General features: G+C 37.0%; 1 protein-coding gene across 1 annotated transcript; it reads right to left on the bottom strand.

Annotated features, from left to right (window-relative positions):
• Positions 1 to 42,088: 42,088 nt before the first annotated feature.
• Positions 42,089 to 141,319, bottom strand: LOC131062543 (N-terminal acetyltransferase B complex catalytic subunit NAA20). The gene is made up of 6 exons (XM_057996238.2): positions 141,127 to 141,319; positions 140,893 to 140,983; positions 64,585 to 64,717; positions 43,479 to 43,548; positions 42,810 to 42,870; positions 42,089 to 42,580 (listed from the first exon to the last, which is right to left on the bottom strand). The coding sequence occupies exons 1-6, from the start codon at positions 141,202 to 141,204 to the stop codon at positions 42,489 to 42,491; spliced, it is 525 nt and encodes a 174-aa protein (XP_057852221.1). The 5' UTR covers positions 141,205 to 141,319; the 3' UTR covers positions 42,089 to 42,488.
• Between the last annotated feature and the right edge of the window lie 2,860 nt (positions 141,320 to 144,179).

The raw sequence follows: 144,179 nt of genomic DNA, 5'->3' as shown, positions 1-144,179 counted from the left end.
GATTGGTAAGTTGCGGTATGCAGTATATAGTAGACTGGATATAGCATAAGCAGTTGGTTTGGTTGCTAGATTTGCTGGAAATCCAAAAGAGACTCATATGGTGGCGGTTAAGAGAATATTTAGATATCTTAAGGGGACTAATGAGTATGGTCTCTGGTATCCACATAAAGGAGACTTCAACTTAAGTGTCTTCACCGATGCAGATTGGGTAGGGAATATTGATGACAGAAAGAGCACTAGTGAAGGTGCATTCTTTCTTAGTGATAGGTTAGTGTCATGGACAAGCAAGAAACAAAATTGTATATCTCAATCCACATCAGAGGCAGAATATGTAGCTGCAACTATCAATTGCACACAAGTGGTCTAGATTAAACAAATTATGGAAGGAATACAGGAAAGAGTATCTGAACCGGTGGTGATTCACTATGATAACACTAGTTCTATCAACATATCCAAGAATCTGGTGATGCATTCCAAGATAAAGCATATAGCTATCAAATACCACTACCTTAGGGAACAGGTTCAAGACAAGGAAGTAAGATTGGAGTATATACCAACAAAAGAACAGGTGGCTAATATCTTCACCAAGCCACTACTGAAGGACACCTTTGAATATCTCAAAGGTAAGCTAGGGGTGATACCCCTACCTACATTAAAATAAGTGAAGAAGGGCTCTACATGAATCCGGTATGCTTTCTTTATGAAGTATTTCTAAGACTAGATTGATAAGTGTGGACTATTCCGATTGGGGGAACAGTCTTGTCAGTATATTAAAATACATCGTTGGCATTGTTGTAAAGGGGGATATTATTATAGTGTTTGAGTATTGTTGAGTAGTGGGTAGAATGTCTGCAGTAGTGTTGAGCAGCGTGTTGTTAAAGCAGAGGGTTGCTAGAAGTGGTTAGAGTGGTCTGATGGAAATAGAGTATTGCCAATGTTAGGGGGAGATACTCATTACTTAGAGAAGAAGTAATGACCGGTATAGAAATAAATAAAGAAATAAATAAAGTACATGCAGGAGAAATTGATAAGAAAGATTCTGAAGTGTTTCCATCAATGCCAAAGGGGGAGATTGTTGGCATTACTGATATTGACAAAACTGGTTAATCTAGTGAACCGATATATTAGCCGAGATTTTTCATTGATGGCTAACATTGATCGGTGGAGTGGTGTATCTCAGTAGCAAAGGTGATGGCTTGCAAACAACATGGAAGCAGCATTAGAGACATACGATCAAGGTTCAATCGGTTCAAGGGAAGACAAAATAAGCCAACCGATCTACCATTCAAGAAGATGGGCATTAAGGTCAGATCTTCAAGTTAGTTATTCTAATGATGATGTAGTCACAGAAGGTGACTTGTGCAAGAAGGCTTGAGGTCCTATGCAAACCGGAACCTCATTAGCAAACAAGAAAAAAGGCTTAATGGAAGCACCACAAACCGGTAGCAAAGGATGAATAGGTAGTGAAGAGCGCAGTGGTATACCGATAGACCGATGAAGTAGAAGGAAGATAGGTGGTCACCTCAAATCTCAGAGTGGTGATCAATTACAAAGTTATGATGGCAAAAGGTGAGTTGGTTAGTTTGTGATAACAGCAAACTAAAGGTTAGTGAAGTAAACCTCAGTCATCATGTAGTTAAGCCATGATTTCTTGCGGATTTTCTGGTTCTCATTTAAAAGACTGAACTCGATCCAGAAGTCTCTTATTTTGGGGGATGCGGTGATAGATTTGGATGAGTAATTGGTGGAATTATTGTAGGGCACATAGAGAAAGAGCGGGAAGATTTGAATTTAAAATCTACCGAGATCTATGATTGCATTGATTACAAAAATACCTGAAGGTGATGACAAAGAGAGTATAAAGTGCTTTTGAGTTCATGCAAAACATTTTGGTCGAAAAGCTTTTGAGTTCATGCAAAACATTTTGATCGAAAAATTTGCAAAGTGCAAATCTTGTGAGAGGCGATCCAAGGTGCAGAGTGAAAAGTGAAGAGTGAGGAAGTGCTAAGTGATTTAGTAGAGTAGAGTGTGTGTGTGAAGTAGACCGATAGAGTGCAGAGCCAAGGGTATGAGTAAAGAACCAATGTAGTGCAGAGCAGTCACAACTAGTGCAGATAGAGTATGAGATTCATTGTGATCTGATCAAGCTATTAGTATCTATTCTAGCAAATCAACTTCCTGTTGCTTTCTAACCATTGCGACTCAAAATCCCTTAATCGGGTGGACTTTAATAGGTCCCTTTGTAAAATCCCTTAACCGGGTGACATCTTAAATGATGATCCTAAGTCCTTTAACATGGCTACCTCTAACAGGGTAAAGGTTCTAACAAGCCTTAAAGAAAATCCCTTAACCGAGTGGCACCTAACAGTGTCTTTGTAATCTCCTAACAAGAATGGCTCCTCACTGGACGTACTCTAGAAGAGTGCAGATTTTGTGAGTTTCTACTGATAATGTGATTTTCTCCCATTTGGGTTTCCACGAGATAAATCTTGGTGTTCTTGTGTGAATGATCATGTGTGTGCATGTAGTTTATTAATGCTACCTATTCTAATAAGTATTAAGTTTGAATAGAAAAACTTGATTAAGGTTAAATCTGGTATAACCGGTAAAGTGTTGATTCACCCCTCCCCTCTCAACACTGGTTGGGACCAACACATCAGAGCTGCCATTTGGGGAAGGATGAAGATAGAAGAAAGCAAATAAGAAGATATTATGAAAATAAATAATAAAATCTTTAATTAACTTCTCGTAAATACCAAATTAGCAAGTTGAAAATATCAGAAAAAAATTTATAATTAAAAATTATCAAATATCTTCATTCAAAAAGATAAAAAGAAGATTTGAAAATAAATAAAATATCCTCTCAAAAAAAATAAAGATTTTTGAAGATGCATACCTCAATTTTTAATTTAAAAATTAAGATTAATGAGATATTGCCAAAAAGATTGATTTCTGAAAATCAAGGAAAGATATGTGTTTCCAAATTCGAAAATTGGGAGGATTTTAAGAGAAGATTTAATAATTAAAAATTATTAAATATCTCCATATAAGAGGATAAAATGAAAGAATAATTTTTTTTTTAAATGTAGGAAACATCCTCACATGAGAGGATAAATAGAGATAATTAATTATCTCCTCACAAAAAGCAAATAAAGTTGAATTAATAAATAAAATTTATTAATTATCTTTATTTTGGAGGAAGATAAATATGATAAATTAATAAAAATGATTTATTAATTTATTTCTCATATTTCTCTTTCTCCTTCAAATATGTTGTGGGTCTCACCTTCAAAGGAAGTGTATTGAAAGCAAGATGATAGCAAAATGATTTAGGCAACATAAGGATACTCAAAGTGTGGTTGAAAATCAATGACAAAAGGGCTCAATTTATAGAAAATTTGGGGATTGATTGGATGACTAAGATTGAAAATATTTTTAATTAGACGAATGAATCTGATTGAGTGCACATCAGAGTTGCCATTTGGGGAAAGATGAAGATAGAAGAAAGAAAATGGGAAGATATTATGAGAATACATAATAAAATCTTTAATTATCTTATCATAAATACCAAATTAGCAAGTTGAAAATACAAGAAATATTTTAATAATTAAAAATTATTAAATATCTTCATTCGAAAAGATAAATAGAAGAATTGAAAAATAAATAAAATATTTTCTCACCAAAAAATAAGATTTTAAAAGATGCATACCTCATGTTTGAATTTAAAAGTTAAGATAGATGAGATATTGCCAAAAAGATTGATTTTTGAAAATCAAGGAAAGATATGTGTTTCCAAATTCAAAAAAATAGGAGGATTTTAAGAGAAGATTTAATAATTAAAATTATTAAATATCTCCATATAAGAAGATAAAATGGAAGAATAATTTTTTTTTTAAAAGCAAGAAACATCCTCACATGAGAGGATAAATAGAGATAATTAATTAGCTCCTCACAAAAAGAAAATAAAGCTGAATTAATAAATAAAATCTATTAATTTTTATTTTGGAGGAAGATAAATATGATAAATTAATAAAAATGATTTATTAATTTATTGTTCATATTTGTTTCTCTTAGTCCTTCAAATATGTTGTGGGTCTCACCTACAAAGCAAGTCTATTGAAAAATTATTTAGGCAGCATAAGGATACTCAAAGTGTGGTTAAAAATCGATGAGAAAAGGGCTCAATTTATAAAAAAATTGGGGATTGATTAGATGGCTAAGATTGAAAAGATTTTTGGTTAGGTGAATGAACTTGATTGAGTGCACATCAGCCATTCGGGGAAGGATGAAGATATAAGAAAACAAATGGGAAGATATTATGAGAATAAATAATAAAATCTTTAATTATCTTCTCATAAATACCAAATTAGCAAGTTGAAAATATCAGAAAGATTTTAATAATGAAAAATTATCAAATATCTTCATTTGAAAAGATAAATAGAAGAATTGAAAATAAATAAAACATCCTCTCACAAAAAAATAAAATTTTTGAAGATGCATACCTCATTTTTTAATTTAAAAGTTAAGATTAATGAAATATTGCCAAAAAGATTTATTTTTAAAAATCAAGGAAAGATATGTGTTTCCAAATTCAAAAATTAGGAGGATTTTAAGAAAAGATTTAATAATTAAAATTATTAAATATCTCCATATAAGAAGATAAAATGGAAGAATAAAGAAAAAAAGAAAAAAAGCAGGAAACATCCTCACATGAGAGGATAAATAGAGATAATTAATTATCTCCTCACAAAAAGAAAATAAAGTTGAATTAATAAATAAAATTTATTAATTTTTATTTTAGAGGAAGATAAATATGATAAATTAATAAAAATGATTTATTAATTTATTTCTCATATTTGTTTCTCTTTCTCCTTCAAATATGTTGTGGGTCTCACCTACAAAGGAAGTGTATTGAAAGCAAGATGATAGCAAAATAATTTAGGCAGCATAAGGATACTCAAAGTGTGGTTGAAAATCGATGAGAAAGGGGCTCAATTTATAGAAAAATTGGGGATTAATTGGATGGCTAAGATTGAAAAGATTTTTGCTTAAATGAATGAACATTTTTTAGTGCACATCAGAGCTGTCATTTGGGGAAAGATGAAGATAGAAGAAAGCAAATGGGAAGATATTATGAGAATAAATAATAAAATCTTTAATTATCTTCTCATAAATACCAAATTAGCAAGTTGAAAATATCAGAAATATTTTAATAATTAAAAAAGGCTCCCAAGGAATTAGTTGCTAATTTGCAATCAATTCTGAGGTCTTTTTTGTGGAATGATAATGTAAATAACAGGGCTTGAATCCCTTTGCTAGCTTGGGATATGGTATGTTCTCAGAAAGACAGGAGTGGTGCAGGGATTAGGGACTTAAGTAAACAAAATTTGGCTTTAGGTGCTAAATTAGTTTGGAAGTTATATAAGCAACCCTCTTCTAAGTGGGCATCTATTTTATTTGCAAAATACCTAAGAAATCGTTCCAAGGAGGCAATCTTTACTGCTTCCTCGCTTCCTAAGGGTTCTGCAATTTGGAACTTCATGGCTGAATGTAGGTCTATTATTCTTCCTGGTTTATCTTGGCTTGTACATAATGGTCGAAAAGCTAGATTTTGTGAGGAAGTTTGGAATGGTTACTCTGCTCTGACTAGTCTGAGAGATTGGTCATCTCTTATGTCTCTTTTAAAATCTTCTTGGGGTTTATTTGTGGTTGATTATTTTTGTGTGGATTCCTCAGGGCTTGTCCTTATTTCTAGATGGAAATCAGTAGAGTCGCTTCCAGTTGATCAAGAGCTCAAATCTGTTTTTGTTGAAGAATTAAGTAAGCGTCAATTGCTTTATTTTGAGGCTAATGATGAGCTTATTTGGGTTCATTCAAAATCTGGGGAGTATTTGGTTGAGGATGGATATAAATATTTGTCTGGTAATTGTAGGGGGTAGGTTTTTCCCTATTGGTTGTTTTGGCATGTTGCCTGTCTTCTAAAGGTAGAAGTTTTTGCTTGGCTAGCTGTCCAAGATAGAGTTCTCATGGGTATGACGCTGGATAGGCTTGGTAGCATTGTTGTTTTTCCACGTGTCATGTGTGGAGGGTCGTTAGAATCAACTGATCATCTTTTTCTTCATTTCCCTTTTGCTTCTCAATGTTGGTACTAGTTGTTTAAGAAATTAAATTGGTCTGCGGCTTTATGTGGGGATCTTCGATCTCAATTTATGGGTTGGCCACTGACTGTTATGTTCATCTTCTTTTTATGCTTGTGTATGGATAATTGCCCCTTCTATTCTGATTTGGAAGATTTGACTGGAAAGAAATAATAGAATTTTTAGGAAACACTCTTCCTCTTTATCAGATGTACTCTTTTGTATTGAGAAATCCATCTCAGAATCTGCTTTGGCCTTTATTTATAAGGGTCTTAGCCCTAAATGCACTTTTACTTCGTGGGATAGTTGGGTCATCAGGCATTGGCCGACTTTGCATTTCCTTCCTATGCAAGGGGCCATTTCTAAGAAAAGGTCTCCCCAAATTAACAGAAAAGACGTGGTTTGGTTACCCCCCCCCCTCCTTCCAAATATAAATTAAACTTTGATGGGGCTTCTTGAGGCAATCCATGGAAGTCTGGCATTGGGGTGGTGGTTTTTGATAGGTAGTTTTTGATGATAAGTCTAGAGTCATCAAAGCCTAGTGTCAGTGTATTCCTGATGGGACAAATAATGTGGCAGAGTTGCACGCTCTATTTATTGGGCTTGATTTGCTTCTTTCATTACACGTCTCAGATGTGGTGATAGAAGGAGACTCATTAGTTGTCTTTTATGCGATCACAAATCACTCTTCTAACTCTTGGCATCTAAAATATTGGTTGGACAAGGTTCTATTGTAGCTTGAGTTCTTTAATTTTTTCTCTATTTCTCATTGTTATAGGGAAGCTAATAGTGTTGCATATTTCTTGGCAAATAAGGCCTTAAATGAAAATATTCAATCTTTGGTTGATATTGAAGAGAGTTGCCTGCCTCCTCATCCTTTGAAGCCTTAATTTTTTCCATTATTGCTGCAAACTCTTTGGCTTTGCCTCGACCTCGCATCTTGTTTGGGATTGCCAGTATGTATGTTGCTTAGTGTGATGGTGTATGGGGCCTTCTTGGTCATTTTATATCACCTCATTAATTCTGCATGTTTGCTTGTAAGCTTAACCACGGTGTTGGCTGATGCCTAGCTTTGGGGTTGTCGTACTGATCTTGATTTTATATGTATGCAGCTTAGTGTGAGGGTGTATGGGGCCTTCTTGGCCACTTTACATCACCATATTGATTCTTCATATTTGCTTGTAATTTTAATCATGGTGATGGCTAGTGTCTAGTTCTTGGGTTGTCTCTAGACGTCGTGCTGCTCTTGATTGCTTTATTCTTTGCACTGTACTGATTGATCGGTACTGGTTGTTTACACGGTTTCTCTTTTAATTAATATTTATTGATTATCCTCTGCACTTGCAGTGGCGGCTTGCACGTATGATTAATTATGTTGCTTTTATTGCTTGCTATTTGATGTGGTGATTTGTGTATGCATATTAACACGGTCCTGGGGATTTGGCTTGTGCGATTATCTTGGATTCATTATGGGAATTATGTGAAAGTTATGTTTGTGGTTTAATGAGGAGATTTGATTTTATTTTTTAAAAGGTGGCGGCCTGTGGAAGCTTGTTGGTACGGTGTTCTGTGAATTAGCTCGTGCTGATCTTTGATCTGATATCATTTTAATTCATTTGGAGGATGTGCTTCTTTATTAATGATGACTTATTTTTTTTTTATAAGCTTGCTTCTTCTATTGGGTGCATTATTTTCCTTTGTGATTTTTTGGTGATGGAGGTTGTTGGTTATAAAATTTTATTACCTGTTAAGCAGTGTGATTTTCAGGATCCTCGTGTTTTTGATGATGAGAAACTTGGTCAACTATTTAAAGTTCATCCTTTGGAATTCTCTTTTTCTTTTCACAAAGTGGTGGGTAGACGGTGGTTGGTGGAGAATGATAATATATTTCTTGTTGAAGTTGCTTCTCATTTCACTACTATGTGTATGGACATGCTCTTGGATGCTTCTTTGGTTCAGGCGTTATTGGATGCATACGTTCATCCCTCTCTTTATTTTGCTTCTGATATGGATAATGCTTTATCTCTTTATCATTTTGAGTTTGGTGTTTTTCCTTATGGTGGTTTTGTACCTCGTTCTGAATTATTATCTAATGGATGGCACTGTGGGCTAATTTCAGTTATAAGAGGTGTTTTGACTCCTAATCTTTATGACGACACGATGTTTGCTCTTGTAGCTTTTTTAGATCACGTGTCTCCAGATATCTTGGATCTATTTGTTAATGTGTTTTCAGGTATTCACTTTCTTCTTGACTCGTTGAAGGCGGTAATGTCTCTTCCAAGTGCAATTGTGCCTCTACAGGTGGTAGTTCCAAAGGATCAAAATGAGGGGACTTCCCAGCCTTTGTCTCCTCCTGAGGAAGGTTCCAGTAATTGGTTTTTGCACTCTTGATTTTTCAGGTTCACCTTCTGATAGTTTTTGTATTGACTTCACATATTCTAGGGGGTTGGGATTTATTCATGTAACTGGCTCTATTGGCCCTTATGGTTTTTTGGGGATGTTTTGGGGCTAGTTTGGGTTATTCTCTTCACATCTTCGATTGTAATCGGCTATACTGTTTTCCCATTAAGACTTTATAAGAAAGACTAGAGGTTTTCTTTTCCTGGTTCTTTCCTACCTGTTCTCTTTGAAATAGGTTGTATATAAAAATTGTAAATATTAATAAAATTAGTGTTTTTTCACTTTTATTGAAAAAAAATAAAAAATTATTAAATATCTTCATTTGAAAAGATAAATAGAAGAATTGAAAATAAATAAATATCCTCTCACAATAAAATAAGATTTTTTAAGATGCATACCTCATTTTTTGATTTAAAATTTAAGATTAATGAGATATTGCCAAAAAGATTGATTTTTAAAAATCAAGGAAAGATATGTGTTTCCAAATTCAAAAATTAGGAGGATTTTAAGAGAAGATTTAATAATTAAAAAATATTAAATATCTCCATATAAGAAGATAAAATGGAAGAATAATTTTTTTTTAAAAAGCAGGAAACATCCTCACATGAAAAAGATAAATAAAGATAATTAATTATCTCCTCACAAAAAGAAAATAAAGTTGAATTAATAAATAAAATTTATTAACTATCTTTATTTTGGAGGAAGATAAATGTGATAAATTAATAAAAATGATTTATTAATTTATTGCTCATATTTGTTTCTCTTTCTCCTTCAAATATATTGTGGGTCTCACCTACAAAGCAAGTGTATTGAAAGCAAGATGATAGCAAAATGATTTAGACAGGATAAGGATACTCAAAGTGTGGTTGAAAATCAATGAGAAAAGGGCTCAATTTATAGAAAAATTGGGGATTGATTGGATGGCTAAGATTGAAAACATTTTTGGTTAAATGAATGAACTTGATTGAGTGCACATCAGAGCTGTCATTTGGGGAAGGATGAAGATAGAAGAAAGAAAATGGGAAGATATTATGAGAATAAATAATAAAATCTTTAATTATCTTTTCATAAATACCAAATCAGCAAGTTGAAAATATCAAAAAGAATTTAATAATTAAAAATTATTAAATATCTTCATTCAAAAAGATAAATAGAAGAATTGAAAATAAATAAAATATCCTCTCACAAAAAAATAAGATTTTTGAAGATGCATACCTCATTTTTTAATTTAAAAATTAAGATTAATGAGATATTGCCAAAATGATTGATTTTTTAAAATCAAGAAAAGATACATGTTTCTAAATTTGAAAATTAGGAGGATTTTAAGAGAAGATTTAATAATTAAAATTATTAAATATCTCCATATAAGAGGAGAAACTCTTGCACCGCCACTATCCACCTCTATTGGACTCACACAATACTGTACAAATTTTATAATTAGTAAAAATGAATCCAAGCTTCATTACACTAGTAAAGGTTGATAAGGTAACTAACGTATACATTAAGGTTTTAGAAATGAAAAAAATATTATAATTTGGAAATATGAAATAAACTTATAAATTTGAAACGTATTTTGTAGAATATCAATGGAGATTTAAACTAACATGAACTATCAACGATACTCAATATCACGAAGATGGGAGGAGGTTCGCACATTCTAGGGCTTCACAACAGGGTCCCAAGGAACGGAAGATGGCGGCAAGATGACAGTGCAGGATGGCAGGGAGTAGCAAGGCTTCAAAGCAGGGTTGTAGGAAATGGTAGATGGTGGCAAGGTTTCAGTGTCCCTCATTAGGCTCGCCAAGGACAGACAAAGGATGCCCCTCATTTTGGCCAATACCAAAATTTTGACATCAATCCCTTCGCCAAAATCTTCAGGGACAAACCTTTTATCAAACCGGTTTCAGACTTACCTTCAAGGAACCGATGGTTGAATCGTTTTGCATGTCTACAAGACCAGTCAGATAGCCCCGACACTTTTTTCAATCGTCCTCTTGCTCAATCGGCCCGCTCATTTTGTTTTCAACCCCACAAAGTAAAAGGAAATTTGCAGAATCATTTGAACTCCAACACCTACGTCCAGGGAGCTTCTCTCAACCAAGGGGCTCGTAAGGACTCCAGAGGACACCTAGGACACTGCCCACCTCTTCAAAAATCATTTAGGCGGGAAAAAAAATTTATTTTAACCATGGCCCATCATTTCAAAATTCATTTGGGCGAGAATTTTTTTTTCAAAATCTTGTCAAAAAGTTTCCACTTCCAAATGCATTTCGATCAAGACACCAAAAGAAACAACCGATTTTTGATATCTGCAAAGCATCTCAATAGTCTTCTCTCAAGGATTGTCTCACCAAAGGGGAAAGTGGAGCAGATCAACATGATGATCATGGAGACCCCCTCAAGTCGAAACCACCGCACCTTGTGTGGAAAAGAAAACAAGAAAATTTGAAAGAGGCGGACTCCTCTTTTCCCATTCTAACTCAAGCCCCAGTCGAGAATGCTTCTGCTATCAAGATAACCTTTCCTGACCACGTTCTCTACCAGTCGGTCTCCTTTCTCCAAAAATTGGCTCTCATCGGTAAGTTTAGTTCTTCAATCCCTCTTCAAACTTCGCTTTCATGGGCAAATAGTCACTGGTTGGGTCTTCGTGACATTTTCTTCATTGACTGCCATTCGAGGTTTTTTATAGCTTTGTTTTCTTCACCTAAAGATAGAGATGCAGTTCATAAAAACAAAGGCTGGTTTTGTCAAGGGGCTGGTCTTTTTACCTTATCCTGGATTCCAAATTTTAAACCAGATGCTAATTTTTGTAGATTTTACCCCACTAGATCTCTTTTCCATGTTTGCCTTTGGAATACAGAGATCTGGATATTGTGGAGACCATGGCCAATCAACTAGGCATCTTTGCTTCTCATGATCTTATACCCTTTGAAACAATCCAAAGAGATGTTAGAGTTTGCCTTCTCCTTGCCTCAGATAAAACCCTGCCAAGGCACTTAACCATCACATCAAAATGGGGTTTGTAGCATCAAGACATTGTTTTGGATAATGCAAAGGTCATCTGCAAATATCAGCATCAACTAGGCCATTTCACTAATTCTTGTAGTGGTCATGAGCGCTCAGAGCTTTTAGTCTGTAAAAATCATTGCTCAGACCCTCTTCTGTGCACTGCCCATCAGCACGAGGTAGTTTTGTCTTATGATCTTGTACAACCATGTAATGATCCCTCTGAACCTCAGGATGCCTTAAATTTTGAGCCATCCTACGTTCAGTGGATTAATCAATTGACCCATTTCTTTATCATGTATAGCTGGATTCTTTATAACTAGAAATTTGCCTCCACGCCCACATTGGTTCTCCAATTATGTGACAAAACATTTGATGACAGAGAAGCTATAGTTCAAATACCTAATGCTCAACGAATCCTCGATTGATATTTAGAGTTTAATGCAAAATTTATCAGTTTCAGGTATAGCTGTCTCAAATAAGGAGGGTCATATCCAGGAAGTAGCAAATGATATTTTGTCCACTTTATCTGCCACTATGATTGAGGAAATTGCAGAGGAGGAAGGTGTTAGTATGACAAATGTAATTTTTCCCTTATGAAAAACAAGGTGTTGTTGTTCAACTATTGACCTCTCAAATAAAGGGGAACTCCCCTTGGAAATTAGGCAGGAAGAAATGGAAACCCCTCCACAAGATGGTGAGACAAAAAAAATTATTTTTGACTATGCACAATCCTTATTGGTTGAGCAGAGCCCCGGCTTGAAATCAAAAGTGTTTACAACCCCAAAAAAGAGAGATAGGTGTAAAGCGGAAAAATCGAACCCTAGTCGTTCTCCCCTCCCCAACTCCAAGGAGAGAGAAGGGAGAGTCACTAGGGTTGATGGTTTTCACTTAGGGGAAACTTTACATTCAAAAGAGGGGTTGAAACCCACAAGATCCAATCCCACGCAATGCAAGATTGGATTCTAAATGAGTTTGTGACATCAAGGATACCCTCTTTTGTAAAGAATGTAGATAGAAAGATGAACTAGGAATGCATGTAGAAGCAAGAAAGATTCACTTATAAACAGAGATAGGGATATGGGATGAAGCTGCGGACCTGGAGTTAGCAGTAAAATGTCGAGACGGTGCTGTTCTGCAAATTTGAGTGAAATTTGACGGGATGATGGCACCCAGCGTGCACACGGTCCTCCGAAAAATCTGCGAAATGAAGGGGGATCTGTTCGTCTCTGCACAAGGATTCCAGATCTTCAATTACAGCCGCGTACCTGCAACCTTGTTGTAAGAATGTTTGTATTCTTACATGCGAAGGTGTAATGTATGTAGTATGTTGTATGTTGTATGTGATCTCCTCTTCAATGGTTGAATCCTTGTCTTGAATGCAACACCTAGCCTTGAATGGAGACTTAGAATGCTCAATTGCTTGAAGGAATACTTGAATGCTTGAATGTTGCTTTCGCGTCTTGCTTGCATATGTTTTCCTCTTTTTCGACCTCCCCCAAATGGGAGGGGAAATGTAGTTTATATACTTGTCAATTAGGGCTGAGAGACTAATTTTCCCGACCTTAGGCCGACCAGGAAACATTATTTTCCAATTTGCAAACTTAAAGACCCGAAGCCCCATAAGAGACCAGGCCCAAAATAGGGCCAGGGACCAGGGCGCTGGGCGCCATGGTCCTGGGGGATCAAGGCACTGGGCGCCATGGTCCTGAAGGACCAGGGCGCTGGGCGCCATGGTCCCACCTCCAGGGACAGCAAGGTGCAAGGAGGATCAGGCCAGGGTGTAGAAAAATGCAGTTTTTGGTGTTATAAACAGGTTTCGGGGTCTCCATTCAGGTTCAATGTTGCGCCGCCATCGTGAAGACCCAAATGCAGTCAAAATTGCAAGTGTCACAATTTTAGGATGCTACAGTAGGAAACCGAACTCTGTGAAGATTCAAGAAGAAATAGAGGCAGGTGTGCAGAGTACTCTAGATGAAAAATTCAAGGTATCAAAAAGAATTACAAGGAGTGCAAAAGGCACTCCTGTTTCATAATGAAAATGATTTCTTGGAACGTCAGGGGCACTAATGCTCTTGACAAAAGAGGGAGAATCAAATCTCACCTTGATTCTTGAAATGCTGACATCTTTATTGTAATCCCCCACCAGGAACCCTAAAGGAAAACAACACAACTAGGCAACTAAAGGGTGAAATATTTTTTTTTTAAAGATTAAGTGCATTAATTATAACAATAGCACGTTTAATAACACAACGTAAGTCTGACACATGATTTCCTAAGGGTTACCAATGAAGATTAGTTCGTAGATTATATTAACACCATGGTTAATCCAATTGTCCATTTAATTAGTTAAATTAAATGCTTAAAATTAAACCTACACATACATTTAAATTCCATAATGAAAGAATCAAAGTATTCCAATGCATTCATTTATCCATATTTCATTTATACATAAGATCAAAGCAACTGAGTTACACCGATATAATATTACAATATCCATAAATACATGGCTTCCAAAAATACCACGGAATCCAAAAGTTACAATATCAAGGTTACATAAAAGTTTGATACAATGACCACAAGGTCTCAACTGAATAATGATCATGAACATGAGTTGGTACATGAACCACGAACCAAGAAACACCAGCGAAGCCTTTCATCGCCTAAAGATACAATCCAAAACATCCAATGGGAAGTGGCACTACCACCCAACCATGTGATCCCGAAATGGAACCACCCCACCGTGCTAGGAGATAGTAGAAGATCCTCAAGCAAGCAAAATAAGACAAGTACGAAAGAACTACATGACTCCGCAAACATCCATGTGACTCAACTCACAACCACTAGTGACTCCAAGGAGAAAGTGTCATTGCATGGCTTAAGGTGGTTACCTTGGTAGGCCTCCATAGGTCCTAACCCCCATCCTAGGTTATCCTAGTACCCTCTCCCAAACCTTTGACTCCATCTAAGCCTCATGTAGACCCTACTAATCCTTTCATGAAGACAAGGTGACAGGTTTTCCATTCTAGGCCTTCTCACCACATCCCGAGCCTATACAAGCACTCAACCATGTGCAAGGTACATTATCTTAATTAATATTAAATCTACCCACCCCCTAATCAATTATTAGGTTATCACTTCTTAACTGACTTCCGAGGGGTTATCCTGCCATCCACTTCTGGCTCGGAATCCGCTCTCTCATAGGACACTAATAGGAAAGGTCTCTCTATGAGAACTCTATGGCGAAACAGATAGCCATATCTAATCCTGATAAACCATGGGTGAAGGATGCACAAATAAATAACCCAGGATTGACCATATGGAATAAAACACACAATGGCTCATATCAACAAGGTTACTCAACAACACCTGACCAAGGAGATATTACAAAATATGACATAACGACAACTCAACCAAAATTGCAACGAAATTAAGCTTGACTGCAAACACCATTTACACAAGATCCTAATACAGGTAATCTTTTCTTTAAACAACCAAAAGCATAAAATACTTGCAATTAAAGATTTTCTAGCAAGTAAGAAAATACAAATATATTAATACAAAGAAATCAATGTTGTCATTTTCCCAATAAGGTTAAATAATTCACATATAAATTAATCTCCTAATGTATTTACAAGCATAAATATAGAATCTTAAAATATAAGATTTTATGGAAATAACCAATTTCTGAATTAATTATATATAATAAAATAATATAAGTATATGTACATATATATATCTATTCATCATATATATATATCATATACCTTGTAATCATAATATATATATATTACAACATGAAGTAAAACATAGTATTAAATAATTCTTATCTGACATAGTGCCCAGAATTTTAAAAAAACTTAAATATGAATATATACATATATATTACATATCAAAACTTAATTGAAAATCCGAATTAAATAACCTGGCACGAAATCGGAAAACCCCAAAATTTCTGGAAACACAAATTTTACCAAGGAAAAGCTTTTAACATATTACCCCCCGCTACGCACGGTAGCACGTACTACCGTACGTAGTACATGCTACCCTACGGTAGCATGTGCTATCGTCAGTAGTACTGCTACCGTAGGGTAGTCGTACTACCGTCGGTAGTTTCTACCGACTGCCATATATATATATATAGAATTTAGAATTTTCAATAGCATAAAAATACAATGGATTTCATTATTCAATAAAAATTATTTTCCCAGAATTTAATTAATACAATTTTTCCCCTAGAATAATTAAATAAAATAATTTCCCCATAACTTCTAATACCCAAATAAATTTAATTAAAATTAGATCTATTACTATAGTAACTAAATAATTACCCAGAGATTACACAATTATTGACAAAACAACTATAGCCAAATATCGAAACCAAACCCCAACAAAAGGGAATTATTTTCTCTGGTAAACCCATTTTCTACCGAAACTTGCAACTTTTAAGCACAGTAAAACATCTTGGCAAGATTTTGCCAGAATAATTATTTCCAAATTTCTCAAAATTCTAATTTACAAACACCCAGGTAATAACTTCCCAAAAAATGAAGTTATCATAGGAAATGTATCACAAAACAGTGGCTAAATGGACACAATTTGGATTTGCCCACATGCAAGGTGTTGGGGCCTCGGGAGGATTGCTTACATTATGGAATCCTAAAAAAGATCAAGTTCACTTATTAGATCAAGATCATAATTGGCAAATGTTGAAAGTAGTATGCTATGACATGACCTTTACGGTATTTAATGTTTATGGCCCCATCCCCACTCAGGAAAAGAAAGACCTATGGGACAAACTAACTATTTTACTCCAACAAGAAGAAGCATGGGATTTTATCATTGGAGGAGACTTTAATGCAATCTAGTCTCATAAAGAGAAACAAGGAGGAATCTGCCCACCCCCACGATCTATGCAGGATTTTCTAAGTTTCACCATAGAAAACAACTTATTGGATGTGATCCCCAATAATGGTCTCTTCACTTGGACTAACAGGAGATCAAGCTTCCTCCAAATTGCAGAGAGACTCGACAGGTTTTTCATTCCCTTGGAATGGCACCTTAATCAGATCAGTTATTATTCACACATTCTTCCTATTTCTGAATCAGACTACTTCCCAGTCCAAATTGTCCTTGAATGGCAAAAATAGAACCCTATGTCATGTTTTGGTTCCTCCTTCAAGTTTGAGCGCATGTGGTTTAGACATCCACATTTTCAGGCTTTATTAAGACAATGGTGGGTATCTACCCCTGCATGTAGTGGAACAAAGATGTTCCATTCTTTTAAGAAACTTCAGTTTATTAAGGTCTAGGCTAAGGAATGGAATAGAAAGATTTTTAAGAATGTTTTTGCTCAAAAAAAATCATTGCTCAACAACTGGAAGAAGTTAACCAAAACATAATTTCCAAGGGATTGGATCAGCTCCTGCATTCTACATAGAAGGGTCTTCAAAGTGGGTGGGAAGAAGCCTGTAAGAGAGAAGAAGAATACTGGAGACAGAAATCAAGAGAGCTCTGGCTGAAGCAGGGAGATAAGAACACAAAATTCTTTCATGCTTCCACAAAACAAAGAAAAGCATCTAATTGTTGGCATATGGACACTCCAATGAGACATTGTGTGTGATTGAAGGTTTTTTCATTGATGGCAACCTTGCAATCCTGTGGCACCGGCAAGACATTATACCAGCAAAGCATTACTCAAACAAGATAGTGCACTGGCATCAGCAAAATCAATCTACACCGGCACCGGCATAGAAGATGTACACCGGCACAGAAGATATATACCGGCACAGAGGCCGACAGGATTTTTGATATGTAATATTTTGTTTATTATTGTAAGCCGACTTGGCAAATTGTAAAATGACTCTTGTATATAAAAGAGATCATTGTAGGCATTTGTAGAATATATGGATAGGAAGGATAAAAAATTATAAGGCAGACCTAATGTGTGAATTTTAGGTCAAGGGTATATGTAAAGAATAGAGCAAGAACCGGTACTGAATCTGGCATTGAAGATGCTATTGTAAAGCAGTACAAAATATTGGATTTGTGTAAATCCTCATTGTAAGTCAGTGTGACTTCTTATTGAGCAGTGAGCTCTAGGCAGTAAGTGAATATTGTGGGTCACAAATCCCATCGAGGTTTTTCCCACACTGGGTTTTCTCATTAAACATCTTGTGCTATGGTGTTCTTTTCATGTGGATGTCTTTAATTCTGTTATTTGCATTAATTTTTGCATACCGGTATACTGTTACTTTATGTTCTGCATATTCAGTTTCAAGAAAATTACATTACCGGTCAAATACTGATTCACCCCCCCCCCCCCTCTCAGTATTTGTGGGAACCCTAACACTAATGTTATATTCTCAATCAAGCATGCAGACACAGGGGTACTGATTAAAAATTTAGCAAACATTCAAGATGAAGGAGTAAAGTTTTTCAAGAATCTATTAGCCCCCTCACCTTCTAATTTAGATCCTTTTTGGAAGGATAATGTTGAGCTTCTATTGCAATCTATCCCACCTCTGATCTATGACTAGGATAACAGAGTCCTACTGGCCCCCTTCACTCTGGAGGAAATCAACAAAGTGGTATTCTCCCTTTCCCCAGATAAAGCCCCAGGTCCGGATGGGTTCACCGTCCTCTTTTTTCAAAAGTGTTGGGATGTGATTGGTTTTGACCTCTTAGCGGTAATGGAAGAATCCAGGAAAAGGGGAGCAATGCTAAAAAAATTTAATGCAACAAATATTGTTCTCATCCCAAAAACCCCTTCTCCATCAACATTCGCAAAGTTCAGACCTATTTATCTTTGTAACACAATCTATAAGATTGTAACTAAGGCCATTTACCTTAGAATGCATTACCTTATACCTAAGATCATCTCGCAAGAACAAGGGGGTTTTTGTCCTAGGTAGGGAGACTATGGAAGGAGCCCTAGTAGCACATGAGGTTTTACACTCTATCCATGAAAACCAACAAGAAAATTTTATTGTCAAACTTGATATGATGAAAGCATACGACCGGGTTAAGTGGGATTTTCTTTTTAAAGTATTATCAAAATTTGGCTTCTCGGACAAATGGTGCAAATGGATCAAAACTTGTGTCTCAGGTGCGCATTTTTCTATTCTAATAAATGGACATCCCTCAGGGTTTTTTCAGGGTACACAGAGAATAAGACAAGGCGACCCTTTATCACCTTTTCTCTTCATTCTCATGGCAGATGCTTTGAGCAGATACATCAATTTTCAATCTTCAAAAGGGCTTTGGCTTGGTGTCATTCTCCCAGGTACTTTAATAACAGTAACTCACTCTCTTTTTGCTGATGATACATTGTTATTTGGTAAGTCTTCTCTAAAAGACGCCAGGCTCATCAAGCAAACACTGGATATCTATTCTTCTGCTTCAAGTCAAAAAATTAATGCTATCAAGTCTAAGATTTTCATTTTCAACACACCTTCAATCTTGTCACTAAGAATATGCAAGACTTTGGGCTTCTCAATGGATCAACTGCCATCTTCCTACCTTGGCATCCCCTTTTTTATGGGAACAAACAAACCTTCTTATTAGTCTACTGTCATTGGTAGAATCAAGGCACGAATTTCAGCTTGGAAAGTAAGGTGGCTTTCACTATTAGGTAGAATCCTTCTTATCAAGTTAGTGTTAACAACAATACCGAACTATTACATGTCTGTTCTCAAAGCTCTCTCATCTGTCATTCAATAATTGCAGAAACTCGTTAGAGATTTTTTATGGAATAGTAATATGACAAATGAAAGGAAAATCCCCTTAGCCTCTCTAGAAAATATGTCATGCCAAAAATCCCAAGGGGGAGTGGGACTTCACAATCTGAAGCATTGCAACAAGGCTTTTGGAGGGAAACTGATTTGGAAAATGTACACTAATCCTATTTCCAAATGGTGCCAGATTATGCAAGCTAAATATTTGGAGAACACTCAATCATCAAGAGTGTTGACAATTTTAGACCCTCCAAAGGGGTCTGCTATTTGGAATTTTATGATGGATTCAAGAAATCTAATATCTAAGTATGTTTCATGGGAAATCAATAATGGTCTCAATCCTAACTTCTGGACAGACTCATGGTGTGGGCATCCTCCTATTGCTCAATTGGATAACATGGAAGACATTATGAATATAGCTACAACTCATTGGGGTACAAAATTGAGTGACTATGTGTCTATTGTAGAAATATTTTGAGGGAAAGCAATCTGGAAAGATCCCACTCTTCTCCCAATATCCATCCAACAATCTTCCTCATTGGCAAATATATTATTGAATAGGACAGTTCTCATGTCTAACAAAGATGGTGTGTTATTTTGGGAAGCTTCAAAATCAAGGCAATATTCAATTAAAGAAGCTTACAATGCCTTACAGTAGGGTTGCAGCAATAAGGTAAGTAGTCGGGCATACTCTTTCTATTGGAATGACATTGTTCTACCAAAAGCAGGTTGTTTTGTGTGGTTAACGTTGAACAAAAGAATCCTAACAACATATAGACTAGTAAAACTAGGCATTACTCAATCTTTTAATTGTGTATTTTGTGACTTAGAGGAAGAATCAATTGATCATTTATTTTTACACTGCACCTTTGCCTCCCAATGTTGGTTCTTCATCATGAATAAACTCCAAGTTATGTTGCCCTTTCCAAAATCATTGTGGGATATGTTTAACTCTTGGCCTCTTTTATTTTTTACATCAACCCTTTGAGGCATTTGGAAATGTGCTCCTGCTCACATTATTTGGGCCATTTGGTGGGAGAGGAACAAAAGAATTTTCAAAAAAACATCCTCGTCTCTGGATCAAGTTTTGATCAAATTGGAAAATTCGATTGCAGAAATCATAAATTCTTCTCTCACTAATTCCAAGGACATCCACTCATTTACCCGGTGGGATAAGGTAATTGTAAAATCATGGAACAATATTATTTTGCCAATAGGGACTCCCCCGAACTGGTCCTCAGCTCATGTGAGAGATAGGTCATCCATAAAATGGGTACCCCCAGCACCTAATTTCTTTAAGATCAACTTTGACGGCTCTTCCTATGGAAACCCAGGGAAGTCGAGAATTGGAGTTTGCATTCGAGATCAATTTGGAAAAATGTGTGCTTTCCAAGCTTCACCCATCCCTTCAGGTACAAATAACTTGGCAGAGGCAAATGCCTTACTAGCCGGTCTAGTGTTAGCAAGGAAGTGTGGCTTCTCCAATATACACATAGAAGGGGATTCATTAGTTATTATCAATTCAATTACCTTGAAAAGATCTAAGACCTGACATCTATCATATGTTTTGAAGCACACCTTGGATCTTCTCGACACTTTCTCGGAATACATTGTCAGCCACACATTAAGAGAGGGCAACTCCATTGCTGACATGTTAGCAAATATGGGCTGCGATGGCATTTCAGTTGAGTTGGTTGCGATTCCCACTAAACTATCTTCTTTTCCCAAATTGCTTGAATTGGTACAAAAGGATAGTACAACACTCAAATCACAAATTACTTCCTAATAAATACTCACATGTAAGCATTTAACCAGTGCCTGTGAACAAGAAGGCTGACAGGACACTAGCGTTTATGCTTTTAAATGCATTTTGTAGATGGTATGAATGAAATTTTAGTGTGGAGTACTCTGGGAATTTCATAATGTCACTTCACACCGGGCAAAACATACTTAGGCCTCTCACACATCCTCTTGACTGCATTACGGTCATAAATTAATGCAAGAATCACAAACATGATCCTAAAGTCCGATCATTTATTGCACTTTGAGATGGTAATTTTTGTTTATAAATGGAAGCAACCTACTTTCACATACACAGTTCTCAGTGGAAATTTTTGAAATCTTTTAAATTTTTTAAGTATCTCAGTGCTCTGCAATATGGGGAGCAGCTCTTGCATAGGGTGCAGGCAAATGCATTCAGAGTATATGCCATGGAACAACCGAGTTTCAGTGCAAATTTTAGAACCTTCAGCGGATTTTCATGGACACATCAATGATAGGGACCTCGACCAACTTTTTCTTTTGCACAATCCACAATTGAGAAGAGTTGTCAAAGACTTCATCGGTGAGGAGATTTTATCCCCTCAAGCCAAAAGGATTCTTTATCTCTATCAACTTCTCAGTTGTTTTTTGTCAAATGCTCTAGATCTCTTGTAATCTATTCCTCTACTTGAACTAGTGTTCTTTAAGTTGGTAAGACAAGATGTGCTTGCACCAGCCTCGTTCCATGAAGCCCTAGTAAAATATAATCTATGGCAAGGGTCGGCTCTCCTTGGGGGCCTCTTTCCATGTCACTTTATTCAATCCAGCCATGCTTACATGGTACTTTATGACTGAATAAAACATGCCCTCGAATGGCAAAACTTTTGCCATGTAAAGAACGACCTACATCAATACGACAGATAATTGGACAACCACATTGTGCACAGAGTCAAAATTAAAGTTGGGGCTCTCATGGTGATCCTGGAAATAGAAAACATTGATCCTTGTTTTTCAATTTCGCAACTGGTGGAAAGGGGATGGGCTATAGATAGGGTGCCAGACCTCAACGCACCGGTGCAGGATGAAACCATGGGATGGACTACCTCCTTTATGCCCGCCTTCGATGCCCTTGCAATTCAGACCTAGGAGGATGCCGCCATGGATGAGTAAAGTTATTTTGGCTTTATTTTTTGCTACTTAGAATATGCTCCTTTTTTACGGGTGGAAAATCTAACGGCAATCGGTATGACCCAAAAAATTTGACTACCCCTTGTACTGGTGTTGGTTTATGCATTTATTTCCACTGGTAGCGGAGCCATCTTCTAAGCATGTCGGCTAGCACCGGTAATGGAGGCTTTTCTTTTATGAACCAATCATGAGGGCAACATACTGGTATCAAAGTCCTGATACAACACAACTGGAAACCTGTCGTGGCAGCTCTTCAGTGTTCCGACAACCAGATTTATGCTTCCCAGTCTTCATGATAACCAGTTGTGGGGGTCAATTTTTTAAGGTTTCTTCTGATCTCGTCCTGACATGCTACTCTAAATTTGGCCTCCAAGAGGCTCATTCTATGGGCAGGTCCTATCTATCTCACCGGATCTTCGGAGGGCTTCTTCTCATAGCCTCCTTTCCTCTTTTCCATTGTATTAGAACATGGATATAGGGTTTTCTTCCTAATTCTTTCCCTATTGAGCTCTTGAATCAGCTTTCTTTTATATATATATATATCAGCGGCTTGCCACTTTTGCCAAAAAAAATAGAGAGGATAAAATGGAAGAATGAAAAATAAAATTAAAAAGTAGGAAACATCCTCACATGAGAGGATAAATAGAGATAATTAATTATCTCCTCACAAAAAGAAAATAAAGTTGAATTAACAAATAAAATTTATTATTTTATTTTGGAGGAAGATAAATATGATAAATTAATAAAAATGATTTATTAATTTATTGCTCATATTTGTTTCTCTTTCTCCTTGAAATATGTTGTGGGTCTCACCTACAAAGCAAGTGTATTGAAAACAAGATGATAGCAAAAGGATACTCAAAGTGTGGTTGAAAGTCGATGAGAAAAGGGCTCAATTTATAGAAAAATTGGGGATTGATTAGATGGCTAAGATTGAAAAGATTTTTGGTTAGATGAATGAACCCAATTGAGTGCACATCAAAGCTATCATTCGGGGAAGGATGAAGATAGAAGAAACCAAATGGGAAGATATTATGAGAATAAATAATAAAATATTTAATTATCTTTTCATAAATACCAAATTAGCAAGTTGAAAATATCATAAAGATTTTAATAATTAAAAGTTATCAAATATCTTCATTTGAAAAGATAAATAGAATAATTGAAAATAAATAAAATATCCTCTCACAAAAAAATAAGATTTTTGAAGATGCATACCTCATTTTTTAATTTAAAAATTAAGATTAATGAGATATTACCAAAAAGATTGATTTTTGAAAATCAAGGAAAGATATCTGTTCCAAATTCAAAAATTAGGAGGATTTTAAGAGAATATTCAATAATTAAAAATTATTAAATATCTCCATATAAGAGGATAAAATGGAAGAATAATTTTTTTTTAAATGTAGGAAACATCCTCACACAAGAGGATAAATAGAGATAATTAATTATCTCCTCACAAAAAGAAAATAAAGTTGAATTAATAAATAAAATTTATTAATTATCTTTATTTTGGATGAAGATAAATATGATAAATTAATAAAAATGATTTATTAATTTGTTGCTCATATTTGTTTCTCTTTCTCCTTCAAATATGTTGTGGGTCTCACCTACAAAGGACGTGTATTGAAAGCAAGATGATATCAAAATGATTTGGGCAGCATAAGGATACTCAAAGTGTGGTTGAAAATCGATTAGAAAATGACTCAATTTATAGAAAAATTGGGGATTGATTGGATGACTAAGATTGAAAGATTTCTGATTAGATGAATGAACTTGATTGAGTGCACATCAAAGCTGCCATTCGGGGAAGGATGAAGATAGAAGAAAGAAAATGGGAAGATATTATGAGAATAAATAATAAAATCTTTAATTATCTTCTCATAAATAACAAATTCGCAAGTTGAAAATATTAGAAAGATTTTAATAATAAAAAATTATTAAATATCTTCATTCGTAAAGATAAATAGAAGAATTGAAAATAAATAAAATATCCTCTCACAAAAAAATAAGATTTTTTAAGATGCATACCTCATTTTTAATTTTAAAATTAAGATTAATGAGATATTGCCAAAAGATTGATTTTTAAAAATCAAGGAAAGATGTGTGTTTCCAAATTCGAAAATTAGGAGGATTTTAATAGAAGATTTAATAATTAAAAATTATTAAATATCTCCATATAAGAGGATAAAATGGAACAATAAATTTTTTTAAACAAAAGCAGGAAACATCCTCACATGAGAAAATAAATAGAGATAATTAATTATCTCCTCACAAAAAGCAAATAAAGTTGAATTAATAATAAAATTTATTAATTATTTTTATTTTGGAGGAAGATAAATATGATAAATCAATAAAAATGATTTATTAATTTATTTCTCATATTTGTTTCTCTTTCTCCTTCAAATATGTTGTGGTTCTAACCTACAAAGCAAGTGTATTGAAAGCAAGATGATAGTAAAATTATTTAAGTAGTATAAGAATACTCAAAGTGTGGTTGAAAATCGATGAGAAAATGACTCAATTTATAGAAAATTTGGGGATTGATTGGATGACTAAGATTGAAAAGATTTTTGGCTAGATGAATGAACCTGATTGAGTGCACATTAGAGTTGTCATTCAGGGAAGGATGAAGATAGAAGATATTATGAGAATAAATAATAAAATCTTTAATTATCTTCTCGTAATGACCAAATTAGCAAGTTGAAAGATTAGAAAGATTTTAATAATTAAAAAATATTAAATATCTTCATTCAAAAAGATAAATGGAAGAATTGAAAATAAATAAAATATCCTATCACAAAAAAATAAGATTTTTGAAGATGCATACCTCATTTTTTAATTTAAAAATTAAGATTAATAAGATATTGGCAAAAAGATTGATTTTGGAAAACCAAGGAAAGATGTGTGTCCAAATTTGAAAATTAGGAGGATTCTAAGAGAAGATTTAATAATTTTTAATTATTAAATAACTCCATATAAGATCATAAAATGGACGAATATAGAATTAAAAAAAAAATAGGAAACATCCTCACATGAGAGGATAAATAGAGATAATTAATTATCTCCTCACAAAAAGAAAATAAAGTTGAATTAATAAATAAAATTTATTAAATAACTTTATTTTGGAGGAAGATAAATATGATAAATTAATAAAAATGATTTATTAATTTATTGCTCATATTTATGAATTAGTTAATTAAATGAAATGAATTTATTTTTATTTTATTTATTTATTTAGGACTTAGAAGTATTGTTAGTAAAAGGGGGTTTTATTAAAGACTATGCACATGATATGTTAAAAATAGGAGATACGGGTGTTGACCATTTTTTAGTGTCTACATTTTGCCTCTCTTTGAGACAATGCGATCATGAGCATTGTTTCAAAGAAAAATTTGAGAAATCATGTCCCAATAGATGATAGGATGGGGGTAAGATGCCCCCTTGAGAGGTGGTTTATGTATGGAAGAAATGAATGATCTCTCGAAAGAGGAAAAAAATGTTAGATGAAAGAAAAAATATGATGAAAGAGAAAAATGTTAGTAAGAAGTGAAGAATGATTGGTGTGATGAAATCTTGCTTTCACAAATGCTAATAGTCGGTGAGATCCTTTTATTTGATATGGTAAAGTAGATGAAGCACACCATGGCAATGTAGGCCAGGGCTATAACGCAATCCCTTTGCGTAAGATAGACATGTTCACACACTAGTACATTTGGGCCTAATTTCCTACGGCTAATTGTCGGATTTGCGACGACCAAACGTCGGGCTTCCGACAAACTTTACCATCGAAAACTCATCGTCGGGATTTCTGACGATGTCATTTCCATCGGATTTCCGATGGATGTTATGATTGCTCCTCGACGACCGTCTGACATGGTAGTGACATCAGATATATAGCATCCTTGTTGGACGTTCCATTAGTTGTCATTGGAATTCCGACAGCGAGAGATGATGTGGGTCAAACGGCTTTGCCGTCGATGAATGAAAGCATTGAACGAGTTCTATTTTTAAAAATTGCATTAAACATTTTAATTTATTTGATTCAGTGCTATTTGCAAAAAATGATTATCAATGATGTTTCCTTTCTCCAAGAATTGTCTAGGATCTTTCTATCAAATAATATGTAACATCGAATGACTAAATTTTTTCTTTACAAATGCTTATTTAATTTAATTATTATCTGAGCATGAATTAAAATTTATATCTGTACGGAAGCAGAACATACAAGCTTTAGAGTCATGTGCAAGAAAATTTCCTAAAAGAAAGCAAGCAGGCATTATCTTGAATGACATAGAAACAAGCTCATCAGCTGCCTAGAAGAGAGAAATTGGAGAAAAGAAGAGGAAAGTGTTAAAGGGTGATAAATAGATAGAGAGTATGCAATACAAACAAACAATGTTTGGAGTGTCTGATGTGACGTCTCTAATTTATATCTGAAGGAACTAACTGGTTTTGGAGTTCCTACGAAACCTATTGGGCCACGCTTTGGAGGAAATCAATGTGTTCATGCAAGGAGCACCTTTTTTCTATTATGAGAATGATACTTTTGCATCGAGGGATATTTGGAAGTCAATATCCAAAAATTTCTATAGTGTGGAACCAAAGTTGGTAGACTCGAAGTAATTTTCAGCTTTCAGAAGACCAAGAGGTTATGTACACAATCTCCCAATAGAAGAGTGACTTCAAGAATTACCTCCCCCCCCCATGACTATTCAGGAAGCACTTCCTCAAACAAAGGACTATTGGCCTCCATGAGATCAAATAAAAAAATTAAAGCATAGACTCTAGACGATGTGGTGGTGTCCTTTGTGAAGAACTCTACACTATAATTGAAAATTCACAAGGGAAACTGCAAGATAGTGAAGAGAAATACAATCTTGAAAAGTGGGAAGAATGGATCTTGGTTTGGGTGGGGCCAAGTCAGGTGGCTCCTCTAGAGGTTGACAAGATAGAAATCATATTAGGATTTGAAAAAGATCACACTCGTGGAACTTCATGTGCGAGTGATTGATTGCGGTGTTTGGGTAATTCATTCCAAATAGATATAGTTGCATGCCATCAGGATAAAATTATTTAATCAAGACATTACCCATTTGGAATGCAACTGTATCTATTTGGAATGCATTACCCAAACACCACAATCGTTCACTCGCACACGAAGTTCCACGAGTGTGATCTTTTTCAAATCCTAATATGATTTTTATCTCGTCAACCTCTAGAGGAGCCACCTGACTTGGCCCCACCCAAACCAAGATCCATTCTTCCCACTTTTCAAGATTGTATTTTTCTTCACTATCTTGCAGTTTCCCTCGTGAATTTTCAATTATAGTGCAGAGTTCTTCACGAAGGACACCACCACATCGTCTAGAGTCTATGCTTCAATTTTTTTCTTTGATCCCATGGAGGCCAATATTCCTTTGTCTAAGGAAGTGCTTCCTGAATAGTCATGGGGAGGAGAGGTAATGCTTGAAATTGCCCTTCTATTGGGAGATTGTGTACATAACCTCTTGGTCTTCTGAAAGCTGAAAATTACTTTGAGTCTGCCAACTCTGGTTCCACACTATAGAAATTTTTGGATATTGACTTCCAAATATCCCTCGATGCAAAAGTATCATTCTCATAATAGAAAAAAGGTGCTCCTTGCATGAACACATTGATTTCCTCAAAGCGTGGCCCAATAGGTTTCGCCGGAACTCCAAAACCAGTTAGTCCCTCCGGACATAAATTAGAGACGTCACATCAGACACTCCAGACATTGTTTGTTTGTATTGCATACTATCTATCTATTTATCACCCTTAAACACTTTCCTCTACCATTCTCCAATTGCTCTCTTCTAGGCAGCTAATGAGCTTGTTTCCATGTCATTCAAGATAATGCCTGCTTGCTTTCTTTTAGGAAATTTGCTTGCACATGACTCTTCAACTTGTATGTTTTGCTTCCGTACAGATATAAATTTTAATTCACGCTCAGATAATAATTAAATAAAATAAGCATTTGTAATGAAAAGATTTAGTCATTCGATGTTACATATTATCTGATGGAAAGATCCTAGACAATTCTTGGAGAAAGGAAACATCATTGATAATCATTTTTTGCAAATAACACTGAATCAAATAAATTAAAAATGTTTCATGTAATTTTTAAAAGTAGAACTCATTCAATGCTTTCATGCACCGACGGCAAAGTCGTCTGACCCACACCATTATGCATAATAGAACAAGTCAATATAATAGGCTATTATAAAGAATATATACAAAAATATGAAAGAACATTAAATTACCATTACAAACCCATAAACCATTAAATAGTGAAAATAGATATAAATTTGTAAATGTCTCCCTATAAACACCACAACCATAACCAAAACAAAAAAAATTCTTACCTGCAAAAACTTAGCTGGTGAGTTGCAAGTCTACAACATCTCTCAGATGATCAAACCGTTTCTTAATTTTGTTCTTCTGGTTAGTCAATGGATTTAGTTGCATGTTCAAGTTTTCTATTTGAAGCCTTCTATTTCCCTATATTTGAGACATAATAAAATTCTTGTGAGTAGGAAATTGATTCAGGAGTTACGTGTGAAGAATTTGGCAAAGTAAATGATGACAATCAAACTCAAATTTTATCTGTCTTGATTAAATAATTTTATCCTGATGGCACTAAATTAAAGTTCTTTCTCTATTTTTTGGTGATCTCTAGAGTAGAGGTTGCTTTGCATCGACCTGGGATACATTTAACTTGTGTTGTATCTGCGGAAATATGTATCCTAGGACGATGCAATGCAACCTCTGCTCCACCAATACCAGATAGAAGAGAAAGTACTTTAATTTAAAGCCTTCATGATAATATGCTTTCAAGACATATATTAGGTATAAAAGGAAGCCTACCCTGTCATTTGAAGGGGTTTACCTACAATTCAAGTGATCTCTTAATTATAAAATCAATTCAATTCCAAGTGAACATGCAATCAAGCATTCAGCAAGAATTGAAGGAGAAATCAAGTTAATAAAGATATTTAATAAAGACATCATCTTTTAAAATAAGAAATGGGCAGGAGATTAAGAATACAAACCTTCCATATTGCACACTTCAAGGTATATTAAAATCAGTTTAAAGTGTATTCATTTAGGGACCTTTCATAAAATATTCTCAACTTACATATCATAAAAGGATCTTAAAATATTCATTGTTTATAATGATCAGAATTTGGTTGTTCCATACACCTTCCTTTACTATTTTAAAAATATCATCAACCAAAATATTGTGCAGCAGTAGTATGGAGTGCATTTCATCTATTTTATGTCTAAATATTTCATCATACCACTTTCTTTTCAAAGGTGACTGATCGATTGCGATGTTTGGGTAATGCATTCCAAATAGATCCAGTTGCATACCATTTATTTGTCTTGATTAAAGACTTTTATCTTGATGGCATTAAATTAAAGTTCTTTCTCTATTTTTTGGTGATCTCTGGAGCAGAGGTTTCTTTGCATCGACCTGGGATATATTTAACTTGTGTTGTATCTGCGGAAATATGTATCCTGGGATGATGCAATGCAACCTCTGCTCCACCAATACCAGATAGAAGAGAAAGTACTTTAATTTAAAGCCATCAGGATAAAATGCTTTCAAGACATATATAAGGTATAAAAGGAAGCCTACCCTATCATTTGAAGGTGTCTACCTACAATTCAGGTGATCTCTTAGTTATAAAATCAATTCAATTCCAAGTGAACAGGCAATCAAGCATTGAAGGAGAATTCAAGTTGGTGCAGGTGCATTTGGAAGACAAAAGGACTCAATGAATCCATTAAAGACTTTTGAAGGTCTTAGGAGTGAAGAGCCAATCAATTATGATGTCTTAAGGGGGCAGCCTTAAACAACACACACTAAGCTTTGACTGCTTAGGTGTGTTGTGGGTCCATTCCTTCCCTTAACATCCCTTCCCGTCTATTTCCGTTAAAAAAACAATCACCATTAGCATTTGAATTCAAATAGTGTTCTCGCGTTTGATTGCATAGAACAAAGCAAATGGCATAAGAAACTCTCATCTACCTCGCAGCTGTCATAGAATACCTCCCCGAGGAGATATTCTCATGTCCTTTCCTGCTTTATATGATAATGGAAGAATAAAAGAGGTACACAAAGGAAGAAGAGTGAAATAGGTGGTTTGGGATGGAGGTTACAAGTATATATGATAATTTGTATGGATAATTTGTTGTCTATAAAGAGGCAAATAAGCTATCACAACTTCAACATGAATGAATGCCTCATCTACAGAAGCAAAAGGTACCTCTAATGGTTTCAAAATTTGTGAAAATAGTTATGATATACCAAATAATCAAGTGGAATATCCTTTAGGTAACTAATATTATCTTCAAACTATTTATTTTGATTTTCATCATATCCTTTCCATGTGCATTTCCCTTGGTTTTAGTCCCATTTTTTCTTTATTTTATTCAAAACAAAATTTATAGATGCCTCTACTTGTCTCACCACTCGTTAATTGTTTGGGATTTTCATTCCATTCACCAAGGTTGGCATCTATTCTAAGACTTTGTGTCATGGCCAAGCTAAATGATTTGCCTCTAGTTTCTCTCCAATCTAGTCACCTAGTAGCATGTGAAATCTATCTCTTCCTAATTATTATTCTCTCCATCTTGTTAATGACCATTTCATTAATGAATCCTTCCTTATAATTTTGGATAAGTGAGACAATGTTAGCTCAAGGAATCTTTTCAATCCTCTTTCAAGATTCTTTCCCAAGTAATAATCTTGCATATCGGAAAATAAATTACGCTTCTATTTTTCCAAGCTACTCTTCCTTATAATGTTTAGATTTATTCTAAAGTGCTCATTGTGACTCATGTTTACTACTCTTCCTATTAGTCTCATTCCAATATCTCCTACAAAAATATGGAATGATTACATTTATATTTTATTTGTGTCTCCTAAATATCCACAAAATTTGGAACAATAATACAATTTTTTAATAATATTTAATTATAAAAGAAAGGATTAAAATGGAACTAAACACTCTAAATAAATTAATCAGGGTTAAAGGGATAAACTAGGATCAATTCATGAAGGCAAGATCCATTATCTCAAAATTAATAGATTCATGCAAGAAAAGAAATATTAAATCTAGAGATAAAATTCTTGAAAAATTTAGCTAGCTAAAAGCAAAAGAATGTTGTCAAGCTCTCATTTTCGCGCAGACTGGAAAAGGTTGTAGAGGAGAAATCACTATTGAACTTACCCTTGTCTCATATAACCCTATGTTGGCTAGGCCCCACAATAATTAGAAGATCCTAATTACTACTGTCCTAAACCTTGCATTGACCGTCACAATTTCACAGTGAATTGAGTTAATTAGTCCATTAGCGAGATTGGGAAAGAGTTTGGTATTGAGTTAGGTGTTGGTGGAAGGTTTAAGGAGGTACACTATCATCATAATTAATGTTAGAGAGTGTTGTGTGAAGAAGAATGGCCACAAAAGGAGTGACTATCCTAAGTGCTTGAGATTGTCACAAAAAGTGTGTGTTGCAGCAGTGAATCTTCCTTTGACCTTTGTGTATTTGGGAGGGTAAAGACCCATGGTGGTATATGTTGAGTGGTTGGGAGGGTAAAGACCCACATATCAAACTATCTACTTTGACATCCTATCATAGTGTCCACCTACTCTAAAACCTTGTGGGCACTCTCTATCTAATACTAACATATACATAACATGTGCCTCTCATATAACCCTATGTTGGCTAGGCCCCACCATAATTAGAAGATCCTAATTACTAAAAACACTAGATTCTCCCCTAAAAGGTTGTTGAGTCATAGAAGGCCTAGCTTGATAGCCTTATAGTCTCTCATACCTAAAATATCCTTGTGTCTATGATGGTCAAATGTGACTACCCTATGGCCCTTACTATGCTCTAGTAGACCTTTGTCCCTAATATTGATACTATTGGGTTTTTCTTTGTAAATCATATAGTAAGTCTAAATTATCCTTTGAAGGATGGGGAGGCCTATGGACACTTTAGTCCCTTAATCAAGGTTACAAACTTCTCTCATGCCTCTTGTGTCCTCCCATGTACCTCCTTTTCCATAAAAGACTTTGCCATAGCAACCCTAAAGTCATTTGGATTGGCCATGTGTAGGAAAACTAAAATTTTGGGCTTTCCACCCCTAATGAAATAATTGACAAGTAACTTGTCTTGAATGTAATCTACAAACTACAAGAACTCCAAAAACTAACTCTCATGTTGATCCACTATGAAACCTTATTATGTAAATTGTGAAACTCATCTATACTTCTCTGTCAAAAATATTTTGAAATAGAACACACTTTGAAGCACTCCAAAATAGTATCTGGAGAGGGTTTCCAATGTGAGTTGGTGCATTTTATCCTCCCAGTACCACAAGGTGGAAGCAAGTCCTCTCAAAAATTGCATTGAAAGTTATGCCTTTAGGTTGCTCACATATAGATGCAACCCAAAGCATATGTCCAAGCTAATTAGTAAACAAGACTTATCCTCAACCCCATTTGTGGATCTTAAAAATGTAGAGGATTGGAGATGAAGCAACTCTCGAATATGATCCTTTGGCTCAAGATATGTGCTTGCTATAGTCTATACCTCTTGTATTTATGCATGATGAGGCTAGGTAATGTGTATTGATCAATATTCTATCTCCTCTATATGTATTTCCCAAATTCAAGGCGAGATCCTAATAAGCTCCCAAGATGCAAGTATATGCTCCTCTACTACAAGTGGATCCTCATGGCTTGTAAGATTTGAGGTGCATACTCGGGCTACTCATCTTGGTGAAAACTCTCAAAGTGATATGACCCTTCCTTCCATTTCCTACACCTTATTTTCTAACCCACACCTCATAACCTTTACCTCACTTCCTATCATTATTACCTTCCATCTACCTTTCATATCCCCTATCTTAACCTCCTCCACTTTCCTACATCATATCCTACACCTTAACCTCATACACACTTACTTTTACTTCACCTACCTAACCCCATTCCATCCTTCACATCCTTTTATCTCCCCCCATTCACTTTCCTACCTTCCAAACCCCTAACATATCTTAACTTAGTCTTTTACCATTACATCCTTCATCACTTACCCCCCTGTCTTATCCTAACCCACACCTCATAACCTTATACCTCTTAGCTTCCATTTTATACCACCTTCCTAACGGTACACTTATGCTCCCCTCCAAAACACCGAGAAAAAATAGCACTCGATCACTACACATTGCTCTCACGGTTTTGCAGTAGGGATTTTTTGTCACTACCATATATACCAGCATCCATAATTAGGATATATTTTACATAATGACACTCGATCACGCAAATTTAGGTCATCCATCCCCTTAATTAGGATATATTTTAAATATGGAAAGTATTATTAATATGTTTCAGGCTAGCTATATTCTTCATTATTTAAAATGTAGTGTTTAAATAATACATGATTGTAGGATTGTTCAACGGTTTAGGTCTTGTAAAAAATTCTTCTTTTAAATCGATCATATCATATTACAAAAACCTCTCACCATCTCAGCTATTGCCAATTAATCTGATAAGTATATAATAAAATTTGAATCTAAATATTTGAATATGTATAACAATGAATTTGTTGATTATACCCTACCTTTTTCCTGTAGCGATTAAACCATTCCTACATCCTGCAGCGATTAAACCCACAGGGAACTATGTCCACCTCCCTCCTTCGTGTTCATCGGGGGACGGCCCCTACCTGCATGTTCCCTATTGTGATCCCCATTGTGATCCCCTAATATGCCCCGAGACAACGCGAACTAAGATACCTTGGGAGGGCCTTTAGGTAGGCACTCATTCGCTCGACCGGGAAGGGACGCTTACGCGAATAGTTATGGTTGAAGCCAGTGAAGATGGATAGAGATTCAATAGTGAGTGTCTACCTCCACTTCCACCGAATTATACTACATCGCCATTTCTAGCCTGAGCTACAGAATTGGCTGGTTTAACACCAATGATCTTCCCCGCCACGATTAAACCCACAGGTTCGCTACAGAGGCGGGACAAATGGGAGGCGGGATTTTATAAAGAGGAGGGATTTATGAAATGACTTGGTCTTTTCTTTTTTTTTTTAAGTAATGCACGTGGTCATCGGAATTTCGACGAACGCATGCACTTTTTCTTAAAAAACCCAAATGTCATTGCCAATTCCTTCTCCGTCGAAACCAAATGTTGCATTATCATCGGAATTCCGACGAAATCGGGCATTTTTTCCAAAAAAAATCAAGTTTGATCACAATATACCTTCTCCGTCGGAAACCTCCGTCGGAATTTTAGGCTAAATGTATTAGTGACAGACAAAGAATGGTTCAACCATCTTAAGACATACTTGCCCCAGAATGTTATGAAACACTCCGCAAACAAAAAATGAAAAACAAGAAAGACCATGAGCTATCCTGGCCACTCTAAATCACTCAAAATCACTCAGTGACATCATTGAGTAGCATACGAACATGATCAAAGATAAATTAGTGAAAAATAAGATTCACAAATTCAAACAAGTTAAACTGTCATTCTGATCTTGTTGTCAAAAGTGATAGTGTTGGTTTGATGGTAGGACGATCATGCTGCCAGGTTTTAGGGAATGCAGTACCATGACTAAGACAGGACACAGTCTGGTTTCAAGTATACCACACCCTGTATAAGACCCATGATAATGTTGACAAAGGACCGATGATATTGATTGATTGATAAGACAAGTTTGATCAGTGTGAATGCTTGGTTGATTGAACAGTTCATTTGTTAATGCATGATTTGTTAAGAACAATGTTTTGTTGTGTTATTTGTTCGATGTCCACTCAACTGTTTTTCTATGTACAAAAGAGCCAATTTATTGATGGAATGAAAATGATTGTTTTTGGATTTTGATGTTTTCCAATGTTTAAGCTTTTTGTGATTTTTGTGATTTTTTTGACTTTTTTGTGCTTTTTTCAAGACATTTTACGATGTGTTTTTAGATTATTTCAGGACATTTTTGTAATTTTTTTGTATTATTTCAAGACATTTTGCAATTTTTTTAGTTGTTTTTCAAGACTATATTTGATTTTAATTTGCCCCCAGTGTCTAGAAAGGCAATGAATATGACAGATGGATAAACAAGCTTGCTAAAATGTTGGTGGATAGAAGGAAGATAGAGGTCATTTATTATGGAGACAAATTGGATTCAATTGCCAAGGGCTATCACGCGATGGGCTAAGGCACTGGATATGACAATGTTAAGCAATGGAATGGCATGAGGGACATGTCAAGATGTTTTAAAAAACATGTTTTGCATTTTACATCCTTATGTTGAATCAAGATCAAGGGATGGGAAAGAATGTATGGACGATGATAGGATATGGATAGGATAAGCAAGATCGAAAATGGATAAAGGATAAGGTTGAAGGTTGCGATAGGCTAAGAGATAGTGACAGAAGGTTGCAATAAGCCAAAGAATATGGACAAAATGTTGTAATGACCCAATGGATAAAGACTAAAAGTTGTGATAGACTAAAAGTTGTGAACAAAATGCATGATATTCATGAAGGTCGTTAGCCTTGTCAAGATCAAAGGTAGAAAAGGGAATATGGATATGAGGGATGATAGGATATGAAGGATAATAGGACATGATAGGATAATGAAGGGTAATAGGATATGACATGATAATGGAGGAATGAAAGGAAAAAACGATATGATAGGATATAATATGACATAGCCTAATTAGGAGGTTTTAATGGACAACAATTTTTCACATAGCCTAATTAGGAGGTTTTAATGAACAACAATTTTTCACATAGCCTAATTAGGAGGTTTGAATAAATCCTACAATTCTCACAGTCTTAATTAGGATTTCGATCAAAGAACAACAAAAAAGTAGGAAACATCCTCACATGAGAGGATAAATAGAGATAATTAATAAATAAGATTTATTAATTATCTCCTCACAAAAAGAAAATAAAGTTGAATTAATAAAAAAAAATTATTAGTTATCTTAATTTTGGAGGAAGATAAATATGATAAATTAATAAAAATGATTTATTAATTTATTGCTCATATTTATGAATTAGTTAATTAAATAAAATGAATTTATTTTTATTTAATTTATTTATTTAGGACTTAGAAGAATTTTTAGTAAAAGGGGGTTTAATTAAAGACTGCACATGATATGTTAAAAATAGGGGACAAGACCGTTTTTTAGTGTCTACAATCATATAGCAACATGAGGCATATATGAAAGCTTTAAGAAATTATATGAATGTAGAAGACATCTTTAAAATCCTCACGATGCAATAAATTAGACTATTATGTATGAATGCAAGCAACATAAAATGAAACAAGTCATCATGCAACACATAGTTTTGATAAATATAGCTAATAAATAATGTAATCACATGGGCAATTACAAACCAATCAGATGTAAATTCTATAGTGAAAAAACAGATCTAAAAACACCCAATCAGAAATATGCAAAAAGTAAGAAGTGTCAAGTTCACCAAAATGTAACAGGTTTGGTGAACTAGACCTCTGAATACATTACATAATATAAGTGCAATGATATCAATTAAATCATGCAAATCAAATCTAAAAATGAAAAGCAGAAGTTAATGCAAACATAAGACACACTAGGGTTCACCAAAATTGTAGAGGTGGGTAAATAGGACCCACTAGAAATCAAACACATTTTCCACCTCAATACATTAAGGAGATTCAATAGGCCCTACCTTAAACCTATTGAAAAGGAGCTAGGTTCTATTAAATATCTCCTTTTAGTTGAATTCATTTGATTTGATTTGAAAATTATGTGAACTAGGGTTAATGATGCAAAATTGAGAGTAAACAACATAAACAAATATTAGATATGTAGACTTTGAGCACAAAATGGAAATGGGAAACAAAGAGGAACCTGCATCTAAAATCCGAGCTTGGAAATGTTGGACTATAGGGATAAGCAACCTAGTCTTGAAGGTGTCAGATTTAGAAATCGAAAATAGTTTCAAGATCAAGATGTCGTTCATAATATCCTCCTGAAATTTCATCAAAAAACTGTCGAACAATGTTAACCAACTGCCACTATCTAGAGTTTTTTGCTTCTTCAAAATCTGGTTTGTACTTTCTAGATGTGTATTCCTTCTCTTTTGAACATATCACATGTACACACAAGAGAAGAAAAGTGGTGTTGGGTTTATAGGGGTTTGTCTCAGTCAAACCTCAAGTTTGGAACTAACCCTTTAATGAAAATATATAGAAAGGAAAGCTCTAAGGTAAAATGTTAGATCCACAATATTATATCTCAAGCTTGATGTTGTTGTTGTTGATAATGATGATATATTATGTTCTTTTGATAAGACTCACAAATGTTGATGCAATAACATGACATGACAAGACATTAAAGATTCAATAATGAAAACATTCTCACATGAAGATTGTTGCAACTTGTTGCTCCATAATGTTCAAATATGAATAAAGTTGCTCTTAATACTTGCTCTAGGAAGTGCTTGAATGATGGTAGATGAAAATGAATTAGGAAATATGCTCTTATATAGGGTTCCTAATGTATTTCATAAATTAAGTCAAGCTCCAACGATCATATTAAAATATTGAGATTGGAAATCAACTGGTAGGAACTGAGACACCAACATATTTTAAAATGGGCCCAAACCGGGGGGACTATGGCACCTAGCACCCTAGTCCACCCAAAAAGGGGTAAAACAAAGGTGGTGCAGATGTACATGAATTTAGGACAAAGATTCAGATCACCATATTACCATATGACACAACTTTGCAATGCAAAGCTAGAAATAGGCTTGGAAAAGAACTAGGAGGAGACACACTAATGTAAAGGCACAAAAAAGGAGTGTAAAATTATAAGGGGTTACAATCTATGACACTGCAGTTTGATACATCTTAGTATGTTTGTGGCAAACTCATGACATCTTCATTAAGCAAAAGGATGGAACTCTTTGCTTGAGCAAGAATTGCTAAATGATCAAGGACATTATATGCAATAGGCATCATTTGCTTAGGACTGATGACTTGTTCAAAAAAATGGAGGGTGTGATAGTGTTCTACAATGTAGACCTTAAGTCATGATATAATCAACTATGTTTTCAAGAAGACAACATGCCTAAAATGGCATTTGGAACTAGCTACGAACACTACGTGATCATAGTTGTATCATTCAATCTCACAAATGCTTCTTCAACATTTATGAGTCTTATGAAAAATGTGTTTCATGATCTCTAAGACCATTTTATTGTAGTATCCATAGATAATATTATGGTGTGTTCCACAAACCAAGATGCTAAAAAGCATCTATGGATTGTTCTCCAACATCTAAGAGAGCATAAATTGTATGGAAATATTTATAAATGTTCTTCCTTCAAACTAAAAATCCATCATCTAAGGCACATGATAGTTGAGCAAGGGATCTCATGGATGCAAGTAAGATTAAGGCTATTGTGGAATAGCCTAATCTTAAGAATGTTTGCATAATTCAAGTTTTATAGGGTTAATTGGGTACGATTATTGATTCATAGAAAAAAATTTCAATAATGACCAATCCAATACCTTCATTGATATGTAAAAGACATATTTGATCAGAGCAAAAAATGTGAGCTTGCATTACAAAAGTTAAATGAATCCTCAAGTACCTAAATCAAGAATATGAATCAAAGTATGGATGTATGTGTCATTGGTTGGGTTAGGTTGTGTTAACATAAGATGGGAGAGTAGTAGCCTATGTATCCAAGAAAGACAATGCATTAACTTCCCAATCAAAGATGATGATGGGTCATCTTAATTACTTCTTGAGTGGTGTGTTGTGGGTTATTTTACTTGCATTGGTTGTCTTTATTTTGGTGGTCCTTTCTTCCTTACACTTGCCCTTGAATTTCCTCATTTATCCTCATTTCAACCTTTGGATCCTCATTAACATTACGCATCATATGAAATTCCCTTCATCTTTACTCCCTTGCCAATCCCATGTTTGTTAAACATCATCACTCCAACCAATGATGTTGCATATACCTAACATCATCGAAGAGGGGGTTAATGTTACCTTTGTTCACTTGCCTAGTTGACATCATCAATAGGGCTACTAACATTGATTATTTTAGAGTTGGTTTCTAGAGCTTAGACCAACATTTATAAGGCTTCCCTTGGACAATTCTAAAAGTAGAAATCCACTCATATGCATTTACCACTAAGATTATTTGAGCATTAAGTAGAGCTTTGCCAAAGGAATGCAATTAGCATCTTAGGACTTTTAAAGATTCAAAGATAAAGATTTACCTTTGATGTATAGCAAATATACAATTCCTAGCCATCATATGTGTAAGTTTGTTATATGACTTGACTTCACCTACAAACAACACTCACCATACCAAGGGAGTATATTCAGCCATACGTATTTTATTTATGTCAAGTTGATTTCTTGTTGTGGGTTTTTTCTTTATTATTGCTCGATAATTTATTTATCACCATAATGCCCCAAACGACATTGCCTTATCTATACCTTATTGCCTTCCATCCATCTTGTGGCCTTCCAATCTCTTATTTTTTAGGTTAATAGTACATAAAATGCAACACTTACGTAGGATGTCATGGCCTTCTAATCTCTTATTTTCATAACTTTAAGGATGTCATGGTATAATTTTTTGTGTAATGTGCTAGTTTAAGCTACATGTGGTGGATATTATTACTATGATACCAAAAACTATAAAAGTGGGTAGACTTTCAGTAACTAGTGAATACCATATAAAATCTCTAAATGTATTAAATAAGATCATTTTAAATCACTAAAGAAAATTCAAGTAAACTTGACAGTGGACATTCAAAGGTTGTAAATATATAGTCAATTTAGCTTGAAATTGTACAATATAAAACTTAAATGGAATCCAATATATGAGTTATATTAAGTTAATGTCATTAACTTCATTTTCAATTACAATCCACGTTAAAATGTCCATAGTTACACAAGTAGTTCAAGTATGCTTACTCTCATTAACAAAGTCTCTATAATGCCTATATGCCTAGGGAGCATCCTCATAAAGTTGACATTCAAGATGACCTTTACCTATGCGCACACCTATTGAACTTTGTCTATCTAGCACCATATTGTAGCATTGACTGTGTTTAATAATTAATTAATAAATAAAATATAACAAGTGTTTATTTTTCAATTTATTATTAAACACGGTCAATGCTACAATATGGGTGCTGGATAGACGTTGCCCCAACATGCTTTAAAATAGAATTGCAAGCTACCTTTACCCTCTAGGGCAACTTCCGTCTACAAACCAAGTTGACGGCAGAAATTCTGTACTTTACACCATTCTCTTGTTCTCCGCATATTACTATATGATATAGCCTATAATATTTACATACCAAACAATACAAGGTTGGATTGGTAACGTAAGTTTTTGTATGATAGTGGCAATACATGAAGTGGATCTAAAGTTTGAGATCTTTTAAGCAATTGAGCTGAATTATAGCAGCTTCAAAATAAAAGCTATGAGAATATGTATAAAATACTATGGTTAAGAAGACACAACGAAGGAAACACATCCACTCATAAAGGGTTTAGTAATAGCAAGAAGATGACGAGGGAGTTAAAAGTGGAAACAACCAACTGGGTCTCTAAACTCAATTCTGATGGTATCCCAAGAACAACCTCAATAAGCTTGGGACCAAGGCTGTTTTGTCAAACAACTTGTGCCATGGAACAAATAATGTCAGAAGCAGCTGAATTAGTGGAAGGTCTAAAGCTTGCTAGAACTCCTGCTCTTATTCACTTTAACTGGTTGAAGGCAATTCCCATGTTATTATTGGAGCCATGAGAGGGCAGGAATTTGACCAAACTGGTGGATAGGCTAGCAAACCATAGAGTGGACTCGCTAAGCCTCACAACTAGTCCCTCATCTCACCTTTGGGAAAATCTCAAACAAACATTAATTGAGGTGATATTCCAAGTCAATTTACATATCTTATTTAATATTCTGAGTGATGCTTATGTTTATTTGGAAAGATGGTCAATGCATCAGCCCCACTAGCAAATGATGGCAGGCAAAAGGTTCATGAAACAGGCTCACACATCATAATTCAAATCACTCCACCCTTTTCTTATGCCATTACATTTCTCCAACTTCGCAAATTTGTTGTATTGGTTAGAAATTCATAGGAAAATTGCTTTCAAGAATGAAGTAGCTCTTCATTTACACAGTGTCTTCATAGTTTTGGATCGTGTAACAAGTTTTAACAATGGCATTTCAGATTGAAGATGCAAAAGCTTTGAAATTTATAAAATTTATCATGGTATAACATGATCTGAAGGGTGCTCAAGCTGAGAAAATTTTGTATCACTTAACTTGTATAAAGACTATAACAACAAATATTCTATCTATTCACATAATCTTCATTGGAATGTAAAGAAACCTTAACTATAATACAAATGATAAGAAGAGATGATTAACAGATACTCAACTCCTGAGGTTCTTATTATGAACTTACATATGAAGATAAAACAGAAGAAATTGACTAGTTCAACTTCAAAGTAAACTACAATATTTTAACAAACTCGCCCTAGAAGAACCTAAAGCTTCAAGTGTCTCACATGATCTCTTATTTGTATCGGCTATCAAGATATAGCCTTTAACAAATAAGAGATCATGTGAAAAATACGACCAAATAGAACTAATTAGACCCAGATACCAACATGTCAGGTCATCTAAGATAAAAATATAGATTAATTAAGTTGCATCAACGTAAAGATGTTCAGTTATAAACACAATAAACTCTCACCCATACAATCGAAGCATTTGACAGGAACAAGCAGTACCATTTTTCTATCGATCAGTTACAGTTGTTTAGTAGACAAAGAAGGATATATTTCATGTACTCTATCATTGATTGTAGCTTGTAAGCTGTTATGCCTCTGTCTCATTGACCTCTTATTTGTCACTAAACAAAATTATTATAATTTCATTTGCATAATTTGTTTAAGTGTGGCCAAATCTGTAAAAATCATGTTAACTAATATCCTAAAAAGACACCAGTCAATTGTTAACATAACGATAGCTTTGTAGAAATACAAATGATGTCATGCTTGTACCATCCCACCATATTTTTCTCAACATCACCATAAACCTGCATACCAAATTTCTCTAGCAAACGCACTGTAATCCAGTTCATCCTAACAATAGCATTTAGATTTCCAGCTAATCGTACTCAAGTTCATCTGGAGTCACTGGTCTTTTGAGAGGAATAATGGACTTCTTTTCAGTATCTCTTGGCAATGCCTTTCTCATATCTGCCAAACGAAAAAAATATGAAAAAACCGTCTCTACACCAAAAAATATCGATTTGCTACTAAGATAGGAGCATTCCATATTCATTCTGTACCACCAAAATCTATTCATTTAGAATTATTTTTCTATTGAAGGTAATATCCTCCAAACCAGCTATTAAAGTAATATATTCAATGCAAGGACATTCTTTATGTGCCAAATGCAAGTAACTATAAGATTATGTCGACTCACCTAAGCCATCCTCCTCACCCGAGTAATAGCGCAATACACGTCTGTATATCACATACCCCAGCTACCACAAGAGTTCCAAGCAAAATCATGTGAGCCATTGCATAGGAGGAATTGTCAACCATATAAAGATCAAACTAATTTCTCGAGTACAATTAATAGCAAAGAAAGTTTTTTAGAGATGTAGGAATGATTAGCAGTAACAGAAAGGATAACACAAATAAAACATCAAGTTATCAACAAGTTATTTTTATTTAACCAATTATCATCCATATAAAAATCAAACTAAAATTTCTTCGGTACAATTAATAGGAGAGAGAGTCCTATAGAGATATAGGAATGCTTCGTGGTAACAGATAGGATAAAGAAAGCTCTAGATCAAGCTATCAACACCTTTTTTTTACTTTTGCTTTTCATTTCTTTTCTTTTTCTAGTTTTTAATTAATCAACTCTGAATTATTGAAAGTTCTCTACAAATAAACTGCACGGCTAAACATAATCTATGAACGTTAAAGTTAAGTTGCCTTTTCCATGATTATGGCTTCCTCAGTCTAGCAAAATACGTTTAGCTCTCTAATAGAATGCCCAAAGATACTTAGTTGACCAAGCTCCAGAAATCTGTTTTTATCACAGTAAAAATGGCTGATTCAAAACCATGTTATTTTAACATACCTTTTCATACATCTTTATTGCTGGTGAATTAGAGGCCCTCACAAACAGATCAACAAAATATGCATTATACCTGTATATGAGTCAACATGGTTAGTTCCGAGAAATAAAAAGTTCAGGCAATCATTTAAGGAGCATCAAAATTCAGACAATATAACCAACGACAACATATTTTGCATACAGGGGTCACGATGGTTTCAACATAAATTTATTTAGATGCTTAAAAAAAATTTAAGGAAATTCTGATGCACACACTTGCCCTTCAATTGAATTCAACAAACCTTACTAAAATTTAAGATACGCATGAATAGCAACAAATATTCAGTTTCCTTAGTTTTTAAATAAACTTCTCTCTTAAAATGCAGTTTCTCCATTGCCTTTATGTATTGAAACAAGCTTCACTTCGCCAGGTTATCAACTCCCCCAGATTGAAATGGCTAGCAAGGCGATGTTATTTCTGTGTTGGGTGAATTCAAAATGAATCTCTTGGTTGAAAGTTCACCTTGCTTTTGATACGTTGAAGAATAGGTTTCTAATTTTAGAATATACAATTTAAATCATCATGCTTAATGCAGACTGTCGAGGAAGTACTGTGTTTTGTATGTCATATATGTGCCCGAACTCGTCAGTTTTATCTTGCTGACATATGCATATTATGTGGGGTGGATGTGTAAGCAAAATAAGGTTTGGGAAAGATTTTATTTAAAAAAAAGGATTTGGATTTCTGATTGTTGAGAATTTCATACCTGCTAAGTGAGTGTGTCAGGAATACTTGGTTGAGGGCCAAGCAATGGTAAACGGAACGTAATTGATTCCTATCGATACTATTCTTGAATATGCAATCAAGGAACACTGCAGTTGGAGCCAGCAGATGTTAGGTGATAACACCATCACAACTTCAGATGCAAATTGCAAGCAGTTTAGGAAGCCACAACACCACAAGACAAACAAATATACCATGCACAATATGTGAAGATGTGGAATGTAGAAAGATTTCTGTTTAAAGTACAACACAGAGACAGATTATTAATGGCAACAGGACACAAGACCCTGAGTAATGTGCAGAGATGTAAAATACATGACATAAAGCCACAAAGGCACAAGATAAGGATAGCAGAAAATAAAGAATGTTAAGGTAGATTTATTGTAGTTAAGTTTTGTAACGGAATCAATGCATATATAATTAAAATAAATGAAAGAAACAAAAAATGATATGATAACCATGGAAGCTATGAAATGGATATAAAATTTAGAACTCGAATTGTACTATCTCACTAAGTAGTTGAGCTCATATCTAGATAACAGAACTTGATACAGAATAGAATTAAAAGAATGGAAGCAATGAAATGGATATAAAATTTAGAACTCGAACTGTACTATCTCACCAAGTAGTTGAGCTCATATCTAGATAACAGAACTTGATACAGAACAGAATTAAAAGAATGTTGAAGAAGATTAATGAAACTGTAAAGCCATAATTGGAAAGGTACATGTTACAACATGACAAATCAAAGGCTCAGTAGGAAACCAAGAATTATAAAGACCTTGAAACACCAGCTACAAGTAACTGAAAAAAAGTCAACAGAACTCTATCAAGCGAAAGATTTATTATATATGATACTGGAAGTTGTTTCAAAGGAAAATGAATTTCAAAAATAGTTTTCTATTCTGACATACAGGAGCAAACATGAAGCCCAGAAGGGCAGGCTTGATCAATTATAAAGGTAGATAAGTAATCACTGTTAAATTGGACAGCAAGATCCAAGGCAAAAGAATCAAATGAAGATAGAAAGAAGTTTTCAAGTGTGCTTTAGCAGATCAATGATCAGTTTACAAAACCTGGAAGATGGAACACATTGTGTAAGATACCAGCAGAAAATTTAGATCACTAGGCATCCAAGGAGCAAAGCTAGCGAAAGTAGAAGAGGTATAAAGATACGTAAGAGACTATGATGAATATAACATTGATAAGCATAGGAGGCCAAAAATCAACTAGTTAGAAAAGTGGATGTATTGCTATGACTACCATGATTTCTGTGATAAATACTTTGCTAGTAAAGAAGCTAATCAAGCAAATTAAGTTCAAAGTATCATCAGAGTCAGAAGATCTCATTCAGAGGAGATTAGATCAGAATTGGCTCCTTGTCTAAGTATAAGCAAAATCGATGAATGTCCTTGGTCTGGCTAGGCCACTTGTACAAAGTGCTAAGAGGAACAGAAATAACCAAGGTCTCTAATACCTGATCAGAGACAACTAATTTTGGGCAAATTTATGCAGAATCTAGAGAGTAGCAACCAGGTTATTCTCACCCTATTAATCTCAGGAACTCTATCTACATGTTTAGCAATCTGTAATGTAGTGATGCCCTGCAAAAACTAATGGATGCAAAAAATAGAAGACAAGCAACTATTTATCTCTGCAACTGTGCAGCTTATCTAATTTGTTTATGCCCACAAGTGGCTGTTTATGAATTGACAAGGATGTATACATGGAGATGACACGAAATAAAAGTTTACAAAAAAACAAAGTTAAGGTGGCAAATCTCAACAATAAGCCGATTGAACACTGAGAGTGTAGCTAACATAAAGTTCAAATAGTGGACTATAGTGAATGTGATCATGGGGTCTAAATTTAAAATTAGCACAGAAAGTTAAGTACAAGCTCCTAAAGCATCCAATAATTCTGGGTATTGTTAGATGAGAATATGATCACCCTGGAAGCACAACGGATCATAGCACAGTAGGCAACCAAGGTCATAACAAAAGGAGAAAGCATTGCCAAGATCCACACCTGAGGCATATGAATTTCAAACTAAGATCACTTGTGCTAAAGCAATGAAGGAAGCACAACCTTGGAATTTCAAATCAAAGTTACTATATTAAGATAGATCGACTAAGCATTTAAATCAGACAATGTGTCAAGACACAACAAATGGATCCCAATTGAAATTATATTGACTTTGGACCTGAGACATGAATATGATTCAGCTCAAAGCCTAAAATAATAAAGTCAGATGCACAAGCTCTAATGTTTCAAAAATACAAGATGACTAAATTAAAAGGTGAAATAGCTGGTATCAAAGAGATCTTGGAAGAAGCTAAGTATAAAAATATTAAAAACAAAGGATAATAGATGGATCAAATAAGAGAAAAAGAAAAAAAATGAAAAAAATTTGTATATATTTGAAATAAGAAAATTTTAAATATAGAAAAAAGAAAGCAAAAGTTTCAAAGTTTAATAGGAAGCAAATATATCACTACTCCTATTGAATGACAGCAATAGAAAATACAAATCCATTTGCAAACAACATTTTAAAATTTATAAGAAATTAATAATAATAAAATTTAAATTAAAAATAGAAACAAAGTACAAACATATTAAAAAAAATTCTTACCTGATATTGGATCATTAAGCATTATCAAGCACCCTTTGTCTCACCTTCTTCTCTTCTTCTATGGATTGTAAAGCATCTTGCACTTCTAACATCCTGTCCAATAAAATAATATAGCTGGCATCTCTAGTCTCAACAAGTTTGGGGAATTCTTTCTTTGAATAAGATTGGAATATTGCAAATGACGTGTGATGGTTATGTTGAATAAACCCAGAATCTAATGTCGGTTGTAAATCACATGCAACTACACTTGATAGATGATCAAAGATCAAAATAGTGGAATGAAAAGAAAATCTAAAATGAGAGAAAATAAAGACAAAGCAAGAGAGATTTGAGAATACTCTTGATACTCTCACCGAGCTATCATCCAACTTGTGAAGGTGAGAGGAGAGTGTTGTATATATAGAAAAATAAGAGCATATACATCCAAGAGGTGCATTAATTCCTACTACCAATAAAAGATGGGAAGTTTTACCTACTTGGTAAATGCCAAAACATGTGGCATAACCTCTTTAAGTGAAGACAAAAAAGAAGTTAAGGGAGGTGGCACATAAAGTCAAAAAAGGGTGAGAAACCCAACTAGCCCATAACCTACTTAAGGACAGAATAGTAGTTATGAGAGGTGGCGCAACAAACCAAAAAAAGGTGTGTAACTCAACTACCCGTGTGGGAGAGACTGACACATGTAGCTTATGTATTTTGCCATGTGTACTCATATTAACCACTCCTAATAAACCTAAGCAAGCTTAAATAATGTGTACAAAAAAGAAATACCCCCTAACATAAGGAAAATAAAAAACCTACAATAACATCCCCCCTTAAGCGTAGCTTAGGTGGGTGCAGAATAGTAGTTATGAGAGGTGGCGCAACAAACCAAAAAAAGGTGTGTAACTCAACTACCCGTGTGGGAGAGACTGACACATGTAGCTTATGTATTTTGCCATGTGTACTCATATTAACCACTCCTAATAAACCTAAGCAAGCTTAAATAATGTGTACGAAAAAGAAATACCCCCTAACATAAGGAAAATAAAAAACCTACAATGACATCCCCCCTTAAGCGTAGCTTAGGTGGGTGAAAAGATTGGTCTGAGCAAATGAAGCCATGTTTGGTACCCATGTACATAGAAACCCCCCACACCGCCCCCAAAAAAAGCCCCTCCCCATAAGAATAGCCTCAATGGTGGCATTATCTACCCCTTGACAATCAACACATGTTGATGAAAGAGCAATTGTAGACTGCTTCCTGCTCGACCAACAAACTAGATCGAAACCAAGTGAGAAGCAATACCCTGAAGTAGACTTGTGATCCTAAAAATCGTGTGCCCAGTCTAAATGCTTATCCCACCAAGTCAATATCCATGCTTATTGCATATTGAATTCCATAATAATGAGCAACTCAAATGTAGTGGACGATCCACTTATCTACTTTTCAATGCAACTCATGTGGCTCCTGCATGAATCAAGAAAGACCATGGCCCAACATATGAAGTGTCGAGTCTCATATGAGTCAAGTAAATGAGACTCCCAACAAGTTGCCAAAATAAAGTCATCAATAAATTTCAATATGAGTCAAGTAAATGAGAAACCCAAGTGCATATGGAAATGTCATCAATAAATGTCAAGACATATCTAGCGCTACAAAAAGATGGTTGTGGAAATGATCCTACCAAGTCACTATGTACCAACTCCAATAGTTATGCAGCTCTCCATGATTTGCCTTTATCATATTTCTCCTCAAGATGCTTACCAAGAATGCACCCTTCGCGAACTCCATTAGAAAATCAAATAGCAGGCAACCCTAAAAGCATGTCCTGTTGACTGAGCTACTGCAAGTAATAGTTTTTCAAGTGGCCATATTGTTGATGCCACAAACAACTCACCTCATCTACATGAGTGAGTAAGACTATCGAAAGAGAGTCAAGAATAAAGTGAGAAAACTAATATAGTTTGGATTGGTTGTCTGTTTTTCCCATGGCAACTGTAGACCCATTAGGCATTTCACTGATTACCACTATATCTTGTGTCAACTCAACTAGCTTGCCAAAACCAATGTGAGTGATCTAATAAACAAATAGGAGCTTACTTGATAAAGACGGAACACAAAGGACATCCTCAAATGTTCCTTCCCTCACATCAACAGCTCCTCTCCCATGCACTTCAACAAGAGTATCATCACCCATTAGTATGGTAAGCACAGAACATGGCTCTAAAGAGGTGAAATCATCTTCTGAAGAAGCCATGTGGTGTGAAGCACCCAAGTCAATGATCCAAGAATTTGGTTGTGAAGCAACAACAATTAGGGCCTTGCTCTTTCCTTTCCCCTTACTTTTGTCTATGTCCTTCGGAGACCCTTCTGATGAAGTTTGTTTGATTGACTCAAGCACCTTGATATTGTTCTTTTCTCGAAGATGTGAAGGGTGATCAATTTGTTTCTTTAAACACTTACTTTCATCATGGTCAAACCTCTTACAGTAAGAACACTTGACCTTCTCCTTACTTTATTCACCTTTTGATGAAAAGGTCTAATTATCAACTTTTGAAGTTTATCTTTCTTCTCTCCCTAATTCTTTTGTTCCTTATCCTATTTGCTAGACCCTTTTTGTTCTTTTGTGCCTTGTTTTATAGCTAAGGCATGTGACTTACAAGGTTTAGCTCTACCCATTAGAACCAATTTGTCCTGCTACCTAGTGAGTTTTGCAACAAATTCATCTATAGAAGACATTTTGTAGCATAGAATGTATAAACAAATACAGAATAGCTATGGCCAAGCTTAGAAAGAATACTCAAGATCAGTTGTTTAACATCTTTCTTGATTCCATACTATTCCAATTGCAATCTTATAGATTTGAATTTTGTAGAAGTCTTGTATGGTGTCAAAATTGGTAGAACTCAACCCTATAAGTTCATTCTCCAATTGATGACCCCTTAACTCATCTTGTTTATCAAAGAAGGTTTCCAAAGTTGTCACTACATTTGGTGTAGTGGCAAATTCAATGTGAAAAAGTAAAGAGTGAGTGACACACACAGAGTACCAAAGGCTTCATCACAATTATTAAACCATTTTATCTTTTTTGTAGCATCTTGTGGTTAAGTTTCTAGTCCCATTATAACTCGATGATATCCATTCTTTTGAGATATATCATCATTTTAGATTTCCATTAAAAATAGTGTAGTTAAAACATGAACTATAAATGCATCCATGAGTATAGAAAAGTAGATTGCAAAGCAAAAAAGAAAAGTACAAAAAAGAAGACACATGAGACACCCCTCTTTTCCACCAGTCTCAAAAATCACCCCTCCCAAATATTACAAGGTTGGCACTTTATAATTAGTGCATTTACAAGGTTTTTATGATATTACAATGCTTTTTAAGCCTTCAATGGGCAAGATTGCAATTTTTCATACAAAATAAATTTGGAAAAATTAACCTTGTAGTCATGTATCACTCTTCAATACCTTTCCAATGCCTTTTTATTTTTGAAAAAATCAGTTCTTAGGCAAAAGTTATGGTCTGTTGAAAAAAAAAAATGCAACAGCTTCAACCTAAAATATCTCATAAAAAAGGGCACAATTTTTAATCAAATCCTTTGTGGATGGAAAGTATTCGTTTGCAAAAATCCAACTACTCCAGGCAAAAGTTATGCACTTATGAAAAAAATGTGAAATTTGCCTTACAGAAATAGCTCACGCCTACTTCTAACTTAATTTTTGCAAAATTTATTAACTATATGCAAAAATTAACAAATGCCAAAATGGTTTTTCAACCTTGGGAACGAAACCCAAAAATCGTTTTTCTTTCCAATGAGTGGAAGCTAGATTTCTAATGCAAAAATGAAAATGGTTCTAGTAAAAATATTTCAACTTTTTCACTTTGATTTGTTACTGTCCTCTAATCTTTGATTTTGGTGAAATAAAAATCAATCTTGACTTTCTCAAACCTTCTAGATGTTTTGGAAATGTTGAAAATGCCTCCAATATTACCAAAAAGCTACAATCATCTAGATCTCATAGGAACACATATATGCAAACCAAATTAAATAGATGCTTATTTTTCCTTTAAACTGATTTCATTCTCCAAGTCATACGAGGATGTAGGAGAAGAGCATACTAGGTTTTTGATAAAAAAATTAGCTACCTATTACCTCTCAAATCTCTCAAAAAATCAGATAACAAAATGAACTATACCAAACAACAAGGCCCTAATACCATTTTAGATTCTTTGAGAAGCGAGAATCGAGATAGGATCTGATGTCAATCGTAAATCACATGCAACTCCACTCAAAAGATGGTCAAAGATCAAAATAGCAGAATGAATAGAAAATATGAAATGAGAGAAAATAGAGACAAAGAGAGATTTGAGAATACTCTTTATACTCTCACCGAGCTATCATTGAACTTGTGAAGGTGAGAGGATAGTGTTGTACATACTATATATAGAAAAATAAGAGAATATATATCCAAGAGGTGCATTAATTACTACCACCCATAAAAGATAGAAGGTTTTACCTACTAAGTAAATGTCAAAACATGTGGCATAACCTCCTTGAGTGAAGACAAAAATAAGTTAAGAGAGGTGGCACATAAAGCCAAAAGAAGGTGAGAAACTGACTATCCCGTAACCTATTCAGGTAAGGACAAAATAGTAGTGATGGGAGGTGGCACAGGAAGCCAAAAAAAGTGTGTAACTCAACTACCCATGTATGGGAGAGACTGGCACATGTAGCTCATGTATTTCACCACGCATCCTCATATTAACCACTCCTAATAAACCTAAGCAAACTTAGATAATGTGTAGGAAAAAGAAATACCCCCTAACATAAGGAAAATAAAAAACCTACACTAATAGGTTACATACAAATATTTGTAAGTCTTTAGCTTCAGCCATTGCTGCCTTCACCCAATTTATTTTTCCAATGTTTTTCAAAGCATGTACACAACATGGAGTCCAAAAAAAATGTTTGTAAATGCTCTCAACCATCAACCAACAAACTTAAAAACATGAGATGAATCTATCGCAACTTCCCCAACATTAAAAAACCCAACCTCCTCTATGTCATGTACCTTTCGCTCAAGGGGAGTGGCATCTCCATTATTAATATAATAAAAGTGTTATAAACACTATATTGATGATATTAAATATTAAATATTAAATATACTATTAAATAATAAAATTAATCAATTAAATTTTTAAAAAAATGCTTAATTTGAATTTGAGCATCAATATTTGGGCCCTTAGGACCTATTTTCGAAAGGTACATGCAGAAGATGCTATTTCGCCTTTACATATTGTTTGTTGATGATGCAGGTACACAATCTATGTATTCCAAAGAGAACATAAAGGGTTTAGCTATCACTGCATGTCTCAACATCCCTTTAAAATAAGGACACTTTGCTAAAAGAAATATGATGGCCTGAACATAAAAACATTGGCTACTTAATCAGCAACTTGCTCAAAGTTTGCAAACTCAATAACCCTACCACTATATTTTTTCTCACCAGCAATAGAAGTGGCCTTCCTTTTCGCTCTATCATAACCTCTTGATATATTGTAATACTTGTCAATAGATGGTAATAGTGTGCATGAACATCTATTAGTAGTTATAGTAGTTTTTTCTTCACTCTAGCCATCCAACCTTGCCATTTCAACCCACTGTTTCAACAATACATCATCACAAACTCTAATGCCATGTCCACTCTCACCAAATAAATGATGTCCAACCCTACTAGAGCTGCCATGATAATCAGTTTTACAAACATAACACAAGCAATGCTTGCTGCCCCCTATAGTTTTACCCTTATTGGTCCTTAAATTGGTCACAAATTGCAGCAAGGGCTTTTCGGGTTATAAGAACCTTTTAGAAATTTCTAAAAAACAATGAAGGGCGAGCAAAATAGTCTTGTGGTGTTCCAATAGAACTTGTGTTTGGATATTTAGGAGAATGAGAACCTCCATCGCTCCCTTCAACTTCCCTTCTCTTTACCACTTCACTACCCATCCCATTGTCATCACTGTTGCTAATGCTCATTTTTAATACCAAAGATGTTTTAGTCTTCAAAGTTTGATACTGTAGTGGTTTTGAGAGGTTTTTGTGTGAGAATAAACTAAAAAAAAAATGAAATTGAATTTACAAACTCACTCCCTAACTTATTATGTATTTTAACTAAAAGAAAACAAAAAAAAATCAAATAATGAATAGCATACTATCTTGCCTTAATAGCTCAAGGTTAGAAGACGCATCTCTCTAAATGTGGCAGCACCTCTCTAAAAGTGGCCGCAAGTCTCTAAAAGTGGCAGCATATGTGAAACTAGTGACAAGAATTGTAATATCCCGGATTGATTTTTTGCCCAGTTTTGCTATTTCCAACAGAATAATTTTGACAAACAGTTTGCTTGATAATTGATTGTATTTTTTCAGATTTGCAAGAGTAATTGATAATACTTTTCTGAATGCTTATTGCTCAAGAAGAACAAATGATTGAGATATTTATTCGCATATCCAGGATACATTTTTTTTAAACAGCAAAGAAGAATAAGGTACTACTAACCTTGTTGCTAATTCAGATCTGAACATAATGGATAATGTTCAGATTTACATATTCAATTTGCAATTCTCTTGCAGCTCTTCACAATTACATTGCAGCCTCAAGAAACCTCAGATAACTCTGACCAGCAACAGCGAATAGGCCTCAAACCAAACTGGGATTCCAACAGTTCTGAAAGCATTCCTAACAACTAACTTCTACAGAATACAAGAATAAAGGCAGTTGATAAGAGAATGCTCAAGAAAAGATGCTGCCCAGCAACCAGTTATAAAGCTCTCCAACAGACCACAATCAGTAATAATCTCAGACAGGCAGCAGTCAACAAATACTCAGCTTCCACGCCTTTTAAATGCCACCATACACACCAACTGATAGCAAATGAATTTTCAGAATCTTGAGGGACTTTGAATACCCAGGCACTGCAAGTTGAGACCCCACCCCAAGGTAGAGAAGATCCTTAATGTAAAAATAGGCTCACAATTCCACTTGACAGATAAGGCATCTGTAATAATAGTCCGTGATTTGCAAATAGAAAGCTATGCCAAATCATAGAAATTCCCAAGGCTCAATAAAGATCTCACATTAGAAAATAAAGGGCCAAGCATAGGGAAATAATACCCACGGGCCACACCAATACAAAGATGGAGCAGCCAAGAAATATAAATCACCACACCAAAAAGAATTCACCAGTATTTAATTTGCTTAAATCTCCAATTAGGTATCGCACCAGCAAATATTAATCATCAACAAAATAAATTAATCACCCAGATGGAAGCAGCTTCCAAACTCACCCGACCTTCTAAAAAACATCCATGCTGCACAGGAAATATCAAACACACACCAGCCAGTGGATTATTTCAAATAGCCACAACACAATTTATAATTTATTTGACTTCCCTTTCAACATATCAGTTTATAATTTATTTGGCTCTCCTTTCAATATATGACTTTCACAATGGCGATTAGATTAGCATATAAAAAGAAACCAAATAAATCACCAAACTATATTATAAGCATTCAGCGCTCAAATTATTTCCACACAAGCCATAGATAAAATATTATTTCAAACTCCCACTTTGCCAAACGATTCCCAGTGAGATTAAATAATCACTCAGCTCTTTACCATACTTTATGCCAAACTCAGATGGATCCCATAACTATTTAAAAATAAATTATATTATACAGTTAAACATCAAATGCTCAATATATGAATTGAGCCAATAATTTCTTATTTCCCCACGGGCTCTAGATATCTCCTTCCACCAAAATTTTCCAAATAAAATAAGAACCTCTAAAAATAAATTTCATTTCTGAAAAAGAAGCCAAATACCTCAGAAAATTGGTCTTCAAAGAAGTCTTCACCAATTTTACAAACGATGATCAAATGTGAATCCACCCTCAAATGGAACTTAGGTTTTCGTCCACTTCACCCAAACCCAAGGGTTTCCATCCTAGGGTTTGCCAAACCGAAAGCCAGAAGCTCTCAAAGCTCTCCAAGAAAAAATAAGAAACCAAGCATATCTGAAATGAGCCTCTCATTGCTCTTTTATAGCCAATTGGAGAGACTCTTCAAATTCTCATTTTAATTTCTTTCAAATAACCCTCTTCTTTTAATTTCAACTTTAGCCTAGGAATAAATAAAGTGGCCCTCTTATAATTTTTCATTGACATAAAAGAGAACACTTATAAGCTTAGGAAATTACTTTTATGATCTTATTAAATAATTAAAATTATTTGCCATAAAATTTACTTATTTTTGACAACATAAATCTAATCATTGAATTATATTCTAAGGTCAAATAAAATGGGACATTACAAGAATGCAAAGGAGAAGCACCTACAAATAAAAATGTCAAATGGATCAAATGACAAAATGAATTTGTTTTTGTCATTTTAGGGTTGAATAAGGGGCATGGTAGAATTTGTGGGACCCTGTGCTTGTTATAATAATTCAGAGTTTGTTATTTACAAAGGAGATAAAAGACTCCTTAAATAGAGAATACAAGACGATCTTTCCATAACGGAAACGATTGTAAATAGAAACATGAAAGACATAAACAAAAGTTTCTAAACACCAACTAGACGACTAAGATGACCATAATAGAAATATTACAATATTATCTTAATACCCTCCCTCAATGGTCATCGTTCTAACTATCTTAAAACAAAAGAAGGTCTTTTGGTCACGAAAGCATAGAAGGCTGCCCCCTTCACTTCATAATGCTTTACAACAAGAGCCTGCTACTAAGACCCTCCTTGATTTTGCTGAACTACTAGATAAGACCAAGATTACTACAATCCGTCCAATCGGAAATTGTGTAACAAAGCTATCCCTCCCTGTAGCCAGAGACACCAAGATAAACTTTTCAAATTGAAACCACGATTTTGAGGAAAAATCGTCAAACCCTCTATTGTTTCAAAAAATCAGCCATGATTTTTGCAAATGAGTACTATGACCCAAAAACAGACTGCAAGAAACCATGATCTTTGTGGAAAAAATCATGCAAAACCACCACTAATTTTTATGGAAAAAAACAAAAAACCCATCAGAAATTTCAGTTTGTAGAGTACCCACGAATTGCAAAAGCAAACACCAATCTACAAAAACCATAGTCATAGAACACTTGGCAGAAAAGAAACTAGGACATCACATGGTAAAAGGAACACAAGACAACTTCAACAGAACACTTCATCACACGGAAGAACATCTTGTCGATGTGTGCAGGAAACAAAGAAAAGAAACTGCGATTCCTTTCGTGCAGAAGAAAAACAACGGCTCACAAAGTCAATCTGTCAAGCACACGGAAATAGAGCTACATGATTTGCAGACCCACTACCGTCATCTAGAGGTGGAAAACCTTCACAAAAAGAAGAATGCGTTAAAAAAAACGACCCATACAAACATCGCGGAGCTTGAAGAGTCGACGCACATGCCCTCGCAAAAACACTCACACGAACACAGAAGAAATTTGCACGAAAGATGCAGCAGATAGACCGCAAAAAAAAAAAACTCCTTTCAACACGATCACAAAGAAACAAACCCGCAACCACGTAACACAATGAGAAGGAACAAAGGCATAGAAAAAACGCAATTTCTTCAGACAAACCTAGCGGAAATGATCTCTTATGTGAAAAAGATCCCCTCGATCACAAACCACTTGCGATGCGTGCAATCACGAACCACAATTTTCAAAAAATGGCCGTGAAATAAAACCTCGAAATTCCCCTTAAAAAAATCTGCAATTCCAAATTTCCTCACAAAAAACTTCGAAAAAATTTGATTCTCTTTTTTTTTTTTAAAAAAAAATCAAAACAAAAAACTTCTTTCGAAAATTTTAGAACCCACAACTTTCTTTAAAAAATTTCGACAACCCTAATACCATCTTATAATAATTCGAAGTTTGAGATTTACAAAGGAGACAAAAGACTCCTTAAATAGAGAATACAAAACGATCAACGATCATAAATAGAAACACAAAAGACATAAAAGTTTCTAAACACTAACTAGACGTCTAAGATAACCATTATAGAAATATTACAATATTATCTTAATTATGCCCCTCTAAAACAATATTTTTTCAATCATTAAGGATATTTTTTAACTTTGCAAAATGCTGACCAAGCATCAAGGATGTTTGGTCATCCCAAAGATGGTTGAGGGGTGTCTCAGACATCCCTAACCTTCTTGGGGATGGCCAAACGTCCCTATGGTGTTTTCTTTTTCTAAAACATTTCTAAATTTTGAAATTTTTAGGGGATGGGCATTCCCTATCATCTCGCCATACCCAAAATGCCTTACCGGACAAGGACGGGGGTTTTGGGCTGGCACAACAAATATAGCATTGAACCAACTCTCATAATCTAGACTCTAAGTGAATGCTCCTCTTGACTTCTTAATGTCAGTCACTATTGGAATAGGCTTAGAGATATAGACATTTCCACATATTCAAGCATAAGAGGATAAGTTTTGTCTTCTTCTTGCTCAAGCTATGGACACTAAGTCCCCTAGATTGCCCCCCATCCTTTCTTAGCTGTCCAACCTCGACATAATTTGTGCATGAGCTCTATATTTGCACCAGATTGTGATGACCACACTCAGGTATAAAACCAAGTTTCTAAGGAAGTAGACTCCCCCTTGCAAAATTTCATCTTTTCAATTTTGTGATTTGAAAACCACCATGGATAGTCCTTGTGCCCAAGAACTATCTTCCAACGCAGTTCCCCATTCCATTTTGACCCATTACTTCACAGATTTCTTCTAACACCCATGTTATTGCAAATCAACAAGTAAAACATTTTCCAACAGTTTCTTAATCTTTAGATTGAGAATCCCATCCTCAACATACAAAGATGAGTTTGCATCTATTGTCAACTTGTGCTTAGTCTAAATGTTGTTGTCCAATTATTTTGCCAATACTTCCTGCACTCCAGTGTCTTGTTCCACTTGACTCCTTCAATCTGATTTCTTCTTCCCAATCTGTCTCCTCCTCCCTCACCATATGGCTGCATCTGCTCCTGCTCCTGGCACTCTTCTAATAATGCCATTAACAAAGTTATCATTAGAGTTATCTTATATATACACTACATGACCAGTAAATCCCATGTTTTCCATTGTAATTATATATACAACAGACCATATTTTTCTTTATAAGAATACTTTTTTTTGGCTCACCTCTCCTGTAATGCCACTTAAAATATTAGGAAAACACAGTCTCTCCACTAGTCTTGCATATTAAAGAATCTGGTGTAAGTTGCGAACATTGCCCTCAAGATTTTGTGAATGAAAAGTCCTGAAGTTCAAAAAATATGGAGTGTAATTCTATAACAATTACCTGAACAAAGGAAAACTACATATATCTTGTTATGGAGTTTGGGCATTGCAGAAAGGGCATGTGAAGAAATATTGCAGACGCATGAACCAAACAAAAAAAATAGTTAAATTCCTAAATCAAGAATATAGGAACCTTTCTTCACACACTTTGGAAATTATACAGACATTTCATATTGCTCTTTTAAGATATAATAGACAAGAAAAAACATAAAAAAGCTACAGATGTGAAATATAATAAAGTTGTTGCATATTTGATCTAAAGCCAAGTTAATTTAAATTTTAGACATTATTAACACTTGAAAAGTGTACTGCGTTTCATATGAGACATCCTCACATTTAGAAATTCAGACATTAGAAAAATAGGAAAAATAAGACTTAAGAACTGAAAAAGAGTATGCAATGTCATGACAGTTGGCTTTCTACTGGTTGCAATCCTCATTCAATCTAATACTTTTTTAATGGGTAAACTGTCTATGCAGAACATTGTAATATGTCCTCCTTATCAATAAAATTTGTTCTGCAGGCAAGTGCTTGAGAAAGCTGCAATTCATTCATGTGGTACCCAAACTGTCCTAATCATATTCTTAGAGCTGAAAAGACAAAACTTTTCATTAAAATGTTTCTTTCAGCTTGGTAGCCAAGCATGTCTTTTTTTCTCATTCTTAAAACTAGTTTGAGTCACATATTCTCTGACCTCTACTCAAAATAAGAACATTTGCAAAGCTTGCAGATCCTGTGGCATGAAAAAAAAAACTTATATGCTGTTCAGGAGGTTTTCAAAAAGCATAAAGAAGAAGACAAGAGATGCAGACAGAAACATGGAAGGAAAGAAGTGAGAGGCATGAGAAGCAACATAGAAGAGCTGTCAGATAATGTGGAACACAGTCCTAGTAAAAAAATTAAAAAGGAGAGAGAACCCATGTACAGCAAGGAATAAGAGCAGCAAAATAAAGGAAGTCACTGAGGGCAAGCACCATAAGAAAGCCCAGCATTTGGGATGTGAAACGCCCCTATACTGTGGAGTTGAGAGAGATGTATTGGTAAATACATGAAAAAGGACATTTTTAGCAAAGTTTCCCATGGGACACTTTTCAATTTAAAACTGTTTTTGGCAGACAAATCTTTTGGAATAAAAGAGCATAAAGAATATAGCCTTTCTTATCAAAAGACCATCTATGTTTAGAAGAGAATATTCCTTTGAGGCATATACCATTTAAGAAAGGAAAATCAAATTATGGAAAAGCATTAAGATTTCCTTTATAAAATAGTTTTATTAAAAAATTGTAAAGAAGGTAGTTATAAAAATATTTTGTAAGGGTGTATTTATTAAATTTGTTTATTTTTGTAGGCAATGCCAGTGGAAATTGACCTGTCTTAGAATATGACCAAAAGCTTCAAGCCAAACTGGAAAAGAGTGAAATGGGGTCCTTCAATTAGATTGCTGTCGATTATATGAGAAAGGAGATTTTTATGTTGGTTAAAAAATAAAACTCCAGACAAAGATGAAAAGAAGAAACTCAGGAAAAATATTAAGGTTGAAAGGACATTGTTGAAGACATAAGGGATGATTTATATGAAAAAATAATGGAAAGAAAGGAACAGAAAGAAAAGAAGAAAATGTTACAGAAGAAAGAAGCTATGTTTCAAGGAGAACCTAGTATGTGAAAATAATTAAATTTTGTCCAAAATTTATGTAACTAAAGCATTACTTGAGTGCAAAAAGAAAGCCTCAAAAGTAGCAGATTGTTAGTTTTTCTTCTCTTTTTTGGTTTTGCCAACATGTAAAAATTTATACAACTGCTCAAAAGTCAAATCAACTTGCTGAAGCAAACTACAGAGTGGAAACATGCCATAAAACTTAAAAGGAACTTTAACCCTTAATTGTCCGTTGAGCATGGTAGAAAACAAAAATGGTCCAACAACAACTGCACAGAGAACCACATTTGACCTCGAAAATCAAAAAGCTTAAGCCATAATTCAATGTTCATGCACATCTGAAACTTATGTGCGTGCTGATAGTCCAAAAATAGTTGGGGACCATGGCCTACACTGAGTGACATGTGACAAACAACCATAGTACAAACAAATGGACTTACTATAGCATTTGTATAATGAACAATCAAAAGTTATCAGAGGATGGAAAAGTCATTGAGTATTTGTCAAAAATGAAAATATTAAATAACAGATAGAAAAAGTTTGGTTTGATAGAGTTGATGAACAAACCATAGTAATAGTAACCTTTAATGGTCTTCCCTCTTATTATAGAAATTTTGTGGAATTCCACAATTGACAGACAAATTGAGCAATAGAAAACATGACACACTGTGTGAAAATGCCTTAACTACAAACACCATCAGAGACAGTGACGCAAAAGTGTAAAAGGTAGAAGTGATTACAATAATTTTGGCAAAGGAAGAAGTAGTCTTAACTACACAGGCAGAGGAGATGGTCAAAATGGTAAAACTTCACATTTTAGCCACAGAAAGAGTTGCTATAAAGGGAAAGGCAAATAATAATAGCCTTGGTCATGGCTGCGGAAGAGTAGGGAGTAGAAAAAAAGTGGCATGCTATAGATATAGGAAAAAGGGACATTATACAAGTGTTATATGCCATTTGAAAAACTTTCAAGAAATACAATATAGCTATTCTCAATATGATGATGACTACATTAATTATGCTGGATAAGTACTGGCTTTGAAGCCACTTTTACAACAATGGATGAGAATGCCATGTGTAGGATATTCAAAGAAAGAAAATGATGATTTGTCTAATATTTGGATGATAGATACTAGGGCAATATGGCACATAGAATGGTGCAAAGATTTATTTTGGAACTACAGGAAAGATAATTTGAGTCCAAAGAGACTGCTAAATAAAAACATTGTAGCAAAAAACTTTCTCAAAATGACTCGGCAAACCAAAAGATTAGAAAAAAAAATTAATTGATTGGGATTTAATCAGGAAATTAAAAAATGCTGAAATTTTCATAAAAATGAGGCAGGGGAGGGGGCAGGGAGAGGAATGTTATTTTTTAATTTCATGCCAAATCAGGATTAAATCACAATTTTTAGCAATTTTCTTGCACCTCAGATTTTGTACTCAAATCAGCAAAAAAATAGCAATATGATTCAAATCAGATCACTGACCAGTTCAGGCCACTATAACTCGCAATTGTTTCCAAATATTACTACTATGGATAATTATAAAGCAACTCAAAAATCTGTTGGATTTGGAAATGTGAAAGTGAAATTTCCAATTGACTCAGTAAGACCAATTCATGATATGTGGTATGTGCCCAAATTGAAAAAAGCATTTACTATCATTGATAAAATTTAGAAAATAGGATAATAGATTGTACATGAAAATGGACTACTACAAATAAATTCTGCAAAAGATGGATATAACACAAAGTATGCAAGTTATGAAAATGGAAACCTGTTACAAATGCATTGTAGAATATTGCCAAGTGATGGAGATTATGCTGTGGTGGTCAAAGAAAACAAATTTTCTCCTTAAAGACAATGGTAACTAAGGTATGAACAGTTTGTTAGCATTTTAATTCACATCTTTCAATGCAACACAAAATGGAATAAATGTGTTGTATAACCACTCTTCCTATTAGATGGGGAAGCTCCCCTATTAATAAATAAGAAAACCTAATTTACACAGTAGATACTTGTTATTTACATTATGTACAATGTTTTCTAGGGTATCTCATGCTCATGCTAAATAAAATTAAATGTGTTATCTTTATAGATTCACCTAGAGCAAAAGGCTAACATGCACTTCAATGCAAAGCAAAAGGTTTTTATGCTTTTGACTGAAAATAAAACTTAAATTACATGCTTGCGCTATGTAGCTAAAAGCAAAGACTAAATGATGCAAGCAAAAGGAAGCTAAGGTGCAGAAATGCTTCCCATGCTAATCTCTGAGGAGAGAAAATGCACATAATATGTAGCCAAAAATTTGCGAATATGTGAGTTCTAAGTGTTTAATTGGGAAAAACAGAGAACTTGATGGAAAATTATTTCATCCAATTTTATGAAAAACTAGTGATTTTGAAAGTGAAAAAATCAAGATGTGATCCAATCCCCAAGAAATCACAATTTTTTCCCAAACTTTACTACTATGGCTTTATTCAAGTTGGAATTAGAATATTCATTATAGCATAGATTCAGAGATTTGTTCTCTATAAAATTTGCAGCTCTGCAATTATAAAGTGCTATATCAATGTTATTATCTAGAAATGTTACATGACCATGGTATTTTAAATATTTGTGATTTTGAAGCACCACATGATTGTTGTTAGCATCATAGAAAACATAGTCTCTACACAGCTGAAACAAGAAAAAGTTTAACACCTTAACACACTAAGAACAAACACTCAAAGACAATGACCTTCCCCCAAATGATACCACAAAGTTAGCGCTGAGCTAACACATTTGTTGTGAAAAATCATTCAATAATGCTAAGATACATGTTAGCATCTTGACAAATCAATTTTTTGGCATCCTGACACGGTTTTATAGCAATTATCGGGCCACAAGGTACATGTTATTGTCCTTTTACTATTGCAAGAAGGTATTGTGTCCACAATAGGAGGATTTTCTCCCATTATATTGTATGTGCTAAAAGAGGAATAAATTTCAACCATGGTGTTGTGTGTCCAACAGGAGGAAGACTTCCCTCCCATACTATCATGTTTATGGTAGGAAGAATGACTTAGCTACCATGGTTACATTTGCATAGGAGGGTGTGTCTTTTCTCAAGATGATCTTGGGCTTAGCAGACCTCAAAATGGATCTTCAATATGGTATTTAGGCCTCGAGACTGCAGCTCACTTGAATCTCATGGCACCATTTCATTCGTCTCAAAAAGCCATCCAAAATTTTGAAAAAGGTATTCAAATATGTGTTTGTTTGGTTCCTAAACATGGTATCAGGTCTACTAGACCACAAAATGGTCCTATCACATTGTGGCCTCTATACCATCTCAACATGGCCTCTCAACATGGTCATGTGATACCATCTCATTGTGGTTATGTTGTCACTATACCAACTCTTCTGGGTCTCTCAACATAATTATGTTGTTGATATACTATCTCAGCAGTGCTTCTCAAAAATGTCATACGGTTGCTTTACAATCTCAACAGTCTCTCAACATTGTTTTAGTGTTGCTATATTATCTTAGTATATGGCCCCTCAACATGGCTATGATGTTCCCATGGCATCTTGCATGATTATTTAACATGGCCATGATGACGCTATACCATTCAGCATGGTCTGTCACCATGGTTATGCTGTAGCTATACCATTTATGCATAAACTCAAGACAAATTATGATATCACTTTACCATATCAACATGGTTATGTTTTCACTATAGCATCTCTGCCTAGCCTCTCACCATGGCAATGTTTTCTTTATAGTTTATACCATCTAGGATGATTTATCTATACCATCTCAGCTTCCTTTGATGCGAGAGTAATACTATCAGTTTCTTTCATGGTCCAATTTGATCAATTCAGTCACTGGAAATTAAAGTACAAGTACCCATGTCTATTCACTTCCGTTCCAAACTTTGTGGTAATCAAAACTGTCGACATGATTGGTCAAATAATTCAACAAAAGTCTTAAAAATTTCTGATTATATGTGAATCAGAAAATTAAATCAAGTTCATGCAAACATTTAAAAAAATTAATAATAATTGCAAATTTTTATGGCATGCTATCCAATTGACCATTATTGGGTTCTTGGGTAAACCTAGGTATAAGGCTACCTCTCGTGAAGATCCATCCCTTCTCATACTAGGGGAGTTAAAGGATTTTTAGGCAAGATTCAACTCTGTTGCTCAAAGTTAAATTCAAGTTTTTCCAAAACAGTTAAGTTCTTGTCCAATAGGGGAGAGGTGCAAATGTTAGCTCTTCATGTTTTTTAAAGGAATACCCTTGTTTCCCCTATTGTTAAATTGATGTAATTCTTTGTTTCCTAAAGTAATATAAAATGCATTCCTCATACAAAACCAAGTTCATTTAATAGTGCATTATCTAAGAGGCAAGGCAAAGTGGTTGACATGATGATGATATCAGTTCAATCCCCGTTATGAATCCTCCATGTGTTTGTTACAGGTCACACCTAAAGGAGGCAAGGCACAACTACCAGGCTGGTTATGCTCACTAATTGATGTAATATACATGGCAAATAGACCACTTTCCCATGGCTTGTGGCTTGTGGCTTCTTCCATTTCTTTTGTTATCCACACCACAGTTACATTTTGTAGTTTTTTTAATTTTACATCAGAATTAGAAATACAAAGCTCAAATATTTTTGCCTTCATCTTACGTTTTATCACTGATTTCTTCCAACAAGTGCATGAGTTTTTTTGCTAGCTGCTGCCGCCGAAACTCAGGAGCAACAGTCACTGCTGTCACATGACCATGCCAAGACTCACCCTGTCCCTCAACTTTACCCATGACTGCAAGCAAAAACAAAAGTATTAGACAGCAACACACATGAGACATGCCACGCAACATTGTAATATACTTTTTAATAACATAAAAAAAGGCAACAAAACTAGACTGTAACATGATGGCAACTACACAAATCATTGCATGCAGGCATTACAATATGTCATACTAGGAGATGATGTTGATAGCTGTTTGTTTCAGTAGTCTCAGGCATTTGGCCCAAGCTGCACACATTTCTGTGTCTATTGAGCACAGCCTTTGTCATTCTGGTGGGTTATCATTTATTTTTGAGACCATAACAAGATTTGCTTGCAATTTCACTTTCTCACAGCAAAGACTGTTACTGCAAAAACACAGTTTTATTATAGAAATGCCTGATTTATATATGCAATGCCTCTTCACTCCTACTTTTCTGGCGTTTGAAGCAAGAGCCGTTTTCAAAGACTTCCATTATTTCACTTTCTTTTTATTTTGTAAGAGGCTGTTTTCTACCTATTTGGTAATCTATTTCCTCCTTTCTAAAGTCTTCTTAAAAGACTTGCAATTCTTTCTCAAGAAGAAAGAGAAGAAGAAGTTGCCACTCAATCCAATCAAAAGCTTATTCACTCAATTTTCATACACGAAATACTGCCTTGAGACCTTGCATTGATTTGTACATTTATGTGCTTGTGGCCGAGCCAAAATATCATCAGAAAGTATGTTGTGCATTTGCTTGAAACATCAAGGGCCAGTTCTCTTGATCCTGCTCACAAGAATAAGATGGAAACATTAAGGGTCAGTTCTTTTCAGAGAACCAAGACAAAGGCAATGTTTTTTAAAACAATTCCCATTTCGTGGGAATGGGACTCTACACGAAATCAGACTCTTGATTATAGATACTTAGGGTGAGGGTTCCATTATTGTCACTTGAGCTCTGGAATTTAACCTTTTTCTGAATTCACTTTGGCAAAGCTGTAAAGGTGGATCTCCAAGCTCACAAACAAAAGGGAAACACCCAGTGTGAAAGAACCGCATGCATGCAGAGCAGGCAACAGGATTTCCAGCTTCGGCAGTCTTAGATTTAGATTACTCAAGGACTCTGTCATGTGACTATGAGAACAATGGTACAGAGCTTGCTGCAAAAATAGCCATTTGAAAACAAATGGTCCTAACAATAAAGATTCAGCTAGCTGGAAAAGATATAAAGGTGCCCCAACCAAGTAGGGTAAGAAAGACTACAAAATAATGGACATTGGAGAAAATTCATCAATGATTCAATTATTAAGGTACTCAGAGAAGAAATTACAGCTAAAAGCCAATCAATATTAAACAGCTTCAAAAGAAAAATATCAATAGGGGGTAGCCCTTTTATCTCCTGAAAAATGTTGCCCAAGTAACTCTGGAGAAGAAGGGATATTAGGTAGATAAAAATAAAGAAAAGGACTTGAAAGTTAGAGTAAATCAAAATTAAACAGCTTCAAAAGAAAAATATCAATAGGTAGTAGTGTTGTGACGTTTTCACACGTCGCCCCATTGCAATGGGGACCCCTACTTTTTTCTTTCTGGAGTAGTTGTCTTAGTTTAGTCATCTGGCTTGGCAGTAGTTTTAGTGTTACTAACCTTTTGCTTGTGAGGAAATGCAGTGCCATAGGGTCAGGATAATCGTTAGGTAGTGCTTCACAAGATAACCTTCAAGTCAAGTCAGGCTATGAGTTTTAGGACTGATAAGCAATCAACCAGGATGAAATGCTCCATAGAGATGAATCAAAGTCTAAGTGGCAAGGAAAGGAGAGAAACACCAAGTCAGTCTTATGAATGAACTACTTTGCCCTTGATGAAATTGTTGAGTGATGAAGTTGATGTGGTAAGGAAAGACTTTGTCCTGCCACCCTCAAATCCACGATCAAGATGATGGATGAAAATTTTCCGTTGAGTTGCTAGGATCAACATGTTAGAGATTAAGTGTTAGGGGAGCTTTGAATTTGCCTTAGAGAATGACAATTCAAACATTTTGAGGGTAAGAGAGGTGATTTCAGTGCTGAAGTTGAGGAGGTAACTTCCACGTTTTGTCCTCACCTCTCAAAATCTCTGACCACCTCTCACTTCATGGCGGCAGCCTCCAAAATCCCTGCCCACTTCATGCCCTTGCCTCTCTAAAACCCCTCCCATGACTTGGCAAATGTCCTCATCCACCTAAAAGTCCAACCTACCTCAAAAGCTGATGAATTCATGACTTGGCAAAAGAGGGAGCAACTGTAAGGTGCTACCCCTGTTTTCATTTTCAATTTATTTTTATTTTTTCCCATTTCAATCAATACTCAGCATTAAGACATTATGTCAAACAGTTTGCTCGCAAGTGTATTTAGTTATTGTTTTCAGTTGCAAGAGGACAATGTTTGTTTGTTTCAGGTTTATTGTAGGATTGCACATGAACAATGTCAAACATTACATAGCAGAAATAAATACTATGCTGTCCACTATCAACAAACTTTCAAATTGCATGTGAACACTGAGACACTCACAGAGTATAAAGGAAGAACATTTATATTGAAGGATATGGGACATAACTCTTATTACTTGCAAACTACAAACTGTAAATGAGAATTTCTGACCTCTTAAGGCAGCCAAAACACATGCACTATACTAGCATTGTTACTCATATTGATCTTTCAACAATATAGATTGCTTCTATAAGTTCCACGTTCTCTTCACACCTTCCCAAGTCACATTCATGGCCTGCAATTGTTTTCTGAGTACTGTTGTCGCTCTTTACACCCTTCAAGGTCATGTTCAGGGTCTGCAATTGTTTTCTGAGTACTGCTGTAACTTCTTTACACCCTCCAAGGTCATGTTTAGGACTTGCAATTGTTTTCTGAGTACTGTTGTGGCTTCTATATATCTGCAACAGCCTTGAAATAGCTCCTACAACTTCTTTTGCCCCTCTAGATTGACCCAGCAAGTAAACAAGACTGTAGTTCTGCCTTAAATATGCAAGCTCACACCAAAAAAATACCTTATTTGCAAATACCAGGTTGATAAAGCAACAAATAAAACCCCAGTGCTGTAGCGTGTACGAGTACTGTAGCAGTCATGTCACTGTAGCAAGCTTCCAAAAATAACATAAATCTTCATCCAAGTACCTGGAAACTTCACACCAAAAAACTAGGGCATTGATCAATGAAGCACAATGTGAATTCTGAAGTGAATCCACCATTAAATGGAATTCAGTTTTTGTCCAATCCAAAGAACCCAAGGGTTTCCGTCCTAGGGCATGAAACTGAAAGCTAGAAGCTCCCAAATTCTCCAAGAGAAAATAATAAACCAAGCATATCCATAAATGAGCTCTTAAGAACTGTTGTCATTTTATGACACCCTTGGTCCATTAGTGAGAACCGATCAGAGATATGTTCCATGGACCAGCGCGGCCCCAGTTGATCAAGGAGAGAAGAATCATGAAGTGTGAAGTGTTGCCTTCTCCGGAGGAAGTCCCTCCCTTGGCCTTTTCTTCTTCCCCGGAACTCCAGAACCCCGAGGTTCCGAAGTTCTTTGCCTTAGCCGCTTTCTTTCCTTCTCCGGAACTCCGGAACTCCGAGGCTCCGAAGTTCTTTCCCTAGCTTAGCCCCTCCTCTCCTTAGCCCTTCTCTCTTTTCCCCTGGAACTCCGGAATCCCGAGGTTCCGAAGTTCCTTGCCTTCCTTTCCTTCGCCTCTTCTCTTAAGTTTCTCCTTTGCCCGGAACTCCCTTGCCTTTCCCGAAACCTCGAGGTTCCGAGGTTCCCTCCTCCCCCTTCTTCCTTCTTCTCCCCGGAACCCCGATGTTCCGAATTTCCTTCCCCTTTTGCCTTCTCTCTCTAGTTCCTCTGGAACTCCGGAACCCCGAGGTTCCGAAGGTCTTTTCCTTCTCTTCTTCTCTCTATCCCAAAACTCTGGAACCCCGAAGTTCCGAAGTTCTTCCCTTGTCTTCCTCACTTCGAGAGTACGAGCTTCCGAAGTTTCTGGGCTTCCTTCCGACTGGCGACACTTCCGGATGGCGTGATCAGCACTCAAGGCTTTTAATGCTCCGACAGCTTGGTGACTTGTGCACTTTCTTTTGTGGAGCCACAAGGGTGCATTAAGTGTTTTTGGCAAGATTTCCATCAAGGAAGGTACGGGGCCATGCTTGGTGACTATGTCATGACTCAGTCAGTCCACCTTCCTCAAAATTGCCTTTGGTGGTATGGCTAGGTTGCTTGCATGTACAAGTCAAGTGCATGCACTTCCCTGCACTCCCAGACTGACATGCAGGGGTCATGATCACCATTGTAACCCATTTCTCTATATAAGGTTGTTAAGTTTCATTGTAAAGGGTTCTCTCCCTGCTGCCTTGAGCTTTCTTATGCTCTTCTCTTCTCTTGAAGACTTGTAATTTTTTACATTTCTGCAATTGTAAGATTGGCCTTTGGCCTTTGAATGAATTAAAATTACATTCTTGTCTTCTTTCAACTTATGCATGTTGTGTATGTTTCCTTACCTTCATCATAAGTGTATGTTGTGGCTCTTCTCTCCATATAAATTGTGTTAATTTGTTTTCTGAGTGTGACTTGTGGGAATCCTTCTCCCCTCTTGACACTTAGCAAATTCCAACCTCCATACATGTGTTTGGATCACTCATGCAACTTAAGTTGTGCATCTCTTGGGTATTTCAGTTGATTCCTTGTGCCATTTCATTAGGGAGAGGAAGTTGGAACAATCTCTTCTTGGTGCATCCTCCTTATTTCAAGCATCCTCTCTTCCCTTTTCCTCTGCAAGTTGTTAGGATAGGCTTAAGAGTTAGTTTTTAAGTGTTGAGTTGGTTCAACACCTGCACCTGGATTGAGAAGGAGGCTGGCCTTCTCCGGAGATTCAACCCCCTTGCGCAAGGTCCCACACTTCGGGGTTGTTTCAATGTTTCACAAGGTTGCTGAGTTGATAGCTCAGCAAGGGTGCAAGCTTTTGTGATAACAAGAACCTTTTATAACTTTCTTGGGAGAGCTCACACACTTTCTAGCCAATGTGGGATAAAAGATACTTTTTTCTCTTTAACATTCATGCCTCCACATACTTTAATAAAGGGAGCTTTTAATATTTGAATTAATTCTCACATCACTAAAGTTAAAAATATTTTAATTTAACTTTATAACTTAAATTTATTGATAAATTAATTCATAATCGCAAATGATTATTAAAATCTCAACTCAATATCATCAATAACCATTGACACGATATTATTTATAAACCATTGATGATCCTAACCTGGCCCAAGTGACTTAATATAAATAGTAAGCATCCCAAAAACACATCAAAACACCTCAGAATCGCATGTAACTGAAACTACCTAGGCCAAATATCATCAACATCCCTTAAAAGTCATACTTAGCCTACAAGACCATGGAGAAATAGGCTAACGACAACATCATACAACGTGTGCTAGAAAAGGGGACATTACAACAACAATAGGATATCAAGCCAAATGAATGGCTAGTTTGGTGAGAACTGTGAACCTGATTGAGGCCATCATTAACTCGGTGAAGTCAACAAGTAACTCACTTCACCCATCTAATCCCCAACCTTACTACTCACATTTCATGTCTTTACCAAACAAAAGGCTCAGCCACTCAAAATCCCTGCCACTTCTCATTTCATGGCCTCACCACCTAAAATCTCCAACCTCACAGCATGGCCACACCCCTTGAATTCCCCGAACATTCATGCTTCATGGCAGCACCTCTCCAAATCTTCACACTCACATCATGGTGACACAAGTCAAAAACTCCGACCATAATATGGCCGCTCACCTCAAAAACCCCGACCACCACTCAATACATGGCGACATTACCTCATATCTCCGATCAAGTACACAACATGGCAATACCTCCCCAAAAGCCCGACCAGGTTATGTCTCCACACAATCAAATGCCCGGTCACATCTTAAGCAAGAAGCCCCGACATGTTATGACCCTTGGCCAAGGGCAAACAGATAAAAATCAGACCCTTAAGAGGTGAAGTCAGACCTGAAATTAGTAAAATCAGACATGGATCAGAACTGAGAACATCATTTCCCAAGTAAAATCAATCATTTCTTGATCTAAGTAAAGGTTTGAAGGCAAGGTTTAGGACAGTACGAAGTACTTTATTTACATTGTTCTTGATTTGTATTCATGCTCTTTTTCAGGTTGAAGCCAGAGGCAAAGCACATGAAAAGGAAAAGTGAAGGCTCATTGGCTCATTTGCAACCTCAAGATCACACTCAACAATACAGAAAAGGAGATCATCCTGACTTCATCATTACATCAATGTCATGAGGGATTGCTCAAGCACATCAAGGCAAAGAAATTCAAGGACATCACACCAAGAGAAGAGTAGTGAAGCTGAAGGACAATTGCAACATCTTGAATTTCCTCCGGAAATCCAAGATCCTAAACTAGTACAACCAGAAGATACTCATACATCACGAGGAATTTCACCAAGTCGGGGAAATGTTCCAAGTTCAAGGCTAGGACGCAATGCATGACCGAGTTCTAGACATCATAAGGAAGAGGTTTTCACGCGAGAAAGAGAATGCAAATGTGATCAAGGCAGAAGATAGTTCCAAAAGAGTTAATCAAAGTTAAAAGATGACGCAATTTGGGAATATCTCCCACCATCATCACATCAAGCACTTGGAAATGTTGAGTATCAAGAGATATGCCTTGATCACCTACACCTGTGATGAGTTACGAGGAGCTAGATGAGGTGGCGTTGAAGTCATCACTTTCCAATCGCATCATTCCATGTCAAGGCGTCCACATTAATTGCACTTGACTCATCCAACGAGACGGATAACTACCACAAGTGGAGGCACAAAGTTTGATGTAGCTAACCTCATCATCTATTGGTCGGAATTCAATGAAGGATGTGTTTGTTGATGTGTTTTTTACGCACATGCGAACACAGAATAAAATACCTAAAGTATCTTATCCTCTCTTGAACAAAATCTTTCAAATGTTGAAGATTAGCTTAAGGATTACTTGAGAAGACTCCAAGGTTCATGAATGTAGGGTCACTACGAGTCTACACGTGGATAAGCTCCGTTGGTTGATGTGATTATGCTGGAATCACAAGGGGGCTTACATTCAAATGCCTAAATGCTTGATTTGTTGGAACTAGATCATCTGATGTTGCTATATGGTGATGTTTTTTGTCCTAGACTAGCTTGATTTTAAAAAATAGCAAAAGATGAGGGGTTGAGAGAGTCTATTCTACTCCTAAGAATGTAGGAAGATGAGTGAATGATTAGATGAAATCCTACTGAGCAAGGTCTCACCATCAAACTGAACAATTTGACACAAGCTCAATGCAATCTTCTAAGGACAATTCAAAGATATTCAAATCATTACCATCAAACATTGATCACCATTAAAGTTAATGCATAAGCAATGGATGTATAACGATTCGAAGTTAAGCTCATATCACTCCAGTTGACCACGCAAGGCACCCTTACAATCAGCAAGAGGCTAGCGGTATGGACAAAAAGGATTCCACACAAATACATTCAATAAATTCCTCCACTCAATTTAATCAACATGAAAGCAAATTGGGAAGCAAAGACCATGCGAGTTGTTGAAATAACAAATCAAATTCACCATAACTTCAATGAAATCAATCGTTCTCTACAACAAAGTTTGGCAACAATCTTTGCCTTCTCCTAATCTAACTTCTATTCTAATTGCTATTCTATTCTTCTCCTATTTCTTTGCTACTAACTATCCACTATTAGCTATTAACCTTTAAAAATGAAGAGCTTGAGCTTTATATAGAGAGCTCATTTACAATGAATGGCCAGGATTGAATCTCCATCAATGGCTAAGATTTTACAATGAAAACCCTAATTAGGGTTTGTTACAACAAACTCAATTTGGCCAATGAAATGATTACAACACTTTAGGATGACCAATAGATAACAAGGGTAGGTGCCTCGAAGTTTGTGCCATCACTGGTGAGTCAGTTACATTAAATCAAGACGAGCTGATGTGGAACTTCTCTGATTGGTGAAGTAGTGATTGGGATGCCACCTCAATCTTGCATTTCGTAGACTTGATTTGATTCATCATCATGAAGGGATGTTGAGATATGTCTCTTGATACTCAACATTATTCAGTTGCTCAATGTGATGATGATGATGATGAGAAGCAAACTTTGATTAACTCTTTTGAAACTATTTGCTTCTTCAATCGTGCTCGATGTAAGTCCTGTGATAATTTTGGTTGATCCTCCTTTGTTTTCGACATACTTGATGAATGATGCAACTAGTTGAATGTAGCTCTTCGCCGTACTGACTTCAATTCTTGGATTCCGGAAGGAAATTCAAGATTGTAAAACATCCTTCCATCATGTTGGTTATCCTTAATTTATGTTCTAGTGCCTTGAGGTAGTTGGATGATTTCTCCTTTGCACTCCTGTGATCTCTCCACGTCAATGTGATAGAATAAGAACCTTGAAGATATCCCGCTCTATTTCTTGCAGCTATTGAACATTTGAAGTCTTTCAACCTAGTAACATTTTGAGTCTCCTTCAAGTAATTGAGGTGGTGAGAGGCTTTAAACACTTTGAGATCTTCTCCTCCTTGATGTTCTTGTGTTTGCTAATGAAGTTTCTTGAAGAGGTTCTCCTTGTATCTTGCTTCATCCCCTGTAAAACAGACAAGCAAGTATCAAATACACTTGATGTATAGATTTAATAAGGACATATAAAGAGAATTTGCCCTCATGAAGCGACACTTGAAGTTGTTTTTCGCTCTTAGAGAGGAGTTCTTGAAGTTTACTCCACCCTTGATGTTCATGAAGTTGTCCTTGTCTTACTCTTCTTCATTTTCTTGAACTTCGCTCATACCCTTCAAATTGTGAAGTTTGCTCATGTAGGTCAAATCATGAAGTTCACTCTTGCATGTTGAGTTTGTGAAATTCAGTATGAAATTTGCTCATGCATGCTAATTCATGAAGTTGATATTTGCTTGTGTAGGTTTGAAGATGAAGATTGCTCTAGATGGTGTGCACATGAAACTTGTTTCAAACACCTTGCGTATTCATGAAATTAGCTCCAATCTTCTAAGTCATGAAGTTCACCTTTGTAGAAATTCGCTCCAAATCCTCAACTCCTAAAGTTTGCTCCAAGATGTCAACTCATGAAGTTGTAAAATTTGCTCCAAGGTGGCAACTCATGAAGTTGTAAAATTTGCTCCAAGGTGGCAACTCATGAAGTTGGAAAATTTCGCTCCAAGAAGGCAACTCACGAAGTTGTAAATTTCGCTCTAAGGGGTGTGCTCATGAAGTCATATTTCCATTCCCTTGCTTGCTAAGCTTGCTCGTCTCTTCCAAACATGAAATTCGCTCCAAATCTCTCAAACCTGAAGTTCACTCCAAAAACCCAACTCATGAAGCATGAAATTCACTCCAAAAGGTGAACTCATGAAGTTGGAATTTCGCTCCAAAGGTCTCACTCGTGAAGTATGAATTTTGCTCTACTTACTCAACTTATGAAGTATGAATTTCGCTTCGCTTGCTCAGCTCATGAAGTATGAATTTCGCTTCGCTTGCTCAGCTCATGAAGTATGAATTTCGCTCCACTTGCTCAACTCATGAAGTATTAATTTCCCTCCACTTGCTCAACTCATGAAGTATGAATTTCGCTCCAAGAAGGCAAGTCATGAAGTTAGCTTGTGAATGCTTAAACATGAAGTAAGTGGTTCCTTCATCTCTTTATCTTTCCATTTCGCTCATGAAGCCTTGAAGGTGAAATTCACTCCAATACCCCAACTCATGAAGCTAGAAATTCGCTCCAAAAGGTGAACTCATGAAGTTGGAATTTCGCTCCAAAAGGTGAACTCATGAAGTAAGTGTTCTCAAATCCTTCACTTCATTCCTTTATTGGCAACCTTGTTTAAGAAATCTTGAAAGTGAAATTCGCTCCAATCTCCTTATTCATGAAGTTCGCTCCAAAAGTCTCACTCATGAAGTTCGCTCCAAACCCTGAGTTCATGAAGTTTTGAAGGTGAAATTCACTCCTGAGGTTAAGCTCATGAAGTGGATTTCAAACCAAGACCAAACTCCCCTTTGCTCATTTTCGTTTACGCTCTCAACTTCAATACCCTGCAACTTGGTCAACATGAGATCCTAGAGTGAGTCTTCACTCTGTGGGAGAAGTGTAAGAAATTCACTACACAAGGAATGTTCATGAAGTGAAGTTCATTCCTTTAAGAGGAGCACTTGAAGTGACTTTCAAATTAGCAAACCTTCCTTACTCATGGTTGAACTCTTGATATCTAGACCTTGCAAACTTACTTTCTTCACACTCATGCAAGACTATCTACCTGACTCCTAGCCATTTTAAGCGCCTATACCTCTCTAATGCAAAGGTTAATAGCAAAAGACTCAAACACTACCTAGAAAGCAAAAAAAAGTGGGGGTCCCCATTTGCAATGGGGCGATGTGTGAATACCTCACAACAGTGTCCCATTTATTGTAATTTTGTTATTGGCCAAGCATTGAATGCTATGTAATGGGTGTAACAAACCCTAATTAGGGTTGCTCAATTAGTTATAACTATGCAATCAACCTAGAAATTGTAGTTTTAACAGTTTATTATATATTTCAGATTTAATGCTTAGCATGTATCTCCGAAAGACAAAACTTATTCTCTTATCTCTGTTGTAAATCTTCCTACAATCTGCAGTAAAGTCTTCTTTATTTAAATACCTTTGAAATGTCTTGGAGTCTGCTTAAATCAAGGGTTTTTTGTCCACTAACTCAACGGAAAATAAGGGGTTTTGTTCTCAGGTTGCTGAACTACAGTTCATATTCCACAAGGGATAATAATATAAAAAAATGTATTCAAAAATTATTGTCCCCTTCTCCTTGATTGATATTCATATATATACCTTATCCCTTCATCAGACACAACCCTTCACATGCCTTTTGACCATCATTAAATCTAATCTTTATTTAATTTAAATTTTATAATATTAATTATCTTTCCTTAGATGCTTCTTTTATTATCCTTGGCAGCTTGTGATTATGATTATATCTATTGTTAAAATCTTAGGTGAGGGCATTACAATCAGCCCTTCCCAAGATTGCTTGTTTTCAAACAATCCTAGATTAGGATGCTCAAGGATTTCCTCACTCTCCCATGTTGCATTTGATGAGCATACAATTAAACTAAGAGGGGGGAGTGAATCAGTCTAACGAAATCTTTTTACAACAAACTTATCAAGGGTGAGGGCATTACAATCAGCCCTTCCCAAGATAGCTTGTTTTCAAACAATCCTAGAATAGGATGCTCAAGAACTTCCTCACTCTCCCATGTTGCATTTGATGAGCATACAATTATACTAAGAGGGGGGAGTGAATCAGTCTAATGAAATCTTTTTACAACAAACTTATCAAGCATGAGTTTACCAATCAGTAGTAATAGCAACAATAACATCAGCAATAACAAAAGCACAGCATCCACACAAGAGAGAACACCAGACATACGTGGAAACTCCTTAGGGAGAAAACCACAGTGAAGGACTTCTTGCATCTACTATCCAAATCTAGTCTCACAAAATATAATGAAAAGTTATTACAACTATTTGCAGGCACCAACCCATAGGAGACACCAATCTCCTCATTCAAAATTTGCAAGCACCAACCTACTAGAGACACCAATCCCCGTAAACCGAGCACCAACACAGAAAGAGACACCAATCTCTTAGATCAAGAGGCAACAACCTCTTTTACAACATGAAATGGAAGATAGAAAGTTCTACTCCAATTGTGAATGGCCAAACTTAATTTTGCTTTGTCATTTTCTACTCTGATCCAATTTTGATTTGTTCTTCAATTCATCTACTCTTCTCTGCTCTACTCTATAACAAGAAATGAATCATTTTACACAACACACAAAGGCACACACAATGTTATAGACTTGCAGTGGACAAACACACAACCACCCGTAAGAAAATTACAATATATATTGATCCACACAATTAAATCTTATTGAAATGTCAGCCTAGAACATTCAAGTCCAACTCTGTAACATGTACATGTCGGCCATGAAAATATATTCATAAAAACCTTTGTGTCGGCCTGGAGTGTGTTTGAAATAGAAGCCCTTATAAAGTTGTTACAAATTTTAAATGTTGGCAATAGATATGAAGTCTCACAAGCAAAACGGACAACAATCGGGCATTAACCAAATTTGAATAAAGTAACCTAAAGGATATGCAGCCAATCAAAAACGACCATGCTAGATCTAACCTAGAAGAATATTTTGTTCTAAGCTACAAAAGGACCAGCCTACTCTGGCAAATTTGCCATGTGGCCTTGCGGTCATGGCTAGAACCTAACTTCTCTAAGTGCTCTTCCACGCAAACACGACACTTGGTGAACAGGCATAGCAATGCAACTCGAAGTGGGACCAGGTCTACTCAACCTGCGCTCACTCAATCCAATTAAAGATTGCCATCTGGATCTGAGTTGGATGAAGGCAAGGACCACATCACAATCCTAAACATAGGCAAATAGGAAATATTAAAGGCAAACAAGACAAACGATGAAGCTAGGTAAGCAAGGTTGGTAACTGCACGAACCAAGGGGGCTTAAGTCATGACGTAAGTACCGAGCATGAGCCAAAGCTGATCAATAGATGAATATATCAAAAATGACTCGGGGACCTGTTGTGACCTATTTCACACATCGCTGCACCGCAGATGGGGACCCCCTGTTTTTGTTTTTTAGGGTTTCGTCCTAGCTCTGCAGTTTCATAAATCCATTTTCTTTGAGAGTTTGAGTTTTGAAGCCATCTCGAGCCAAATAGAGGAATCATGCTCAGAATCATGTTTGAACGTTGTCAAGGTGCTTAGAAGGTTTGAAGGACAAGGATCGCAATTGCTTTGGGTCATTTCTAACAACTTTCTATTTTTAGGAATTTCTGCTTTTTTACTTTTTTCTAAATTTAGAAAGTTTTGTTTTTGGCACTTTGGGCACAATCAAGGAAGCAGCGTTTTTGGCTTGTTGTTTGTTTGTTTTTTCGCTTTTTTCTTTTTTCTACTTTTTTGAAAGTAGAACCTGGGTTTTGTTCCTCAGGTCATTTGGTCAGATTCGAAAATTTTTGCCCCTAAGTACAAAAGGTAGGGTTATGTTTTTTTCTTTTTTTTTTGGTATTAGGGTTTTGATCCTCAAACCATATCATTACTGCTCATGTTGTCAAAACTGAAAAATAGGTCTCTAAGTGAAAAAAGCATAGTGGAAACCCTAATTAGGGTTTTGTTCCAAAAGATCATTCCTCAAACCATATCATCATTGCCCATGTTCTCGGAATTGAAATATTAGGTCTCCAAGTGTAAAAAGGTGGAAACCCTAATTAGGGTTTTTGTTCTAGATGATCCAAGTATAAACATGGCAAATCAGAGATGGTCATGGCAGTTTGAATGAAGATGTTTGGAAGAAAAAGTGGCATGAAGATAAAATGAAGATAAAAATTTGTCCAAGAGAAGACCAAGTTTGACCAGCCAAGCACATGAAAGAATGGCAGACAGAGAGTAAGAAGTTCACCCAAGGCATGAGGAGACTTGTCCAGACATCTCCTAACTCCGCCCAAGCCAAGGATGGCCAATGGAGGACAAAGTTTGCCCACACCAAGCATGGCCAAAAGGATTCCAAGTCCGCCAAGGTTAAGATGAGATGGCAAAGAAAAGTAGAAGCATGTCCAAGCTTCTCCAAACCCCGCCTTGTCCAAGGAAGAGTCAAGCTCGCCTTGGCATGAGACACATGAACTCCGCCCTCCTAAGGCACATGGAAAACAACCTCCAAAGTCTGCCCATGCTAGTTTGGAAAGAGGTTGGTAAAGTCCGCCTAGGCAAGTGTGGAAAGGGATTGTCAAGGTCCACCCTCTAGGAGGAAGACTAAAGCAAACATAAATTGTCAAGAAGAAGCTCAAGTCCGCCCTAGCATGTTGGATGATGTCCAAGAAACTCCTAACTCCATCCAAACTTTGAAAAGCACATTAAAGTCATGGCATAGAACTAGTGAAGTCTGCCTTGGTTGATGAAGTTCAAAGTCCACCCTTGTCCAAGGAGCCTCCAAGTCCGCCTTGATCACTTAGGAATGACAAAGAGCTTTCCAAGTCCGCCTTGGCTTGTAAGCTATAAAGTCCACCCTCATAAAGCAACATGGCTTAAAGCACTTCAAGTCTGCCATGGTGAAGACAAAACAAAGTTAACAAGGATAGAAAATCATGTCCAAGAGCACATAAAGTTCGCTTGGGGTGGATGATAAAAAGCATGGCAAATGGGAGACAAAGTTTGCCTAGCTTGAGAAGAAAGCATGGAAAAGATGAAAGTATTGAAGCATGACAAAGTTAATATGGTAAACAAACCTTAAAGTCCGCCCAAGGGGTATGGAAGTATGAACATGGCACAAACTTCATGAAGTCCACCTAGGCTAAGGAGAAGATAGGTTTGCCAAGACGTGGCAAAGATCAAGGAAAATATCAAAGTTCATTGTCCAAACAACTTGGACAACATAACAAGAAGCAAGACATTGGCTAAGCACACTTTCAAGAGGAAATTAAAATTTACCATGATAAACACACAAGAAAGATAAGACATCAAACATTCCAAGGCATAAATGGAATATGTGAAGATGCCTAAGCCAGACATGAAAATTCGCCCAAGATCTAAAGATTAAACATGACGATCAACTTGCCATGACGAAGAGAGAGAATTGGCTAGAGGAAAATAATTTTGACAAAAAATTGCACATGAAATCAAGGGTCAATCAACGAGCGGGTTGGAAAATAAAACTTGACACATGAATATTTTTAATTATTTTCAAAAGGAAAATAATTTCAAAGAAAGTTCTAGAAGATTCCTTAGCTAAGGATGGAATTTTGAGAGAAAAATAAAAATTTCCATTTTCAAAAGATTTAAAACATTAAAACACAAAAAAAATAAAAAATTAGAAAAAACAAAAAAACACAAAGATGAAGCTTCTAAGTTTAAAATCCTTAAACTTTATATATTTTCAACCAGTCACTTTCAAAATTCATTATTCAGGTTGGAAATTTGGAGAGCAATTGAGAAGAAGTTTTCTCTCTCAAGATTTTTGTGAAAATTGATTTTTGAAGAAGAATTTTGAAGGACTAAAATTTTCGAAGTGTTGAAACACAAGAACAAAGTGTTTTTTTCTGATTTTCAGACAGAATTTTCAGAATTAAAGGTGAATTTCAGTCACAAAGAGCAATTTCAATGATCCAAAATCTGAATTTGACTGAATTCTTTTATTCTTTTGTCTTATTTCTCTCAAAATTCATCAATTTCTAGACCAAATTCTTCACTTTCAGTCTACTTTTTCACAGAAATTTAGCTTTTTGACAAGTTGAAAGTGAAATTATCAAGTAAAAGGGTCTGAAAATCAGAATTAAAATCAGCAAGTTGTCTTGAAAATAATTTTGATTTTTCATGTGTTATGCAGGTTAATGACCACCAAAGGAGCACCCTGCAGAAAAGCAGCAATGAAGTTTGCCAGTAAAGGAGTGCAGCTAGAATCAAAGATCAAATCCAAATGGAAGAATGTCACAGACAGTGACCTTGGACATGTTGATTTGGAAGAATTCAAAAAGAGAATGTATGGGCATGATGGATACCTGCTGACACCCATTGCTTGTCAGATGATGAGAAATGGCATTGTCCAAGCAGATGGATTTCCTCTGGCTATGGAATGTGTTGAGCTGATAGTTGAGTGCGCTATACACTACAATGCACAATCAAGAGAGATCATTGCACTTGATGGAAGGGTTTTAGCTAATCTTTTAGAGTTAGCCATTCAAGAAACATTTGGAATTCCAAACTACAATAAAACCTCCTACAAGAACAAAGAAGACACCAAGAGGATCTATGATAACCAGTCAAAACCCTATGCGGCAAATATTAACAAGTCATGGTTGAAAAAGAAAAGACCCCAAGGGAAAGTGCCAAAGAATCTATTGCGCCCATACTTCAAAGATGAATATGGTGATATCATCCTACTGCTGAATATGGTAATGGGCAGCCCTCAAGGTGCGCCATTTGAGACGTGGATGTACTACTTCATAGATGAAATTACCTCGGGAGTCAAGATGTTCAATTGGTTCCGCATAATCAGCAACAATCTTCAAGAACATTTGATAAATTTGGAGAAGACAAAGTCATTCTACATGAGCTCCTACATTATCTACTCATTGGCCATAAATTTTAGATATTCCGAACGGATCTGTAGAGGCGTAGTTGGCAATGGAGAAAATGAATTCAAGTCTTATGACTATTATCCTCAGCTACAACTTAAGGAGAAGAGCCATTTCAAGCGAGTCAATGATGCATTCCTGATGTACATCACAAGGACATTACAAGGAGGAACTCACCAAAGGTTGTCTCCTGAAGCTAAAAGTCTAATCAGCAAATATGGATCCCGGTTTATCCAGTTTCCAAAATTCACACATATAGGAATTCAAGGTTTTGACGGTCGTCCTTACTGACTTCCGATCTATCCAACCAGCAGGATGATCCTACTTGAAGTTCTCAGACAACTGGAAACATATCAAAGTTTCAAAAGAATAAGACATAAGGTAGCAATTACCTTTCCATTCTTTATTGGAAATATGGAGGAGTCTTGTCAGACAGCACAGGCAGCAGAAAGTGCCAGGCTGGAAATGCAATGGTATCCCTTTACATTCTACCAAGCCAGAGCTAATTATGATCCTTACAACAACATTGGATCAATGAATGGAGAAAGGTTCAGACATAGAGTGGACATAGAGGATTTTTGGGCAAATGCTGCAGATGAATTTAACATCAGGAAAAGACTATGGTCCAGACTGCCAGTAAGCTTGATCAGAACGACTGAACCTTTCCTTGTGCCGAACCAGGTGGAAGATAGTGTAGAATATACTCAGCCTAGACTTGATGAGCATGCACCTCTTTCTCCTATCAAATGGTCAGAACCAAAGCATGCAGACTTGACCACCTTGATGCGGCCAGTTGTGAAATATTCCAGGTGGTGGGTTGATCAGCAAAGTCATAGATTAAGACGGAGAAATATAACCTTGACTTATGACTTGATAGGTGAGGCAGAAGAATGTTCTTCAACTGCTGAGGCATCTCAAAGTGCCAGGCCAATTGAAAGTGCTAAAAAGAAAGGGAAGGTAGTTGTGAATGAAGGACTTGCTCAGAAGAAACAAAGGCTAGAACCATCTCGTTCTGCCGCATCAGCAAACATAAATGACATATTGGCCATTGATGAGTCATTGGTAGAGATGGAAATTCCTTCCCCAGTTCATGAAGAAAACGTAGAGTCAATCAATCAAGAAGATGAGCAGCCTCCGTCTCCTACCAGCACAGAATTATTGGACTCAAACAAGGAAATGGATGTTGAGGAAGGTAAATTCCAAGAAGGAATGATTTCCGCCCTTCGCGGAACTGCATGTGAAGATGACAATCAAGAAGTGGAAGGCATTGAGAAGCCCATTGTTACTGATTGATTGAAGGAAAGATTGAAAGTAAAGACACAAGAAATAGAAGTTCAAGAAGAGGATGATATGGCAGATTTCTTGGCCAGATTAGAACAGGTTGCCACAAAGAAGCCAGCCAGAAGGTTTCCCACCATCCAGAGCTATGAAGTCAACTGCAGGACAGTGCAAATTGTTGTATCAAAAGTGGACAAGACGAAGGGAGATATTGGTCCCCATTAATATATAGTCACTACAATCAGTTTAGGACCAACTACCAAGAAGCAAGAAGCTGAAGACTTGGATAATTCAATTGCTTCCATGAAGGCAAGAGTGGACAAGGAAGTAGAAAAGAAGAAGGAATATAAGAAAGAAGTTGAGCGCTAAGGGAATATATTCAGCACTTGACTAAGCCACTTAACCAAGCCAATCCAGAAGCTCCTCTACTCTTGAATCCACAAGAAACAGTCAGAAGTTCTAAGGAAGAAGCAGTAATAGCCAGAGAGACCAAGGCATGGATGGGAAGCACAAGTAAAGAGGCAGCCACATTTGTGGAAAGGTCAGCACTAACATGTGGACAAACCTCCTCTTTACTCTCCAGGATTGCAAGCATAGCAGAAGCATGGGCTAATCTCCAGGATATTCAAGACAGAATTGTCCCATGCCTTAGAGAATTGAAAGGAGTTTTGAAGCAAGAACTAAGTGATGGAAATGTAATTGAAGCAAGAGCTGCATATGATTTCAACAATTGGCACTGGACATTGGTTGCACGCAGTGAAGTCTTGGAGAAAGTGAAGGCTAATGCTGATAGTGCTGAAGAGCAAATAAAAGAAATTCAAGACAACCTTTACCTTGTAGCTGCAGAGGTACTTGAAAAGGAAACTATCTGAGAGAAGGATATGAAGTTGGAAAATCTAATGACCAAGGCACAGGAAATCTTTTCCACTAGACCAATCCTGAAGCAGAATCTGGCTAAGGCATCAAACCTCCTGTCCATCAGAGGTGCTTTCCAAAAACAAGAATTAGATTGGAAAATCACTTTTGTTGTATGTGCAGATGATTTGGAAGAATTAGAATTCAAAGTCAACGTGTTGCCTCATGTCACGATGGAAGAGGTCGATCAAATTGTGACCAAGTTCATTGAATTTTCTGCTTCTCAACAGGAGAAGGGGGTGCAATCCTATGAAAATAGCACCTTGTGCCATTTATCTTACATGCACTGGATATTAATTTTATTTTGGGAAACTCTAATTAGGGTTAGGTTGTCTTAATCTGGATTGTTGATCTTAGATTGATCTCGGTCGTTCGTTTGTTTTCAAAAACTCTATATAAACTCATTCTCTCATTTCATTTCAATGTGGATAGATTTATGAAATTGTTGCATAGAGCTACTTGGATAATAAAAAGTTCATTACCAATATTGGTTTGAAGTTTATTGTTATCAAGTGGTTGCATGGTTGCATATTTTCTTCAACACTTAGAATAGATTTGCTTTAAGTAATTTGCTTTGAAGTTGTTAGATGAATGAGGGATCGATAGTTTAGATTGGTGAAATTTTGCTCATACTTTCTTTGGATGGACGATTTTCATTCGATGTGTTAAGTTAGCCTGAGCTTTTGATGTGGATGCTTAACTTCTACTTTGAGTAATATTGTTCAATTGTTGGTATTATTCATAAGTGTGAAAATCTTGAGCACAACCTTAGAAGATTGCACATGCTTTGCGTAGTTGTCCAAGAGTGGCGAAACAAAGTGTTGTTTATTGGTTTCACCCAATCTACATCGTCTCTTGAGTTCTTAGCAGTAGTTAGATTCCCAAACCCTTATCCTTTTTATCTTTTTTGAAATCCCAAATCAGAAAATTCAGAAACAAAGAGCATTTATTGATGAATTCGCCTAAGTCCAGCTTGTGAATGATCCTAGTTGTCAAGCATAAGTCCCCCTTGTATTTCAGCACACACTACCCAAGAAGCTATCCACATAAAGTCGCCTGTTCGCACATATAGACCTTGGAGTCGCCTTGTGGTCTTTCTCACAATCTTGGCACAAGCAGTGATTTTGTTCAGGAGAGGATAGAATATCCTTGGATATTTTATTCTAATGTTCAGTATATGATAAAACGTACACCAACAGGACCCAAAGAGACTTAGAGTTTTAGGGCAAAATGATGAACCCCAATCAAACAAGCTTAAACCCTAACTGCAATAGAGCAATCCATAGACCAATCCATCCAAAGATGTCAAACCAAAATTGTCCAATCAACCTACTCTAGGGCATCAAAGATAACATCAATCCATATCAGCTCATACATTCCAACATTTAACATCAATGACAACAATGACAATATTTGCAACATCTTCTTCAAGAAGATCTTTCCAACAAATCAGATATTCTATCAAGGTTTTATTTCTTAGCTTTCTTTATCTAAAATTTATAATGGCCTCAAAAATTAAAATCATTTTTTCTTCATCATCCAATGGGATAGTTTTAACGAAGGAATACTTTGACTTCCGAAAGCTCTCTTTCTTGCAATGATTGTAGATTGTACTAAGTATTGTGCTTCCCATGCTACTTGTCCATTCCTAAAACATCTTTCCATTCTTTTTGCTATTATAATTCTAGGACCTCCCTAGTAATGCCTTCTAACACTACATCTTTACCCTCTAATTTGAACCTTAATTCCATCATTTGATAATTTTGTGTAAACTCTCCCAAAGAGTGTAGCCATTGCATTCCTAAGACCACATTGATTTCTCCTATGTACACCACATAGAAGTCATCTTGCATCTTGTGTCTACCAAGGGTAACCTCCAATTGTTGAATTTTCTTTGTGCATAGGATGGTAAAACCGTTTGGCATTATAACATTGAAACCATTGAAATCTTCTATTTGTAACCCTCTTCTAGCAACTAATCCTTCAATAAAATTGTGTCACTCCACTATCAGTTAGGATTGTAACTTTTTGCCCATGTGTAATGTCCCCTTTTGAGATGTCCCTTAATTCAGTCCTGAGGCAACCATTCTAAGATTAAATTAGAATTGTAATATATTAATAAATGCAATTTTGTCAAAATTAATATGTTTTATTATAAAATCCAAAAAATGTTAATAGGGTAGAACTTATCTTTCTCTAGTTTGACAATGGGAATGTATTATTACACTTGCATATCACCGAGGACAAGATGCTACTGCCTGTAACTTAATAATAATGCTGATCTCATCTATATGTCGCTGTCTCTGATTTTACATTTTGTGGATTATGTCCCCAAAATCTGATCATAAATGTGGCACTGCCTTCCTCCAATTTCTGCTCTTTAGCCATGTATCATATATTCTTCCCAATACAATAATAACACTTCAAATATTTTGATATAACCTTTCATATATACTTCCGTCTGTACTCATCGCAGCTTCCCTATGAATGGTGGGCATCATTCATGTCTGGCCGTCAAGTATATTAATCATTATGTATGGTGTCTTCTTCCTCATAAAGATCATTGCATTTGATCTATTCTGCTACTTCAAGTGCCGCACATGAACCCCCTTCCGTGAACCAAATATGGGTAAGAGTTATATAAAAAATAATCCTCGATGGTAATTAGCGGCTCATTAAGGAAGTCTCTTCTAATTGCTGCCTCTTCCTGTATAACATCTCAGTGACTAGTCATTTTCCCCAAATCTGATGATGCTGATTGGAATGGTATCGATGCTTGATAATGGATGAGAGGTGTTTCTTCATCGCACCTTCTTCCACTTGAGACCCACACGTACCTCTTCATTAAGATTAAATTAGTTATTAATGTTTCTCAATCAGTATTCTTCCTTAACGCGGCGGTAAGAGGATGATTTATGTGACTTATCACTGGATTTCTTTTACAATTATTCACTGTTCCTCCTTGACACGACGGGCCCAGAAATAATTACTAAGTTCCTCATAACATAATGAGGTTGCTCTTAGTCGAATATAAGTATTTGCAGATATGGTACTTTAATCGACCATATTGTGTGAAGCACATCCATAATATGCTGTGTGTTTAAGTTTGTCATAATTGCCACTTTTATTAATTACCTCTCAATTCACTCATATTGCTCCTCTTCTTGTGATGTTTGGACCCTTAAGTCTTTGCATATGATAATTAATCTTTTCTTATTATTTTATCCTACGTGCCATCTATTAATATCTTTGTTCGCTGTGTAATCTTTAGTCCATTTAGAGCTGCCTTTATTTCAACGTTGTCTTTGACCATTAATTGGTGTTTGTTCCAATCAATAGACTGTCGCTTTTCTCTTAGTAAAATTGCTTTGTAAGAGTTCATTTATGCCTTGTATTAGATAATACAAGGAGTTTTCTTTTAATTATTTGGTTTTAGAGTTCTAGCATATGGATGGGGACATCACACCTTGTAGGAGCCCTCATACTCAAAAAGGATGATATTTGGGAGCACCTAATAAGGTTGCAAGTGCACCCTTTAAATATTCACTTTCTTCTTTTGATTCAGTTTCACCTTCAGCTACTCGCATTCCAGTTCTTCCTCCTCATCAAACATCACCTCTATGTAATCCACTTGGCCTTTTCCCAAAAATGATGTCCAAATTCCCATGGTTCTCTGTAGGAAAAGCAAAATTTGTAACTCTTCCTTTAGTTCAAAAGAGTCCACAGAAGAGAAAGAAAGTGAAGGCACCCTTGCCCAACTTTCTAGTTTCCAAAAGAATGAATCATTCAGAGTTTGTGGTCTCTTATGTGGGCAGCAAATAGTTGCTCTTATTGACACTAGTGCTACACATAATTTTATTGATGATGGATTTGCTGATCATAGAAGACTCAAGAATAAAAATTTTGAAGGCTTCAAAGTTATGATAGCTTATGGTTTTACCCTCACATGCACAAGGGAAATACCACAAATGAGTATAGAGTTGGGCAACAATGGAGTCAAAGATGACTTCTATGTGGTAAGTCTTGGAGATACGAATGCAATTCTTGGTATCCAGTGGCTGCAATCTTTCGAAGAGATCACTTTGACCTTGCAGACTATGGAGTTGAAGTTCCAATCAGATGAAAACAAAGTGGTGTTAAGAGTGATGTCAAGTGGAGGTCCACGTGTTATCACCTACAAGCAGATGGAGAGGTTGAATCACCATGATCAAGTTGAGTGAGCAGCAGACTGTGTTATCATGCCTACCATTTGTCAAGAAGAAAAGAGAAATTATCATCTAGATATGCAAGCTTTGTTGACCAAGTGAAACAAGGTTTTCAATGGCATACCACATAGAAGGCCTACTGAAAGAGGTATTGAGCATGTCATAGAATTGTATGAGGGAGCAAAACCAATAATCACCTCTCTATTGAGAGACATAAAGATGAGATTGAGAAAGCAATCAAGGAGCTAGAGATGAGACACATCAATTCAAGTACGAGTTCATTTGCATCTTTTATTGTGTTGGTAAAAAAGGACAGGACTATGCGCACGTGCGTAGATTACAAAGCTCTTGATAAGAAGACCATAAAAAATCAATACACCATACCAAGAATTGATGTGCTATATGAAGCTATCTACTTTTCAAACTTAGACTTGAAATCTACTTACCATTAGATAAGAGTTTGTGAGGAGGATAATGAGAAGACCACATTCAAATGCCATTTTGGGCATTATGACTTCCTAGTTATGCCTTTTGGCTTAACAATTGCTCCTGCAACATTTCAATCTTGTATGAATCAAGTGTTCAATAAGCAACTCAGAAAGTTTATTTTAATATTTCTGATGATATTCTGATTTTCAACAAAACTTGGGAGGAGCACAAGAGGCAATTGGATGAGGTTTTGGGTATCCTTGAGGCTGAGTCTTTATTTGCAAAGGAGTCCAAGTGCAAATTTGGTATGAAAAAACTCTTATACCATGGTCATGTGATCAGCTCAAAGGGGGTAAGTGTTGACCAAGAGAAGATCAAGGGCAATTTTGGATTGGCCTCCACCAACAAATCTCACTCAGTTTAAGGGACTCTTTGGTCTTAGTGGTTTCCATAGGAGGTTTTTGAAGGGATTTTCACAGTTGGCTGCCCCACTTAATGATCTCACCAAAAAGAGGGCATTTGTATGGTCTAATGCAGCACAGAAATCTTTTGATAAATTCAAGAAAATCATGAGCACATGTCCTGTTTTGGCCATACCTGATTTCTCCAAGCTCTTCAAGCTTGAGTGTGACGTATCTAGAGAAAGAATAAGTGTTGTCCTAAAGAAAAATAAGCATCCTATTTCCATTGAAAGTATAAAGTTGAGATGGGAAGAAATATATTCAATTTATGGTAAGGAGATGCTTACCATAATGCATGCCTTGGCAAAGTTCAAGCTATATTTGGTTGATGGTAAGTTCATGACAGCCTTAAGTATTTCCTTAATCAAAAAGATCTCAATGATAGACAGCAGAAATGGGTTAGTAACCAAGAAGCTTATGACTTTGACATTCAATTTGTCAAATTGAAGAACATTGTTCTCAATGCATTGTTAAGAAGGCCACATTTGAATTCCATGATGGAAATTACTACTGATTGGAAGGAGCAAATTCTTGTGAAGTATGCTAAAAATCCTTTTGCCACTAGTATATAGGAGGGTATATTGCAAGATGAAAAGTACAAAGTGGTGAATGGATTAATTTTCTACAAGGAAAGAATCTTGCTAGTTCCTGAATCGAGGCTCAAAGTGAAGATTTTAAGGATTTTCCATGATGCTCCCTTGGCTGGTCACCAAGGGTTTTTCAAGACTTACAAGAAAATCAATGAAATATTTTCATGGAAAAGGCTTAAGGATGAAGTCATTAAGTATGTTAAAGAATGCCAAGTGTGTCAACAGAACAAGAATGAGCACACTTTTCCTACTGGTTTGTTTCAGCCCTTGCCCATTCCCAATCAACAATGGGAAAATATTTCAGTTGACTTCATAACCGGTTTACCAAAAGTGCAAGACAAGGACTGTGTCTGCGTTATTGTTGACAGATTGACAAAATTTGCACACTTCTTTTCTATTTCTACAGTTTTTACAATAGCCAAAGTAGCTGATTTGTTCTTCAAAGAAGTATTCAATTTGCATGGCATGCCAAAGAAAAATGTGAGTGATAGGGACAGCAAGTTTTTAAGTCTGTATTAACAAGAACCATTAAAATTGAGTGGGACTGAGCTCACTCCTAGCATCAATTATCATTTACAAACTAATGGGAAAATAGAGATTGTTAACAAGTGGGTGGAAGGTTATCTTAGAAACTATGTTTCAGGGTAGCAAAAAGATTAGATAAAATGGCTTTGTTTGGGTGAGTATCATTATAATTCTACTTATCACATGCCTATTAAGATGTCTCCATTTATGGCATTGTATGGGTATGAAGCCCCTTGCTTCATTGACCTCTTGTTTGGTGATAGGAGAGCGCCCCAAGCTGAGGATTTGTTGCAATAGAGTCAAGATATCATGAAATCCTTGAAAGACAACCTCCAATATGCTCAAAACTAGTAAAAGTTGTATGCAGATCAGCACCCTATAGAATGTGAATTTGAAGTTGGAGGTATAATTTACTTGAGGTTGCAACCCTACAAGCAATATACTCTCAAGAAAAGTGGAACAAAAAAGCTTAAGCCATGTTTCTATGGCCCATTCAAGATCTGCAAAAGATTGGACAAGTGCCTTATGAGTTAGAGCTACCTAAAAGCAGCAAGGTACATAATGTCTTCCATGTATCACGCCTCAAGAAAGCGCTTGGACATAATGTAGTAGCCTCTTCAAAGTTGCCCCCTTTGGATGAAGAAGGGAAACTTATTCTAATTCCTGAAACAATAATTGATTTTTGAGGGAACATACTTTACGGAAAAGGACCACCGGCAAGCATTTGGTCAAGTGGAAGAATTTACCTATGAGGATGCTCCTTGAGAGAGTAAGGAGATTGTTGTGACGTATTCACACATCGCCCCATTGCAAATGGGGGCCCTCACTTTTTGCTTGATAGCGTAGTTGTTTATTGCTTAGTTGTTTAGCTTGGCAGTAATTTTGGTGTCTTTAATCCTTGTGAGGGGATGCAATGCCTTGTCATCAAGATGTGATCAAGTTAGGCATTCTAGCAGTGGACAGGTCTCCCTTTGGATTGATTTGGAGTCTTTGCAGCTCTAAGTAATTAGGTTATAGGTGAGCTCCAAGATATTCATCAAATGAGACTTCACAATGTAGCTTCTAAGTTGAGTCGAGGTATGGGTCTCAAGATAGAAGCATAGTCAAGCAAGTGGGGCACTCTAGCGTTAGGATGAGGAGACAAGGATCGATCAAGTCTAAGTGGATAGAGAATGGATTTCGAGAAGATTATGAGTGAAGATGAGGGAAGTATGAAAGAGTAGAAGTTGTTTTCCTTGGATTTTTGAGAGGGAGTTCAAGGATGAAATTAACTTCATGTGGAGATAAGGTTTAAGTGCAAGTGGTGATTCCACGACTTCACAAAATCCACGACTTGCTAGAATCCGTCACTTCAAGAAATCCACGATATTTTGATGAAGAGCAACATTTGTCCTTGATGCTTTGAAATCCACAACTTGAAGAGAAGACATGTGCCCCGATTTTGAGCAATTTCCACATCTGAAAATGCACATTTCCAGACTATTAAAAATGAAATCAGAACTTGTTAACATTCACTTTTCTGGAAGCAAGGATAAATTTATGTGTTTGTAATCCATTCACAACCATAATTAGGTGTTTCTGTGTCTTTCAGGTCTGATGCAAGAGGCAATGCATGGAATGATGGTGGATGCAAGTGAAAGAGCTCAAGCGATGCATAGGGATGATAACCAGCAAGGCAGAGGAGGAACATCCAGAGATAGCTTCATCAGCAAACAGCAGATTGCAATGAGGGAAGCACAGGATGATTGAATGTTGGCGAAGGACATCTCAGCAGCTTGCGGAGGTCAAGGTTCAAGGAAGGATATCAGCGTAGTCAATGAAGAGGTGCAGCTTATGATCAGATGCAAGACTCAGCAAGAGGGTGAAGGGGTCAAGAATCACTGGCATAGAGAATGAGGATCAGCTCCAAGATGACAACAGGTGTTGATGAATGAAAGATGAAGAAGACACCAATGAGCATACAAGATCAAGAGCTAAGATATTCAAAGACATCACAATGATGATAAAGGAAATGTTATAACAATCTTGAATTTCCTCCGGAAATCCAAGATCACAGTCAGTACATCAAGGAAATTCCAAGACTAGGTATACATTCCAAGGTGAAGGATTCCAAGGTTGAAAGGTGAAACACATCATAGGGCAGAATTCCCAAGTATGATGAAGGATAGGTGAAAGTGAACAAATCAGATAAGATGATGCACTTTGGGAATATCTCCCACCATCATCTCATTCATCATGGAGCAATTGAAAATGTTGAGTATCAAGAGATATTGCTCAGCCACAAACACTTGTGATGATCAAAGAGATATACATGCTGAGGTGGCAACAACTCACTTCCACCATCCGACTCAAAGGGGTCAACTTGTCCAAGTTCAACGAACTTGACTCATTCAAGAGTGGAGCAAGTGACACATCACTTCATCAAATATTGTTTATCTTACCTAACCTCGATTCCTATTGGTTAGAATTCAAGAAGGGACATGTGTCCTAAAATGTAATTTCATCATTGGTCAAGTATTAAAAGTAAAGCAAAGTTATAAAACAACAGATAAGAGAGGGCTTGCAATGGCAGATGGAAGTTCTTGGCAGGGTTTCAGAACGAATGAAGGCTTTCGTTACAAAGGTGGTTTAAATCTGAAATGGCCTTTGAAAAGAAACTGGAACCGTGGTAATTTCAAAGATGACCGATCAAGGTTCAAAAGATAGTCATGGACATGGAAGGGTCCGAAGACCTCTCAACAAAGAAAGCCTTCAACTAGAGCAACCACGAAAAACGACAGGGACTGGAGAAAGGCAAGATTTGATGGCTATGCAGCATTAAACAACAGGTAGCAGATCAACTTCAAAACGGTGCAAGAGAAATTTTGGAGGCCAAAACCCTCGGCGGAAGCTACAAAGGTCCTAGAGGTATGCCCGAACTCAATCTACAGTAGAGTTTTGAACATGAGATTTCTAATGAGGAATAGAGTGAAAATATTAGATTTTTTTAGTGAACATGCCCTTTTTTTGAAATGGGGGGCCACATGGCCATCATTCTCTAAGATCAGAGTGTGGTGTGTTTCCATCTGGGGTGAGGGAGTGCAGCTTAAAACTTTAGAAAATGCTTCTTTTTAGTTATATGCCCTTTTGCTCAAGACAGGAACTGGATTTTGGATAACGGCCCCTTCTTTATGGATGGGAAAGGTTTTAATATTATCAAGTGGAAACCAAATTTTAACCCTAAGGAAGAGATTATCAGTAGGGTTCTGTTGTGACCATTTCACACATCGCCCCATGCAAATGGGGACCCCCTCTTTTTTGCTTCTGTTTTGCCTGTTCTTCTCTCTGCTTTTAGGGTTTTGAGTAAGTGAGTGAGTCGTCTGGACTAGGGTTAAGCCTTAGGAGTTTCTTTTGGATATTTTCAAGCCGAGTCCAGTCTAATTTTGAAGATTATTAAGCATCCTCCCGAGGATTGCAAATTTTGAAATAGGATGAGCCTGTCAGGAAGTTGAGTATGTCTCAGGATAGGTCCAATCAGGATTTTGAGGGCAAATTCAAGTTAGGTCTAAGTGTTAGCGTTTTAATGATGAATTATACATTTTGTCTGGGTAATTTTTGACCAAATTTTTGATGACTTGATAACTGATTCCTAGCCTTAGAAATGACCTAATTATGCCTTGTGAAGTGACTAAAAACCTAAAATTTTGAATATTTTAACTTGAAAAAGCAAAATCGCTCCTGTCCCTCTCCCAGGGACCAAGGCGAAATTGATATTTTGTGCATCTTGGTTATTGACTTGTCTTAATTGTTTTGTGCAGGGTCGCCAGGGGATATGATCGAACGTGAATTGAAGATTTTGAAGATTTTGAAAACTCAAAAATGGCAAGTTTTTTAAAAGGTTTAAGGTAAAGATCGCTCCTGTCCTTCACTGAAGGACCAAGGCGAAATGGCTTATTTAGATCATTTTGGATCTTGGTTGATCAAACTGAAGCATCAAGGACGCAAGGAAAGATGAAGTGAACGTAATTGAATATCCTGACTTAGTCAAAAAGCAGTGAAAGGTTGAAATCATTGTCTAAAGGACAAATTCGCTCCTGTCCCTCTCCCAGGGACCAGAGCGATTTTCCTCAAACACACCTTCTTGGACATTTTTTGGATTTGGACTTTTGTTCATAGCTTGCAAAATGATGATATCTTCCCCAGCAAAGGAAATTTGAGATGAAAATTGTGAAGATTTGGTCTTGAGGACAAAAGGCGCTCCTGTCCCTCACTGAAGGACGGAGCTTGAACTCCAAATTTGCATTATCCTCACAAGATTTAAGTGATTTCGCGATTTGAGGAGGACAAAGGAAGTATGTTTTGCTCGTTGAATATAACTTGAATGGGCCACAATGGAGAAAATCGATCCAAGTTGCAGTGGGCGCTCCTGTCCCTCTCCAAGGGACCAAGGCGATTTTTAAAGGAAGCTCCTGTCCCTCACCCAGGGACCAGAGCGATTTTCTCAAGGGACAAGTTTTGGGTAAAGGAAAAGCAAGTTTTACGTTTGAGATGAGTAAAGGAAGGCATAATCGCTCCATTGAAGATAATTTTGAAAGATTGCAAAACACAAGTGGAGCCTATAATGACCAAGGCGCTCCTGTCCCTCACCCAGGGACCAGGGCGAAAAATGCATTATCAAGTCTTCCCTTCCAAATTTGGTCGAATCCAGGCCAAGGCGCATGATGGCAATGATATTTGGAATGTTTCAAGGAAGAACAAAGTTGCAAAGACCACAAAAACTTGATGAAATTGGCTAAGGCGCTCCTGTCCCTCACCAAGGGACCAGAGCGAAATATTCAAGTATGCCTAATCTTAAAATGCCACTTTCGTTTCCAACACTCAAAATGGAGTAAGCATTGACGTTTTACGCCTTGAAGATAATTAGATATTGATATGATTAAGGATTTGTGTCATGGACTAAAGATTGCTCCTGTCCTTCACTGGAGGACCAGGGCGATTTCTATAGAATCAATCATTCCTTTCCAAAACCACGTCAAGGCGAGATTATGCAAAGTGAGAAATGTCTTTAGGAAGATAGTGAACAAGGAATTAACCTCAAGAATCGACAATTTTAAGCTCAAAAGCAAAAAATCGCTCCTGTCCTTCACTTAAGGACCAGGGCGAATATCCTTGGAAGAGCTCATTTTGTCTTGGAGAAACGAGTTAGGCGTGCATAGAACAAGCAAGGAAGATCATTGATTGCCCTACAACATGAATTGGCGATTGGAAAAGACAAGGACCAAGGACAAAAGGTGGGATCGCTCCTGTCCCTCACCAAGGGACTAGGGCGAAAATGTTTTAAGATACACTCCTTCCAAAGATGGAATAAATCAAACTCAAGATTCCAAGAGAAAATGCTATTTTGGACGTCCAGGAAGAGACTTTGAACGTAAAAAGCGAGAAATACAAGGCTAAAATGCATGGGCACTCCTGTCCCTCACCCAGGGACCAAAGCGATGTTGTTGATGTCCCTTATTCCTCCCATGCTTAGGCGCCAATATTTTTCAAATTGCATTAAATGCTAAATTCGCTAAAACTTTGAAATATTTTAATTAAATTGGCATTTAATAAGAACGCATGGGCATTTAATAATTAATTTAAGCCTTTAAAAAATCGAAATCTTTAATTGCAAAGGCATTTAAATTAATTATTATTAAATTTTGATCCAAGAAGAGAGCGCTTGGGGTATTATTTTAATGTTCTTTTTTGCAAGGTTGGCCTCCTCTTTTAATTAAATTTTATTTATTTTTGCCTATTTTCCAAGTCGGCCTATGGGCAATTGCAATAGTGAGCGCCTATATAAGGGAGGTATTTTGAAGCATTTTAATCCATCATTCAATCATTTATTTAAATGCGATTTGGAGAAGCAAAAGAAGTGCGAATTTTGATCCAAGAAGAAGTGCGAATTTCAATCCAAGGAGGAGTGCGAACTTTGTTGGAGGTTAGAAGTGGAGCGAGTTTTCCTCAAGGCGTTGAAGACCCAAAGGGTGGTGAAGTTGATGAAGGAGGCGCATTTGCTAGAGGACTTCGATTTTCATTTTGCCTAGCGAATTTCTTAAATTTTGCATCATTTTTTTTTTAGAGCTAGTTCTCAAAGTGAGGTATGGCAAGATCTCCCTTGTTCAAATTTTGAAATTTTGAATTTCCAATTGCATCGTCATATTTAGGAAATGATAATTCAAAGACTTATCATGAAGTTTCCTAAATTTAAAACTTAAATCCAGTCTATATTTCTACGTTCCAAGGTATATTACTCATTATGAAATGTTGTGTAGGTGTCAAGATGGCGACCCCAAAGGCAGGAGCATCCACCAGTCGTCCAGCCCTCATGAAGGAAGATCAAAGGAATGAAGAAATGGAGACCAAGATCGTGTCAAAATGGAGTAACATTGGAGATACCAACCTGGGAAACTTCAGTGTGAAGAAGTTTCGAGAGGTCCCTTATATTGGAAAGCCATCACCTATCGCAAGGAGAATAATTGAAAGTGGCATTATCAAGGCGGCCGGCTTCCCTCCAGCAATCCAGTGCCATGAGTTGATGATCGAGTGTGCCTGCCATTACAACCCACAGTCAAGGTCGATCGTGTCCAAGGAAGGAAACACTTTGGCTTATCTTTCAGAGGAGGCTATCAGTGAAGCTCTTCATCTACCAGAACATAAAGATATGATTTACAAAAGCTTGGAAGGAGCTAGATCCATGTACGAAGATGATCCAGACACCTGCTTAAGCATCATCAATAAGAATTGGTTACTCAAAAGTCGTCCTCGCCTGAGCAAGATTCCGAACACACCACATAGGCTCGACTTCCAGGAGGAGTACAGAGATTTGATAACCTTACTCAATCGAGTTGCAAGGGCTCCTCAAGCCTTCTATTTTGAGAAGTGGATGTTCTTCTTCATCCAAGTGATAGTTCAAGGAAAAGGAACAATTCATTGGGCCAGAATCATTAGCCATTGCTTGGACGTGCAGTTGAGAAGACTGAAGGCTACCAAGTCCTTCCACATGAGCTCATACATCATATATGCCTTGATCAGGAGTTTTGAATATGCAGGACTACCTCACAGAGGAGTGATTGGAAGAGGACCCGGGGAAGTCAGAGTTTGTGAATCTTATGTTCATTTGCATCATCCACCTGGAAGTAACTACAAGTTAGTTAATGATACCTTCACGATGAACATCACCAGGACATTGCAAGGTGGGATTCACAATCGGATATCTCAAGATGCACAAGAGCTTGTAAAGAGGTATGGTTCTTGGTTTATCCAATTCCAGAAGTTTACATATATTAGAGTTCATGGGTGTCCTTCACCTCCATATATGTTGCCAAGATATCCAACAGACAGAATAGTGTTACTTGAGGTGACTAGGCAATTGGCGGCTTATGCGAAGGCATTCAGACATAGGCATGGAAATGGAATTCCTGTAACTATCATACTAGGAAATTCAATAGAGATATGTCCTAATGCTCCAGCTTTAGATGATGCAGAAAGAGAGTTGGCCTTATATTCATTTTCATTCTTTTCATTGAGGGAGAATTTTGATCCTTATGGGTATATAGAAGAGACAGTTGGTAGAAAATACAAGCATGAATGTCAGGTAGAGGACTTTTGGATGAATCTCTCAGATGATTTAGAAGTGAAAAGAAAGATGCATTCCAGATTGCCTTTGGATTTCATCAGGAAATGCAAAGTTTACAGAGTGGTCGATCAAGCTCAGGACAGTGGCAGGCACCTCCAGTCATCCTATGATAGAGAGGACAAGGCAGTAAAGATAGATTGGAATGAACCTGAGGTTGTGGACTTAAAAGCTTTGATGGCCCCAGTTTTGTCCTGTACTCGCAGATGGGTTGATGTGCAACATCAAAACTTGAGAGAGCAGAGCATACCTATGACTTTTACTTTGGAGGAAAGATCGGCAGAAGGAGGAGCAAGCGCAAGTGAAGGCCATCCTCATCCTAGAAGCACAAGCGAAGGCAATCGTCACCCCAGAAGCGTAAGTCAAGGCAATCCTCATCCTAGAGGTGCGAAGAGGAAGGAAAGACCTGAGAAAAGAGAATCTTCCAAGAAGAAGCAAGAGGCCAATCGAGATCGCTCATCCGGCACATCTTCTCGACAAGAGAAGAGGACACTTGAAGTGGAGGAATCTATGGAATCAATGGTTCAGAATGATAAACATGAAGAAGGACAGGCATCTCAACGTTCATCAAGTCAATCTCCCCAGATCAATGAGCTACATGAAGACAAGAATGATGATGAAGCGACATCTCCTCTCCGGAAAGAAGAGCCATTACCTAAAGAAATACAAGTTAGAGAGACAAGGTCCGCCATTCCAGATTGGTTGAAGGAGAGACTAACAAGGGTGATTGTGATCGAAGACGAAGATAATGTGATTGATTTAGATAGCCTTGTTGGAAATTCTCAGGGAGTAACAGAAAAGAAAAAGGCCACCAAAATGTCCAAGATGATCAGAGATGAGACAGGGTCCAGGAAGTTGCAGATAGCTACACCGGCAATGGACAAGTACAAGGGTGAAATCCTTGCAGAAGAATATGATGTAGAAACCGTTGAGCTTGGTCCACTCACCACCGAGCAGGCAATGGATGAGGCAACTGATTCATTTGAAGCACTTAAAGATAAACTTAAGGAAGAAATGGAAAAGAATAGAAAACTTGAGAGAGAGAGAGGTGCTTGGAGAGGCTACTTTAACCACCTCAGTCAGCCTTTGGGACGTCAGGATCCAGCAGTATCTCCTGTGCAAGCACTTCCCCTTGAATCAGTTGGTGAGGCAGAGAGAGTTAAGAGCTTGGTCCAGCTTATGAGCTCTTGGATTGACAAATCCCATACAGTTGTCGTTGAGTTTGCAACAAGAATGATGCAGACCATTCATCGGGCTATCCAGGTCCTTGAGATCATCCACAACTTAATGATAACAGTAGCCGCCTTTGCTCATACTAAAGATGTTATCATTCCTGTTCTTCAAGTAATCAGGCAAACACCAAGGAAGACCTTAGCACAAGAAAAGATAATGGATGGAGGAGCTTATAATTTACTCCATTGGTCTACTTTACTCCAGATGAAGGAAGTTCTTTTCGAGGACACCAACGCCAAATGCAATCAAGTGGAGGAGGTCATCCATCCAATCCAGGACAAGGTGTTTGGGGTGTTATGTACTATTCTTGGCAGAAGAATCGAAGTTGAGACAGATGTGGATCTTCAGGAGTTGGAAAACAGAGTCAGGATCATCTTTTGCAAAGATGAGAATGTTATTACAGATGAGCAAAGAGATCAAATGTTTGCTACTATGCTTCTGATTGAGAAAATCAAGGAACTCGAACCTGAATGGGACGCAGCTCTTCTCAAGGCCTTTGATCAGATTAGTCACTTGGAGGAACGAATGAGGAATCTTCCTGAGATTCTTATTGCTGAGATTGAAGGAATCGTGTCCAGATTCATTGCATATGCTAAAAAGGAGCATTGGAAAGGGAATAAGGTTCTAGAAGAGAGGTTGTTATAGATAACATGGCACCTTAATTATCATTGGTCTATGTTTCCTAGATTTTTGTGCCAAATTAAATATTTGGCTATGCATTTAATATTGTTCAATAAAGGGGGAACTTTTGTAATAAAACCCTAATTAGGGTTTAGGTGTCAGAATCTCAGCCGTTGATCTTCTTTTGATCTGGGTCGTTCATTGTAATTGAGGATGCTATATATACCCTCATTCATTTTCATTTTGTCATTAGAAATAGTTAGCAATAAGAAATAGTTAGAAGATTAGAGCTTTTGGAGAGAAGAAAGTTATTTTGTAGCAAGATTGAGTTTTGAAGAAAGAATTTCAAGCAATTGTTGTCTATTTTGGCTTTGAGATCAATAAAATATTGAAATTATGGTGTTTTATTGCAATTCTTGTGGCTATCTTCATGGTTGTTTGTTTTCTTGAATCATTCTCAGTCAAAATAGTATTTAAGTTTGAAGGATTAAGTGTTGGGCTTGATCTTTGGTGAGATTCACGTTCCAAACCACTAGCTTCTTACTAATTGTAGGAACGCCTTGTGTGGTCAACTGGAGAGACTTGAATTGCTTAAACCTTCAATCGTCATTGAGCTTTGGATATGTGCCTTTGTGGTAGTGTCTATGATCCTTGATGAATTGAAAAATCATTTGTTACCTTAGAAGATCGCATCAATTTCAGTTGGGTTGTTATTTCATGGCAGTATTGAAATTGGTAGAATCTTACCAAGTCTAGCCTACATTGGGTCATTCTTAGGATTAGATTAGAATTTATCCCTTGCAAACTCTACCTTTTGATCTTTTTGGAGAACTTGTTAGTTTTAGGCAATCTTGTTCCTGCAGCTCGGTGGACGTAAGGCCCTTTGATGAAACAGCATTCACAACGACCACTGGTGCTTATCCACACGTAGAGACCCTACATAAAAGAACATTGGAGTCACCCTGATTGATCCTTTTTTGCGACATCTTCAGCAATCAGAGGCTTTATTCAAGAGAGGATAAGGTACCCTTGGGTATTTTATTCTGTGTATGATTGTGTACAAAATACACGTCAACAGGTTCCAATATGGCTAAAACTTCCAAGGCTGTCCCAAGAATACAAGGATATAGAAACCCTAAGGAGAATAGGTGAAAGTCTAGGGGTTTTCAAGAAAGCGGAAGAGTTAATTGATTCTTTGAATTTCAGCATGATTTCGAGGATTTGCATAGAATGGAATCCAGTTCACAATATACCGGACACCCTAGAAATCAAAACAGGATCGGGTACTTGGATTCAAAAGGTAGTGTTGGAAGATCTGATGGAGTCATGCCCAAAGTGCAAATCTTTTGCTCATCCAAAAGGGGATTGCAAAATAGGGATAAAGGGAAGCTCAAAGAACAGAATTATCTGGCTGAGGAAATTATAAGGCTCTCGGAATCTAATGTTTGGGAACATCAATGGGAAGCTTTGGACTGGGATGTGTTTCATAACTACAAATAGGGGAGCGATTTAAAGCATGACATAATCTATAAAGCCGGTTTAATGAAAGAGCTTATTGATGAAATGTTTAAATCAGAGTCCTCTACGATGGGTTTGGAGACTTCTTCAGTTGTTCGCAAGATAGAATCTTTGGTTTGGGAGACCAATCATCAAGAAAATGATCCTCAACGGCAAAATTGGGAGAAGCTTATAGACGAGAACCCCTGGGCTACTGAAGTTGGTAATAGTATTTCGGATAAAATCATAGAGGAGAACATCCAAGATGTTGATCACCTAAAACCTGTTGATGAATGTATATCGAACGAGATCCAAGACGACAATAAAGATGAGGAGGAGGAGACAATAGTCCCAAAGACTCTTGCAGAATACATGGACAGGGGATTTATAAGAGATGATCAATTACGGTCCCAAATCCAAGACAACAAGGAAACCTTACAAGCACTTCATAATGGTCAAGACCTGGAAGAAACGGTTTTCAAAGACATCCAAATCTCTCCCATTCGAAATCTAGAGGCATCTTTTGAAGGAGTTAAAGATAGTGGAGGGGAATTGATATCATCAAATTCAAAGGGAGAATCATCTGATACCCCAGAAGGGGAGGATGAGTTAGGTTTACTTGCTCTCAGAGGGGATCTGGAAAAGAGATCTCTAGAAATGACCCCTGCTCAAAATGTCAAAGTGAAAGTAGGGGAAAAGAAGAAAAGAGGACCTAAATCCAACAGAGTTAGACTAGAAATTGCAGGAAGTGTTGCAGGCCAGAGTAAACTCAGACTGAGATCGGGAAGGGGTGTGGTCTCTTCCCGAAGGCAATGAGGCTTCTTTCGTGGAATGTCAGGGGCTGCAATGCCCCTGACAAGATTAGACTGATCAAGAGATGCCTTGATCAATTTAGACCGGATCTAGTTTGTTTGCAGGAAACTAAAATTAAGAGAGGATTTTGATACTTTTTATAGTAGATTCAAAAAATGGAAATGTGCTTTAGTGGAAGCTCAGGTAGCTTCGGGTGGTCTAGCTATTATGTGGAATGACTCCTTGGTGGATGTCACAATCATGAGACAAGGTAATTGGTGGCAATGGGTGAGAGTTTACTCTAAACAATTGCATATGCATGTGTATATGATCAATGTTTATGGTCCAAACAGCACTAATTTAAAAAAACAGCTATGGATTGATTTATCCGAGTGTCTTAAACAGGACACTGAAAATCTTTTCATTATAGCTGGTGACTTTAATGCCTTGGTTAGACTTTCAGATAAAATGGGTGGAGTTGGTTGGAATAGACAGAGTAATAAAGACTTCAATTCCTTTATCACAAACTCTGGTTTAATTGAGATTCCTTTCAAGACTGGTGAATACACATGGACCAATAGAAGAAGCGGTTTTTTAAACATAGCTGAAAGACTGGATAGGTTCTTTATAGCTGGTGATTGGTCCTCTAGTCCTTGGACATGCACTGCAGATATTCTTCCTTTTACGAGATCTGATCATTATCCCATGTCTTCGAATACAAGATGAAAAAGCTCCAGATAGATGTCCGTTCAAATTTGAAGCAATGTGGCTTAGGGACATGTTGTGACGTTTTCACACATCGCCCCATTGCAAATGGGGACCCTTGCTTTTTGCTTTTTAGGGTTTGCTTTTTGGTCTTTTAGGGTTTTGTTAGTTAGCCTTTGCATTTTGAGTGTCGCCCTGATCCTGAAATTTGACTAAGTCTAGAAACTGAAAAACCTCAAAAAACTAGATTTTGCTATATAACTCCTGGAGGTCTGAAACCACTCTCAAACATCCTGAAAGTATATATGGAATATAACTTAAAGTATAAGACTTATACTTAAATGTTATATTCCATAAAAATTATCCTGATAGAGAGTTCAAAAAGTCAAATTTCGCTCCTGTCCTTCACTGAGGATCCAGAGCGAATTTCGCTCCTGTCCCTCTCCAAGGGTCCAAGGCGAATCGCTCATGTCCCTCACCAAGGGTCCAGAGCGAAAAAGCTTAGTGGAGTCATTCCTGACCTTGTTTGGACAAATTGAGACATCAAAGGCATGATGGAGGACAAAATGAACGTGATAGAGCATCCAGACTTGATTAAGGACGATGAAATGATGGAGTATTTGTCTAGAAAGGTAAATTCGCTCCTGTCCCTCACCAAGGGACCAGAGCGATTTTATTCATATACACATTTTTAGACCTTGTTTGGACTCGAACTTTTATTCATGGCGTGTAAAGAGATGATATTTTCCTCAGCGAAGGAAATTTGAAGTGAAAAGTAAAAAGATTTGGCCCTGAGAGCAAAAATCGCTCCTGTCCCTCACTGAAGGACCGGAGCTTGAATTCCAATTTCGCATTATCCTTGCAAGATTTAAGTGGTTTCGCGATTTGAGGAGGTCAAGGGAAGTATGTTTTGCCCATTGAATATAACTTAAGTACGCCACAATGAAGAAAATCGGCCTAAGTAACAAGTTCGCCCCTGTCCCTCTCCAAGGGACCAAGGTGACTGCCTAGGGCGCTCCTGTCCCTCTCCAAGGGACCAGAGCGATTTTCCCTCAAAACAAGATTCGGGCAAGAGAAAAACAAGTTTTACGTTTGAGGTGGGTGAAGGAAGATGCGATCAATCCGTTGAAGATAATTTTGGAAGCTAGCAAAACACAAGTGAGCTTATGAATGCAAAATCGCTCCTGTCCCTCTCCAAGGGACCAAGGCGAAATATACATTGTCAAGTCTTCCCCTCCAAATTTGGATGAGTCCAAGTCAAGACACAAGGTCAAAATGATATTTAAAGTGCTTCAAGAGGGTACGAGATTGCAAAGACCAAGGACAAAAGATGAAATCGCTCCTGTCCCTCACCAAGGGACCAGGGCGAAAATGCTTTAAAGTGCACTCATTTCAAAGATCGGATAAATTGAACTCGAAATTCTAAGTAAAAATGCCATTTTGGACGTCCAGGATGAAGTGTTGAACGTGAAAAACAAGAATTGCAAGGCTAAAGTGTAAGGGCACTCCTGTCCCTCTCCCAAGGACCAGAGCGATCTTGTTGATATCTATTATGCTGCCATGCCTAGGCGCCAATATCATCTATGACACATTAAATGCCAATTTTGATGAAACCTTGAGATATTTAAAAAAAATTAAATTGACATTTAATAAGTGTGCCTAACATTTAATAATTAATTTTGAGCCTAAAAATCGATTTTTTTAATTATAAAGGCATTTAAAATTAATTATTATTATTTTAAAATAAAATGGGAGCGCTTGGGGTATTATTTAATGTTATTTTTCAAGTCGGCCTCTCCTTTTATTTAATTCTTATTTATCTTTTGGCCTATTTTTCAAGTCGGCCTATGGGAAATGAAAGGATGAGCACCCATATAAGAGAGGTGTGTTGAACGATTTTAATCCATCATTCACTCATCATTTCAAATGCGATTTGGAGGAGCAAGGAAGGAGGTGCAAAATCTAGCTTGTGTGGAGCGAATTTCTACCAAGTGTGGAGACTAAGGAAGGCGAAATTCATCTTGAAGGCTATTGGAGAGGCGTATTTCTTGCTAGATTGGAGGATAATTTCCAGATTTTTGAAGACATTTGAAGGCGAATTTCCATATCTTGAAGAGGCTAGTGGAAGATGGAGTTCTTTTCCAAGCTAAAGGAGGCGCATTTTGCTAAAGGGAGCTTTGATCTACACTTTGCCTAGCAAATTCACCTTATTTTTGCATCTTTTTCTAGAATTAATTCTCAAGTGGAGGTATGGCGTAATCACCTTGGCACCATTTTTGAAGATTTAAATTTTGCTTTGAAAATCCTAAATTAGGAAATGATAACTCAAGATTTATCATGAGGTTTCCTAAATTAAAATCTTGAATCTTCCTTTTAAAGTTTAATTTTTAGATTTCAAGATATATTACTAATTTTGAAATGTTGTGTAGGCATCAAATGGAGATCCCGGAGTTGGAAAATCAAGCAAAGATCAAGGACGGTCTAGGACGATCAAGCAAGGATAAGGGGGACCTCCTCCAGCCTAGCATCGACAAGGACGGCCTTCTTTGGACTAACGTCATCAAGGGCGACTTCTCCAATCCAGCATTCCAAGGCAAGGTACATCATCATCCTGCAAATCAAGGACACAAGAAGTCAGAGCAAAGGGTTCGTTGAAGAAGCAGATAATTTCAAAAGAGTTAATTAAAGCTAGCTTCTCAACAACATCAAGTTGAAAATCTACCAAGTTACAAGTGTCAGACATGGTGGCATCCTAGTCATCGCTCATCTAGTCAGTGTGGTCCACCTCAACATTTCCAGATTCAATGTACCTAACTCATGGAAGGTGGCACAAACTCCGATGTACCTACCCCAGCTATCCATTGGTTGAATTTTCTAGAGAGGACATGTGTCCAAGCAATACAATTTTATCATTGGTCAAGCATTAAATGTTATGTAATGGTTGTAACAAACCCTAATTAGGGTTTTCATTGTTGAATCTTGGCCATTGATCTAAGCCATCGAATTGTATTGAAGGCACTATATAAGCCCTGGCATTTCATTTTGTAAAGGCAATTTTTAGCAGTTAGAAATAGTTAGAGAGTTGAGAATAGTTAGAAATAGTTAGGAATAGTTGGAAGCAATTAGAGTAGAGTAGAGAGAGAAGGCAAAGATTGTTGCCAAGATGTTGTTGTAAAAGACTTGTAACTTCATTGAAGAAATGGTGAAATTTATGGGTCGATTCGACAATTTGCATGGTCTTTATACTTCTCATATTTGATTTCATGTTATTAGATGAGTGGAAGAAATGTGCTTGATTGATGGTGAAATTCGTATATCCATACTACTAGCAGTTTGTTGATTGCAGACTTGCCTTGCGTAGTCGACTGGAATCATTCAGCTTAAGCTTAACTTCAATTGTACCTGATGGTGTCTATGCCTGCAGTGATAATTTGAACATCACAAAGCTTTCCTTCGAAGATCGCACTAGCCTTGTGGAGATGGTCCTGCGATGTCAAAACAAGACCTAGTTAGAATTTCATCAAAGATCAATCATTGCTCCTACATTCCTTAGTATTAGGATTAGATTCTTTCCTCACCCTCCTCTTTTTTCCTTTTTTTCAAATCTAAGCTAGTAAGAACCTGTGTTCCAGCAATATTCAAAGCAAATCAGAAGTTCAGGCATCAAATGTAAGTCCCCTTGTGATTCCAGCAAATCACATCATACCACAAAGAGCTTATCCACACGTAGAGACCCTACATACAAGAACCTTGAAGTCATCCTGATTGATCGTTTTCCGCGATATCTTCAGCAATCAGAGGCTTTATTCAAGAGAGGATAAGGTACCCTTGGGTATTTTATTCTGTGTTTGATTGTGTACAAAATACACGTCAACAGGACAGCAACCTTAGATCTCTGATGGAGGTTTGGTGGAAGCACATTCCAGAAAAGACAGGAAACAAAGCTTTCACTTTCTTTAAAAAACTTCAATTTGTCAAAGAACAACTAAAGAAATGGAATAGAGAATCTTTCAAAAACATTTTCAATGAGAAATTGAAATTAGAAGAAGAGTTGAAACAGCTCCATGAACAAGTCATCCTACAAGGCATGGACGAAGTATCTTTTTTGAAAGAGAAGGAGCTTAACAAGTTGTATCTGAAATGTTAGCAAGAGAGGAATCATCTTGGAGACAAAAATCCCGTGAAACTTGGCTAAAGGAAGGCGACAAAAACACCAAATTTTTCCACACGTCAATAAAAGTAAGGAGAACCCATAATAAGATTTTCTTAATTAAGAATATGGAGGGTGATCTTCTAACAGATCAGAAATCTATTAACAGAGAGGCCATTAGTCACTTTTCTAATTCTTTCAATGGAGAAGTGCTATTAGATCAAGATCGACAGTCCATTATGGACATCATCCCTACTTGTGTGAAGGAACAGCATAACAGGATGTTATTGTTGTGTCAATGGAGGAGGTGAAATCCACGGTTTTTGGTATGGGCTCTAACAAAGCTCCAAGCCCGGATGGCTTTCCTGCCCTCTTTTTTCGAAAAAATTGGGACATTCTGGCTAGTGATTTGTGGGAAGTTGTGGAGGAATCAAGAAAGGGTGGCTTTGTCCTTAGGGATTTCAATAACACATTCATAGCCCTAATATCGAAAAAGGAGAATATCTCTACTTTCAATGATTTTAGGCCTATATCCCTTTGTAATACGATCTATAAAGTGATATCAAAGGTGATAGCAAATAGATTGAAACAAATTTTGCAGGAGGTTATTTCCCCTGAACAAAGTGGGTTTGCACCTGGAAGATCCATCTATGAAGGAATCATCTTAGCACATGAGGCAACCCATTCCATTCGGCTTTCAAAAGGGAAGAAAATGATGATAAAAGTGGATATCAAAAAAGCTTATGATGAGGTAAATAGGGATTTTCTTTTAAAAGTCCTAACTAAATTTGGCTTTGATCCAATTTGGATAGCTTGGGTAGACAGTTGTATCAATACCCCACGTTTCTTTGTTCTCATCAATGGGAGTCCGCAGGGTTTCTTTCCTTCAAACAAAGGTTTAAGACAGGGGGACCCCTTATCCCCTTTTCTATTTATAATTATGGCGGAGATTTTGGGAAGATTGATCTCTAAAGAGTGTAGGGCATGCCATTGGAAGGGGATGAAGATTGCAGATGGGGTGGAACCACTTACCCATCTTCAATTTGCAGATGACACATTCTTGGTCAGGGAGGCATCGGCAAGGGAGGCTAGAGTCATAAAACGGATCATTGATAAATATGAACATGTGTCAGGCCAAAGAGTGAATTGGATCAAGACGGAGATTTTCTTTTTTAACACAGAACCTTTCAAACAAAGGGAGATTAGTGGAATACTTGGCATGAAATTGGGAAGCCTACCAAGTAAGTTCCTAGGCATCCCTCTCTTTGGGGGAGCAAATAAATCAGCTTTATGGAAAAATTTGGTGGAGAGCTATTTCAACAGACTTGAGGGGTGGAAAAGTAAATGGCTAACTTTGGCTGGTAGAATTTTAATGCTTAAAACGGTTGCCTTGGCGATTCCAATTTTTTCTATGATGTGCCCCAAAATTCCAAGTAAAATCATAAACGTGATTAAACAAAAAATGAGGAAATTTTTATGGAATGGAGCTAATGAGCAGGATAAAATCCCTTTATTGGCTTGAGAAAATGTTTGTAGATTGAAGATGAAGGGGGGTGTAGACCTAAGGAATTGGCAAACAATGAATGAGGCTCTCGAAGCAAAACTTACCTGGAGCATTTATGCTAATCCGAACCAGTCATGGGTTAAGGTAATGAGGGCTAAATATTTGGACTCTATGGAGGACCACATAATTTTCACAATCAAAAATCCGCCAAACGGATCTGCAATATGGAACTTCATAGTGAGTTGTAGAAAAGTCCTAACTAATCATCTAACATGGCATATTGGAAATGGAAGTTCAGCTAAATTTTGGGATGACTCATGGGCAGCTTATCCTGTAATAAAACATATGGCTGACCTTTCCGATATAAAGACACAACTATGCAGTATATGGGGTGTCCAAGTCAAAGATTATTTGGAGGTTAAACAAGGCTCTTTGGGGGAGGAATGGTGCTGGAAAGATCTATCAAACACAGGGCTTTCAGAGGATCAACAATTGCTTTTAAAACAATTTTTAGTTCAAAGGAAGATTTTTATCACGAAAGAACAGGATAAAGTGGTTTGGTGTGGATCAAAGGATCGTAAATATTCAGTAAAATTAGGTTACCAAATCTTGGAAGGTATGGTGGAAGACCGCTCAAAAGTGAACAACTTAATCTAGCACAAACACTGTCTCCCCAAAGCAGAAGCTTTTACATGGCTGGCTATCAAAGAGAGAATTCTTACAGATGAAAGAAGGAAGCGTTTGGGGCTAGTAGGGCCCACAAAGTGTGTAATGTGTGGAGAGGTTGAAGAGGACCTTGACCATCTTCTACTACAATGCAAGGTAGCTCAGAACTGTTGGTTAAGTGTAAAGGGAAAGCTAAATTGGCATGGCCCTTTACAGAATTCTCTAAGGCAATATAAGCGGTCTACTTTTTCAAGCATATGGAATACTTGCCCATCTCTAGTGATATGGGAAATATGGAAGGAAAGAAACCGAAGGATATTTCAAGATAAGATACAAGATGTAAGAAGGCTTATAAGCAAAATTGATCAGGCAATCGAAGAGGCTTTAGGGGCTGTAGCTTCCCAGCTGGAATCCATGAATGTCCCTTTCACTCTAGAGGACAAGAGGATTCAATAGTTATGGCCAAATATCAAAATAAGACATGGGGCTTGGAATAATAATAAGTAGAGTAATAAAAGGGATACATCCATAGAGTCGAATCCACCCCAAAGGGGATGGATCAAAGCAAATTTTGATGGAGTTGCGCAATACAGTATGGGTTTGTCTAGTGTGGGTGTGGTGCTAAGGGATCATTGTGGCAATTTGGTGAAATTAGGGGCCCAGCATATTAGGAAGGGAACTAATAATGAAGCTGAAGCATATACAGCTTTGTTTGCAATCCAATGTGATCATAATCCAAGCTATCAAAAATGGAGAAATTAAGGCTTGGCATTTGCAGAACTTTTTATCTCTAGCATTAGAAGATTTGAATTCTTTTGAAGATGTTGTGGTCAATCATGTCAAGAGGGAGGGTAATAAGGTGGCTGACAAATTATCTAAATGGGCCTTGTCTTTTAACCAAGTGGAGGATTCAAGATTTGAAGTTTTTGATGGTGATTTATATTTAGATGAATCACTTTAAATAATGATGACCCAACATTTATGTTTGTAAGTTGAGAGGTCGAATTCTTTTCACGAGGATAGGAAATCAGACGACAGTTAAGGGGTATCGGGGACACATGAGTATCTTTTTCAATAGAAGATTATAACAGGGTCTCTCAATTGTCTTTTTTTAAGTGTTTCTTGAAAAATTTGTTAGGGGAAGTGTTGATGTGTTTTTTATGCACATGCGAACACAAAATAAAATACCAAGGTATCTTATCCTCTCTTGAACAAAGTTTCCCCAAATGCTGAATATTTCGCCTAAACATCAATCAAGGCAACTCCAAGGTTTTGGTATGTAGGTTCTCTACGTGTGGATAAGCTCTTGTGGTATGATGTGATTATGCTAGAATGACAAGGGAACTTACATTCGACTGCCTAAGTGTTTAATCTACTAGAACTTGAATCCTATCTCCTAGCTGGAAGATAAAGATATATCAAAATATACAGGGTTTGGAGAATCTAATCTAAGACCTAGAATGCAAGAAGATGGATGAACGACTAGGTGGAGACCTATTGGGTTGGGTCTCACCATCGAGTTGAACAATCCAACACCAACTCAGTGCGATCTTCTAAGGGATGCTTCGAATATATTCAAATCGTACACCATTAGACACTAATCACCATTCAAGTTAATGCATGAACAATCAACGCATAACGACTTGAGATTAAGCTCATTTTATGCCAGTTGACCACGCAGAGCGCACTCAAAATCAGCAAGAGGGTAGTGGTTTGGACTAGGTGGATTCCATGCGAGTGCATTCAATAACTTCCTTCATTCAATCTAATTATCTATCATCTAAAATGAAGATTCAACAAGAGACCATGCATATTGCAAAGAAACGACACATTTCACCATAACTTCAATGAAAATGGAGTTCATTTACAATCAAGGCAACAATTTCTTGCCTTCTCTTCCTAATCTACGCTAACTTCTATTCTATTCACTATTGATCATTAGCTATTCTAACCTCTATTTACTAACTATTAACCCTTACAAATGAAGAGCCAAAGATTTATATAGAGAGCTCCTTACATTTCAATGGCTCAGATTGATTTACAATCAATGGCTGGGATTTCAAGATGAAAACCCTAATTAGGGTTTGTTACAACAAACTCCTTTAGCCAATGAGAATTACATTTCATGAGTGTGGACCAATAGATGTCAAGGGTAGGTGCCTCGACATGCTGAGGTAGAGCTATCTGACTGGAGGAACAGTGACTGGGATGCCACCTTGTCTGGTACTTGCTCGTATCTCTTTTGATACTCAATTTGGTAATGCTTGAGAAGCTAACTTTGATCAACTCTTCTGAAACTATCTACTTCTTCAGCGTACCCTTGCACTGACTTTGGTTGATCCTCCTCTATCTTGTACCTGATGAATGATATACCTCTCCTTGACCCTCCTGTGTTTGATGAGGCCTCTTCACGGTCAAGTCACTCCTTCTCTAGTAGCTCATCTTGCCTTGAAATGTTTATAAGATCTTTCTTCTTGACATCCTATAGTTTCTTCATGTGGCAAAATGAGGTCCTTGAGGATAGCCTGGTCTATTACGTGCAACTCCTTGAACACTTGAAGTCTTTAACACTTTAGTCTTCTTCTCTGCACTTAAGGTGTCCTTGATGCTGATGAGGTTTGAAGAAGTTGTCCTTGTCCTAGCCTGATCTCCCTCGAACTTGATTTTATTGATCTGCAAAAGAAACAAAAGATGATTAAGAATACATGACATATTCACTCTAACATAGCATTTCTTACCTTAAATCATCAACAAGAAGGCATTAGGATGAAATTCGCTCTAGACCCTCTCTAGGGATAGGACCTATAATGAGATTTCTGCTCTAGACCCTTTGGAAGGGTCAGGAGCAAAAATTGGCAAAGTTGCTCAATTAGACCTCATTTTCAACCTTGCCTTACCAAGATCAAATCATTCGCCTCCAAAATTGCCTAGGAATAGGTTTCGCTCAAGGGCCTAGGCAAAACATTAGACCTCCTAGGAATTTCGCTCTGGACCCTTTGGAAGGGTCAAGAGCGAAATTTGTGATTTAGCCTCAATTCTATCATCTCATTGCCTCAAATCACTTTTCAAGGCAAGTACACATCAATTCTTTCCCAACCATGCCTTAGAAACCAAGATCTTGGTCTCAACAAGGAGCAAAATAGAGGTTTTAGGAAATTTCGCTTTGGACCCTTTGGAAGGGTCCGGAGCTTAGAAAGAATTTCACTCTAGACCCTTTGGAAGGGTCAGGAGCGAATTTGCTCCTTTAGGCTCAATTCTTCCTTCTTTTCACTCATCTTGTTTTAGACTTGTCTTTTCGAATCCCTTCCTTGCAATGTATGTCCACCATTTGATGTCCCTAGTGAAGAAATAAGTTATTTGGAGGATTTCGCTCTGGACCCTTTGGAAGGGTCAAGAGCTTAGAAAAATTTCGCTCTAGACCCTTTGGAAGGGTCAGGAGCGAAATTTGCAATTATGCTCAAATCCTTCACTTTTCATCACTTCACTTTGTTTCACACATCAATACTCTCTCAACCACGCCATAGGGATAAGGTTTATGAGGCAAATTAGGACCAAGAAGGGAGATATAAGGAAATTCGCTTTGGACCCTTTGGAAGGGTCAGGAGCAAAATTTAAGGATTTAGTCTTAAATACCATCCAAACACTCAAACCTCACCCTCAATCACATTGTTCTCACCTTAGGACACACCAACAAATCACCTTAAGGAAGTGCCTAGTCAAAATGTTGAATGAAAAGTGCATCTTAACAATTTCGCTTAGGTACCTTTGGAGGGATAGGACCTATCTAGGAATTTCGCTCTGGACCCTTTGGAAGGGTCAGGAGCGAAATTTCTATTTTTGCACAAATTCCTCATAAAACTTCACCTTACTTGGTTGCAACTCACTCCAAAGGTATGCATGAATCAACCTTGCCTCAATCACGCCAAAGATTTTGTCCTATACAAGGAGATCAAAGGAATTTCGCTCTGGACCCTTTGGAAGGGTTAGGAGCGAAATTTGCCTTTTTGGTCAAATTCCTAACATTTTCATCATCCAATTTTGCTTGAATATGCTCACAAGGCATAAATAGGTCATTCCTCATTCAGTCAAGGCGTAGGAGCAAGGATTTTAACCTATGCTAGAAACAGGAGAGGTTTTTAGAGAAATTCACTTTGGACCCTCTAGAAGGGTCAGGAGCGAAATTCATGTTTTAGGCTCAATTTCCTCATTTTCCCCTCAACTTTGCTCTTAGACTTGGCTTTTTGGTCCTCCCTCCATCCCAATCAAGTCTGTTTGCCCTCAAATCTACTTGAAATAGGATTCATTCAACTGTTTGAGTGAGATAAGAGGTCTCTTGAAGGATTTCGCTCTGGACCCTCTGGAAGGGTCAGGAGTAAAATTCATGTTTTAGGCTCAATTTTTTACCTTTTCTCCAACTTTCCATGTCCATGTTTGTCCAAGGCATCTCCAAGGGTGAACTCAAGGTTATCCCCCCCAACCCATGCCTTAGGATGAAGGTTTTGTCTAAAATAGGAATCAAAGGGAGCTAAGGAAGATTTCGCTTCTATCCCTTTGGAAGATTCAGGAGCAAATTTGACACTATCACTCAAATTCCTCATTCAACTCTCAAGTTTTCATCTCTAGGCTTGGTCGTTAGGTATTTTCTAAGGACAAATAGGTCAGTTTCACATCAATCAGTGCTTAGAAGTAAAAGAACTTCATCATTCATTAACTGGACCAATCTCAAACCCTCAAAGGGAAGAATCCTTGAGAACACATACTCACAGACTTCCTTAACTCAATGACATAGGTCTCAAAAGGCAAGACTCCTAGCATGATACAAGGACTTCCTTAAACTCAATCAAGGCATAACCCCAGGACTAGAGCAAGGCCTGACCTAGAGAAGGCTTTCAAAGAGACCCTAACCTGGACCACCTACTGAACCACTTCAATTCAAGCAGACCCTGCTATCCTAATGATCTCTCTAGCAACTCTCCAATGCAAAGATTAATAGCCAAGACCAGACAACTAAGCAAAGAAAACTAACCCCAAAAAGAAAAAAGTATGGGTCCCCATTTGCAATGGGGCGATGTGTGAATACGTCACAACAGGAAGTTATAACATGTCCTTCATAAGTGGTATGCATTAATGATGGTAGTGGTGGCAGTGAAGCGAGCCGAGGATAGTGGATTATTTTCAAGCAAGTATATTTAATGATTCTATTCACACTCTGCATGAAGGTGGTGATTGATGGTTAAAGCAAAGCACAATTATAATCTAGCGTCCCGGTGTTTATGTGATGACAGTTCACACGAGCTGACTTTCTTTTTAAGGAAGCTAAGTTCGAAGATTTTCTTCAAATCTCTTTTTTGCTTTGTCTCTGTGTTTATGTGCAAGTGCAGATTGGTTGAAAGATGGAGGCCACCTTCACTTTCAAGACGCGGAAGTAGCAAAAGGCTCTGTATGGGCCGGTATAGAATCACAGGCTTAAACTCCTCCTCAAGTGCCCATCTGATGAGGTGGTGAATGCAATGAGGACGTTGGGTTTCTTTTTTCAGCAGGCAACCCATAGAAGGAAATTAAATGTGGACATCGCAGCGATGCTCATGGCATGGGTTCTTGAATTAGGGGTTGCAGTAGGTGACATTTGTTGGGTCATGAACTCCCTATTCGAACAGGATTTACTAACTGGAATTGACTCTATCCTAGAATGGGCTTACCCAGGATATGGGGTTGATTATGGAGAATGTTTTTCAAGTCAGATTACGGTGGAGGAGCTGGGTTTCGTCCCCTTTGTGCGATGGCCCAAAATGGTTAACCAAAGACTTTACTTGAACCATATTCGGACAGAATGGCATTCTTTAGTGGCAGCAATAAGGGAGTATCAAATTTCTAGGGGAAGTCGAAGGCTTTGGTTCCTGAATATCATTCCTAGGAGGAGGCGCAGTGCAAGACGTCGACCGGCTCAAAGATGATTCCTTTACTGATGGTGTCTGGCTTCCTATGGTTTTTTTGTCTGCTTGGTAGTGACCAAAAGCATGGAATTTACAGTTTTTTAAAGTTTGTTTATGGGTTCTTTCAGTAACTACACTTGGTCCTACACGGGGTGATTCTCTTAAGTATAAACCCATGGAACTCTTTTTTGTTATAAGGTTGATGGATTTCTTAGCGCTTAAAGTTAGTGGGGGAAGTGTCTAGATTTGAAGTTTTTATCCCCTTGAAGGGGTTAGTGGCTTGTAGAATGACTAATATGCATAGCTTTTTGAAGCACTTATGTAAAAATTAGTAAGCGGTAGATAGTCTGTGAGAATACTGGCTTTTTTGGGTGATAATTAGGCCCAGTATATGTAATGTTACTTTTATTTCCTAATATTTAATAAAAAATCATTATTACCGACCAAAACAAGAGTAATGCAAAGTTAGTTATAACTAACCCTAATTAGGGTTTTATCTTCTAATCTTGGCCATTGATTTGGATTTGATACTGGTCATTCATTTGTAAAGGGAGCTCTATAAAAGGATTGCTCTCCTCACTTGTAAAAGTTAATAGGCAATAGATAGCAAGTAGCTAGAGGTGGAGTAGGAGGAGACAGCAGAAATTGTTGCCAAGGCATGTGCATAAACATACTTCTTCATTGAATTTATGGTGAATATGTTGATTTTAGTCTTTTATATTAATTCAATACTCAGAAAATAGGAATTTAACTTAAATTCCAGATTATATGAATTGCTGTTAGTACTTAGGAATTTCCAGAATTAAGTAAAAGTTAAGAAATGAACACACAACACACAAGTACCCTAGGAAAACCTCAGCAAGAAAGATCCTCAGATCTGATTATGCCTTAAATACAATATTCTGATTACAACACTTATCTCTGATTGCTGTCCAAACAGCAAGTTGCCAAGGTGATGTAGAGTGATGCCCTAGTTGTAGATGATCAAGACATCCACCAGCAGAAGATAACTTCGATAGACTGAAGCAGCATGTAGCTAAATGTTCTTGCAGTTCACCAAGGAGCAGATTCGCCAAGTGTAGAAGGGCAGATTACATTTAGGAGCAGAGCAGATTGCATTGTATGTGTGATATATGGAATGTATTTACTTCATTTGATGAACTCATATATGTATCTTCCTCTAGGTATAAACCTCTAAAGTTGGCTTAGCATAAAATAACCTTTTATTTTATTTATTATTAATTTATTATTCCTTAGCATGTTTTTATAAAGCCACATCAAGTGGCGTGAGGATAGGGTCTGCCCTATTTTATGTTGGCGTGAGAGAGAATGCCCAGCCCTAAGAGTGGTGTGTGGGAGGAGAAGGGCCCAGCCCTTGGCGGATTCCAATGTTGCCTTAAGGCAATTGGAATCCGCATTCTACCTAGTTACAATCAACATAATAGTGGTGTTTCTTCTACATATTGCATGGTTTCTTGTTATATCCTCAAATTTAGATGAAGTTCATTGATTATGATGGAGAAGTGTGATGATATTTGATGAATCTTTCGATTCATACCATTTACACCTTGTTGATTGCAAGTTGTTTTGCATGGTTAGTCTGAACCTAATTATTATTGTGGCTAAGTTCGATTGTGAATACTTCATGTGGATTGCGCCAGTATTGGGTTTGAATGGATTGTTTACAATATGAAGATCTTTCACTACCTTAAGAGATTGCACTCTTTCTATGGCGTTTTGAGCTATCTCTGGTTAAGTAGAAAGTAGCTTCATGAAGGATTTGTCTATCAAAGCATCATCCATTATTGTTATTGACCTTAGGAATTAGATTAGCCTTCCTAAACCCTTCCTCTTTCTATCCTTTTTCCAATTCAAGTTAGTTTAGGAGAAAGCATCACACAATTGCAATATCGGATTATCAAGTTCCAGTCACATTGAAGGAGTTCTAATTGTAGTTCAAGCAAAAAATAAGTCCCCTTGTGATTCCAACAAAATCACATCAACACATTGAGTCTATCCACGTATAAAGTCAAGACCTGACTATCAGAACCTTGGAGTCATCTAGTTTGATCACATAGTTTAGCATTCGAGAGGTCTTTGTTCAAGAGAGGATAGAATACTTACTATTTTATTTTGTGTTGCATGAGGTCATAAAAAACACATCAACTGAGATATTGCAGCATCTAAATTTGCAATTTTGGGGAGGGAGGACTATAATGTCCCCTTCTTGAGCTTAGTCAGTTGGTAGACAATTAAACTATTTTCCAAGTTCTTGTAGGCTAATTGGTGAGGAAAGGGAAGCTCCAAAGTTCTAGAAGAACACGGGTTCAATATTCAAGGGTATTACTTATGGCAATGAGCTCAATTGGCGATGTAGATCATCAATACTTTCAAAAGTGATTTTTGATTTTTGGTGGGCTCTCCAAACTTCTTGGAAGAGTAATCTAACTTTAATAAGTCACCGAAGTGGCTCTAATCATCATCCAAGGTCTTCAATATCATGTTGGTGTGATCAGAGTTTGATTTTGATGTCACTTTAGTGCTTTTTGAAACTTGAGATAAATACTTTAAATGTTCACTTGAGTTTCTAAGATTAAATATTAAAGTGATAGCTTAAGTGTAATATCTTTTTAAAAAAGGGTGTAAAGTGAGCCCAAAAGTGGACGCCTAGGACGTGGAGGGATTGATAACGGTGGTGATGCAATGCTCTTTAGATAAGTCCTCTAAGCATTGATCCAATATGAATAAATCATAGCATAATCACTCATGAAAACATATTTGAAGATAAGTTGTTGTAGCTTGCTACTCCTTGTACTCAGATCTACTCTTGAATGAAGGAACTAGGACTTGAAAATGGAGTTGCTAGATTGATAAAATGAATTAGAGATGATGCCTTTATATAGGGTTCTCAAGATATTTTCACATTTAGGCCGGCTTCCAACCAGCATATCAAAATATGAGGATTAGATCACAAATGGCAGGAACTGACACTACGACATGTTCAACTTTTGGGTCCCTTTTGGAGGGACTATGCTTTTTACACAATGAAATGTTATTAATCTTCCAAAAAGGTCATTTTAGTTTTTTTTTAAATTATTAGAATTTTAATTTGAATATTTTCCTCCAAAAAGCTATATAAGGAGGATGCGGGCTCGTTGGAAGAGTTATACTTGTGAGTGTTATCATTATGCTATTGGAATGATCCTAAGTTCTCCCAAAGCTTCTTGAGGACAAAAACCTTTTTGGAGTTGCTTGTTTCAGACCCTAGCTAAGTGAGTAACTTCATATAGAGACCACCATAGTGCTTCAAATCAAAGTTAAAGTTTTAGGTGTTGCAAAGATGGATATTTTTTATGTGTTTTGATGAAGATTGATGTTATTTCATTTGGGTGATTGAGCAAAGATGGTTTCATGTGTTGTGAAAAGGTATTGATAAATTTCTTGCTGTTGGTCATACCATTCCAGTATAGGTCGTACCTTTCTTGGCTGGACTTGCAAGTCCTTACCAGGCCGTACAATTATCGTTGCAAGTATAATGTTGAATTAAAAGTTTAAATCTGCTTGGGTCTACATATATACATTTCCTTTTTGCAAATTATATTTTGAGAGAGATTTTAGGAAGGTTGTACTTTTCCTTGCAGGGCCATACAGTCCAAGAAAGGGCATTGGAAGTTTCTGTCCCAAGCACCTAGTTTGTGGTGCTAATTTCATCATGGTTGATGGTGCCTAAGGTCTGCAATACCACTCCAAGCATTATTCAGCCAGACTTCATCAGTTTGTGGTGAGTTTTAGTGCATTTTGTACATGCTGTTATAGATGCTACAGCTGCATACAAAGCTATTTAGTATTTTCAGACATGCACATGTTGATTTCAGTTATCGTCTGATATGTCCTTCTTTAGTGTGATTGGGTGAAGCTCGGATGTGCCTTAAGGGGTCCTTTCAGCATATGATTGTTTGGTGTTGTGCTTGGCACGTGCAAGAGTGTTTTTTGGATGATTATCTTGGTGTCCAGATTTGTGGCAACATGTTAAAGAGTGCTTCTAGACCTGCACCAGCTTTCTCTATGACTCATTCAAAATATTTCAATGTTATTTCAAAGCTAGGTTGTTGGGTACATATTATTTGGCTTCATTTTGCGACTTACAGCAGATGGTAGTACCGCCAGTGAATTGGATCCGGTTTATTGCTGATACTTACCCCACTAAATAAGTGGTAATGTTGTAATTGCACACCACTAGATAAGCAGAAGAAGCTTGTTTTCACCTTCAATATTCTATACGCTTTCCAACTAAATAATAGGAAGTGCCCATAAGCTTTCCCACTGAATAAGTAGATGTGCCCCCTTTCACTCACCACTAAATCAAGTCGAAGAAGCTTATTTCCATTTCCTATAATGCATATGCACTCCACTGAATAAGTGGTATTGACTAGCTTGCCGCCTAATGCTTTCCTTTTTGTTGTTGTATTTCAATTAATTATAATCCTGAACACCATATGCTCTCACCTTGCCCATTCTGAGATCTAGGTGAGTGGAAAGGAAGTTGCTTGTTTCTCATTTTCAGATGCAATAATTTCAAAAAAATTAGGGGTGTATATTACATATCAATAAGAATTTTCTGATTTTATTACTCAATAGTTGCTGTTAAATTTGATTTCTATTGTTTGGAACACTTAGCAATCTAATGCAGGAGCAACCAAGCTCAAAAGCAATCTTCCATCACCAAAAAAAGAATAATTAATTTTCATGTTTAATTTTTGCATTTTTGGTGTAGGTTGGAGTTTCAAGAGCATATTTGGAGTGTTAAAGGATAAAATATTATTTTTATCAAGACTTGGCTTCCTTTTCAAATATCAGAGGCAAATGGGGTGTTCAATGTGCCTAAACTAGAGGGAAAAGGTAGTGATTTTTGAGAAAATAATTAGAGACTTCATTTTCCAAAGAAGCACGACTTGGTTCTGTTGTGAGGTATTCACACATCGCCCCATCGCAAATGGGGACCCCCACTTTTTTCCTGCTTTCTAGGATAATGTATAGGTGGTCAAGAAGCCAGGAGTCAAATGGATAGCCTTGTGTGAGGTGTGTAATGAGTGAGTTTGTTAGCCTTTAGTAACACCTTGTTCATGGATGAAGTGAATTCCATCATGATTTCAACCAAATGGCATGAAGGAGAATAAGTGAGAAAGCACTAAGTGCCAAAGTTCAAACAACTTCACGTGCCTCTCCTTCAAAGAGAAATTCTTCCTAACACTTCATGTTTAGCTTGGCATGGCGAACTTCATGTGTTTAGCCTTAGGAGCGAACTTCATGACCCTCACTCTTGGAGTGAATTCCCCTTTAAAGCCTTGTTTAAATGTGAATTAGAACGTTTGAATGAAGATACTGAGCATGATTTTGATTTGAGATCATCTCAAGTGCTCCCTCTTTGGAGCAAAACTTACTTCATGTTCAAGCCTACAAGAGCGAACTCCATCTTCAAGCATAGAGGAGCGAACTTCATGAACTGAGGTAGGGGAGCGAATCCTCATCTTCAAGCCCCCAAGAGAGAACTTCATGAATTGAGGAAGGGGAGTGAACTTCATCTTCAAGCCCTTAGGAGCAAACTTCATGAATTGAGAGAGGAGAGCGAACTTCAAGTATTCCTATATGAGAGCGAATTTCCTTGATATTTCAATGCGTTTCATGAACTGAAATAGAGGAGCGAACTTCATGTTCAGACCTAGGTAAGCGAACTTCATGTGCTCCACTTTAGGAGCAAAATTGCTTATAGAACCCCTTCCAAGTTGATTTGATGCCTCCACTTGCATGAATGACAAATATTCAAACCTGAAGTGATAAAGGGCAGAATTAGACCAGGTTTGAGAGAACTTCCATTGCCCACCCTTAAGAGCGAAATACACCTATCAGACCAAAACACATAAAATCAAAGAATATATTAAGTTAGAAGAACTATCAAGGTTATATATTGTGTATTTGATATCATGTTTGTTTTGTTTGCAGACGAGAAAGGATGGTGATTGCAAAGCAAAAGGAGAAAGATTGTAAGATCTACACCACCATGCAAAGGAGAAAACTTCATTTACAAGCACGAGAATGTCCAAGAGGAATCTCAACTCTCACTGCACCATGGAGACATGAAGAGATCAAAGGAGCACAATGGAGAAGTCATACAATCACCCTAAGGCAAGCAGGCGAGGATGGAGGAATGACTCAGTTACATCAATGCTTCCCATCACCACTACTTTGAGCGAGCTTGAAATGTTGAGAATCAAGAGATATCTCTCAACATTCCTTCATGGTGATGAATCAAGTCTACGAGTACAAGTTGAAGTTGCGTCCTAGTTGTCATCCAATCACTACCTCCACCAATCAAAGAAGTTCCACATCAACACGTCTAGATACAATGAACTTGACTCATACATGAAGGCACAAACTTCGAGGAACCTACCCTTATTATCTATTAGTCATGCCAAAATGTTGTAATTATTTCATTGGTCAGAATTGAGTTTGTTGTGACAAACCCTAATTAGGGTTTTTCTTGTAAAATCTTGGCCATTGATCTCAAAATTGATCTGAGCCATTGAATTGTATTGAGAGCATTATAAAAGGCTCAAGCTCTTCATTTGTAAAGATTAATAGTTGATAGTTAGTGAATAGAACTTAGATGGTAGCTAAAATAGAATAAAGGGAGAAGGCAAAGATTGTTGCTAAACCTTGTTGTAAAGAACAATTGATTTCAATGAAGTTATGGTGAATTTGATTTGTTACTTCAACAACTTGCATGATCTTTACTTCTCAACTTACTTTCATGTTGATTAGATTGAATGGGAGAATTTGTTGAATGTATTTGTGTGGAATCCGTTTAGTCCATACCACTAGCCTCTTGCTGATTGTAAGTGTCTTGTATGGTCAACTGGAATGATATGAGTTTAACTCGAATTGTTATACATCTATTGCTTATGGATTGACTTGAATGGTGATCAATGTTTGATCATAATAATTCGAATATCTTTGAAATATCCTTAGAAGATTGCACTGAGCTTGTGTCAAATTGTTTAAGTTGATGGTGAGACCTTGCCCAGTAGGATTCCATCTAATCATTCATCCATCTTCTTACATTGTAGACCTTAGAATAGACTTTCTCAACCCTTCATCTTTTGCCCTCTTTTTTCAACTCAAACTACTTTAGGATAAAAAGCATCACAAAATTGCACCATCAGATGATCAAGTTCTAGCGATTCAAGCATTCGACACCACCAAAGTCCGCCCAAGCAAGAGGAGCTAAGGCCAAAGTCCGCCATGCCTTGGGAGAGTCATGAGAGGGGGCCTTCAAAGTCCGCCCCATGCCTTAGCCAAAATTTTGCCTTGAAGAGAGCTATGAGGGGAGCCTTCCAAAGTCCGCCCAATGTGGAGAGCCTTCCAAAGTCCGCCCAAGCAAGAAGAGGGATGCCCAAAGTCCGCCCAACCATGAAGGAGCACACCTCAAAGCCCGCCAAGGCTAGAGAGGCAATGTGAAGGAGCTAACACCAAAGTCCGCCCAAGGAGGAGCACTCTCCCAAGTCTGCCAAAGTTTGAGAGGTCACATGGGTGCTAAGCCCAAAGTCCGCCATGAGTTTGGAGGCCATGGGTGTCATAGCCAAAGTCCACCAAGATGATGGAGACCTTGAAGGTGCCTACTCCAAAGTCCGCCACACCCTAGAGAGGTCATGTGAGAGCTAACGACAAAGTCCCCCCAAGCTTGCCAAGTGTTGGGAGCAACCTCCAAAGTCCACCATAGGCTAGGAGAGATGCCTAAAGTCTGCCATAGGCTAGGAGGGTCCTGAGGAGAGGTCACCAAAGTCCGCCCAAGGTGGGAGAGAGGTGACCAAAGTCCACCATACCTTGGAGAGGTATCCAAAGTCCACCAAAATTTGAAGAAGATGGAGATAAAATTCGAAAAATCAACCTACACATTGAAAAATCAAACAAAGATGCCAGTGATGTCACTAAATCCACTAGGATTTTAAAATTAAATCCAAAATGAAGAAATATCTAAATAAAAAAAAAATCATCAAAATAAATCCAAAATGGAAAGTTTTTTTTGAGAATATTGAGAGAATATTAAAAAATTATTGAGATATTAATTCAAAATGGAAAGATTTTTTTAGAATTAGAAGTACAAGTTGGATGATTTTAGGGGTTTTGCATAAACCTTGTCTACAAATACTTCATTATCAAATTCATTATTACACCAAGAAGTTCAAAATTACTAAGGAGAGCTTAGTAAAGTATGTCAGTTTGAAGATCATCTGGAGAAAATTCTAGATATTGCTGGAAGTGGGATAATATTTTTGGCAGAAGGCTTACAGATTTCTGGAGAAAGGCATCTTTTCTAAATTTTCTCAATATTTTGGAGAAAAGTCTAGCCTTACTCCTATCCACGTCAGAGGTGAAATTAAAATTGTGAATTTTCTGAATATTTTCCAGAATTTAATAAATGATTTTTTCGAAAATTTTGGAGAAAGAAAATCATTTTTTTTGGCTAAGTATGAAATTTTTTTGGAAGTTTTAACACTTGGTGGTAACCACAACCAACTTTAAGACTGAGGGTTTTAAGGTGAAAATTCGATTTTTTATGGCTAAGTATGAGAATATTAAAAAAAAATGGAAAATTTTCCAACACTTAGCCATTTCGCAGCCCCTTTATTTTCAAAACTTTGCAAATCATTTTCTAACTTTAAAATTTCCATCGTTTGCCTGCAGGCCCCAGACATTATGAAATTTCAGGTAGACAAAGATGCTCCTCCAAAGTCAAGGATGACTTCCAAGTGGAAGAACATCAGCGACACCAACCTCGGACACATCAATCTGAGGGAGTTTAAGAAGCGAATGTTTGGTTTGGACAACCTTGTGCCTACCACCATTGCGCGAAAAATGATGAAGAGTGGTATCGTGCACGCTGTCGGCTTCCTCCCCACCATGCAGTGCAATGAACTAGCAGTTGAATGTGCCAAACACTACAACCCCATCAGTAAGGATATTGTTGCACCTGATGGAAGAGTGTTGGCGAATGTCAGCGATGAGGCCATCAGAGAGGCCTTCAGGATCCCTGAGTACCACAACACAGTATATATGACCAAGGATGAAGCTGACAGTCTATACCATGATCACCTGGAAGAATATGATGCCATAGTTAATCATTCCTGGCTAGACAAGCCGAGGAAGGGCGCCTCCAAACTCCAGAGAAAGAGCCTAGTGCGAGCATACTTCAAGGTGGACATTGGGGACATGGTTGTCTTGCTCAATAGAATAATAGGAAATCCTCAGGGAGCTCCATTCGAACCCTGGATGTATTATTTCATTAATGAAATAATCAATGGAGTAAAAATGATAGACTGGGCCCGTATGATCAACGACAACCTAGACAGCCAACTAAGGAATCTGGAGGCGAATAGGACTTTCTTCATGAGTTCTTACTTGTTCTATTCTTTAGCCAGGACCTACAGATACAGAGGTCTCACTTGTAGAGGAGAAGTTGGGAACAAGGAGAACCAATTTCCAATATATGATTGCTATCCCCAGCTCCATATGGAGGAGAAGTTCCATTTCAAAAGGGTGAATGATGCCTTCCTGATGCACATTACCCGGACCCTTCAAGGTGGCCTGCACCAAAGGCTCTCTCAAGAGTCTATGGACTTCATCGATCGGTTCGAGTGTTGGTACATCCAATATCCAAAGTTCACTTACCTCCGAATTCAAGGATTCTCTGGTCCTCCATACAAGCTTCCAGCTTACCCTACCAACCGAGTGGTGTTGCTCGAGGTTGTGAGACAATTGGAAGAGTATATAGTGATTCAAAGGGATAAGCAGAAGAAGGCAGGGACATCCTCACTTACAATTGGTGATGGGCTGGAAACATGTCCATCGTCACAGGCTGCAGCTACCGCTGAGAAAGAACTGGCCTGGTATCCCTTCTACCAATACAAGGCAAGAAAGGATTTCGATCCATTCCATAGGATAAAGAAGATCGAAGGGACAACGTTTGAGCACAGACTGGATCTGGAAGACTATTGGGCTAATGCAGCCAATAGTTTCAAGATCTAGAAGAGGTTCTGGTCAAGAATTCCTTTAAGTATGGTTAGAGCAACGAAAGTATTCAAAGTTGCCAATCAGGTAGAAGAAAGCCTAGAACTTCAGCAGCCGGGTTTTGAGAAGATGAAGAATGAACCTTTAGTCTTGATAGACTGGACAGAGGGAGAAAAATCAGATCTAGCAGACCTCATGAGGTCGGTGGTTGAGTACTCAAGGTGGTGGGCGTCTAAAAAGACAAAACACTTGAAGGCCAAAGGTGTGGTTCTAACTTATGAATTAATGGGAGTAGATGATACTCTGTCCGTCCATCCTTGTACCTCCGCCGGTGATGCTCGGAATCCAGAAAGTGTTGGATCTCGAAAGAGAAAGGAGTTGGGTGGAAGCTCCACAAAGTGCATAGGGAAAAGGGTTGTAGTTGAGAAAAGAGAATCCAGCGAAAGTCACTCCATCCTAAGTGCTGCTTCCATTGCACCTGATCAGAGTACGATTGGGGAACAAGAGATGAACATCTATGTGAGTGATGATGAAGTAAGGGTGCTTTCCCAGCCAATTGAGGAAGTGGTGGAGAAGGTCTTCCGAACTCCAGACAGGGGGCAGGATGAAGCCCCTACAATCTTCTTGGATGGCATACCAGCAAACCCAGGAGAAGCAGACTATGAGTTTGATCGAAACACTGTGGAACAATCAACCATTCTTGATTGGCTAAAAGCAAGGATAAAGGCCAAGGTTCCCAAGGATGTCCACTCAATCGAGGAGGTTACCGCAGCATTCCTGGAGAAGGTGAATGAACCCACCATAGCTAAACCGCCCAAACCAGCCAGGAAGTTCTCTCTGATTCAGGGAGACAGTGCCGGATTCAGGACAGTCCAGATAGCAGTGCCCAAAGAAGGGAAGACTAGGGACAATGTCACCGCAGATGACTACGAGATTACCACCATAGAGATGGGTAAGCCTACCCAGGACCAGGAGATCCAATATTTTGACGACTCCTGTAATGTTCCCTTTCCGGTCGAGGCAGGTCAATATTACAAGTGTAAACCCTAGGTTCCCTTTCCGAAAAAGCAAAAAGCAGACATCCCTAAAAAATAGGGAAAACTTTCTAAAAATAGCCATACCGGGGATCGGGCTAAAAAGGCCAAAAACGAAACTTCCTAAAAAATAGGAAAAAGCAAAAAAGCAAACTTTCTAAAAATAGAAAGTTGTCCAAATTCGTCCAAATCAATTGCGATCTTCCTCCTTTGGCCTCTCTAAGCACTCTGGTGGTGTTCACACCTCGGAATCATATAACTTGCAAAAACTAACTTTCAATTGTCAGGGCCTGAAACGCTCTGAACTGGACAAGGCTTGGTGAAACTACAGCAAAAGGTCACAAGATACTAACAAAATCCTAGAAAGCAGGAAAAGAGAGGGTCCCCATTTGCAATGGGGCGATGTGTGAAAAAGGTCACAACAGAAGGCATCCTTGCCACATGCACCGACAATGTGGATCTCATCGACTTCCAGATTGGCGGTTTGCCAAGTGTCACCATGGAGGAGGTCAAGCTCGTGGTGTCCAGATACGTTGAATCTCTGAAAGAGGAAAGTGGCCACTCACCTCAGTAAAATTAGCAGCTGCGCCACTTGTCACTCTTTCGTTTGCTTGAAGTGATAGTATTTCAGGAAACCCTAATTAGGGTTTAGGACTTTCAATCTTGGCCCTTGATCACTGTTTGATCTCGGCCATTCATTTATTTTTGAGAAACTATATTTGGTTGCCTCCTCTCATTTGAAAAGGGTGAGGTTTTTGATGTATTGTTGCTTAAGGTCATTTCCAGATAATATATTGCATGTGCGCTGCTTTGTAATCTCTATTATTTGAATGATTTGCATGGTTTCAATTGCCTCAACAGTTAGTTAGAATTAGTTTAGATTTGCTTTCATTGTTGTTAATTTGAATGAAGGATTTGATAAGTGTCAATCAATGGTGTATCTCCGCTCATACTTTTGGTAAAATGGATGATTTCCATTCTACCATGCAAAGTTAGTCTGAGCCCTTCCCCTGTGCATCCCAACATCTCGATCATAAGCACAACCCATTGAAGATTGCACCGGCCTTGTGTAGTTGTCCCTAGTGTGGCGAAGCAAGGTTTGGTTTCTCGAGAGCACCCAATTGATACCGTCTCCAAAATTCGTAGGATTAGATTAGCCTTCCTAAACCCTATCCCTTTTTCCCTTTCTTTGAAAGTCTAAATCCCAGAAAATTCCCAAAAAAAAAAGAAGAGCCTAAAATTGCTAAATCCATCTAAGTCCAGCAGTTCAAGATACTTGTCAAACGTAAGTCCCCCTTGAAAATTTCAGCATACACTACCCAAGAAGCTATTCCACTAAAGTCGCTTGTTCGCACATATAGACCTTGGAATCAGTAGTGATTTTTCAGGAGAGGATAGAATACCTTCGGGTAACCTATCCTAATGTTTGGTAGATGATAAAACAGACACCAACAGGTACCTCACAAAGGTCTTGACCTCCATAAAATATAGCCTTTAATGGTGTTAAGAAGTAGCAATCAACAGCAAAAAAGTTGGAGAAAGAACTAGCAGGTTGCTCGAGAGAATTGCATAAAGAAGAGTGTAGGCAATTAGCTTGCCAAGAGGCGAAAGATGAAGAATTTGCAAGTGTGTTTGTGCTGTTCAAGGCATCCATGAGAGCTGTAGGATGAAATTAATATCAGATTTAAAAAGAGGAGTAAAGCTAAGAAGGTGCGAAGACTTTAAGATTCAAAGACTTGTAGGCTGCAAGATTGGGTAGTTTGAAAAGACCCCCCCAATCTTGTCTATATCAAATGGTATCAAAGCCAAAGATCTTGAGCGTGTAAATAGATCACTGGATGTGAGGCAATCTACACTAAGGGAAATGAAAGAACAGACTTGGGTGCCTCTTTTTGATGCCTCACAAAGGTCTTGACCTCCATAAAATATAGCCTTTAATGGTATTAAGAAGTAGCAATCAACAGCAACAAAGTTGTCGAAAGAACTAGCAGGTTGCTCGAGAGAATTGCATAAAGAAGAGTGTAGGCAATTAGCTTGCCAAGAGGAGAAAACGAGAAAAATTTGCAAGTGTGCTTGTGGTGTTCAAGGCATCCATGAGAGCTGTAGGATGAAATTAATATCAGATTTAAAAAGAGGAGTAAAGCTAAGAGGGTGTGAAGACTTTACGATTCAAAGACTTGTAGGCTGCAAGATTGGGTAGTTTGAAAAGACCCCCCAATCTTGTCTATATGTCAAATGGTATCAAAGCCAAAGATCTCGAGTGTGTAGATAGATTGCTGGGTGTGAGGCAATCTACACTGAGGGAAATGAAAGAACGGACTTGGGTGCCTCTTTTTGGTGCCTCACAAAGGTCTTGACCTCCATAAAATATAGCCTTTAATGGTGTTAAGAAGTAGCAATCAACAGCAATAAAGTTGGAGAAAGAATTAGCAGGTTGCTCAAGAGAATTGCATAAAGAAGAGTGTAGGCAATTAGCTTGCCAAGAGGAGAAAGATAAAAGAATTTGCAAGTGTGTTTGTGGTGTTCAAGGCATCCATGAGAGCTGTAGGATGAAATTAATATCAGATTTAAAAAGAGGAGTAAAGCTAAGAAGGTGCGAAGACTTTCAGATTCGAAGACTTGTAGGCTGCAAGATTGGGTAGTTTGAAAAGACCCCCCAATCTTGTCTATATCAAATGGTATCAAAGCCAAAGATCTTGAGTGTGTAGATAGATTGCTGGATGTGAGGCAATCTACACCAGAACCTTGGGTTGGATGAAATATGTATGAGATCATGTTGGTTGTCCCCCAACAAGGACTTAAGTTGGATAGAAGGTGCACATAGTTCCTCTACTAGGAGACAGTGGGTAGAGGAAGTTAGAGGTGTGTCTTCCATAAATCTTTGTTGTGTAGAGGATAGGTGTGAATATGAGTTTTGCTAGAGGTTGGAAATTGTATGTAAAAATGAAAAAGAGGAAGAGTTTGGGGTTGGTTGTGGGAAATCCTTTAGGAATTTCAATCCTTGTCAAGAGAGAGAAAATGCACAAGGTTAGAATGAATGAAATGGGTATGCTAATATGTTTAAGGGAAATCACATCTGCAATAGAAAAGATTAGAAAAGAGGAAAATGTGGGTATGAAGGAGTCCCATTATTTTTCTAACAAAGATGCATTTGCAAATGATGTTGTGCATGCAAGTGAAGAGAAAGGAGGAAATATTACAACAATATGTCTTAATGATGGCATGAAGGAAGAGAGAAAAAGTGAAGTTGTAGAGATTGAGGATGAGAAAGAGGAAAGTGTAGCAATGGAAGAAAGTCCTTTGGAGGATAGAAAGGTATTTGAAAGTGCAGCCAAGAGTGAAGATCTTGCAGCAGTGATAGAGTAAGAAGCAATGCACAACACTTTTCATTTTTATGCTAGAGAAGAGAATGGATTGTATGAAGATGAAAATATTGTAGTAGATAATGAGAAAGAGAATGTTACAATGACAACAAAGGAAGAAATTAAAATTATACTTTCCTGAATTTATGAAAGATGATTTGTATGTTGAGAAGTGCGATGTAGTGAATGTTGAGATGGAAAAGAATGTGAACGTACAAATGGATTTTATTAGTGTTGATATGTATGCAGAGAAACAAAGGTATGGTGTTGGAGGGAATAGTGCAGGTACATGTTGGTGGAGGTGGCCAAAATATGGTCTGGTGGGTTGGATCCCACGAAAGAAAATAAGAGGAGTTGTAATTGGTGAAGAAGGATGGTGAATGTTCCAGCTAAATGAAGGAAGAAATCTTTTTTTTATGAGCCTAATGCAATGATGGAGTTTTCTACAAATTGTTCACAACTTAAAAGGATAATTCTACAATCCAACTCTATTTTGTGAGCCCATGCTCACAAACTTCTTACCCAATGTGTTTGATGCAGTACCATCTGGGATCACAAGCAATGCTACATCACCAAGAAAAGAATATATTATTTTCATGTTCAATTTTTGCATTTTTTTATGTAGGTTGGAGTTTCAAGAGCATATTTTGGAGTGTTGAAGAATAAAATATTACAGCAAGATTTTGAAAGCATTTAATGAGGAATTTCAAGCATAACCAAAGGAATTTCAAAAGATGATTGGAGGGAAATGAAAGAACACACTTTGGTGCCTCGCAAAGGTATTAACCTCTATAAAATATAGCCTTTGATGGTGTTAAGAAGTAGCAATCAACAGCAAGAAGGTTAGAGAAAGAGCTTGCAGGTTGCTTGGGAGAATTGCATAAAGAAGAGTGTAGGCAATTAGCTTGCCAAGAGGAGAAAAAAAAGAAGAGAAAGAAGAATTTGCAGCTGTGTTTGTGGTGTTCAAGGCAGCCATGAGAGCTGTTGAAGTCAATATCAGATTTAAAAAGAGGAGTGAAGCCAAAAAGGTGTGAAGGCTTGACGATTCAAAGACTTGTAGGCTGCAAGATTGGGTAGTTTGATAAGACCCCCCAATCTTGTCTACATCATAATCAGCTTAGTTTTATGTCAAATATTTGCTCTTATAAAATTTATGAATTACTTGAAGTCTGCAACAATTTAACATGCTAAAATGTTTTCAGAAAACAGCCTCCAATCTGCTTGAGTCGGGGATTTTTGTTCACCATCTCTACAAGGAAAAGAATGTTGGCAAATGACACTATTATGGTGACTCCGGTGAAAATTGGTGCATGATAGATGCTTAGGGGTTGTCATTGATGGCAACTCAGTCTGCAGATCCTATCCGGTGTACATAGAATTGGTTTACCGGAAGTCATTTTGTTCATAAGGCATAAGCCTAGATGGTGGAACCCAGAACATGAGATCACGATGCACATCTTGGTTTCGGCGACGTATTTTTGGTTGCGGTGATCTAGGAAGTTGGGTCGAGTTCGAGACAAATTATTTTGTGATCCTGATATCCGGTGGTGAATTGTGTACAAGTTTAAGAGCTCTGGTATCCGGTATTTCAGTTAGGGTAGAGCTATTTTGAGTAACGTGTGTTGCGGATTTGTTGGGATGATTTCGGTGATCAGTTTTGCATTTGAGGTGATCGGGCGGACTTATGGGAAGCATTTTATCATCTTGTTTTGGTCCGCATTTGGATTTGTGATCGGATTAAGCCAACTTTGGTGGAACACGTTTCATGTTGCATGTTATGCAGTTTTTGGTGAAGCCGACTTGTGAAAGATTAATTTTTGTATGTGCGGATATATAATACCGATTTGGATGATGCATTTGGTGTGATAGACTGTCTTGAAGCGATTGAGCACATGTTCACATGCGCATTTTGATCTTGGTTGATCCGGTAAGCAGTTGCAGAGCAGAACAAAGTAGATAAGCAGATCAGTTGCAGCAGATCATTTTGCACTTAACTGGAACTTTACTTTCTTTCTTGTGCATCTAGTGGTTGAAGAATAAACATAACAACTTGAGGATCTTGATACACCAAGAAATGAAATAAGTTCCTTCAGGAGAAACTTGAATGCAGTTGAAGACTTCGTTAAGGATTTGAGAGATCAAATCAACACTTCAAGAGACAAGAGGAAAGAGTTGATGGACAAGCTGAAAAAGAAACAAGAGCAAAGCATTGAAGACCAAAGCAAAACTGAAGAATGTGAAAAGCTTGCTAGAGAGAATGTTGTATTAAAGAATGAGATGCAATCCATTGTGATGAAGCTAACTAAGGAAATTGAAGACCGGAAAAAGAATGAAGAAAGTTTGACTCAATCGTTGAAAGACAGATCAGATGAAAGCTATAGACTTACCTATGAGAATGATCAACTAAAGCTTGAGTTGATGCAATCAAGGAATGATGGACAAGAACTTGAAAGACAGATTGTTGCCTTAAGGGATGAACTTGCTACTGCAAATGAATACAAAGACAAATTTAATGCTAGCTCAACAAGGCTTGATGAGATGCTGGAAAATCAAAGACATGGAAAGGACACAAGAGGACTTGGGTATGAAAAAGGAGAATCCTCCAGTTTTGGACAGAGCAATGCAAAGCCTAATCATCAGAAGAGCAAGAATCCTCCAGTTAGATAGCCTAATGCTTATAAATTCAATGGTAGATGTTTTACTTGCAATAAATTTGGTCATATGGCAAATCAATGCAGAAGTAGGATGAATAATGGAATGATGAATAATGTGAACAATGGTCCTACCTTTACCAGTCAATGTTTCATATGCAACAATTTTGGTCACAAGTCAAACATCTACAGAACAGTAATGAATAATTTTCAAAACAAGAGATGTTATGCTTGTGGGATGTTTGGACATATCTCTAACCAATGCAGGATGAGACCAAATCAGATGAATTTCAGACCTATGCAAAGAAATGTTGTTTGTGTAATGTCCCCTACCTGATTAACATAATTAATCTATTTCAATATACTAAAATTGATTGAGAGACTAATCATGAAGCTAGTCATTGATATTCTTCAGTTTATTATAGTTCATAATATAGATATCAAAACCAGCTACTACTTCAGTTTTAAGGGAAGGATCTATGTATGTTACCAAAGTGCTTAGAGGCCAAATACAATAGGTTCCCTCAAAGTTTATAGATCCAAGCCCTTACCTATCTTGGGTCTATACCCTAAAGGCTTATGGGTCATTGATCCACCCTATCTTGGAACTTAACCTATTGCTTGGATTTAGACTGCCCCTCTTTGGAACATCTCATCCCCATCTTCTTAAATGCTGGCAATAATAACATGATTTCAAATTATAAGTATACAAGCTTCTCATGTATTATGAATATATATGAAATCAAGTATGATTGTCATTCATATTGCGGCCTATATTAATATTACTACTACTAAATTCTGCATAACAACATTATCAAGCTTCATGTATTAAGCATACATATTCAGCACATCCCCATGCATACCACCAACAACAAAGATGTTACTGCTTGTAACTTAATAACAGCTCTGATCTGATCCATTCCATGGTGATGTTGTCGGATGCTTTGATTCATTTCCTTTATATCTCTCAACAGAGCAATGCAAAGCCTAATCATCAGATGAGCAAGAATCCTCCCAATAGATAGCCTAATGCTTATAAATTCAATGGTAGATGTTTTACTTGCAATAAATTTGGTCATATGGCAAATCAATGCAAAAGTAGGATGAATAATGGAATGATGAATAATGTGAACAATGGTCCTACCTTTACCGGTCAATGTTTCATATGAAACAATTTTGGTCACAAGTCAAACATCTACAAAGCAATAATGAATAATTGTCAGAACAAGAGATGTTATACTTGTGGGATGTTTGGACATATCTCTAACCAATGCAGGATGAGACCAAATCAGATGAACTTCAGACCTCTGCATAGAAATGTTGTTTGCCATGCATGCAACAAACCAGGTCACATTGCAAGGTATTGCAGAAATAAGAATAATGATCTGGTAAACAAAGGCAAATCAGATGAGAAAGGCAAAGCAAAAGTAGATGAAATCAAAGATCAGCATAAGAAAACGTGGGTTAAGAAAGAAGATTTTGTTGTTCAAAATGGCTCCACACTTGAATCCGGTGATGGAACCTCATTCAATAACTAGGGCATTTTAGCCTTAGGGGGTAGATTATCATGTAGATATTTAGAACCCCCTTTCGGGGATCTGTAACCGGTCAAGAATGGTTGTAGATGATGGGGATTAGTTGTCTAGATGTTATCTAGAAAATTCCATGATGGTTTGATAATCCGGTGAAATACAGTGTATCCGGGAGACATTAGGGTTGTGCATTTATTACAGCTACAAATTAGGTTTTTGGTAGATAAAAAGGCATTTCAAGAGCTCATTCTTCACAATGCAAACAAGAGAGAAGCATAATAGCAAAACGAAGGAGTTTTTGCAGCAAAATCCGAGCTTGAAGCAATCAATCAGCGATTTTTTGTACCCAGTTGAGAATCAAAAGGTATTTTCTGTTTGAAGCTATCTTTTCGTACCCATATTTCAAAATGGCATCTGCATCTACATCTAGTGTTGCGACTCCATTGGTAGTCGAAATTTCTGAGAGGTCGAGGCCCATGTTCAAGAAGGTGCATTTTCTTTTGTTCAAATCCACTAAGGATGATCCGGAAGGTGCATTTTCTTTTGTTCTATACGGCGTACTCCACAACGAGAATATTAGGGAATACATTCATTGCAATGTTGAGGAGCTTGGGAATGCAGAAATAATTTCACTTTACACCAAGCACATGATGGACAATCTAGGAAATTTGAAACCGGAATACAAGTCACTGCAAGATAAGGGTTTCATCCAATTCGTCCATTTCCCGGTGTTTGACGAACCAGAATGGGTTCGATACATTTGAGCCGAATCCACGATGAATTCATGTGGTTGGACCGACCTCATAAGATCACTAAGCAGGCCATTGAAGCAGTTACCTGTTTGAAAGCAACCGGTGAAGTCCCTGGTCTAAGGAAAGTACAAAATACTACAGTAACAAAGGTTACCAGATCTCAATTTGACAGTCAGTCGAAGACAATCAATGACATCATAGAACACGATGTTAGATTTGCCTCGATGATTATTGGATACAAGGTATATCAATCAAGTAGGCATAATTTTGTATCCAGTATTGCTATATTTGCAGCTTATGAGATGCTGAAGGAAGTCAAGAGGTATGACATGTGCTCAGTGCTTCTCAATGAATTATTAAGCAACCTAAAGAAGATTAAGCAAGACAAAAAGCATGTGTTCAAGTACGGTTCCTTGATTGTTTGCCTGGCATTGTATTTCTTGAATGAGATCCCCGGTATTGGGAAGATTTAGTGGGGTTATGATAAACCGATGGCCATTCAAATTAAGGAAGGATTGCAGGGACTGGGTAATATTGTTGTTCAAAAATCAACCTTGTGGGGATATTTCAAATCTTTTGAAGCCTCAATGCATAATAGGGAGAGGTTACCTATAGAAATTGTTGAGAAATATGAGAAAACTATCTACTTCATGGTCGATAAGGACCAATGTCATATGGAGGCAATTGAACCAAGGACTGTCTGGATCATACCCATGGGGCATGAGGTGGATGTTGTTACACTTGAAGCATATGCTCAACATCTATTGAGTAAGCCTGTAGATCCTGAGTTAGAAAGATTTGGCACCTTTAAAGAGGACTTAAGCCTACACAAGCAATTCACTAATGCCGGAAGAAAGAGAAAGATCAGAAAGGAAGTTGAGGTTGTTGCAGAACAGATGGGTCTATCAAAAGATGTTGTACAGAGGGCTAGAGCTCAAAATATACTGAAGGAAGAGGATGTGATCAAACCACAACCTAAATCGGTGTCCTCTTCTAAGCAATCCAAAGCTAAGCCTACTAAATCTGCACCTGTTTCTGGAGTGAAGAAACCGGTACCTCCACCCAAGCCCAAGCCAACAGTATCAACCGGTGGAGTTGAGAAGAGGAAAAAGGAGAAGCCTTTGAGGCAATATACTGCAGCTGAGGAGGAGACAGAGTCAGATGAAGAAATCCGGAAAGTTAAGAAGACTGCTGCTTATGCTCGAGAGTCAGGAAGCCATCCGGTGATGCTCCACCCTCCAAAAGGACAAAGACTCAAGGTGAGCCATCCGGAAGATCTAGAGGAAGCAAGAAGCAAAAATCTAAGTTAGATGAAGCTCTTAAATCTGGTAAGATAGAAGGCACATTTGAAATAGTGCCTCCATTGACTTTGAAAGAGTTAATAGATGAAGTTCATAAGGATGGGAATCTGAATAATGTATCTATATATTATGAGAATTATGATGATAAGGATCAGAGGGCAGTTGAAGAAGTCATTGTAGAGTATATGGATGTATATAGAAAGGCATTAATAGAACTTGCATCTATGATCCCTAAAAGTCTATATGACATTTTAGATGCAAGATGGCTTACCGCTAGCCAAGAGGATGAGAAAATAAAAGAATATGTGCTAGTAAATCTATAATTTGTTATCTCTAAAGATGAAGTCACTCGGTTACTAAAACTTGCCAAGGATAGATTTTGAAGCAAGAAAAGGGTGAACAAGCTTATGGTAGGGAAGAAAGATGAATGTGATCAAGGAAATAGAAACCATTTCGAGACAATTTTTGATAGATCGGAGAGTTGATGTGAATCCGAAAGAACCCAATCAAGACACATATGTTCCGGAAGTAGATACAATTGTCCCCAGTAAGCAAAAGGATTAGTCACCTGAGAAAGTTACTCTGGAAGGGCAGTCCAATGATCAAACTCCAGTTGACAATGATGATGGTGCAAATGATACCTCCGATGATGCTGTTCAGGATCCTCCGGTTATAGAAGTTGTGTTTGAAAAAGCAGTTGAGGAGTCAATAGATGCTGAGAAGGATGCAGATGATGGTATGAAAGATGGAAAGGTTGAGAGTGCAGAAGTTGTAGATAAGATGAAAGGGGAAGAGAAGGCAGATCAGGCTCCGGCAACAGTGGCAAATGACACTGGTGTTGTTAAAGGGAAACAAATTGTTGTTGATCCAGATGATTTTGGTCAAGGACCAATTGACTTGAGTTCTCTATCTCCTATTCAACCACTCAAATTAGCAACCCTAGCTCAAGCCAAAGCCAGTGAGGACTTGCTTAAGTCCCATTCTGCAGACAAGGAGCTAATATCATTGGCAGGGGATATGTTAGAGAAAATCATGCCATCTTTTAAACCGGTCTCATCTGATCCCTCCAGCAATCTCAAAGGTTTGTTAGGTGATGTTGGTACTTGTTGTCATTTTATGACACCCTTGGTCCATCAGCGAGAACCGATTAGAGATATGTTCCATGGACCAACACCACCCCAGTTGATCAAGGATAAAAGCAGTGGAAGCATGGTTTGGAGTGTTGCCTTGTCGAAAGTTCCTTGGCCTCCCTCTTTCTCTTCTCCGGAACTCCGGAACCCCGAGGTTCCGAAGTTCTTTGCCTTGGTTTCCTTCCTTTTCCCCTTCTCGCAACTCCAAAACCCCGAGGTTCCGAAGTTTTGTGCCTTAGCTGCTGAACTCTAGAACCCCGAGGTTCCGAAGTTTTGTGCCTTAGCCGCTTTCCTTCTTGCTCCGGAACCCCGAGGTTTCGAGGTTACCTTCTTTCCCTTAGCCTTTCCTTAGTTCTCTGAAACCCCGAGGTTCCGAAGTTCCCCTCCTTCCTCTTTTCCCTTCTTCGGAACCCCGAGGTTCCGAAGTTCCCTTCCTTTCCTCCCTTCGGAACTTCGGAACCCCAAGGTTCCAAAGTCCTCTTCCTCGCTTCCCCTTCTTCACTCCGGAACCCCGAGGTTCCGAAGTTCCTTCCCCTTTTGCCTTCCCTCTCTAGTTCCTCTGGAACTCCAGAACCCCAAGGTTCCGAGGTTCCAAGGTTCCTTTCTTCTCTCCCTCTCAATCCCGGAACCCCGAGGTTCTGAGGTTCTTTCCTTAGCCTTTTCGAATTCTCTGGAACTCCGGAACCCTAAGGTTCCGAAGTCCCCTACTGCTCTCCCTCCTCCTATCCCGGAACCCCGAGGTTCCGAGGTTCTTCCATTTCGGGAGTCCGAACTTTCGAAGTTCTTGGGCTTCCTTCCGACTGACAACACTTCCTGATGGCATGATCGACACTCAAGGCCTTTAATGCTCCGACAGTTTTGGTGACTTTTTGTGGAGCCACATGGGTGTACTAAATGTTTTGGCAGGATTTCCATCAAGGAAGGTACGAGGGCCATGCTGGGTGACTGATGTCATGTCTAACTTTGGAAGGTCAGTCAATCCACCTTCCTCAGAATTGCCTTTGGAGGTATGGCTAGGTTGCTTGCATGTACAAGTCAAGTGCATGCACTTCCAGACTAACATGCAGGGGTCATGTCACCATTGTAACCAATTTTCTATATAAAGGATGTTTAGCCTCATTGTAAAGGGTTCTCTCCCTGCTGCCTTAAGCTTTCTCATGCTCTTCTCTTCTCTTGAAGACTTGTAATTATTTTTTGCATTTCTACAACTATAAGATTGTCTTTTGGCCTTATGATTAATTGAAAAATCACCATTCTTGCCTCTTTTCAACTTATGTATGATGTGTATGCTTTCTTACCTCCATCATAGGTGTATGTCTTGTGGCTTTAATTTCTCTTCATATATGTTGTGTTAACTGGTTTTCTGAGTGTGACTTGTGGGAATTCTTCTCCCCTCTTGGCATTCCGTGAATTCTAACCTTCATATATGCATTGGGGTCACTCATACAACTGAAGTTGTGCATCTCTTGGGTGTTTCAGTTAATTCTTTGTGTCATTTCAGTGGGGAGAGGAACAATCTCTTCTTGGTGCATCACCTCCCTTTGTTTCAAGCAAATTCTCTCTTCCTTTTACCTGTGCAGATTGTTAGGATAGGCTTAGGAGGTAGTTTTGAAGTGTTGAGTTGGTTCAACACCAACACCTAGATAGAGAAGGAAGTAGGCCTTCTCCGGAGATTCAACCCCCTTGCGCAAGGTCCCACACTTCAGGGTTGTTTCCATGTTTCACAAGGTTGCTGAGTCCATAGCTCAGAAAGGGTGCAAGCTTTTGTGATAACAGTACTCACTTTGATTCTTTGGAGAAGGCCATGAATATTAAAGTCTTGAATCAATTCAATGAAATGTAGTTAAAGCAATGTTTGAAAATGATTGAAGATGATAGACTTAGTTTAGTTACTGCACTAAAAAATATTCAGGATGCAATTGATGAAGGAGGTAATATATACAAGTCATGTCTAATTTTGCCCAAGTTCACTATAGACATTGACAAGAAGATGAGGGAGTGTGAAGGTCAGCTAGCAAGCATATCACAGCCTTAATCACCACAATCTGCTTCGGCTGGCAAATCTGAACCCCAAGTTTTGAGTGTACTGAACAAAATCAAGAACTTAAATCAAGAAAAGGATAGAGTTTTGAGTAGACTAGCAAAGTTAAGCAGTCTTATCACTCTCGAGATAGACTCATTGATGTGTAGCATGCAGGATGTTGAGGATGCACTGAATAAGCCTATTCGGGCAGATAGAAAGGAAGCAGAAATGCATGTTTACCTTTTCAGCGGGATGATAAATATTTTGGAGAGTTTAAAGAAGGCATGGGATAATCATTTGCTGTCCCTTGGAACAATTTTTGCCGACATTTTTAAGTTTGTGTGAGTAGTTGTATATAACCTTGTACATCAATCTTTGGCATTGTTGTCAAAGGGGGAGAAAGCAGAGTGAAAAATGGTGTAAATTCTTAGGGGGAGCTTGTATATTCCTTGTGAATTGAAAATTTTGCAACCTTGCATGCACAGTTCATTCAATTCATTTTTCATAGTGTTGCCATCAATGCCAAAGGGGGAGAATGTTGGCAAATGACACTGTTTTGGTGACTCCGGTGAAGATTGGTGCATGATAGATGCTTAGAGGTTGTCATTGATGGCAACTCAGTCTGCAGATCCTATCTGGTGTACATAGAATTGGTTTACCGGAAGTCATTATGTTCAGAAGGCATAAGTCTAGATGGTGGAACTCAGAACATGAGATCATGGTGCACATCTTGGTTTCGGCGACGTATTTTTGGTTGCAGTGATCTAGGAAGTTGGTTCAAAGTTCAAGACAAATTATTTTGTGATCCTGATATCCGGTGGTGAATTTTGTACAAGTTTAAGAGCTTCGGTATCCAGTATTTCAGTTAGGATAGAACTATTTTTAGTAACATGTGTTGTAGATTTGTTGGGATGATTTCGAAGATTAGTTTTGCATTTGAGGTGACTGGGCCGACTTATGGGAAGCATTTTATCATCTTGTTTTGGTCCGCATTTGGATTTGTGATCGGATTAAGCTGACTTTGGTGGAACACGTTTCATGTTGCGTGTTATGAGGTTTTAGGTGAAGCTGACTTATGAAAGATTAATTTTTGTATGTGCAGATATATAATACCGATTTGGATGATGCATTTGGTGTGAGATATGGTGTGATAGACTGCCTTGAAGCGATTGAGCAGAGTTTCACGTGGGCATTTTGATCTTGGTTGATTTGGTAAGCAATTGCAGAGCAAAACAAAGCAGATAAGAAGATCAATTGCAACAGATCATTTTGCACTTAACCGGAACCGACTTTTGGCATAATCAAATGCTATTTTCCAATTCACTACTTGTTGTAATCAGTTTGTAATCTCTTGTAAGACAGTGAGCCTTCCTCCAGAGTTGTTGCCCTGTTTTTGTAACTTAAGCAGTGAGCTCTAAGCAGTGTGCCTGAATGCAAGTGCATTCCCCTTATGTAATATTGTTTTGCTATTGGCCATAGTGCAATAATATTGTGGGTTCAAATCCCACCGTGGTTTTTCCCTTTTGGGTTTTCACATAAAAATATTGGTGTTATGGTTGCTTGGTTATTTGTTTTGTGTTGCTGCACTTACTTTCTTTCTTATGCATCGGGGTGGTTGAAGAATAAACATAACAAGTTTGAAATTCGCACAACATTTATTCATCCCCCCTCTCAGTGTTCATCGATTCCAACAAAGAAAAGGATTTTCCTCCTTTAATTTTCAGGCCTCCAGGGGTTTCATCCTCAAGCTGTTGAACACAATCTCTGCTCCATAGGAGATAAAGTCAAATATATAAAAATGTCTTCAATGATGTCACTCCATTCTCCTTTCTTAAATTTTTCATACCCCTCTTCAAAAGGACACCACCTTTCCTTAGTCATTTAGCAATAAATTAATTTTGTCTTTCCTTCAAACAGGCGCTGCTTCTTAACTAGACCCATGATTTGGTTTGAACTGTTTACTTTTCTTTCATAGAATATCTTAATGTCGGTAAGACGGAGCCTTGAGACAGGGATCTTGTTGCTTTGAGAGAATAGCACTCTGCAGGGAAAAGCCCCCCTCTTAATATAAAATTAGGGAGGGGGCATTACAAAAACCGAACGTGTAGATCCCGTATAGCCTACATATCTTGAGGCAAACCCCCTTCAAATTTCCGAAGTATCAGCGGAATGAATCTAAGCGAGGAGGAGCGTGATTTAAGGATGAAAACTGATCTAAACCCCAATTATATTGGCCCAATTCTATCGATGAAGGAGCTCAAGCCAACATATGCTCTAACTGATGCAGAGGTGGAAAAGATCCTGTACTTTTCTGCAACACTCGCATGCCATACAGGTCATTCCAAGGACACTTCTCCTAAAAGTTAGGTTGGAGGTAGCATGCAGTTTCTTGTTTTCTACGCATAAGGTTAAATTTCGGTTGCTGTTAGGTGTCTTTGGTTATGGTCATTGCCATACTGCATGCTAATTATGTTAGGAGCTTCTCGGTGTGAGCTGTTTTCTGTTTTAGGTATGAAAAAGTCATATTAAAAAATTATTCCCCCGTGATCAATCCCGAAGAAATGCTGCTTTAATTGTATTAAACGCCTCTGTTTATGATTTTTTTTTCTGTGGAAGAGGACCTCGTTTAACCCTCCGTGCATTAAAAAAAGAATATACACCACATCCAGAATCATTAAAAAAAAGAATATACAAGACATCCAGAATCACGAAAAATTATCGTTTTTCTATCCTATCCAAATGCAGGAAAGCAACTGGGTGGACAGAAGCTAATAAAGACCGTGACACTAAAATTACAGTGAGGACCAGGTTTGAGTTAGTGAAGCCCCAGCAGATAACCAATGCTTCAAAGTAATCGTTACAACGCAAAAGAGAGCGAAAAACATAATAATTAAAAATAAATGCACTGGTTTATGTGAATGATGAAGATTGAAAAGCTTACTATATCCCATAATCCGATTGCCAGGGCCTTCAGCAACGTGGAAATAATCCGGCCATCTCGCCAAGTATGTGAGATAAAATGACATATTGAACTGCCATGGATAATCACACACACTAGAATTAACCTATCTACTCACTTCAAATGCTTCTAAACCCTTAAAATGGCAGTGAGTTTTTTTTAAAATTGCAAATCAGATTAACAAAAAGGTAAGTTTTTTATGGAAGAAAATTTTACAGTTTCAGTGAGATGATCCAAGTTAACGGAACTGAATCGAAGGAGGTCATCGCAGCAAAACCTACGGATTGTTGTCATGGTTGATAGCGAGAAATCTAACGTCCTCGGGCCTTGTCTGCGTCTTAGCCTTTTATTTGTAATGTCGTCGTGAAAATTGCGTACTCATTTGCTCTCCCTTTCCCCTTAATGGACTATAATTGGTACATTTATACGCAAAAAAGATGGAAATTAATTAGTCTCTCGATTATATTTTTTATATTTTAAGAGTTTATATTTAGTAGTTGCATTTAGTGCTATTACAATTGGTTGCAATCAATTTGTGTTAATTCGTTAAGATGCATGAGTGTTAAGTTTCTAATTTTAGGTACATTGAAATAACATTTAGAATGTTTAAATTTTCTTTTCAAATTATTTAGAATCTTTATTTTTAAAAGTTTTATATAAATAAATAAACACACATATATAGAATTAAAAAAAATGAATTAATATTATTATTTTAGTTATCTTCATACAATTTAATAATATAAAAATTGGAATAAACCGAGAGATATCCTTCTTACACTTTAATTTGATTAATTGATAAATAAATAGACACTTCTCTACACTTATTTTATATATATATATATGAGTAGTGAATCTCTAACTATAACTATACTTTAACCCCAACCATTATTTAACCCTAACCCTTACCCTAACTTAAATATTTTTCTAATAGTCCTAATTTTACCTTGACCCTAATTGAATCCTAGTGTAACTCAACACTAACCTTAATTTTCTTATAACCTTAATTGTACATTAAAACCTTAATTGCACCCTAACTCTAATCCTATCTCTAAGTCTAATTCTAACCCTAATTACATTATAGTCACAATCTTATCTTTCTTCAAACCCTAATTTAATGTTAACTCTAACCTGAATGAATTTTTAACTCTAACCTCATTGAAACCCTAACCATAATTTAACCCTAATCCATACCCTAAACATATCTCTCATTGTAATTTTAACCTTGATCCTAATTCTCTCTTTTCTAATTGGTGAATTGTTATATAGAAATTATGTTTTGTCAATCTCATTATTTTGATTTTTTTTTAAATATTTATACATAATCTTCATACAAATGATTTTTTAAAATTTTTGAAAACAAAAAATATAATTATAAATCAAACTAAATAATTTTAGAAATGCAATAGAATCCTAACCCTAACCCTAATTTTAACCCAATTTATTTCTAAAACTATATTGTTAAACATAACCTTGATACTAATTGTAACCATAATTGAATGATTTTCTAACTCTAGTTGAATTATAACTTTGATTGAAGTCTAATTGTAAGTGAACCTTTGTTGATTACTTTAATTAACTATAATTTGATATTAGTCAATATAAAATTGGTTTAGTTTGAGAGTTAAGGGTTATTTTACTTTACTTCACAATATTCGGTTTAATTAATAAGAAATGCACATCTTTGGATTAGAAATACTTTTCATGTCAATTGTTTGTAGTTGCACTTTAATACTCACCAATTTAATACTTTATAATTTATAAATTTTGTATATTTGACTAAAGAAAAACCTATTAAAACTTGTAATTTGAATTAATTTGAGTTAGGGTTTTCATGATATTTGAATTAATTTGAGTTAGGGTTTTCATGATTTGGATACAACTTCGAAGCCTCTCAACTTAATAATTAATTATAATAAAAGGTGTTCATACCCTACCCCCTTGTGAGATTTGAACTTATGACCTCTCTCTCAAAAGCACAAGTTCTCCGCCACTAGGCCAACTCAAGTTGTTCAATATTATGGATATATGTTACAAGGCAACTACCATGACAAATAAATTTTGTCTTTATTATTGAAACTAAGTGAAAATATTTTGATACTAACTAATTGATTAATTAATTATGAAAATCTTAGTAGTTACCATTACAAGGTAACTACCATGACAAGTGAGTGAAGGACTAATATTATTGTTGGCAACAAGGTAGAAAACTGAGGGGGGGTGAATCAATTTTCTCAAAAACTTTACTTAACTCAAACACAATTTCAGATCTGATAATTAACAGTGAAAGCATAAATCAACACCACATCAATAACACACATAACACCAAGATTTTTGACATGGAAAACTTGGTCAAGGGAAAAACCACGGTGGGGACATACCCACAATAAGATGATACCCTGTTAGAAGTATATGAAATATTATAATGGGAACGCACATGCATTCAGGCACACTACCTAGAGCTCACTGCTCAAAACACATAACAAAGAGGGCTACAACACTTAGGAAGACTCATTGTCTTATAGAAACATTTAGATTGCATCTGAAAGATCATGAACTGATAGAATAGCATCTCCTCATGTCTGGTTACAGTTTCGGTTAAGCACATAACACATACTCTACTCTTTCACACTTCTTCGCACTACTCTGTTGTTGAATGATTAATACATCATTCACATATCATGCAACTCTTAAAATGATTATTATATTTTTTTATACATATCATCAACCTATCTTTCAAGGTCGACTCAACACACATCACAAATTGCAAAGATACAATCATGCACGCTACAACATTACATGCAAACCAAAAGAATGTCGGCTAAGACATAGCATGGACCTATATCTTTATTTTCACTTTTGCGAATAGGAGATTTAACACCCATTTGACATGAAGATACATTAATGGAATCCCTAGTGAAAGTTGTTGTGGGTTTGATTTCATTAAGATATAAGGATATGGCCTGGTCATTTGGAAAGGTATCAATGGCAGTATGTCCTTCATTTTCCCCATCCATAGGTTCAGGATGAATCAAGGATAAAGGATCCTCATGTTGGATTATGTCAAAGATATTAGGGGTCATGATAGAGATGTCAAGGCTTTCCGTATGTATTTCCATGTCTTGAACGGTACTCTCATCAGAATGACCTCTTGCAAGTATCTCTTGATCATCCTCGGTTAAGTCCATGTCAGTCGAATGTGATTCTGATTCAAGTAGGCTAGTTCCTGACATTTGTCCTACATACGTGTGAACTACATCGACATCTATATC

Source organism: Cryptomeria japonica, chromosome 4 (genome assembly GCF_030272615.1).
Source record: "Cryptomeria japonica chromosome 4, Sugi_1.0, whole genome shotgun sequence".
Lineage (NCBI taxonomy): Eukaryota > Viridiplantae > Streptophyta > Pinopsida > Cupressales > Cupressaceae > Cryptomeria > Cryptomeria japonica.
This window is presented reverse-complemented; position numbering and strand designations above follow the sequence as displayed.

Coding starts and splice junctions, on each gene's coding strand:
- LOC131062543 (XM_057996238.2), bottom strand. CDS start 141,204: ATGACAACAATCCGTAGGTTTTGCTGCGATGACCTCCTTCGATTCAGT. Junction 140,984..141,126: donor TGGATCATCTCACTGAAACT/GTAAAATTTTCT, acceptor TATCCATGGCAG/TTCAATATGTCATTTTATCT. Junction 42,871..43,478: donor CAATAAAGATGTATGAAAAG/GTATGTTAAAAT, acceptor CTCTTGTGGTAG/CTGGGGTATGTGATATACAG.